The sequence below is a fragment of the Micrasema longulum genome, unplaced genomic scaffold (genome assembly GCF_059751315.1).
Source record: "Micrasema longulum isolate JH-2025_06_02 unplaced genomic scaffold, ASM5975131v1 h1tg001328l, whole genome shotgun sequence".
NCBI classification, from domain to species: Eukaryota; Metazoa; Arthropoda; class Insecta; order Trichoptera; family Brachycentridae; genus Micrasema; species Micrasema longulum.
In genome coordinates this window covers 16,168-123,597 of record NW_028278515.1, presented here as the reverse complement: position 1 = coordinate 123,597, position 107,430 = coordinate 16,168, and the positions used below count along the sequence as shown (strand labels likewise).

General features: G+C 32.8%; 5 protein-coding genes across 6 annotated transcripts; 3 read left to right on the top strand and 2 right to left on the bottom strand.

Moving 5' to 3' along the window:
- Positions 1-13,450: 13,450 nt before the first annotated feature.
- Positions 13,451-23,140, top strand: 140up (RPII140-upstream gene protein). The gene is made up of 6 exons (XM_088235099.1): positions 13,451-13,902; positions 14,552-14,717; positions 15,994-16,082; positions 19,219-19,352; positions 21,538-21,646; positions 22,925-23,140. The coding sequence occupies exons 1-6, from the start codon at positions 13,733-13,735 to the stop codon at positions 23,046-23,048; spliced, it is 792 nt and encodes a 263-aa protein (XP_088091225.1). The 5' UTR covers positions 13,451-13,732; the 3' UTR covers positions 23,049-23,140.
- A 2,050-nt stretch (positions 23,141-25,190) lies between these two features.
- On the bottom strand, positions 25,191-32,491 carry twf (twinfilin actin binding protein). Its single transcript, XM_088235098.1, has 9 exons — positions 32,300-32,491; positions 32,136-32,213; positions 30,951-31,062; positions 30,709-30,871; positions 27,860-27,993; positions 26,778-26,881; positions 26,029-26,172; positions 25,786-25,904; positions 25,191-25,528 (listed from the first exon to the last, which is right to left on the bottom strand). Exons 1-9 carry the CDS (start codon positions 32,322-32,324, stop codon positions 25,376-25,378), a joined length of 1,032 nt encoding a protein of 343 aa, XP_088091224.1. The 5' UTR covers positions 32,325-32,491; the 3' UTR covers positions 25,191-25,375.
- A 5,848-nt stretch (positions 32,492-38,339) lies between these two features.
- LOC148275865 (pre-mRNA-splicing factor ISY1 homolog) lies at positions 38,340-46,229 on the top strand. The gene is made up of 7 exons (XM_088235087.1): positions 38,340-38,510; positions 38,594-38,616; positions 39,053-39,219; positions 40,914-41,117; positions 43,340-43,489; positions 44,837-44,934; positions 45,921-46,229. The coding sequence occupies exons 1-7, from the start codon at positions 38,508-38,510 to the stop codon at positions 46,095-46,097; spliced, it is 822 nt and encodes a 273-aa protein (XP_088091213.1). The 5' UTR covers positions 38,340-38,507; the 3' UTR covers positions 46,098-46,229.
- Positions 46,230-54,561: 8,332 nt separating this feature from the next.
- On the bottom strand, positions 54,562-79,182 carry aux (cyclin-G-associated kinase). The gene is made up of 19 exons (XM_088235101.1): positions 78,932-79,182; positions 78,127-78,531; positions 77,224-77,321; positions 76,920-77,145; positions 76,521-76,676; positions 71,123-71,360; positions 69,606-69,723; positions 65,804-66,022; positions 64,987-65,150; positions 64,613-64,696; positions 63,979-64,084; positions 63,747-63,904; positions 62,641-62,840; positions 60,694-61,061; positions 59,521-59,692; positions 58,502-58,724; positions 56,649-56,847; positions 55,962-56,123; positions 54,562-55,765 (listed from the first exon to the last, which is right to left on the bottom strand). Exons 1-19 carry the CDS (start codon positions 79,062-79,064, stop codon positions 55,655-55,657), a joined length of 3,540 nt encoding a protein of 1,179 aa, XP_088091227.1. The 5' UTR covers positions 79,065-79,182; the 3' UTR covers positions 54,562-55,654.
- Positions 79,183-82,748: 3,566 nt separating this feature from the next.
- Positions 82,749-106,902, top strand: LOC148275863 (glycogen debranching enzyme). 2 transcript variants are annotated; one of them, XM_088235096.1, is made up of 18 exons: positions 82,749-82,888; positions 85,263-85,408; positions 86,125-86,219; positions 90,340-90,529; positions 91,627-91,975; positions 93,911-94,129; positions 95,078-95,190; positions 95,317-95,442; positions 97,221-97,364; positions 97,755-98,027; positions 98,537-98,657; positions 98,773-98,905; positions 100,032-100,200; positions 100,669-100,765; positions 101,852-102,010; positions 103,532-103,597; positions 103,758-103,894; positions 104,461-106,902. In XM_088235096.1, exons 2-18 carry the CDS (start codon positions 85,275-85,277, stop codon positions 106,706-106,708), a joined length of 4,773 nt encoding a protein of 1,590 aa, XP_088091222.1. In that variant the 5' UTR covers positions 82,749-82,888; positions 85,263-85,274; the 3' UTR covers positions 106,709-106,902. The 2 variants fall into 2 exon arrangements, with proteins under 2 accessions (XP_088091222.1, XP_088091221.1); XM_088235095.1 differs by lacking the exon at positions 82,749-82,888 and adding an exon at positions 84,560-84,771.
- Positions 106,903-107,430: the final 528 nt, after the last annotated feature.

Here is a 107,430-nt window from a genome sequence, read left to right as displayed (position 1 = left end):
CAGAAATTGAGGAAGACCGAGAAAGACATATGGCAGGACTTAATCTAACAAATACTCGTAATAATTGCTCGCGTGCATGAGAAAATATATTAATATAAAGGCATATGTATGCAAAAACAACGTGATAAGTATTGAGTTCCATTTTATTTAAGTACTTTTTTATTTTGAATCTTGAAATAGGGCACACATAAACATATTCATATGTGTGCTCTAAAAATAACAATGTACATATTTATATTTCATTTACAAGTTGTTCAACACATATTTCATCATTTCATAATATATCCATATGTTCTATCCTCTCTGCTTACCCTTGCGAGGAAACGACGAGATGGTTCGGTTCGTTGTTTATTACAATAAGGAAATCCAGCCATACGTAAAATTTATTACAAAATATGATTTCTTGCGTGCGGTAAAAATTAAAGCATCAAATTGTACCGCAAAGTTTCTTGAAAATGTACGAAAAAAATAATAATAAATATTTTGATAAAAACGCACCACTTTGAACGACGTCACTTGCTCATATAAAACCAACCAACTATACGAGAGCTGTAAAGGATATGCTTTTTCAGGATGCGTGACCTTCTTTGCAGTAGAGACTTTAATTTAGACCTCCGAATGCGCATTGCTCGATGTTACGTCTTCTCAATACTTTTTTACGGCGTCGAAACGTGGACACTCACCCAAAACACTTCAAAAAAGATCGAAGTCTTTGAAATGTGGTGCTACAGGAGGATATTAAAAATCTCCTGGGTGGATATAGTCCGAAACGATGATGTTCTCCGACGGATGGAAAAAGATAAAGAGGTACTGAAGACCATAAAGAAAAGAAAACTTGACTACTTTGGGCATGTGATAAGAGGCGAAAAACATAAAATTTTAAAAGTCATTCTACAGGGAAGGATTGAAGGAAGACGCAGTGCAGGGAGAAGGCGCATCTCTTGGCTTAAGAACTTGGGCGACTGGTTCCTTTGCAGCACTCAGTCCTTGTTTAGGGCAGCTGCAAACAAAGTAAGAATCGCTACGATGATTTCCAACCTCCATCGGGGAGAGGAACCATAAGAAGAAGAAGAAGGATATCCGGTTTGCTTTCTGTAAACGAACCAATCGGAAGATCATTTTTATCGATTGTTGCGCGGTATTGTCGATAATCCTGAGATTATGATGAGCATTGGTTTGTATGTTCCTGATAATTACCTGAAACAGCGTCAGCTTAGATTGTTTTATATCCCGATATACAGGACCAACCTGCTATTGAATGTATGTTTGTAATTGATATGTTATATTTAAATAAATGAATTGAATTGAATCAAATTGAATTGAACTGACAGAGAAGAACTTTTGACGTCACACACGGAGTTATTTCAGAAATACAAAACTTTAAAAATCATAGCGCTGATAATACGATATTATTATTATAATAGTCTATTAACAAATATAAAATAAAAATAATAAAAACACTGAACTTCCTCATCGTCAAATAAATATTTGACGAATTCTTAAATATGAATTACCTACGTATGAAAATGTGTTTGCATAACAATGTTCCTAATATTAGATTCCTTCTTGGAATAAATAAATTGCGAATGTATCATATCTCATACTCATATATAGGTACAGTATCCACCCATTACCCATTACCCACCCGTGTCGATGGGGGTTTTGGGAGGCTGGAGATCAGTGCGTGGGTGTGCCGTGTGCCTGCTGCCTACTGCCTACCTAAAGTGTAAGAGGCTGACAATGAGGTATGCGGAATGAGTAGGTAGCAAATAGATATCAAATATCAAAGCTACACGAGCGTTAATAAGTAATAACAGAATTTATTCATAAACAGGTAAACATGTCCCAGTGGAATTTCAATAAAAGGAAAATGTACTACATCAGGTTTAGCTGTTTATTAACTAATATTTTCAATATTAAAACGAAGAAATCACAAACCAGAAATTTGAAAAGTAGGGGAAAGCGAGGTCCAAAGTAACATATTTTTACATTTGCACGAATTGTGCCAAACCTATTGATTTAAGAGTAAAATTCGTAAAATGGAACACCCAGGAACTATGCATATTTATCTATTACTTTATGTATTATGCCTGCCTATAATTACTTGGAAACCATTGAGGATTTTCGGAAACAGTTGTAACACATAGTGAGGTCAAAAGTAACACTGCGAGTATCAATCAAATTAAGACGAAAGAAGGAAGATGTTCATTACAAATTTTAAAATTATCCTCATCATAATCATCATTCCCTTTTCGCACTTAATGGTGCATATGGCACGGCATTGATACACCAATCGCAGTGTATCTTGACAAAAAAATACATGAAGGTAAGATGATCAGTCTTACGCTTCAGGTACCAACCCAGAGACAATGAAACATTCTGGTGCGATAACACCTTTTTTAAAATAAATATTTCATTTTAACCATGTCGGGAATCTACCCACTTGCGAAGTAGACAAACGCGCTGACCATTACACCACGAGGCTGACATCAGGCCATTACGCTAAACAATTATCAGAAACACAAATAATTTAACATAATATAAGTAACATACATTTTTATCAGATTCACAATTGTGTCATACATACCTAGTTTGCCTCCAACATGGTGCATTCTTCTTGGGCCCATCAGCTTTTGCATTAAGTACATCGTACTCACTCTTCTTCAGGACAACTGGTTGAGTACGTTTCCATGCATACCAAACCAAAGCATTCTTCTTAATCGGAAGAATCATCCAAGACATTCTCTTTGTCATTTTTTCTAGCCTTCTTGGAGATTTTTTTATTGGCAATGAAACATGTTGGATGCTGTGATCAAATAATCCTCTAGTATGTTATATTCATCAGGAGAAAATACTTGTGTTGGACTTTTATAACCAACAAGGGGCAAACAAAAAGATATTGATGTAGGTTGAACTGTAGGGCGTTTTACTGGTATAATATTTTCCTCTCCTGTAGAAGATGGAGCTGTGGGCTGATGTACTGGCAGAAGATTTAACTGTTATGTAGACTAATGAACTGGTAGAGAATCAGACTATTCTAAAGGCTGAACTGCAGGCTTAGCAGCAAGCTGGACTTTATTTTTTTTGTAAATATCTAAACAACTAACTTGGCATAAATTGTACTGTTCAACAGATTCTTTGATGCTTAGCTTTTTATTTAGATGGTGTTGAGAGGCGCGTTCGTACGTTGAGTGTTCTGCAAGGGCTCTGGCTGTTTTTCGTGGTTTATTTCTCTGCATTCTGAACAATAACATTTAAAAATACATTATGAGATAAATTTTTTAAGTTATTTTTAATTCATTTTATATAGTTAAAGATTTAATTTAGTTAAAGATTCTATATTACATGGGTTTTATTTTATAAAATGTAATTAAATTTATTTCCGTTTACTTTGGTTCAATCTTTTTTTTAATTAGTGACTGGCAGGGGTCCAAGGTAACAGTTCCTTTGGACCCCGAGATTATTCATTTAATACTTTTGGCACTAACAACGATTTTAAAGTTTTGACTGAAATTCTACAAACACTATGAATAATGCCTTAAATTCATTTGCTGACATCAAAATTTAAGCCATCCAATTAAACATTACTTCAATATTTAACTGATTACATTCGTTTTTAACCACATTGCCTAAAAAATAAGCAAAAGCAAAATACTTACATAAATCGTTGAATTATGGATATTAGCTAAAAACAGGCGTGCACTTCGCGCCACAGCAGACTAACAAAAGGCGAGGTGTAGGGCATGCGCACAGTGTTCCAACTACTGATTCGATTTCTCGGGATTGTTTACAGGGGAGCGGAGAGGAGCGTTGTCACTTTGGACCCGTGTTACTTTAGACCCCGCTCTGCCCTACATGAATAATGCTTACAACATATATTTTAGTTGTGTTTAGACTTTTCAAAAATATTTTCTTCACTTACGTCACTCAAAAGTCGAAATTATTGGAAAACTTATGAGTCTATATATACTTTTTAAATTTATTGAAATCTACAGTCATACACACAATTATATTCTTCATACGTTTTCAAACTTATAATTAACACTGTAAATAATGTGTCATAAGTTATATTACGGGAGAATCTAAATTAAAAAACAAAAAAGTAATGTTTGTGCATAATAATATGCCTCTATAATTAAAAATAAAAAAATGTATTGCACTTACCTATCACAACTTGCCTACAACGACAATTCCTGTATGCTGTCGCTAATTTCGCTTTTGAATTTATTAATATTCAAGTTTAATATATCGCTCCCATCGGCTCCATTAATGTTATTATATAAGTTGCAAATTCTATGTATAGGTACATAAATTTTTTGCTGCATTTGTATTTTTTATATTTTTTTTTTATAAGGGAGTTGCTTTATTATTTACCTTGCTTATAATATACAAGGTTTATATTTCAAAAGTGGATTTTTCTGCAATTAAATTTCTTGAAATGTATCTAAACTATTAGGATCAGAAGGGATATATTAATGCGGGCTAATCAGGAACTTCTCAGCATTTGCTCACGTGGAAAGGAAACCACTTAAAACTCTTCAAGCGAAGCCGGCCTGTTGGCAGTGGCCAACAGGCCTTCTGTTCTACTAGAGGAGTGTTCGACATTTTGTTCCCTACTTTAGTTTATTTTACCAGTTGCCTGCACTATATTGACCATGTATGATACTACCTCTCGTATGAGTTCTTTATTACCTATCACCGATGGGATATCGCATAAATCTTCACCCAGGCTTCGGCATCGCGCCTCCAGCTGTTGTCTTTGAAAGCTGAAAAAGGGGCAATGCATCAACAGGTGAGGGACATCTTGAGGAGTTTGCATTAGTATTTACGTCAGCACAGTAAAACAATTTGTTGTATCGGGTATGTTTAAAGGGTACATGAAAATAATTAACTAGGGCAGTCAGCAATGCCATTTGAAAACTACTTATAATCATAGTTAAATGTAACAATAATTAGAATATCGTTTCAAGAATTTTTTTTAAATTACAAAACGGCACTCGTAGGTAATTTCTTGTAAAAATCGTTTAGAAAATACACCTAATGTAACAAATTAATCAAGGCCTTAAGCAAATCACTAAAATTATAAATACAATGAAAAATTCCAAAACCACAGGAATAGATATCAGAATGTGCCAAATTATTCATCTCAATGATATATCATTTTTCATACTGGGATAATACCGGAAATACTTAAACATAGTATCGTCAAACTGATTTGTAAAGGAGATCATTCTAGTATAAACAATTATAGACCTTTATTATTTTTACCAGCCACTGAGAAAATTTTGGAAAAATATATGTGTAATTATTTAGACGTTTACTTAGAAAAATTTAATACTATAGATCCATTTCCAAAAATTCCGAAAAATTAATATCATAGAGCATGCAAAGAGCAGTATAATTCTGGTATTTTTTAAATTTATTAAAATCATAATCACAACACTCGTTTTACTCATAATGATGGTTTAATGATCCACAAAATTAGTAATAAATACGGCAATAGAACATTGAATTATATTATACCTTACATTTTTTATTTAATTTAAAAAAGAAATAAAATAGGAACGGCTTCTTCTACAAGAGTTTTTATATTAACCTATACATCTATCTATATATATTATTTAAAAATGAATGTATGTAATATTGTCCTTTATAGACTCAATAACTACTGGACCAATTTACATGCATTTTTTTTTAAATAATCTAATTTACATGAATTAGGTTTGAAATGATAATCAAAGTAAAAATAGTAAAAATCTTTTAAAAGGAAATCGAGTGAACATCAGTCGGCCTCGTAGGGTAGTGGTTGGGGCATTCGCCTGCCATTCTTGAGGTCCTAGGTTCGATTCCTGGCAGGGTGGACGTGAAATATTGATTTAAAAGGTTTTTTGCAAGACAATGTTTCATTGTTCCTGCACTAGCACCTGAAGCGTCAGACTGATCACTTTACACCGGGTGCGGATAGGAAACATTTAAGAGAAGATAACATAGAAGTCTAGGCATCTACAAGGCTTATGACCTGTCATTGGCTGGTTAAAGTGGCCACTTTACACACTGTGTAACATTCACCATTCTGCCCACATTTGAACATCTATATCCCTTCAATTCTTTTATCTGTTGATGTATGTGAAGTTAAAGAGCTGAAACTTTTATTTATGCGGGTGAGATTCATCTAATTGAATTATTTCACCTACATACTAGGCAACGCCTGAAAATGTTATTTTTTCAATTTCTATACTTCTTCATGGACCAGGGGATTTATCAAAGTCATAAGCCCTATAGATGACTAGACTTCTATATTACCTTCTCGTTAATATAAACAGCTCTCCAGGGAGTTGAATCCAGTCCTTGTCTACAAAAATTTGGACAAATTCAAAATATTGTTGTTTAAATTTTATATTTAAAATTTCGGTCAGTTATTAATTTGTAATAAATTATTGTCTAACATTGTCATAATATATAGTTTTAGATTGCGGAATTAAGAAAGTATCACGAATAAAGTAATATATCTTATAATATTTTTATGGATAACGTATTAAGCGCCATTTTTATAATATAATACCAGAAGGATTTTTATTACTTTCTGACAAAATATAAATGATTTGGAGAATATACTTATAAATTCCCTTAAATTTATTTAATAAATATGTCTTATATTATTATTATTATTATTATGGATGACTTATATAGCGCCATTTTCATAACATAATGCCTAGAGGCACTTTTAAAAGTGATTAATGAATATTGATTTTGATTTGTACGAGATTCTAATTAACCAAGGCCCCGAAAAGCCGATCATCTGAGGCCCGTAGGGCCTATTTAATAAGACCAAAATAATACATTCATTAAGGCCTGTAGAGTCGATTTAATTAGGCCAGAAAGACAGATTCATAAGGGCTGTAGGGGCGATTAGATGAGGCCCAAAGGTCAGAATTTACTATCGTTTGCAGCAGTCGCCAACAGCTGACTGTTATTATTTCAAATTACAGATTCTTTACTAGGTATTCAATTTTCGCTTAGTAACCGAACTTTTTTCGTAGATATTTCATATATCTGTAATTTGTGTGATTTTAGTAGCATTATTTTGAGTGACAGATTCTTGTTATTACATTAAGATTATTCTGAACACTAAATAATATATTGTGGGACCAAAGTGGCGATAATTCTGAGTGCCCGAGATTGTAATCAACCGAGGCCGGAAGGGCCAATCAGCTGAGGACCGTAGGGCTAATAAAATGAGGCCCGGAGAGCCGATTACACAAGCACCACTGGGTGCGGAAAGGGATACGATGAATAAAAGCGTGGGTACTGTGTACTGTGTAAACACTATTGCTTCGAAGAATACGCTGTATAATTTTGAAAAGAGAAAATAACAATGAAGTATTGGAACATTGGGTATGGTATAACACGCGCTTCACGCAAAATGTAGCTAACTTATTACTATACATACATATATATACGAGTACATACTAGAATTTTTGCCGATATATACACAGGTGTTCTTTAAATCCTGTCACATCCGAAACTACAATCAACTACAATGATCAGAGTATGAGCAAGAAGACATATTAGCATATTTAAAAAAATATTTAGAACAAAGAAAAAATGAAAAAATAAAATATTAAAAAAACAAATGGTTACTTACTTCTGCAGGAAAAAAGTGAGGGGAGCGCGGCGCAGTATCAGATTCCCCCCTCCCCCTCCTCGTTTCTCCCCTGCAGAAGTAAGCAACTACTCTTATTAAATGACCCTTTACTTATCTACTCTATTGTGTCAATCAATGTTTCCGAGTGAACAATAAAATTTTAGAAAAATTAACAAATTGTTTTTTTTTTACCATACATTTGTGTTATGGATATATTTTTCGCGATCCGGCAATATTACTCGGTGACTTCAAGTATGCGCGCGGCGAAAGTGTGTCTAAGTGGGGGAATTATTGGACACAGTTCGATGTATTCAAATATGATTCTACGCTCCTTCTGGACTATTCTTAATTCTGTGACAACTACCGTACATTCACGGAGACTGGACCATACATCGTATTATCAACGGTCAGTTGTGTATTTGTGAAATTACTCTCTGTGTGACGTCAGAGGTTCATTTCCGCTTATTCTCATTCAGTTCTTCCCATTGGTCCAGAAACGGCAAGCAGACCGGAAATCTTCCATAGCTCTCGTATCATAGGTTGATTCATATAAACCAGTGACTTTATTCAAAGTAATGCGTTTTTCTCACAGTATTTTTTCATTAATTTTTTCGCACATTTTCAATAAACTTTGCCGAAAAATTTAATGCTCTAATTTTAGCCCCGCGCAAGAAAACATTTTTTGTATCCAATTTTCCGTAGAGCTGAAGTTCCTCATTGGTTGCAGCGGGATAGCCGGAGAGGTGAGAAGTAAAATAGGATACTTACTTACTTTTTATCCCAAACTAAAAAGAAATATGTAATACATAGAATTGAATAGTTTGTAATATAACTAGTTATAGTCAGAGATAATGTAGAACTATTACTAGTTATAGTTATACATTATATCTGTGTAATATATGCGGAATCGGCGGTAAGATAGGATGTCAGAAAGAATAAATTTGAAAAACTAACTTGATTTATCTGTTGTATTGTGTAATAAGTAGGTAGGTACTTATTTAGTACAAATGTTTAAATATAGAATTAGTCTTTTTTGTCAATTATCTTTTGTCACATTTTTAGAATTAAGAATAGTCTCTCAATTTTATGGTCACATTATTATTAATACAAGATTGGTTTGCAAAACGCGTCTAATTACTATAAAGTCAAGCTCCTCATTATAACAATTAAACATCTGTTAGTTTGATTTGCTTTGCGTTTTGGTTTTATAGTCTGATTTTGAATTAGCAGAAGCGATTTGCACTTTATTTTCCGAAGACTCGAAAAACAAATATAACAAATTAATGTTGAATTTCTCGGGGTAAGATGATGTGCAGATGAAAGCTGTTATAGTGCGGGACGAAAGGACAATGGCACCCAAAAAAGCAATAGAGGCCAGTGATATATTACCTCTATGATAGAGGCTCTAAACCTAACTATACAGGATATACGTAGCAGCACGGATATTATGGGAGGGATGATTGTGTTACTGACAGGTGATTTTCGACAAACTTCATCAGTGATAGAGTATCACACCTGCATATGAAATTAAATCCTGTCTCAAGTCGTCAAGCATATGGGCGAATGAGAAGAAATTAAGTTTGATGACAAATATGAGAGTGCACCTTTACAATGACGTAGATATACACTCCATTATGACGATACTCGGTTAAAAATAGGAGATGTACGGTTGGAAAGAGATGCCGGGGGCAGTGTGTCATCAACGGAGGATCTTTATAATTTGGTTCAAAGTGACACGGAATTAGTTTCTAGAGTTTATCCTTATCTACAGATAAACATAAATGGCAATCGGTGGTTATGTTTTGACGAAGAGCGACTGTCGTATCCAAAAATGACATTACCAACAATGTTAATGCATTTTTTTTTTAAAGATGTTCATCTCTCATCGCTCTCTCCTGTTCGGTCAAGCCAAAAGGTTCTATTAACTATCTAGTCTGTCTCTTTGCTGACAAATACTTTGTAATTTCTTCCTAATACTACACGAGCAAAACCGTGGGTGCAAGCTTTCTATAACATTTTTAAAATGAAAATAATAGCGCGAGTCATGAAATCAATGCGAAAGTATGTTTTTCCGATTGTTTGTGTTTCTTTCACGTCGCAGTGGAGCAACCGATCAATATTATTTTTTGCACTAGGATAGCCGGAGAGTAGTGTCATAAGTTACTTTCATCGTGAAAAAATAAAGTTTCTCTAAGAAAGTTATTAGTGGAAAATGAATTCTTAGTGGAAAAATTATAAAATATTCAAACAAAATAACGATGCTACGTCGCCATAGACTTACGGATAGCCAATTTTTTGCATAGGATAGTTGGGGGACCGACAATTGATACAGGCTACTTTTTATCCCGAAAAAAAATTATATATTAATTAGCTTTCTCAATGCCATATGCGCAAATCCGCGGGTAAAAGCTAAATAATATGTGCACAAACATAAACATAAACATAAACATAATGCAAATGCAAAGAATAAGATTAAATTATAGATAAGCAAATAGATTGATAAAATTTTAACATAAATTGAAACAAGCACCATCAGAAAAAAACCACCAAAAACCTTATATCGCCTATCAAAGAAAAGGGATTCTTATAGTAAAGTACATTGTATGTATTATAATATGTAGGGGTACCTTAAAGAAACCGAACTAGTATTGTGGCGGGCGAAGTTTTTGTAGATCGTGTAGAGCACTCGCTTTCAAAGTGGGCGATAGCGCCCCCTCGTGGGTGCTGAAGGCTTTCACGGGGGCGGTAGAAGGCCATGAGAAAATTTGGAGGCGTTGAGGCGGTCTAGAGGAGCGATGGCTGATTTTAAAAAATGCGAAAATATATGTTTTCCTGACATTTCAAACTAAAGTTAAATAAAAATTTCATTCTCATTCCTTCCATTTTTGTTTTATTTATCACAGCTTTCTTATTCCGCGTGCCGCTTGCTGCTTCACCTTTGTGTTATTGCGCTGTCTTTCAAAAGGTATTTGTCTGACTTTATTTTACAATCTTATGATAGAGTTCCTGGAAAACAGACATATGATTGCTCGACAACCCCATCACACCAAAGAATGGTATTGCGTACTTAACATACCTACCAGTACAAATTGTTCAGTAATGTCGGTGTAGAGGTGCCTTCTGCTTAATAGCCCGCGATAATGACTCGTTTCTTGGCTCAACACCCCCCACACCCTTCTTAATACCCATCCACAATTCCTCTTTCTTCTCTAACTCATATAGTGTCCATGCGGCTCGACTGTGGAATAATCTCCCATCCACTATCAAAGGTGTTACCTACTACACTGTCTCTGTAAATCACGTCTGAAGAAACATCTCCTTTCTTTTCTTTAATTTCTCCTCCTTTCCTATTTCCTCTTTATTCCTTTTTCCCATTGAGTAATAGTAGCGATTTAAGGTTTTTTTCACATACAAATACAATTATTCCTATTTTTGTATATCTTAAGCCTTTTTTTTTCTATTGAATATGTTTTGCAACATGAATTATAAAAATATTTTTTTTACTTTATTGGTTGGTCGGAAGAAATTGCCATTTGGCAATAAGCCCGCCAATGTATAGTGTACATTTTTTCCCATATTGCTATCCGTTAAGTATTAAGACTCTTCTAACATATATGCAGTAGGTTTGCATATTCTGTCGCATTCTAACGCGATGCCCCTCTGGCATCCCTTCAGCCAACAGCATTTGTTATCCCCCTTTAATTTTGACCTTTATAAGGCAGATTCCTAGCTCAATAAGTCCAGAGTAATCCGGGTTGTCTTCTAACCTTTCTGCTTACCTATCTTCTGGGTACTTTTTGGTAAATACACCTACCCAGGGCTCTCCTAGCGAACCAGCTTGCTTTCCTTATCTGGAACTCTTCGGTAACTAGGCTACGCCTTGGCTTTCATCCTGTACGGTCATATTACGCTGTCAGCCCTAGCTTACCTAGTCGCTTACCTTATGTGGTACAACCGGGTACTTTTGCCAGACATATAATTTTATTGATGCAGATCATAATAATTATTGATCCCTGGTACCTACTCGGTTAAGTACAATCCTAATTGTTAAGCCCTTCCGGAAACTTCTTCTTCTGAAAGACATTAGTTACCATAGGAAGAAAGAGTTTGGTTGTCCGAAGCACCACGTGTTTTGGCCACCCGGAACTATAAATCAACACCGTGTCTTGAAACAATAACTCCGCTGCCTCTCAATATGTAAAGCCAGTGCTTGTTAACCCGTGTAACCATTGAAATTGTATTTGTATATTGATATTGTATTTCTTTAATTTCTAAAAAATGTATGAACTGAATCAATAAATATATTTTAAATGTAACCAGACGTGTTATACTTCCCTAATTAATCAGCAGCTTCGTTCAACAACGACGACGTGCTTGTTTACATTTGAACATTTGGAGAACCTCCACGTTGATTTTAAAAACGATTCCAGGACATTTTAAACACGGGCGGTACCAGACTGGGTGTTAGATCCTTTTCCAAATATCAACACAACGTAGGGTCATCCTAGTTAGAAGAACAGAACAACTTATAGAACTGACTACAAACGAGGAAATAAAATTAAAATGCATGAATGACTACCAAGAATTTTGGCTGCAAAAGCCAATCCCGCAACTGTAACCTGCATGGATTATGGTAGATTGTTCAACGATTTCTGATAACATCACCATCTTTGTATTTCTCTGAATGCAGATTTGGTAAGTACTATAGCAACTAGCAACGTTGCTAATTGCTAAATAAAAAGGGAAATCAACTACATAATTACATATGTTACCGAACGAGCCAACTTACGGTTATTTTTAAGTAAATTCGAGGCTGATATTCATAAACTCGTTAAAGTGCATCAGATTCATCTTTCACATTAGATCAATTTTAAAACGCTTTGTTTTAATTTTAATAAAAATATTTCAAAAAATGATATTATTTCACTTATTCAAAAGGCTCCTTTAAAATGTTAGTTTGAACTCAGAAAAGGGTATATGGCATGTTTAAAAATAATGATTGCAGTAGCAACATAATGATAACTTTAAAAAGTTTAATAGCCCCGCCACATTATGCTCCTTGCGCTGCTCCGTCCTCTCGCCCGATGTTGCCCTCTCCGCTCACACATTGCTCTACTCGCGCAATTAATAGGCTCCGCACTTGTCATTTGTCTTTCTATACAATGGACGATGAAACTGTGAGAGCGTGCGTGCTATGCATTTTTTGGTATAGCTAATTAAATCAATGTCAGACAAAGAAATATACATCATTCAAAAATGACGCGCGTGTCTTGTGTGAACGCTCGATGCGTACCACGTGCGTACTGCGACCGCGCGATTATGTGGCCAACCACTCGCGCTCATATTGCCGGTCCTTTGACTCGCGCTCAAAAACCGACTAAATAGGGAGCGGTGGGCACGACGAGGAGCATGACGTGCGGCATGACGAGTAATGTTGCCACACTACGTCTCTGCCTCCTTTCCTCGCTACTTCCCATATGCCACTCGTCGAGTGTGTGGTAGGCCCATAAAGGGCTCTAAAAAAAAATTCGTTCTCAAAGTGGGCAAAATAAGTTTAACCAATGCCTATGGTCTATATTCTGTATTTGTATCCGATCGAATTCGGGCAAAAATGAAATAAACAGTATAATCAATAAGTTTAAAACAAAAGATCTCCGAAATTGGCTTGGTGAGTTTTATAAATATACATATTTTTTTTAGTTAGTAATTAAAAACAAAGTTGTTTTATTTATTTTATTATTATGAATAACCACAAAGTTGGTGCTTCAAATATAAAAATTATATATTTTTTTAATTGCCCCATTCGGATTTTTTTCAATTTCGCGGGCACGTTTGGCGCATGTGAAAATGAATCGACCATAACAAAAGACAAGCAATAAATATAAGTTTTTTGTTAGGTTAGTTTTTGACATTGACAGTTCGACAGTTTGGTCTTTGGTCGTGCTTTGGCCGAAATTTGACTGTTGACAGTCGTATTCGCGTTCGATATTTAGTAGATCTCGTTACACTCATCAGTTAAAAATAGTTCTTACCGTGTTTTAATTATCTTTTGTCTCAAAAAATACGATATCAACGCCGAGAGACAAAATGATAAGATCTGTTACCCAAATGGGTCCTATGGGACTCGCATTAAGTGTTCCCTTTTTAGAGAAAGGACCAGATTCACTTCCTTACACTAAACCTGATAAAGGCTTATATGAAAGTATGCTCGAAAATGAATCTGGATTTGAAAGACTTTACAGAATTCTAAAACCAGAGTAAGTTCATTCACTCAATGGATATATTACTATGAAATGACTTATTTTATATGTTTACATAAAACGCGTTGAATTCTCCGAAACTTCAGTAAATAATTATGTTCTTAAGCTAATGTTGTAATCCCGTGTCCCGGCAGAATAAATAATACAGTTCTGAGTGTGATATAGAACCAGAATCCCGGATTAATTTGTGACTTGATAGCTACTCTCGGGTAAAAATTCTGAAAAAGGAAATAGAGTGGAGATTAGTCCGCCTCTTGGTTGATTTACAGCTTATGCATATAATGTCCGAGGCCCCGGGTTCAATTCCTGGTAAGGTTTACATGAAATGTATATTTTCAAAGCCGAGTTTCACTTTAATATATCATAGTCCCTGGATTGGATTTAAAGCACAAGACTGATTATCTTGCCTTAATGTATTAAATGATCAAGATACACTGCAAGTTAAGTATCAATGCAGTACCCTATGGATCACTGGGTGCAGATATAAGCTCCAGCTAACGTTGCTTGTCTAACTGAATTTTGAATGTATATTTTTTCAGCTTCTATTACAAAATCGTCACCTTTAAAACTTTTTCGATTGCACTTTGGTGAGTTTGATAAACATTTAAAATAAATATGAACTGTATTTTTATTCTGACTTTTTCAGTGAATTTGGTAATCTAAGCCAAGAGTTGAATTCAGTCTTGCAAGCGGCTATTACTGCTGGCTTTTTTGGCGCTGCTTATGGTGGATTTATTAAATCTCGCTTTGCGTACCTGAATTTTATTGAAAGAAATGAAGCTACTATTTTCAAATCCCCATTGGAAGCAAAGGTAATATCAATATTAAAAAAGCTCATTGATAAATAATGTGGTATAGTAGCTAAGACATTTACTACTAGCACGGTAATCCCAGTGAGATTTCTGTGATGTAATTCTTACTGTGTTTAACCTTCTGTGGAGCAAAAAAATCTCGAATCTCAATGTTGATTTATTAAAAAAATTGATGAATTTAAAAAAGGATGTACAAACATAGGCAGAATAGTAAATATTACAGTGTGTATGAGTATAGTTCAGTATAGTGATCACTTTAATCAGCCAACTACAGGACAATCCGGTGTCAAGACTTCAATATTACCTGTTCAAATAGATAATTTATGTGGGTGGAAATATTTGTCAGAACTACTCATAGTTAATAATTTTAGTGATTTTTACAAACATAAAGGTATAGTTTTTAACAAATTACAACAGAGATGAAGAACATTTTAGAGAAGGAAATATGGAAGTCTAGGCATTTACTGGGCTTATGACCTGTTGTTGGCTGGTTCAAGTGGCCACGCAAGTTAAAGAGCTGAAACCTTTATTGAAGTGAAGAGATTCATTTGATCTAACTAGGCAGCGCCTGAAAACAATTTTCCAATTTTTAAACTTCTTCTTGGACCAGTTGGTTTTATTACAATATTTTGAGATTGTCCAAATATTTGTAGACAAAAGACTGAATTTCACCCCCTACGGAGTCATTTTACAGATATCATTACAAAAAATATATTAAAATATGGCATAATAGAAAAATAAATCAACACAATTACAACAGCAGTGGCTTAATTTTTTCTGGGTTTTCAAAAATTTGGCCGTATTGTGCATTTGTTTGCAGTCTAACCTCTTGGCGTCAAACATCTCAAGCGACTCGGCATAAAACATCTCTAACTACTCGGAGTTAAAGTTGTTTAAGGTTTATCTGTTTTTTTCTGCCTTGTCTGTAATATTGTTTTGCTCCCATTTAACATTTGTAAATACTGTTTGTTTCTGCCTAGTATTACCAAAAATGATAAAAGCCATAGTAAACTAAATTAAAAAAAAAAAACTATTTGGAGCTCCTAGTTTATAACATCTATCTATATTCCAGCTGAACAGACAAAACAATCTCACCTTTTCAAAGTTCCACATGGTATTTCCTCTTAACTTAAAGTTAATTTATTTGGTGGTAATAAATTTTCCGCAAATCACTGAGTATTCATATCATAAATCCAAGACTGACATCTTTAAAAATTTACTTATATTTATATATATTTAAATTTTGCGATTAAATATTATGTTCTTATGATTTTAGAGAAAACTACAAGATCAGGTCACCATAGGATTTGGAAAAGGAGCACTAAATTGGAGTCTTAAACTGGGTGGTTTCACCGGCACCTATTGGTAATGTTCTATCGAGAATTTTAATATTACTAATCTAGCTCAATTGAGAGATTGTCTTAAAACAGCACTGAGGCTCATCATCCATTATGGATATTTCACTAATACGAAAAAGGAAGTAGACTACTGCATACCTTACTTTGCTGAGAAATGGAATTATGGTGAATAAATCATACCATTCCAATAAAACATTTTATTTATTTTTTTGCATAAAATAAATATTCACGTTCTTATGATTTACCAAACTACTTCAATTTTTAGGGCCATTTTCAATGAGTTCTAAATAATAACTCATTATAAGAAAATGGAAATCAAGTTGTGGTAGAGAGGAGTTTGAACCTCGAACCTCTGATCCATGAGTCTGGGACACTAGCCACAAGACCACGACCCGATGATTTGTAAATTTTTTTCTCTCTTATTTTGTGTGAGTAATCATGTATTCATCATCTTCAGTTCCCTTTTCGCACCCAGTGCATATTTTTTTATTGACGACTAGCGGATCCGACAGACGTTGTCCTGCCCGAATGTTGGCTTGCCTGCTATATTAGCTGGTTAAACAAACGTTTTTTTCTAAATAAGGACACACATTATTTATTTTTGACTTTTTTGAGCTATTTATACATTCATTAAGAGTCCTCGTCGTGCTCAAATCAAAATTGTGCAAAATCACTGCTCTAGTGCTATAATCCAGGGAGGAAATTTGGGAATACGTGTTAATGAAGAAAAATCAGAGCGCGATTTACTCTGAGCCCTCTAAAATTATGACACTCAACCCATGCCTAACGCGAATTTAGGCATTCTTTAATCGCCAGCCGTGTTTTGGGGTGAGCTTGACATTTAAATCAAAACCAAAATAAATGAAAAATAAAATGCCTGATTGTGTTGTAAAAGTTTGCAAAAACTGTTCGGATAAAAGGAAAAAGGCTTCATTGATAAGTAAGTACCAAGGTACTTGTTTATGATTGAATTAAAAAACTGAAAATTATTAATTTTCCGGAACGTTGACTTGCATGCTATAAGCTGGTTCAGCAAACGTTTTTCGTAAATGAAGACAAACGTTATTTATTTTTGACTTTTTTGAGCTATTTATATATTCGTAATAAGGGTTAGTTTTTTGTTTTATCTCCTCATGTAATTAGCCAAGAGGCCCCGTCGTGCTCAAATCAAAATCATGCAAAAATCACTATACTAGTGCCATAATCCATGGAGAAAATAAGGGAATACGTGTTAATGAAGAAAAGTCAGACCTCTATTTACCCTGAGCATTCTAAAATTATGACACTCAACTTATGCTTATTGCAAATTCAGTCACTCTTTAACTGTTAGCCGGGCGTTGACGTGACCTTGACATTTAATTCGAAACAAAAAAAAAAGAAAGAGCTAAGATTATTTAAGCATTACTAAAAATCCATTAAAAATAAGTTGATATGTAGAAATTAAGAAATTGTAAGGAAATTAATCGATTCAGTATTCAGTAGTTTGTAAACATTAAAATACAAACTTTTTTAACACATTGTAGTCGGGCGCTTCGAACAATAGACTCTAGCCTATAGCGGGTGTTTTTCGCGATTAGCGCAAAAATATATCGCTTTCTTAAAATTGACACAATTTCTAAACCAAATAATATTTTCGATCGAAATTTTCAAAGAAATCATATTTGACATTTGATCATCAAAAATAAATAAATTTAGGTAAAAAGTGGTCAATAATTGGTTTTACTTTGCATAATCGGTCGGAACTATCTATGATTTCTTCATTGTTAGAAAAATGCCACGCTTTCCATATCTGCCGAAACCGGTCTCTGGACATCGTTTTAGCAAAATAAGGAGTTTCGGTTGTTGGTTCAATAGACCAGTACTCGTCCCTTATATCCTTTCGAACTTGTCCCATCAAAATAATCAGCCCCAAAAACTTTTTCATTTCTTTCAAAGTAATATTTTTCCACTTTCCCGATTTTTTATATAATTTGTAATTATGTGAGTTTTGGTGGTAATATCTATTAGATTCGTTTATAAAATATTCAAACAAATCATCACCGATAAATAGCTCTATCGCATCACTTACAGTTTGAGGACAATGGACATTTGAATTCAAACCGCGGCGGCCTAAAAACGATTCCAGAACTGGAGGATTATCAAACGATGACCACTCGTCCACATCCTCATCTGAGCTCGTCTCCGAATCAGAATCACTTTCAATAGTGCGACGGTGAAACGTTCTAGGTCTTGGTATTTGTTCATCATCACTCGGTTCTTTGTCTGACAACTCTTCAATGTCATCATTCCATGAACAATTAGATAAATTGTCGGCATACACTTCATCGTCACTATCATTGGCTTGTAAAGACATTTTTGTAGGGGTAACGTCCTATACAATGCTAATATATTCAAATAAGAAAATACCAAACAGTAAACAAAACAGTGCGAGCGGTATGAAAAATAGTCCAATACGTGAAATGACTCAAACTAAACTGGAGATTGAGATCGCATAAAACTCTAGATTTCTGGCGACGCCTTTACAAGTGGCACACTAGCCAATCCGGACAAGGCATCTCAAATAACGTCGACAGACTGTCGCCTAGCACCCCAGGTAGCAAATCACCCTTCAAGGCCTTTTATTTCACGCTGATAACAAACCCGTTTAATGCCGTTTCCCGCCAACAACCGACAGTCGACAAAAACGGCATTTGCCGTGTCCCGCGGTTGACCGACAGTCCGCGAAAAACGGCAAATGCCGTGTCCCGACGACAATGTGTTAATACACAAAAAAACAACATTCTTCGAATTTTTTTGGAATGTGCATTTCAGTCGAATGCAACCCTGGAAGTTTGATGAAAAACACATGTTCGCTCCTAACTCTTTTTCTGGTGAACATATTGAAGATATTATTATATACAAACCTAATTCACGTAAATTAGATTATTTTGGAAAAAATCACATGTAAATTGGTCCAGTAGTTATCGAGTCTATAAAGGACAAACTTTCATACATTAATTTTATATTTATATATATAGATGAACATAATTTAGTTTAACTTTTAAATATAAAATACTTACATGGTTTCTATACTGTAATTTATTTATTAAGGTCATGTATGCAAACACGCTTTTGCTAGAGAATGAAATCACTCTATTCTTTAGTGGGATATCTACAGCGATATCGGTATACCGGGGGAAATCATCGATATACGAGTACGTGGCAGCGGGAGCTATCACAGGGGGATTATACAGATGTCATATGGGACTCAGAGGTGCAATGGTGGGAAGTGGAGTGGGTAAGAAACTTTTTATGCCTTTATTATCTAACAGGATATTAATTGTATAGATAAATGGTGCGATAGCAATTCGGTCTCTAATCTACAGGACTCGTATCGAGTCTGTCCAGCACCGTTTTCTAAAAAATGTTGCACGGTTATTCGGATTGCAAAGAAGTCATTTATTATTCCTATGTTTAAATGGAGCAATCTCTTGATCTGTCTTCATTATAGAGAAACATAGAACGGAGATAGACCTTATATGCATTTTCAAAATACTTACTGTTTTAAGTAATGTCCTACCTCTGTTGCAAATAATCTCTCCAATGTTCCCAATTCGTGTGACATCATAGGTCTCACAAGAGTTAAATTTATATATTATTCTTATTCTTAAAGGTAGGGTTCAGTGTTATATAAGCTCCTGACCTCACTGCGGCCTGTTAAGATCTATTGTGACGGGTCCCCGTAAATAGTTCTCGCCCTCCAAGCCCAGGACTTTTAAGAGCCTGGCTACTGTGTGGAAGGCGTGAGTTCTCATTTTGCTAAATCTCCCCCGCCAAGCCCAGATCCGTAAAGTATCAGGATATTAGGTAGGGGGTGAGCTTTTAACATCCTCAGGTTTAACCAGTGGTCCCCCGAAGATGCTGTTTCGTTTAGATCGAAAGCAGTATATGGACTCTATCAATCTGAAGTTTTTCACACCTACTTGGGAGTGCCCCGGGGATCTAATTTAGGACCAATGTTATTCACAATCTTCATAAATGACATTAGCAATGAATTAAATTTTACAAATTTCTATTGTTTTCTGATGACTTAAAAATTTTCTGTGAAATACGAACTCCTTTGGACTGTTTGAAGCTTCTGTATGACATTCGAAATACTATACAATGGAGTAAACTAAACAAATAGTTCTTCAATGTCTCTAAATGTTTTGTCATGTCGTACACAAAAGCGTCCAAAATAATTTATTTCCGTTACATCATGGATGGAGTAAAGCTTGAACGAGCGTCGACGTCCAGGGATCTTGGGGTGCTGCTTGACACTAAGTTATCATTTAATCTCAACTCAACACAGGACTTTTAGTCCTATGGAGTTGGGACTTATATCTCAAATAATGTGCAATAAACTGCCTTTAAGTAAATAAATCTACATATATCATTATGCAGTAACCCCCTTAAAATGCTTGGATTTGTTCTTAGAAATGCCAAGATTTTGTCAAATATTCAGGTTCTAAAAACATTGTATCCTCGGTAAAAAGTCGCTTGGAATTTAGTTCCATCATTTGGTCGTCAAATGAAACCATATATTCTTTAATGATAGAGAGGATGCAGAAAATTTTTCTGCATTATCTGTATCTCAGGGAGTATGGATATTACATGTGACTTTTCCTGACTGACTTATTACTCATGTGAACAAGCTCGTTACGAGGAGCACATTTGGGCAACCCACAGTAAGGCATAGGGCCTAATTGGGATGTCTCAGCTCCCAGCCTTGCCAATTCATCAGCTGCCTCGTTACCGTCGATGTTCGAGTGTCCAGGTACCTAAATCAATGTCGCACTGTTAAACTCACCAACACAATTAAGCGTCCATAGGCATTCCAAGGTTAATTCATAATAATTGATCTCGACAGAGCTCAGGGCTTTTAGAACAGGCGGACTGTCCGAGATAATCAAAATTCTTTTGTTTTTGTATTGTCTGTGCAAATTTTCATATGTGCAGGCGTAGATAGTGAAGAAGAATCCATTTAGAAGACAGTGGGATAAAGCCCTAGCTTAATGGGAAACCTTTTAGCGGGCCTAGCTCCGTGTATCCCAGCACCCATCTTACTTGGAGCTATCGGTGTACCTCACAACGCCTCCTTTCCTGTAGGATAGGGGGCTATTGGCAGCCATTGTTCCCAATCAGGTATAAGGCACCTTAAAGTGCTTTTGGAAGTTGAATTCCAAAGTCATTACATCCGATGGCATAGCTTACATCGGATTATCAGTCATGCCATGTCTTTCTCGTTCTTCCTCGATATCTGCATTTATCAACATTCGCATCTTAATCTTTTTGGCGGTCCTTTTGTTGTCCATTTGCTTTACTCGAACAGAACTAATTTTTTTATTCTGTCAATAATGCTTATCTCAGACTTACGTAATGTACAGATCACAACATTTGACTAAGAATTATTTTCAATAATAGTCAATTTGTATTAATTCCAGGTTTAGTGTTGGGAACACTGGGCGGAGCTGGTACTCTATTGATCCTTCAGCTTACCGGCATGTCCATGGAAGAAATGCGATTCTGGCAATATAAATATAAACAGTCGAGGTAAATATGGGTCAGGGTAGACAAAAGTGCAATACTCGTGGTATGTTTGCTATCTCAGGTATAAACTTTCTTTGGGCCAGTGGCTTTAAAACGGCCAACACTAGCACCACGCTATTTGGGTGAAGTAATTGATACAAGTTTTGTCGCTGTATTTGGTCGCTATTATTACAAGCACCTGAAGATATGCTGGCGCCTTTGTTGTTTTGTATTTATTTAAATGACTTAATTCAAATTTAATTTTTACATATATTGTTTTCAATTTTTGGTTTATTTTTTATTACCATGACATTAAAAGGGTGCGGTGCCGTTTTTAGGTATTTAAAAATATAATAGGTATTTGAACATTGTTTTTCTTTCACTCTCTCTGATTTATTATGCCTTAATAAAATTGACTTTTCACTGTCCCATTTTCCGCACATTAAAACGGAACCGATTTAGTTGTTTTTTTAATAAAAAATAGAATAAATTTTTTTGTGCCTGTACCTTTTGCATTTTTCAAAAATAGTTACGTATATCGTATGTCCAAAGACGGCAGATAAAACTGAGCTCTTCTTAGGGCTTTTGGATGGTTCTAGTGCCCATAGTAAGCAATTTATCAAAATAAAATCAAAATGATATGGACAGGCAGGCCTATGGTAAATATATTGCCTGTATTGCTCTAGTCCCATAACATGGTTGTGTGAAGAAAAACTAGACTACCTTTCCTCAAAGTTAAAAAAAACATATTTCTGCTATTAAATCTCAGGTTGGAAGATATAAAAAGTGACACTTTTTAAATTTTACAATTTATTACATAAGGCAACAAACTTGAGAGCAAAACAAATCTTTTTTAAAGAAAGGAGTCTAAGGCAGGCATCATTTTTAATATTGATCTATTTTTTGCCATTTTAAGTAGACCAATTTTAAGTGGCTTGTCCGTTGCACACCACATCTAAAGACACAAGTCTCTGCCGCGGTGCCCGCTTCCAACAACCGGAACTTAAATGAACGGGGAAAGCTCTCCGGAGAAGCTCTCTGTAATCTGATAGCCTTGTGATATCTATGTGCAATAAAATGCTAATCCAGAAGTATCAAAGGATCGAAAAAAACGGAAAGTGAATTTTTCACTGACTGGCATTTAGTTGATCAATAATATAACATATTTTATAAATGTATCCAGTAATGTAACACATAAATACCTTTTTTTACAGTATTTAATAAACATGTCAACAAGAAATTGGGTCAACTGATTTGTAATCTCACTTATATTGTCATTTAACAGAAATTTCTCTTTCTTAGGTTGGATGTTGAGAAAAAAATGCTTAAAATGTCTGCAGTAGAAGCATCCACGCCTTTATTAGAGGAGCATGACAGGGCATTGCAGGAAAAAAACGGCACGGAAAAACCTAAGAAATTTCTTTAAAATTTTATCAGAATCAATGATGTATAAATTTTTTAGAAAATTAGGAAAAAGTCATTGTAAATTTAAGTAATATAAAACACCATAGAATTTTATTAATTTATTATTACTAATGAATACCCTCCCCTCATTTTTAATAGAATTTGTGTGTTGTGACAAAAATATTTTAAGTAGGAGCAGACATTCAAGCGAGCTTCAAAATTATGTTTTAGGACATTTTTACAACAAAATTATTTAAATTAATTTCAAATTCAGGATCCACCGTTTTTGCGCTCAATAAAAATATTATTTTTTTTATATAGAATATAAAAAAGGCAATCTCCAATGTAATGTGCAATTTATATTTTGAATAATAATTAACTTCGAGCATTTTTAATTTAGACTGTACAGTTTGATTTCGGTCAAAGTTAATTATATAGTAGATATTTTTTTGCAACATTTTATTCTTCTACTATGAGTTTGAATTCTCCAAGCATTTTTTTTTCTGATAAAAAATTCGAATCTTGTGATTGAAATTTGACTCTAAAGTAGCAAGGTTGATCTAAAAATGGCATTTTACACATTGATTCTAAATTTCACGTCTCCACAACTTACTGTTAAGATGTTCGACTCTATCGAGGAAAGGTAGAGGTCAAATATCACTTGGAAAAAAAAACATTGCGGATTTTCTGTAAATGGCATTTTACACATTCATTCTAAATTTCATATCACTATGACTGGTATGTTGTCAAAGGTATTTCAGGTGTAAATATTATACCTTTATAGCCCATTCAAAAAATTGCTTGAAAACAGAAAGGTTGATCTAGCAAAGCCATTTTTTTTTTTTACTAAATTCCACTTTGCTATGACCTCCGATTGAGATTTTATTTTTATTTTAAATTTGAGTCTGTATCTCGATATATATAGGCCGAATTAAATTTTGCTCTAAAGCAGAAGGGTTGATTTGAAAATAGTATTTTACATATTGATTCTTAATTTTACATCTCCATTGACTTTCCGTAAAAAATTTCAAGTCTACAATGAGTAGAATAGAGTAGAGGTGGAGTCGAATTTGACTTGAAAATATTACAGTTGAACTACGAATTTTAGCTAAAATGACCTGTCCAAATTTCACAACGACTTGCCGTTTCGGAGGAGATGCTGTGACGGACAAACAAACAGACAAACACATACATGTATTTTCAGTTTTATAATATATTATAAATCAACTTAAAAATAAAATCATATATTTTAAAAATATTAATCCTTCCGCAGGTATATAATATAAAATATGCTTAAAATTTACAAAATCCAAAATCTTTTGTTATAGACACAACATACATATTTCAGATGTTTGTTCCAAAAATAATATACCTACCTGATTAACTTTTATTCGACATTCAATTTCGCCAAGTTGATTACAATTGTATATAATAATTTTAATAAAAATAATATAATCTATAATCGAAGTTTAAAATGTAAAATACTTCTGACAAACATTTATTGTCATGACTTAATTTCTAAATAATAGCTTACTTACGTACGCTTATTTAGATAACACAACATAATTTACTTGAGCATTTAGTTAAAGTTATCTAGGATGATGTTATATTACATACAAGTTTATAAATATTATGCAATATTAGCAATTTATTTACTTTTCACAAGCTATATTATACTTCCAGTAAACACACATATAATGGTTGTATAATGACATTATTATTGATTTAATTAATCTCAATATTTTAGTGGATAATATATTGCTGGCAAATACGTAGTATGTATAGTAATTTGGAATATTATACAATACATGTCAAGACATTGCACACAAAACATCAAAATAAAAATTGTGCTAGTAGAAAACAACTGCTTTCATGGATATTTTTTTTTAAAAATCATAATAAATGTATTATTTATAACATGCTTTTATGCACTAAAATAAACTTTTAAAATTCACAGTAAAAATTTGATTTACTCACATATTTACCACTCATTGATATTTTTCAAATATTTTTATTATGAATTGAAAATAAATACTTTGTTTCTTTTGTAGCAGAAATACCTTCTAATTTATGAAATCCCTAAATGAATGGATATCATATTTGAGAAATTTTATATTTCACTGTCAAAGAAAAACCTTTTAAAAAATAAATTATAAAACAGGAATAGTTTTCATGACAAAATATAATATAAGCATTTTAAACTTAAATAAACAACCCTTCTCATCAATAAGAGCTAATGCCAGCAAAGTAAGTCTTCTAATAATGCAAGAGTATTCTCCGATACTCCGGTAGTATCAAGTGATATGTGGTAAGTGCACCAAAAGTTTGTATACAGGGCAGGATTGTGGTTTATTGGTCGCTCTGAGGTTTGGTAATGCGTTTAGCTCCCCTGTTAGGGGGACCTTTGGGTTTGGCGAAGGCAGGTCTATGGAGGTTTCTTTTTGGGTGAATTTCGTCTTGAAGGAATTCTTCCGTTAGTTCTTGAGCCTCATCAACTTCTACCTACAAACACAAACAAAATGGAAATGAGCAGCCGAACTGAGGATACAAAAATGTAAATCCACAATAAACCTATTTAGCGTACTGATAATTTAACTTGCATTGAAAATTGATATTATGTACATAGCAAATAAAATTATTTTTATAAATTTCAAAATGCTGTGCATAATCAGACATTAGAAAGAGAGTAGATGATACACACATCATTTAAAAAATGGTTATTTCACTCAAGTATAATGGAAACATTTTGTTTATCAAACCTTCTTAACAACATCTATCCCATATCTCTGAATGTTGTCTAAGAACGGCCCCTTACAGCTGGAGTATAACATCCTTTCTTTTATAGAACATTTGTATCCAGGCATAGAATATATGAATACTGAAACAGAACACTTTTCTAATGAGATTATTTTCGATATAATATATGTGCACTTTTAAAACATTCATCCTTGACTCTTAACAAATCATTTTCACAAACAGATAAAATTAATGTAAAAACTTACCAATATTTTCAAGGTGATCTCCTTCATGTGTATGTTTAAATAAAAACAAATGGTAACGGGCAGCATCCGCGGGAACTTGCGAGGCCAACGCCGACACGGGAATATTATCTGACTTAGAAAGATGAATTTTCTCTTCATCAATGTCTAGAATAAAACAATAATTGAAGTATCAACCACACCTTTGCTCGTTTTTAAATAAATGTATTATTTAATAAAATTTTAAAAATTGTCCTAGTTACACATAAAAAATATTTTTGAAAGAGCACAAAAAAAACAACGTTGTGGTTAGTGAATAACATGATTTTTCACGGCACATTATAGTCTGGATAAAAGACAGAGATAGGCTAAAAGAGTTTTTCGAATCTAAGAATTTTTGAAAACCATCTTTTTGATTATTCAAATCACAATATGTATTTCCATTCCTGTAAATGCCTAGACTTCCATATTCAATTATTTAAGGTATTCTCCATCCCTGTTGTAATTTGTTAATATTTCCATTTGACTAGATAGGTGCTTTTTTAAGGATAGCATTATGTGAAAAAAGTCAAGTTAAATTGAAGTTTATGATTTGTAAATAATATAAATATATAAAACTAGAGTTATCCAGTTGCGAAACAAATCAAACTCAATAATTGAAGGATATATTTTTTTTAAATAGTGCAAACAATGTAAAAGTTTTTATTTATAATAAATTATATTTATTTATTTGTATTATACAAATTTTTGTAATAATTAAAGATGGATCATACCAATTCTGAACTGGAGGTAACTGTATTTACCCCGAGCCATATTCTCCAGGGCTTTATGGGCATCGTCAGTCATGGGGAATGATACACCACTCATTGTTTGTTGCCTGTCAAACAATATAATTTTTTATTTTAAATCTCTTTATTATTTACAAAAAATACATTACACATAATATGTTGACAAGCATACTTGTAACTGTTCATTGAGCAAATTATATATGGGAGTATTATTGACCTTGCTTATGATGTATGAGGTTTTTATACACAGTAAACACCCCTATAACGTACATTCATGTTAGATTTTTTCCTATAATGATGGTCCCCCGTATAACACAGTAAGTCCGTGTGTCTTGACCTTGATGTCTAACGTGTCTACGTTCAGCGGAACTAATATTACACGAAACACTAAGAAATATGTAAAGCCCTATATTATAAAATTGACGAGGAAATGAAGACAAAAGCTATTTTCAACAATAAAGAAATTGTAATAAAAATAAACACGATAATTTAAAACATTAATGAATTATCGAAAAGTAACACTAAAATATTTTGGTTTTTGGATTAAGGTCTTAAAATTGAGTCTTGTGTATAACTTGTACATAACAGAAATTTGTTTAGTCTCCCGCCAGTATGACAATGACGGTCACAACGAAACCCAGTCACTGGTAAAAATTATAAATAAAAGTGTAATTAAACTAAACATGTATTTTTAATATTATAATTAAAATGCAGTTCTACCTAAGTAGAGCTGTTTCATAAACAAAAGAACTGGATACTTTTGTTTTCATTTAGTTGCCGGAAAAAGGCTTCTTTAGGTACCAGGTTATTGACGCCAAGTCTGTTTTAATCATTCCAGTTCCATTTTAGTAGCTAATTTGTGTTTGAAATGCTGGAAGTTATAGCAGTAATCACAGCATACAGCTTCTTTGAGAAAATTTAAGTTTTATTCTGCTTCAGTTAGATTTTTAAATCCATACATAGTAATAAAAAAATACTATCAAATCAGCTTCATATTATTGTGATTGATATTTAGTTACTCAAATTGATAATTTGTAATAATAATAATAATTCTGAAGTATAATGACCTTGATTCTGTGCTAAAATCGGTATTACTATCATGAATGGTAAGATCTCGTAATGCTTCCTCACGGCCAGTAAGTGGAGCGGGCTCACTAACTGTCTTAAGGTGGCGTTTATATCCACCCAAAGTCGCTTCTTCCTATGAAAGATTAATATTATATAAATAAGTATTTTCCTTTCTTATGATTTACCCAAATATTTCAATTTTGCCATTTTTCATTAGTCGAAAACAACTGTACTTGAAAAATGGGGATTATGATTTGGTAAAGCGGTTGGAGGTTTGAACTAAAGATGTAATTTTTTTGTTTTTTTACAATATACATAAGAGGTAAAACAGATTATACAAAAAACAAAAGATAATTACATAGCAATGAAATACATATTGACAGTAAAAACAGTAAACAAAAAAATCCCACAAAGGCATGGCCTGTTCGTGGGTATACAAGAAATGTTTATGAATTTTTGCTCTTATAATAAATAGACAGTTATAATATTTTTTATTATTAAGAAAGAGAAAAGAAAATATTCTGTAAAAGATTATAAGGTACTTTTTTATTTTATACTAATTAAAAAAGGAAACAGAAAATATAAAATTAAAAAAACATAAAAATACTCCTTTTTATTAAAGGACAACAAAATATATCATAGTAAAAAAGAGTTAATATCTTTTGTTTGAATCCAGGATAGTGCGTGTTGTTTAAAAAAGTAAAATTTTGAAAGTTTGAGATCAATGAAATATTATCAGTAAAAAAAAAAATAAAAAAATTTTGGCCTATAAAATATGCATGTCTCTGTGCTAGCTTCGTTTTACAGTGTGGAATACCACACTAGAAATACACACTATTAGAAATATCTAACACACGATTCCTTCTTTGACTTGATCTATTTGAATTACTTGTAAATACATTTTGGTTCTTAAATATATATTTTAAACATTGAAAACAATATGTTTGTCTTATATCTAAAAGTTTAGCTTCTTGAACAATTGGAAAGAGGGAAAAATGCTATTTTTGTGAAGCATTATTTTTAAGATAATTATTTTTTTTATTATTTAATGGATCATATGTTCTGAGAAACAGTAAAGAAAAAGAAGGACAAACAATTTGCAAAGAAAATTATATATTTTCTTATAAACAAAATACAATAAAGGCTAGTTGTAATATTAAAAATAAGTAATTTTGCTACGTTTTTCATTTTACTAAAAGAAGGCAGTCGCAAAATTAAATTTTTTGGAAAGTGGTATTTTTTTACAAAATGGGAAAAAAACATGTATAAAGAAAGAAGAATATAAACATTTAAACATCACGTTAAGGCATATTATTGTTTATGTAAATTTATCGTCGTCACACTCGCAATATCCATCATGCAATTTTTCTTTTTTAAAAGTATTTTTAATTATTATTATTAAATGGATTGCTTGTATTTTATTTTTTGATTTGTATAATTTTTTACTATACATTTTGTATATTGGCGTGTCATAATATTTATAAATGTATTGATTTTAGTATAGAGGAGTCCTGACTTAACATGGAATTTTCTAACAAGTCGGGACATGAAACTTAATAATTGTGCTATAATGAATTTGTGTATTGTATGTGTTAAATAAATAAAATTTCTCACTATACAACTTTGAAACAAAATTAAGTATTTTTTGTTTTATTGTAAACAAAAAATATGTTTAAATTATCTCTTTAATTTTTTTTTAAATGGCACTAACGGATATTGCAGGCGCAACAATGTTATAAACGATTATTATATAAGTATAATATAATATGTAGGTACCTCTATTAAAACACATATAATGCTTATTGATATTTTTTATGTGTGCTATTTTAAGAAATAAAATATATAAATTCAAAAGTAGTATGATACACAACTTTGCTGTTCAATTTTAAAATGACCACTAATAAAAGGGGTCAAACATCATAGAAATAATATGTTACGCGCTTATGGCGAATAAGCTTCTTTGCTACTAAGTTAACAAGTATTCCATACACAAAATAACTTAGACTGACTATGGGTGGATAGCAGGATACGGCGCGACATCTAATTAAAATTACACAGCTCTTAGTTTATAAATAAACACCAGAAAATTATTTTTATTCAATTAGTAAATGGCAATGGCTGGGATAATTTTTTCCGGTGTCGATTTATATTTTTGTAATTAGATACATAATAATATTATTGTGTCATATCAGCATATTACTATAATATAATGGGGAATGTTGTAAAAACGTAAAGTGGCCACTTAACCCAGCCAATGACAGGTCATAAGCCCTGTAAACGCTCGAATATCCATAATCCTGAATTTGAAAAAATTCTACCTCATCTCTGTAGGGATATTAATAAAAAATATTACTATGATAATGATTTTTACTGTTACGTATAGTAATATGATTTTTACTTGATATTTTAAATTCTGTAATGTCCTGCCGGTAAAACAACTCTGTGACTATAAATTGTCTGTAGATCGCTTTGTTGATCCGGAATATAAAAATAGAGTTTCCCACACCCACTACGCTAGATTAAAAACCAAGGGTTCGGTCATTCCCCGAATTACAAATCACTTAAGAGAGCGAACTTTAAATTGCATTATTCCAAAGTTGTTCAATGATCTCCCGCAAAGCATCATTAACATGGAAGATCTTAAATTGAAAAATGAACTGAAAAAATACCTGCTTAATACTTTATAGTGACTATTAGTAGTAAATAAATGTATTTTAAAAGTCTGTAAAATAAACCTATCTTAAAAAATTCTCTCCCACTGAAAAGTCTTTAGACATAGTGGGTAATTGATTATATGTTACTAAAAATACCAAATAAATGCCGCCCTGCAGCATTGAAACTGAAATACCTTAATACTGCAAAAATAATCATCTTTTAAATGTGAAGACCCAAACTCTTGCTTAAGCGTGGCTTTGGTTGAGGCATATAGCATCTTCTGGCGAATGGCTGAAGAGTCGGGAGACCAGCTTATAAAGACCCACTCATAGCCGAGAGAATTCTTAGAATCTAACCTATACAAACATAAAACATTAATTTAGTACAATAAACAATTAATGCGAAAGTTGTGACAAACAACAATCAAATACCTACTTGTACAATATAAAACAAGGTTGATCCTCTTCTATCAAAGATGGAATCATTTTGTCAAAGTCTTGTTCCCATGTGGAGTTACAAGCTACATTTTGTTTAAGAGCCAGTTCCTCTGAAAATTAAAAACAATAATAATTCTTACAATTCCGGCACAATTTGCTAGTCTTTTATGTAGATTTTATTTGTTTAGAAGTTACTCCAACTAAGATATTTTCAGTACCTGCAATTTCATACAATATGATACGAATAGTTTAAGGAGAGGCAGTAGGGTAGCGAGCACGCGCGATTTAGGTATTTTATATGATGGACAAAAACACACAAAATCGCAACAATACCTCAAGCGACGCAACACCCGTCCAGCTCCAATGTTTATATCAGACTAAGTTTGTGTTTGACAGAAAATAATTATTCACTCGGTTCACTCCATACACATATATATGATAATCGCGCACAGCAAAATCAATGAAAACTTATAATGTTTAAGAAAATGACAGAACAAATACACACTTGTTTATTTTTTTATTGGCTTTAAAATGTTCTTCATATTGTAGTAAGATCTTTGATTGTGCCTACAGCTAAGGCATTTTTTTAGCATTTTCCCCCATATTTAGTTATGATTATCTGTGTTTACATATTACTTAGTACAAATAATAGTTTGTTTATAGTAAACTTTACTTCTATTTTAATACTTTATCAACGCCCACAGTATGCCTGTTTGTCTATTTCGCACCCCTTAAGTGTAAACATTATAAGAACAAATCGTCATGATTGTAGAACAACGACACATGTGACTTTCTTCAACTTTACATAAGCAGTTTAAAATTTATTTTATGACACTTTTCATCATAACTTGATAAGTACAAAAGTATTTAATACTCGGGTTAGTTAAACATATTTTTTTTTTCGAACCTGCAATCTAAAGCTTTTATATATGCTACACATTTAGGCTGATATTATTTTGCAATTTGAATCCAAAGTATCAATATTTTTTTAAGAATTTACCGAAATCATATTGATTACATTGATTTAGTTTCATTCTCTGTACATAACGTATTTATCTATTAAACATGTAAATGTTTTACATTTATTACTTTGGCTTATTCACTAGGTAGATAAGTACTGTGCAATTCTTATCAAGATCAAATACATATAATATAATATAATTTCATTAAGTATTAAACATACCATTTTCAATTGTCACTTTAATCGCTCTTGTTTTCCCATTGTGACATTCTCCAAAAAATCTTTTTAATATTTCATTCCCTTAAATCAAACGAATACATACGAAATTATTATCAAATAGCAGAAAAGTAGTCAAAAAAATATTCTAAGCAAAACAATAATCCAACCTCGAATTCCAGTTTGATGAGACATTCTCAGGATGTCAGCATACAAAAATAACTCTTAAATAAATTAACTTCTGCCACTTTCTTCGTACACGGTTATTGTGCTAATTTAGATCGTTTTAAGAATAAATAAAATGCATGAAAGCACTTCAAAACTCCGGTAAAATTTTAACCATAGACTAAATATTTTGACGTATCATTTGTAACCATGGATTGTGAAAGTTAAAATTTATAATTTTTTCTTCTTCTTCTTCGTTAAATGAATAATATAATAAACTATAATATTATTGTGTATAAAGGTGTCTCCACACGTTTTCCAACGTTACGTTAATTGCAGCGGAAAGCTCCGCCACGAAAATAGGCAATGCCGCTGTAGAAACAGGTCTACAGGCCCCCGAGATCGCCAGCAGAGGTAATCTTTGACCACTCAAAGTGGTTCGATTTACAGTTTCAGATTTGACCTCATGCCAGCAGGCTCTGACTGCATATGTCAGTTGCGAAACATACGTGGCTCTAAAAATAGATAAAAAATATAATGAATCTTCTCTACCTCCTAGGGAGTGGTAAATTTGAGGATTTTTATTGTTTCATGCGAATAAAATTTGCTACATATAAAGAGCACACTAATGATTAAACGCAAATGTGTGCAAAACTGTTTGAAAAAAAGGATACGGTTTGGTTGATTCAACCTAATTAAGCGTTTTAGGTAACGGTTAAGGACGGAATAATGTTCCAAATGAAAATCATCGCGTTTGATTTCAAGTGTTCATATTTATTCGACGTTTAATTATCAGCGTGGCCAGGTATGAATAAATGTGCAAACGCAAGCAAAAAATAAAAATCCAAAGAATGCAAAACACTACCAAAGAACAATGATCTGCATTCCCCATCTCCGTGATCAACGTCTTCCAACTTGTCAGAAGGATCGGATCGGATCGGATCTGAACCGCGATTCTGTAACTATGTTCCTTATCTTAAGGCTACTATTAAGGATCAAATCCTTAGTTAAGGATGTTTGCGATTCTCGATCAAAAATTTGACAGATGAATTCCTTCCGCGAAGGCCAAAGTCCTTAAAACTTCCCATAACTTAAGGCGGCCATTTTACCCGACGCAAACGCTAAGGATTTTGTGAAATTTTGTTTTTAACAGAAAAACATTTTAAATACATAGTTAATTTCGCATATAAACGTAAGTAAACATTGTTTGTTACTTTATTATGTATTTTTTTCATTATAAATTACCATCTACTTAAAATAATTCCTATGCTTTTGTCAAACTTTGTAATTCAAATGTTTATAAATGTACCCTTGTAATAGGTACCTAATAAAATTGATTTAGTGTAAATGTTTACATACATCGAGTTTACTTAATGATCGCTGAAGTACTCACAAGCTTATTTTCCAACAAATATTTTTAATTAAAGTAATGAACTATAACCTATAATTGTATGCCAAACACATCGATGTTTGCATACAATTATAGATTTTGGATTATAGATAAAAAATATTCTAATAATGGCTGCAGGATATTTAGCCTGGGATATAGTGGAGGCAAAGGAAGCCAATTGTATGAGGCTTCATTATAGGCAGTTAAGAGATAGCCAAAACCCTTTAGAGCTGGAGGAACAACTGTTTCAAAATTTATTTAGAATATCAAGAGCCATGGCAATTTATCTGCGTGAGAAATTGTCAATAAGATTGCAAAGGCAAAGAATCAGTGGCTTGTCCGTGCAATCACAGGTATTTCCTTTCATCGACAAAAATACTAGTGGCAATAAATTGGGTAACAATTTTTATGCAAATATTGCATACTTTCATATAAAATTTTATTAAGTGGGTATGTGTCTTATTTTCAGATTTTTACAGCGATAAGATTTTATGCCATCGGGTCATACCATCGAGGGATTGGGCGCGAATATAACTTAGCTGTTAGCCAATATTCCGTCAGCCGCTGCGTGAATAGAGTTTCACTAGGTATGAACGATGAACTGCTGATGAAATGGTTGAAATTCCCAATGACGAGGCAGGAAAGATTTGCTGCAAAGCAAAAGTTTGCAAATGCTCCGCAGCCATTCCCAGGAACAATAGGTGCAATCGATTGCACTCATGTGGCTATCATTGCACCTGCTGAAAATGAAGAAGCTGCCTTAAATCATCATGGGCATCATTCCATGAATGTGCAAATGGTTAGAATACTACCTACTTGTAGCAGAAAACCATTTTTGGGTTTCAGTGCAATAACAAAATGCACCTCGTAAGAGGACCTACTTGCATTATTACTTTGAATATCTTGTTTCAGGTATGTGACCCCGAAAAATAAATTTTGAACGTCAATGCCAGGTATTCCCGGGCCAGACATGACAGCTTTATTTGGACAAATTCTGCTGCCAAAAGGGTAATGAAGTTGTGGCATATCAGAGGTGAAAGGAAAACTTGATTAATTAGTATGTACATGGGCTCAGTACTAACTATTTTTTCAAATTTTTATATTGTTTAAAAGTAAAACATCTATCTCTCTATCTAGAGAACTTCATTTCTTCAGACATTACTTCATTTCATAGAGAACTTTTTAAATAAATACTGTTAGTACAACAAAATATGTAAAACGATGACACATTTAAGTAACCATAAAATTCAAGTAAATGTAGTTATTTTCCCATAATGCTATGTTTTTTTTAGGAGACAGTGGATACTCATTAGAACCTTGGATACTCATTAGAACGCCAATAGTAAATGCAGGTGACAATCGGCAGCAGCAGAGTTATACAAATGCTCACTGTCGGGCAAGATCTTAAAATCAGCGTTTAGATGCTTTTCTAAGCAAAGGGTCTTAATGTATAGCCCACGCAGAGCAGGGTTAATAATACATTCATACGTGATATTGCACAACATGCGGATCAAACATCACCTCGACGAGATTAATGAATGTACTGTTGATGAATCTGCTGAGGAGCTAGACAATATAGATATTGAAAATGTACAGGCACGTATTACAGAGGGCAGACGTGTCCAGCAACAGCTCATAGCAGACCACTTTTATTAATCCGTTGCTGACCAATACCAGTTTACCAATTTGGCAGATCCTAGCCACTGTACCATATTACTGGCCTAGGGGCTACTCATCAACCACTTTCTTCTGTATTATAATTTATTATAAACGTACGAGAAATAAATACTCGAGAAATAAAAAATTGAAGAATTTATTTTTTATATATAATTTATGACACTTTCGCCTTGACTCCCTCTTTTGGATGACTGCCAGAACCATGAGAGCTTTAGCTTGCATCTGAATAAAATGATCGCCGAGCCATCTTTACCTCAAGCACGGCCAAACGAAAGGCGTTTGCCAGGGCTTAAGTATCTTTTTTCGTCCCTCAATGACGATTCGAAATGTGCGAGAAGAGCCAGATATTAATAGAACTGTCAACGTCGAGGAAAGCTTTATTATCGCTTAGGAGTCGACTGGTGAAGTACTTACGAATCTATTATTTGACAAAATTCATGTCATGTTCATGTCATCAAAGAGTTATGTGGTTTAAACATGAACGGTTGCCGAAGTCAAGGTTATGACAATGGTGGCAATATTGCGAAAATCCACAAAAGTATTCAAGACAGAGTATTCAGTCTCAATTTGGCTTTTGCTGACACGGCTAAATCATCGCAACCAACACGCCGAGGTATGTGATGCGCTACTAGAGCTGCAGGATTATCCAACTATCGCATCTGAAGCACAATCACTCGTTGTGCAAATGGAATATTTTTCATTTATTCAATAATGTGGTATGACCTGTTGTTCGAAATAAATTTGGCAAGCAAGATCCTACAAACCAAAATAACCAACATTCCTAGTGAAATAGCACAACAAAGAAAGTCTTTAGTATTCCTTCGAAATTTTGGAACAAACGGTTTGTATAATTCGGTGACCGAAGCCAAAGAAATTGCCACTCAGCTTGGAATTGATCCCGTCTTTACCGAAAAGTGACGCCAAACAAAAAAAACGCATATTTTCTGACGAGGGCATTGATGCAATTGCTGCATCTCCTGAAGATGTATTTAAAAGGGATACATCATATCCTCTTGTAGACACGTTGAATAGCTTCCTGAAGCACCGATATCAACAAATTGACAACCACTAGATAAAATATTGGAATTTCTTTACAACATCAAAGAACTTCCCGAAAAGATGCAGCTCAGTAAACTATGTGGTTAATTGCAAGCTCACCCGACCCACAAAATTTTGTTTGATATACATATATGGGGGTGAGCTATATAATGAGCTGGTTTGTGTGCAGTTGATATTGAACGACAGTGTTATAGCTTCTCTGATTAAGGTCCTTCAACGAATCAAAAATTGTTCCCAAATCTTTGGGTCGCACTTCGAATTCTACTTACTATTCCCGTCACCATCGCTAGCGTTGAGCGTAGTTTCAGCAAATTGAAACTTATTAAAACGTATTTACGTTCAACAATGTCAGAAGAAAAACTCGTTGCACATGCTTTACTTTCCATAGAGAGTGATGAAACTCGTAAGTTAGATTTCAGAGATATTTTTTTTTCTTTTGTACTTTTTTTTGTTATCCTGCTTATTAACGAGTAACTTAGTAATTTTTTTTTTTTTTTAATAAATCGTTCTACGTGTTTCTGTACTTTCTCTCTACTTTATATTCTATCTTTACTTTCTTTTAGAACATGTTTCCTGATGTGATATTTTTTGTTCATTTAACCTACACATAAAGTGCCGTGACATAAAATTATGAACTCCGGATAAAAAAAATCTCTATGATGTGTAGGTATGGGACGGTAATGGGGGGCGCTGAGCTTGTGTTTGCCCCGGGCACCTATTACTCTAGAGATAGGCCTGATACTATTACCCCCACCAACAGCCATAAGAGCTGACTGCAGGCCCTGAATGTGAAGCCCATCTGGCTGCTCGTGCTTTAAGTATGCGAAAACTACCAGCAACTCCAGACCACGCACAGACAAAGTTATGCTGGATCTATATTCGTCGGACAAGTGATGATGCACAGAGGTCTCAGGGAAGAGATTACAATCCCTGCTTCTGGATGTTTTCCTATTTCTATAATATTTATAGTATCACCCAAATTATTCGGGGTAGATACCCCGTTGTTAGATAACCAGCATAGGTATATATTGCTCTTGTATAAGAACACCACCAAAACTCATATATATTGCTTGAACCAATGGACACAAGCATGTGAATGCTTTTGACTTGCGTACGCTAGCTAAGCTTTTCGCCAAGCGACGTGTGGCAAGCGTATAGAGGAGGTATATAATCAATTGAAAAACATACGACTTTATTGTTTATTTGTAAATTGTATGTAGAAATTATTTTAAGAGTTCTAATTTTCTGTGCACTTTGTAACTACAAGACGTATGCATTTTTTTAAACACAAAATTTCATAAATTCAGCAGTAGGTAAATGGGGATTAAATGCAAACGCAGTATGTAGCTGCAAGACATATGATTGATTGATCTTGCTTTTGGATTTATCTGTTAATTTAATTAATCGATAATTACAATTTTAACTCTAAGAGGGGTTAGAACTCCAACTGCTCAAGTGTTTTATAGATGTAGGACATGTGGTAATATAGCTTTGATTTTCTAAATCAAACACATCTAGTGAGATTATCATTTTCAATGTATCTAATCAGGAGTTAGAACTTCAAAAGCCCATACACTCTATAGCTGCAATGTGTTTTAATATGGCTCTAAGCTTTTACTTTAATCAACTTTGATTGTTAGCAAGGAACTATAATCCCAACCGCCTGTGCACTCTGTAGCTGCAAGACGTGTTTTGATGTTTTTTATACAGCGTCTTTGGGGTGATTTTTTGGCTCATTGTGTAATATGTATATCATCCAAACAATAATAACAATCCACGTTTTACTAAACGCATCACTCGAAAAATACAGCAACAAAAGCGAACTACCAACTTTCATCGCCACTGCTATGTAAACTTCGTAAACGCTTTCCATTATTATAATTTATTTATTTTACCTATGGTTGTCATTGTCAAACTGTACAGATCTCTGGTTGTCAAAGATTGTCAGGTTGTCAGCCTGATTTTGATTGTCAACAATCTCGACATAAAACGGCGGTCGATGTAATTCTGGCGTCTACGTTTCATTCGTTTATTATTTTCATTTTAAAAAAAGTAGTTCACATAGAAAATAAAACCCCCGTGTGAAAATGGTGCGTATACGTTTTTTCTCGATAACCATGTTAATCGATTATCGTTGTATTACTAAATTAATAACCTAAAAAATATTTTTCAGGCTCGCAATGCAGAAAAAGCTATGTAAGTACCGGAAGATTTCTCATAATAAATCATTATCAGTTCCCTATCCGCACTCAGTGGCGCATAGGGCACTGCATTGTACTCCAATTGTAGCGTATCTGACCCATTGTTGTTTAATGGAAGGCTGGGTGATCAGTCTTACGCTTCAGTTGTCAGTCTAGGAACAATGAAATAGTGCAGTGTAAAACCACCTTTTAAATTAATATTTCACGTCTACCCTGCCAGGAATCAAACCCGAGGCCTCAAGCATGATAGGCGCCAACCACTTGTTAACGTTTCTGGCTTTATTACACACAGAATATTGATCATGATAAAATGAGACATTGGTTAAGTGATAACTGAGGTTATCCTCTGACACAAGGCACGGGTGGATGTAACTGACAGAGTTGTTTTTTTATGTAAATTTTGAAGATGATCAAAAATGATTATTTTGCAGGACTACCCTAGCGCGGTGGCGTGCAGCTCAAGTACAAGAAACTGGAGGAGTAGTCAAACAACGCAGGCCATTTTTAGCATCCGAATGTACTGAATTACCACAGGCAGAAAAATGGAGATTACAAATTATTAGAGAAATTGCCAAAAAAGTTTCACAAATACAAAATGGTAAGTTAATAATATATTTACTGTTCATAAAGTAGGTACAATAAGTAGTATTAATTACTAGACCGTGATCTTGTTTTCATTTCTGTTGCCTTCAGGAATGTAAAAACTTTTCAAATATATTTTTTAAAGACTTACCTACTGGATCTAACCTCGAGGGATTTTTATCTAGATAATAGAGGAACCATAAAGAAATTGCACATTTTTGCGCAAATTCCCGTTCTATTTGTTTTGCCGATGCGTTGTAAATTTAACTGCACGGTAATCCATGGGAATTTGAGTCAGTTTCCAATAATTCGTCAATGATAAAATGAAGAACTGATTCAACCAGGGATTTTAATGTCATCACCAAATTTTAAAGGCCATCCAGGCTTAGGTCAACACCACGTACACTCTAGGCGCAGAAATGTGGGCCATATTTAAATTCCTTTTGCAATTACGAGCACAACACTTATTCACCATTTTTATATATCAAAATCTTCCTTAGACACGTTAGAATTGTTTTTATACTAATTTACGGTTGTTTTAAGAGAAATTTACCATTTTTAAAAGCTGACTATAATATTAGAAATACAGCAATATCTAATGCGAATTGGGATGATATCCTTATGTCCTCTGACATTAATCATGTGATGGAAATGTTTTATTTGACACTAAACAATACAATTATTAAGTACATTTCTTGTTATCACAAAAGATATAAAAAAATCTCTAACTCCTCGGATTATACTACATTTGCTCTCTTGAGATCTAGAAAGAGTAAGTTGTCTAGGGAATGGTACAAAAATTACTTTAAATTTGTGGAAAACAATATAAGACACAACCTTTAATATTTTTAAAACTCATAATAATTTATCCACTGTCAGCTTTTCTATAGACACAATAAAGGAGTATATTATTAAATTCCAATCAATTAGATACTTACCAATATAAAATTGAAAAAGGCAAAAATAAATTATTGATATGGATATCTATGTGCTGTTAGCACTTCACCATAAACTTCTTTGATGGCATCTGTGGCCTTGCTGGCATTCAAGCCCTGGTCGAAAAAAGTAACATATAGTGACTGATGTGTCCTTTGCCAATTTCTGATTTGATCATTTTATCCTTAACAATAATTTTAATTTTATTGCTCTTAAATAATGCCAAATAATAGTTCAATGCAAAAAAATAACTCACGGACGATTTTACTTCGCTGTGTCTGGACACAAACTGCACTCGAACGGCAGGTCATAAAATACACCATTTCTTTATGATTCCCTTAATATAATATCGACGGTGGAAAAGAAAACGTTCCTAAGCAACATGTAGCCAACTTTACAGAAAAACCGATGAAAGCTCTTTTTTTTACTAACAAAAAATCTTATTCAAATATTTTTTATTTAAATTATGTAGGAATAATGCCACAATAATAGGTGAGATGAGATTATTTTATTAGTTAAAAAAAAAAAAACGAAAAGAGCGATTTTTTTGAGTATTGTATATGTTATTGTAAAATTGTTAAAAGCGAGAAAGTCCTGTTAAGAATTCAAAGTACAATGACCTTTCAAGAGTATCCTTGGTGTTTAGGATAGTTCAGATGAATGATTTTTAGTGTTTGATGTTTAGAATGGTTCAGAATTGAATAGACGATACTTTGTTCTCAAAAAATCGCCATCTCTGTTTATCTATCTTCTCAAATATAATTTTTTTAACAGCCGGATTGGGAGAGTTTCGCATCAGAGACCTGAATGATGAGATTAACAAACTGCTGAGGGAGAAGAGGCATTGGGAGGACCAGATTCTTAGCTTGGGAGGACCTGACTATGCCAAAGTAGGACCGCGCATGTTGGACCATGAAGGTCGCGAGGTTCCCGGTAACAGGGGCTACCGCTACTTCGGAGCAGCTAAGGATCTACCCGGTACAGTATAAAACAAAATCTAATCTTCTATATTATTTATTGAACCGGCATTAACATTGTGGAATAACGTGATTAAATTTATTAAATTGCTTGAAGATCTATGCTTTTATAAACTGTAAGCTGAACCCGGCAATGCTTTGCTATTGCTAGATTTGAGTACATACTCGTATATACATATATATATTAAATGAACACTGTTGAAAGTCTGATATCAATTATCGTATTTATTGAAAATTAGATATGTACATGATTATTTTTGTGTTCCGGATTACGTAAATTCTGAGGATATGTGGGGACAGGGAATTTTGATAAATAGGTATTTCAACATTGTTTTCCTATCACTGTTTTGAAGATGCCTCCCCGATGCTATGCTAAAAAGACAACTCCATTTCGGACCTTTTATGCCTGATTAAAATAGACAAAACTGACGTTTTGTTGTCGAATTTTCCGCACCTCAATACTGAACCGATTTGGTTTTTTTTTTTTTAAACAGTATCATCATAAAATTTTCTGTATCGGTACGTTTTGTGTTTTTCGAAAATAGTTATCATAATTGAATACCGTGCGCCTGATGACCGCAGATAAAACTAGACATTTTTATGGGTTTTTGGAAGGTTCTAGTTCCCATAATAAACAATTTATCAAAAAACAAAACAATTGAGACATGCCAATAATAACTAGTTATAGTGTGAAAAAATCAGTGCCATAATCCAAGGAGAAAATACGGGAATACGTTTGAATGAAGAAAAGTCAGTCCGCATTTTCTCTTAAAATAAAAAAAAATTGTCCAATATCTGTTCACATAAAAGGAAAAAAGATGGTGTAACTTTTCGTTGATAAATAGGAACCTAGGTACTTGTTCATGATTGAATTCCAAATCTAAAAAGAAATAATATTCAAATATTAAATTTAAGTGGGTACCTAAGTACTTGTTCATATTTGAATTCCAAAACATAAAACAATTCATTTTCAAACATTAAATTCTTTTTGCAAATCTCAAACTCTGCTCTTTTACAACAATGTTAAATTTTGTTAGTTTAGTTATATGTTATATTATTACAATTATTATTTTGTGTTATTCTTGTACATATATTTTTGTTGTCTATTTTTTGTATCCATATGGTTATTTCTTTCTGTTTGTGTTGTGCATACAGGAGTGTACTTTATACAGGAATGCAATTTTCAAAAATGTATCAAATGTCAGTTAGTATTATTTTATAATTACTAAAAAGCCACTATAAATAAATAAATGGGTAGAAATTTAATTATAAGGAATTTAAGGAAATATACTGATTGGGATCCATAAAAAACTAATATTGTTTATTAACATTCAAAAACAAACTTTTTTTATACACAATAAATTGAAAATTTTAATAGCTATAAATATGCTCTTAGCAAAGATCTACATTTCGCTGAAAACCGCACACGAATCGGTCCAGCAGTTATTCAGTCTATCGAGGACACACATACAAACATCGCCTTTTATATATAAATATATAGAATAGATGTATATAGCAACAAAAAAATAAATGCAAATTTTTAATTGTTTTCTTATTTTTTCAAAGTAAGTTTTATCTAATCTTCTAATGTACCTACGTGTAGTAAATTTCATGACAGTGTTCTCACTGGAATGTTCCATTCCATTCCGAGGACAAAAACTCATGCTGGTTTGACTTATAGGTAAGCCAGCTAAAGAATTTTATTTGGAATCTGTATCAGTCGAACCAAATTAATCTCCTGGTTTTGTCGTTTCGATAGACTAAAATTGACTAAACGTTTTGGGAGTTATCAAATGTTCAATTTAAGTCGGCAGACAGTGCGCAGATTTCAAATAACCTATTGACATTCTTTAGTTGATTTCCCTCCACCAAAAATGTTGTCGCAGGATATTCAGAATTCAAGGCTATGGATGATTAAAAAAAATCATACAGAGCACAGCTAAGTGCCACCTGTAAGTAGCGTATTTACATATCGCTTTAGATCATAGCTCTAATTAATAACGAATTACTTAATGTGTAGATCGCAATCAATAAATATTTATGAAGAAAAAACATATCAAAATTTAAAATAATGGTCAAGACATATGTGATAAACAATTTATAAATTAAATATATTTGCAATGTTATTATTAGAACACACATAACAATATGTATGATATGTGTGCCCTACTTTAAGATTTAAATAAAAAAAATAAAAAAAATCAAACTTATTGTATTGTTTAGGAGTGAGAGAGCTGTTTGATCAAGCCCCGCCCCCTCCCCCAAGGAAAACCAGATCCGAGTTGATGAGAGACATTGATGCAGATTATTATGGATACAGAGATGATGACGATGGATTACTTTTACCTCTGGAGCGTAAAGCAGAAAAAGAAGGTTGAGACATGATCGTAATAATTATTTTTGTAGATAACTTATACAGCTCAATTTTCGTAATATGATACCTCAAGGGCACTTTACAAAAATTCTAATAACTGGAAATAATTGTAATTATATAAACTATAAATTTCAAATTATCAACAAACATTATTTGTTTCCCAATGTTTTTCAATAACATCATAGCAAAATTTTTGCTTATTCAAAAATATCAATACTCAATAAAATCTATGAATACCTACTATTACAGAATAAGTTTCTAACAACTTATTTAGGATATTGTCATCATAATATTTCTACAAAGGGGTAGGCAGGGAGGATAGAAGACCATACCGCTTAAAAATGTTTTTTTTTTATATATTCATACATCTTTCCTATACATTCGAAAATAAAAATATTTTTTATGAAAATTATCATCATCAAAGCTTTATCCGCACCTGATGGAACATAAAGCGCTGTAAGGTAAAATAAATGCAACAATAAAGTAAGGCGATCAGTCTCACGCTTCAGGTTCTAGTTCAAGAACGATAAAATATTGCAGTGTAATACGACCCTTCAAGCAATTGTTTCATGTCGACCATATCAGAAATTCAACCCGGGGCTTCAATCCAATGGCAAATCGTCCATATAAGTTGTTATGCACAATTTACTGTTATATTTTATTATCAATGTTGATGTTTTATACTAATAACATTTAAAGAAAAAAAAAATATTTATATATATTTATTAAACATCATCGCCAGAGTTTGTATTTCACTTAAAAAAAAAAAAATTTTAAATGGATAAAGTGCTTCCAGCTCGTTCCTAGTAAAAGAAGAAAGTAGCCGATTACAGCAACTTATTTCAATATTCAATATTTCAATCACAGCATATCTCGATAATTTCTATTACACAAAGATAAGATGATCGGTCTTATGCTTCAGGTGCTAGTCCGTAGACTATGAAATATTCTAGTGTAAAAAAATATTTCAAATAAATATTTCATGTCAACCGTGTCAGGAATCGAACCCGAGACCTCTTGTATGGTAGGGAAACCTGCTGACCACTACACCACAAGGCCGAGATCATAATAATATCACTTCATTATCAATTCACCCATAAGGATTTATCAAATATTTGTTTCGGTCTGGTATTTTTAATTCTTAAGTATTGGCTCGAGTTCCAATATCCTCAAATAGGTATATGTAATCAATTTTTTCAAAAAGACTAAGCTTTCTACCGCATGCTGTAATTGACCTCTGATTTGTGAGTCCGCAACACTACCACCGGACCGCAACCCATCACATTAATTTAAAATCATCAAGATTTTTTGCTTGCAGTGTAAAATATTATGAATTAAATTTGCAGCACGAGCAAAGTCAATAGCAGAGTGGAAGCAGAAAAAAGAAAGTTCCCTGACAAACGACGACCCAATAGAAGAAGAACAAGAAGATATATATATTTCGGTATATGCATTTATATTTTTTAACTATATTTGTAATGATATATATATTACATTTTTAGTATTTTTTAATTGCATACATATTTTGCAAGTATTATCTATATTTTTAATCAATGGGGACTTAAATAAGTTCTTAAATAGTGTTATCAAAAGGATAAGATAACACCAGATGGTGTTATCTTATCCTTTTTACATCGAGCAATACTACAACTGACTCCATCAAGAAGCTCACCATTAGGCTTGAAATGATAGTATATGTTATTCCGCTGAGGAAAAAATGAATCCCTTAAGGAAATATGGGCGCAATACGAGGAGAGACACAACAAAGTAATTTTGCAGCATGACACTTGACCACACGTTGCAAGGCCAGTCAAAACATGCCTGGAAATGCTTAAATGGGAAGTCCTACCCCACCCGCCCTATTTACCAGACATTGCTCTTTTCGATTGCCACTTGTTCCGATTGATGACTCATGGCCTGGCTGAGCAGCACTTCCATTCTTGTGAAGATGCCAAAAAATGGCTCGACTTGTAGATAACCTCAAAAGATGACTCATTCATGCTGCCAGAAAGATGAGAAAAAGTAGTCGCTAGCGATGGGCAATTCTTTCAATGACATGTTCTTTACTAATTAAAAAAAATAAAGCAATAATTTTAACGAAAAAACAGCAAGAACTTATTCAAGTCTCCAAGAGATTACTTAATAATGAAGATTGATTAAAAAAAAACTTTTAAAATGTATGTTTTACAATAGTGAATAACTAGTCATTTCTGTGTGCGGTAAGGCGGAGGAATTTGAGTTTTTCTGTATTCTTTGTTGACGGAGTGCTCAAGAAAAAAGGATCTGAAGTTTGGATGATAACTTCTATCATTAATTATATAGGTTCTACTCATTTTATTATATTATGTACTACGCATCACTTCCTTTTCTTTATGAAGCGTGCAGTTTTTTATTGCAAATTTTTCACTCTTTTTAACTTGAAATTTTCAGGAAGAAACACCAGATGATAATCCAGATAGCTCAGATACACCAGATTCATCCCAACCAGTTTACACATTACATGTTCCTGTTCCTTCACAAAAAGATATCGAAGACGCATTACTGCGAAAGAAAAAACAAGAATTATTAGAAAAATATGGTTGCTTAGATGTCAAGATGGAATCGTGATAATTATTCTTTGGGAGTATGTATTTCATTCCTTGTGAGAGTATCAGAAAAAAAGATACTTATTTAGTTCTTATGATTTACTTATATCTGTCATGTTTATGTGATATAAAACAAATATATGCATTTCTATCATTATGCTTTTCATTAAATCATTTCATTTCAAATCTAATATGAATTTATACGTGCTTATGCTCTGGATTGAGTAAAAAAAATATTGTGATAAAAATAAACATTAAAGAATTTCCTAATTATTTGAGCCTCAAATCTCAAACCTAAATCCATTTTTCTCTCACCGACATCACCGGTCAGCTGCAGCACTAGTAATATGACATAGTCACGTCGGTTCTATACAATGACAGAATAATTCAGTAGTCAGATGGCTAAAAATGTTCAGGAGAGCTGAAATACGACTCAATTTAGAGACTTTAATCCTCAAACTAAAATATTCTAGTGTTGCATTTCAAAAAAAATATATTCTAAATGTTTTTTTTTCTGTGTAGTTACTGAAATATTAATGAAAACTTTAAAACAGAAAAAAATACAGATGGTTCCTTCTGCCATCTGACTACCGAATTACAGAAATACAGAGCATAGGAGTTATTGAAATGAAAGATTAGCGTATTCGGATACGGAATTTAATTGCAAAATTCAGTGCCTAAACAATTAAGGATCTTTCTGCCTGAATTATACAGATATATAATAAATATTAGCTTTCTACCTACAAGATACTACTATAGATTCTTCATTATACAAAGACGAATGTAATACAAATAATTGAACTCCAGACTTGAATTTAAATTCCCAAAAACATGGTATGACGATTATATGCAAATTGATGATTTTTGATCTCCGGGTTTGACTCCTCATTGATTTCCTGCTTATAATTTCGTCAATAATAAGGCGTTCCTTATTCCTTAATTTCAGATAATTATGGTTCCAGCATTTGGCATCGCCCAGAGCACTGAACAAAAAGACGTGAACAAAATTATGTAGATTAAGGTAGCTCCATGCCATCGCGCTTAGTTGTTCCAAGATGAATTCCATTTTAACTGTCCAGATTTTTCATACAAGTTTCCATATGTATGACACATTTATAAAAATTGTTTTACCACGAATGCTACATATAAATATAAAGTAAAGGGGTTCTGCAAATTTCAACTTAATTAGAATGATGTCAAGAGACAATGGGATTAAAAATAATTTCAATGGACTCCCTTACCTATGAATGTCTGGAGCGTCACATCTTGGAAGACCTTGCTCGTGCACTTGGTAAAGGAGAAACTAAAGAGCTTAGAGAAAAACGGGAAGTGTTCCTTTAGACAATGTGACATGTTACAACATAAACCTACAATATTATGTCATTGTGGTCTAGTGATCAGCCTGTTTGTTTGCCATTCAAGAGGTCTCGGGTTTGACTCCTGACATGATCAAAATGAAATATTTATGTATTTGAACACGCCTTTTTGTTGAAATTTATTACAACAGCGAGGGAAAACAATTTTGAAAGAAGACTAATCTTCTTACAATACAGGGCCCTATGCACCATTAGGTGCAGATAAGAGAACAATCAAGACAAATGTAAACAGTAGTAGTGTGGACGCCAGTTTCCGTGGTCTACAAATCAAAGCTCCTTTTGGCTACAATCCATAACCCTGTTTTGTTTTCTAACAAAAGATGTTTTATTCTTGCAATCCTTCAAAAATTTGATGGCTCACGTGGTGTAGGAGCTGAGGACATTTGTCTCTCTAATAGAAGGTTCCGGATTGCATTCCAGGTGAGATCACTCCATTTTTATTCCAGCCTCGGTGTTCTACGCCTGTAATTGAGCCTCATGGCCTTTTGTTGTGCAAAAAACAAAACAATGATGAAAAAAGTTCATGAAGGTAAAATAGTAGATATTTATGTTCTAGAGTCCAAAAAACAACGAGAAATCTATTTTTCTTCCAAATTTATTGAATCTCCCTCAAAATAGGCTCCTTCTGAAGCGATACATTTTTTTCAACTTTTTGTAGGCGTACTCCGAAATCGCCTCGAGTTCTTTGTGAATTTTATTTTATGTCGTCAATCAAGTCAGAACGAGTTTCATAAAGCGGTAATTTAAGTTTGGGGAACAGAAAAGTCACAGAGAGCCAATTCAGGAGAATAAGGGGGTTGTTCGATGACATTCGTTGATTTTTTGTTCAAAAATTCATTCGCAATGATGGCTTTGTGAGACGGTGCTAATGCACAATAATTTGTGGTGCAAAATCCTAGAGTTGTTCTTCCATAAATCTGGCCTTTTCCTGCGGATGTTCTGTCTCAAATGTCTTATAACGCTCAAATAATATTGTTTATTTGGCTTTGCTTTATTTTTTTGTCAGATAGGAAGAAATTCCGATTGAACAATACCACAAATATCGAAGAAAAGAGTGAGCAAGACCTTTGAAAAAAAGAAAGAGCTTTTGGAACAAGTCACACTGCGATGCATCTCACAAAACATCAACCAAAATCATTTGAACCGATTTGTGAGAGGTGTGCAAGCTCTCTCGAGCTATGGTGATGATTTTCAAGCACTAATTTCTTCACTTGGTAGATGTTTTCTTCAGTATTGGACGTTGAAGGACGTCCAGGACGAGGCGAGTCTTTTAAAAAAAAATAATTTAAAACTTTTTTTTTTTTTATAGGAGCGTTGAATCATATTTGAATACATCAGACTGTGTCCAATAATCCCCCCACTATGGCCTACTTTCGCCGCGCGCATTCGTGATGTCGCCGCGTAATTTGCTTGGTGGGAAAAAAAATCATAACACAAATGTAAGGTTAAAAAAAAGCAATCCATTAACTTCTCCAAATTCCTACTGTCTTCCTGGCACTATCCCCGACTCATTGCCTAGGTAGACTATTGGGATCGGCTCTTCTCGACCTCAAGCTCTATATTCTTCAGTTCCAGGTGCCACTTTCATCTAGGCAGTTTTTCTGGAGGATATTAGAGTATTGAGTTATCCAGGAGTTATTTGGTCTTCCTCTGAATAACTGACGAGGAAGACCCACAGATATTGCCTTTTTCAAAGATACAAATAATAATGTTACCGGTCAGTGTGGTACAAATGAATAAAATTCTAACCAAAGATCTTAGAAATAAAAATAGTGTAAAAGAAAATGTGAACAACATAAATATCATACATGAAAATGTCGGCAGAAATGATACCTTTTTACTATTTAGTTCGTCCTTCACAAACCCAATACATCACCCAGTTCGAAATAAGAAGTGGTTTTTTTTTATTTGTTAATAGACTTTTAAACTAAGACAATTAAAATAAAATAAAAATATGTATCAGCGCTATGATTTTTCAAGGTTATGTATTTCTGTAATTAATCCCCTTGTGATGTCTCAAGTTTTCTTCCGCTTCTTCTCGATTAGTTCTGCCGATTGGTCCGTTGACGATAAGTAAACCGGGAATCTTTCACAATTTTCTTATCATTGGTTAATTCATATGAACTAGTGACATCGTTTAAAGTAGCTAGTTTTTATTAAAATATTTTTTTGTACATTTTTTGTACCCAATTTCCTGTAGTGTTAAAGTTCCTTATTATTCTGTCTTGCGCGTTTGAGGCTGTTCACGAAGCTGGGACAGGACAATATTGTCTTGTTTAGTGTAATGTCCTCGTGTGAACCAAGATTTAGGTATTTTGTTGTAATACATAATGACGCTGGAGAGAAAAAAGTTACCAAGCGACATGTAGCAACTTTACAGAAGACCATTTATTTTTTTTTATAATCAATAAAGAATCTCGCATTTTAAATTTGTATTTAAATTATGTAGGAATCACGCCAAAATAATATGCATGTATAAGATTTTTTTATTAATTAAAAAACAAAAAAACTTTAATTGGCTCTTCTGTAAAGTTGCTACATGTCGCTTGGTAACTTTTTTCCTTTCCAGCATCGATAATAAGGCAAATATTTATGGTACAATTTGTATTTTTAAAAATCTTTTTTATAAGACTATATTGTCAAATTGTTTTCTAATTGAACTAGGTATTCACAAATAAAAAGTGCCCTTTTGTAAATCTGTATCTGGCGTTTAGAACAGTTTAGATAAAATATATATATATATATATATTGTATTGATTGACATCCGTACATATCCGACTGAGTGTTTTAGAAAAACTGTGCATTTATTTATCACTCGGGATATAAAATAAAACAATGAAATGTCGATACATTGAATTTAATAATATTACTGCCAGGCAATCATAATTTTAGTCTAAATATAAATCAGTAACTTTATATTATGTACAATCATAACTGAATACACGCCATTTTTGTAAATTGATCACCAAAACTGAGTATTCTTATGTAAGTAAATAAATATATTCTGCAATAATATGTTTTTACTAGTTATAAATAAAATTATTTGCACTTGTACTGTGGCGCGTAATAGAACTACATATCTACAAATTTGAAATGCATAAATTGTTCTTAACTTGTTACAATTTTCCTTTCAATTCTAGGGATATAAATTACATAATGATTTTTATTTCTTCCTGTAAATTTTTCACGTCCGTTAATACCACACATAAAACTTGGCTCATATAACATTTAAACGGAGAAAATACAGCAATAAACATTAAGAGCATCAAAAGGCCTTTAATTTCTTCACAATTAAGTAAATATCTTATATTTATCCGATATAATTTTATATTACATAACAGTTTCAATCAGCTATAAAGGCATGTTCATGTTTGGGATGCCATATACAAGCAATAATCCCCCAGAGATCATAAATCCACTATTCTATTGCGGGCCTTACTTATTAGATGATTTAATAAGTAGGGCCCATAATAGAATAAGTAACTAAACAAAAACAAACAAACAAACGTCAAGCGTAATTAACAAAATCCAAGTGGATCGAAATACAAAACATTGATTTATTCGTTCAATTATTTGGTTATTGCGATATTTTATACTCTGAAAAGTTTTATTTTATACTTTCAAAAGGACAAACTGGGAATACACAACATTATCTGAGCGTCATGAGACGTTTGAAAGAGAATATTCATTGTAAAACGTCAATTCTTAAAATTGATGTTAGTCACAAGAACGATAAAGTACATATCAAAATATGCAATTGATAAATGTTGAGATGATCAAATGAATTTTTGTAAATGTTTAAATTCAAAATAAATATAATCAATTTTACTACTGAAAAAATGTGACACGACACTATTCCATTGGTATACTACCTCGGATCCAGATTTGCTATTCCAGCTCTATACCGGGTATAAATAAGATGTTTAAAAGTAAGATTTCCACTATACCTTCCTTATTGTACCGCTGTCCCTTGGCACAAATTTACACCAGGTTTATAAGTAAGGCCCTACATAACATTAATAAACATTTTAGTAACTGGCTTCATTGTCATTACTCATAACTCTAAAGCACAAAATTATGTAGATGGTAAAAGTCACTTCATAATGATTATTATAAAGAGCAAGTTAACTATTGTAAGTAGGTAAATTTATGTTGCATTAAAATTTAACTTTAAAGTTTAAATTTTACTTATATATAGGAGTATGCATGTTTATCAATTATTTTCACAGGGAATTAAAATCTTATTTCGGGAAAAACTTCTAATTACAAATATTTACAATTAAATGACGATATGCTATAAAGGTTTTTTTTCTAATTCATACTACATAGAATTTCTTATACACCGCATCAAAGCCAAGTTTTATGCTCCCATTTTGCAGAGTACCTACCACAAATTAATATAAAGTGCATAAATACATAGTTTTTAAGATAACATTTATTTTTAACAGAAGTATGTGATAGGAAGAACTATACTCAAATCCAAGTTTTTAGTATTTTATCTATTGTCAAAAAAACATTGAACATTTTCATACATATATATTTTTTTTAAATATATCTGCCGAAGAATGTAATACAGTAGAGTCCCGCTAATCTGAACACGCATAATATGAACATCCGGTTAATCTGAACATGCCCTGGAACGAAATAATTAGTTTTTTCATGTGACAGAAATACGCATTTCTTAAGGATTTAAAAAAAAAATATATCTTTATATACTAGAGTTTATATTATTTACAGAAATATTAAAACTTTCAGACCATTTCCCAAAAGTCGTAAATAACTTGTGCTGGAAAAATGGAAATCGAGTTGTGGTAGAGTGGGATTTGAACCTGGGACCTTTGGTCCGTGAGTCCACAATACTACCATGGGGCCACAACCCGGTTCAAGAATTAATGCTTAAAGAGGTGAAAATAAGTGCATGTTGTCAAATCAATTCAAAAACAAATTTAAATATTTTTTAAATCCAGTACACTTTTTTTATTTAATACTTAGTTTTAACAGCACATTATGTACAGTACAATGTAACTAGGCTAGCAAAACAATGTAAAAACTTAGGTTAAAACGTTAGTTTAAAAATTGTATTCTGTACTACATACATACTACTTATTACAAGACATAAACTCGGTGATGAAAGTATGTACAGTCTGGTCCGAGAACGAGCATCTGTCTACAGTACGCTCAAATCAAGTTACAATAGGATGCTCCATGCAAAAGACAGTGAGTTGCATATGTACTGTAGTGTAATAACTGTTAGCTGTGAACTGTATTATTACATCGATAAAGAAGAGTAGTCTGTTCCGAAAACGTATATTTACATACTATACGCCACTATTATAACACAAGAGACTCGTTCTTTCTCTTCCAACCGCGTTATCACGGTTATTTAGGCTTATCGAAACAAGGTCTGGTCCCAATTAGTTCGATTATCGGGACTTTACTGTAACCTGATGATATGCATTTTAAAAACTTTTAGGTTTAGTGCATTTGAATGTTTAATGGTGTTAGTGCCCGTCAGTAAACTGAGTAAACATACTAATTTTAATATACTCACATTAGAACATTTTATTTCAAAATTTTCTGTCACGCACACATAAATAAAGGCCATTAAAGACCATAGGTAGTTAAAAAAACCTATGCTGGGATTCTCTTGAAGCTGTGAATGTCATTTTACCAAATACATACATATAATATGTATCCATACATTGTAAATTATAATTGTGAAATCATGGTAGGTTTCATTTATTGGAGATTCACACAGTTATGCAGTTAATTTAACTAGTGGTTTAAACAGTGGAGCTTAGTTGTACGAGTATCTTTATTTGTAATAATTAAAAGTATTTGAAGTTTAATAACAAAAACTTTATGTAACTTATAAGTATTGAAATAATCATCACAGTATAAATGACGTAACTTAATTAACATTTTTAGGTACAATAATTCATTGCATAATAATATTAACATAAAAACGTGAGCAAAGTAGTTTTTATTACATAAATGTATTTTAAATACATATACTAACTTACAAACATATTCCTTTCAAATCAATGATTTTTCAAACTCATAATTCTTTGTAAGAACATCCATTCCATACTTACTATCCTGGTTGAATAATTTAAATGAATCTAATTATCCGGTCTATCTAAATCGTTCAAAAATATATTATTTTTATTGGAAATTAATTGGATCAGCTCATGCATGTCATACATTATTACATAAATCCACGAGGAATAGCATTGTCTTTTGTTTGTTAATTTTTTTCAATAAAATTTCAACAGTCATGTGAAGGCCATACATTAATTGAAATATTATATTTAAATTCTAGTTTTTCATTATGTACATAAAAAATGTAGAGTTGGTATATTTTATCATGAATGAGATCCGGCGTGCATGAAATGTTTGCTTTTTCTTTACAACATTTATTTTGCTAATATGAACTGGTATATTTAAATGCCTATAAATGAAGTCCGCCCGCATTGTTAAATTGTGGCTATAACAAATGCCATAATATTAACAAAAGCTCGAAAAACTCTGAACCCAGATCTCAATTTATGAAACCATTATTCCAACTTGTTACTTACTATTCACAAGGTGTCAATTGAAGCATCTTTATTCCATTGTGAATGAATATGTATTGTGTTGTCGAGTCGAGCTTTACACCTTAACAATTCTATTATAATACTCACTCAAGCCCTGGTTATAGTTCATTGCGATATTGAGCTGAGGCAAATTAGCAATTAGTATAATGAAATACAACTGTCATAGTGTGTCTACGCCGAGCAGAGATTATGTCAATACATATATGTATGTAATAATAAAAACTAATACTCTGGCCGAGACTAGTGGAATGAAGTGCCGTACTATTTTTCTAGTACAATTTAGATTTTATCTAAAATAAACACAATCAAATCTTAACTAATATTTTGAATGGAAGAAGTTCTTATATAATATTATTTGGACAAATCTTTTCAAATAATATTTATACATAAAAACGGAAAATTGTTTAAAAGCATACAAATATTGGGTACATACATACACACACATAATACAATCTGATATTTAAAAATTACATTCATAAACGAGGTAAATGATTCAAAACAAAAGCACCAAATATGTATGCATAGTGGGGTTTGTATTGAGAAATCTATAAGGGGGACCTTGCAAAATGTGATTAAACCAAGCCGCTTGGCTCAGTTGTTCCTTGGGTTAGACTGAGTCGATTTAGCCCGGTAGGCAAGGACCCAGGGCGGAGGGGGGGAGGGTGTCAAAAACACATTTGCCGCACCTCAGTCTGAGATTTGAAACATGGTCAGTCTACTAGCTCAAGTTTGGTATCGTTTTCGTATAAACCAAGGATGAATTTATTTCTGAAACCATTTTTCAACCTGTCAGTAAAAAATGGAAAAATTTGGAAAAAAAGTAAAAAAAATAAATCATTTTACTTTTCAAATATGACGATATTTATAAAACAAAAAATAGTAATAGGTAGTCCTATTATTTTAATTCATAAAAATATAAACTTTTATACGCGTGGCGGAGTGACGCGCTGAGGGTGACAGCGGGCTGCGGCTGTAGGTCATATTGACACGAACCTTTCAAAATCTGTTGTTACAAAAAAGATAGACAGAAAATATTCCACCGACATCAGCACAGAATAAAGGCAGCATTTCAGGGCGCCCATGCTTGGTGTTAAGAAATTAAACCAATACAACATTTTCCTAGTCTCTCCGACTGCAGATGGAAGAGGAAAATTGCTGGACATCAAACGGGACCAATACTCTGGTTGCTGTTCAAGCGTGCTTGGAATTAATTCATTGCAGGTGCAAGGTAAACTGTGGACTGTAAAGCGCTAGTTTAATTTCATAAAGAAAATGTCAACGTAAAGAAGTTTCCTTCATTTTTTAGAGATTTGTTTCCTAATTATTTAAATAAAGTATATGAAAACATACTTTTACTCCTTTATCATTTCATTAAAGCATCGAAATAACCATCACATCCTGGTCCCATTACACGCTGCGCCGTCACAACTGCTACAGCCGCCGCGCGCCACCCACTAGCGGGGAGGGGGACTCAGTTTGAGCGGGGGAACAACCGCGCCGAGCGGCTCGCTTTAATAACATTTCGCCAATACAATTCCCGCTGGCGGGACGTACAATGCGTTAACATAAAGGGGGGCATTGGGCAGGAGGGATGTTGTGGTATCCTCTTATGACTGGAATAAGTTTTGCTGTTTTTCATCATTTTCAAATTCACTCCACGCGTTGTTTAATTCCATGAATATTAATTTGGCTAAATTCTCATTCTCTGTTCCCATTTGCTGTAATAAAATAAAATTCATAAAACAAAAATTTGAAGAGAATTCCACTGTGGCTTGGAACAATGACACATTATTCTCATTTGTATAAATATTTATCAAAACAGGTACTATTTTTTTATGTTTCTGGATTAAAATTTTTTGTTTAATTTCTTTTTGTAATTCTATTTTAACTTTTCATGAAAAATAACAAGATTACCTTGTCAGGATGAATGGCGAGGCAGGCCTTTCTATAAGCCTTCCTGACGTCTCCGGGCCCCACCAGTGCCCCCATATCGCAGCGAGTCCACCGACAGTTTTCCCACACCACAGTGTGCAGCGAACACAGAAGAGCTCGGATATTGGCCTTCTTTCCTTCTATCTGAGAATCAAAAGACAACCAGATGCAACCGACTCCACTCTCACAGGACATTATGTGCACACCACGAAGGTTGAAACGTTAAGATATATTTTTTTAAATCATTAAAAATTCAATATTTTTGCTCGTTCACTTCACAAAACTCAACAAATGGAAGAATTGAAGATGATTACATGGATATTCAAACAGAGGAAAATGGTCATTGTTACACAGTGTAAAATGATCATCTTCAGGCTTTGTGGACTTCAACATCCATATTTCATTCTCAAAAAAATCTTTATCTCTTTATATATTTATTATTTTAATACTTTTATGTATGTATATATATTATACAGTACTAATTCACATATTATTTTATTTATTAAAAGAAAACAAGAGCCATTACAACAAAAAAATAAATATGTATACATAGGTATGTAAATTTGAGAATAAAGATATCTTTTTCAGTAAATATAATATAAACTAAACTTATTGATGCTCATTACTGTGAACTACATAATAGGTTCATGTATGTATGTATTTATTTACCCATTCAAGGATGATAAGTTTTTCTGGGTCCATTTCTGCATGAACATTATCTGCCTTTCTCATCTGGTTGATGGTGCGTGGACCCTGATCTTTACGAGCTGCAAACTCGTATCCTTGGCTACCCAGCAGGTCTCCGAATACATCTCCTGGCATTTTACCCTTTTCTGAGGGAGCTTTGGACTGGTCAAAGTGAGACCGACTAAAAAATACAAGTCAACGGGTTACAAATCTGAAAAGTTGATAATTTATTCTGAACGAAATTTACACAAATAAATTCAGCGGTGTAAATAAAGTGCATAATTCTAAAATGCTATTATTTTGTGCTACATTATTATTGCTATTATTTAGGTTGATTTACTATATATTCCAGATCATCCAGGGTCAGGCCTCCATGTACGCAAGCGGCAGGATCTTCTGTCCCGGGTTGTCACAATGAGAACATTCTGTTCTGCCAACTCCTTCTCAATAGTAGACCAACAAATTAGTCTCCCATTTATTTTTTTTAATGCTCTTAAATCCCTCTGATTTATAAATTTATTTTACATAAATTTCCGTCTTTTTTTATTGACAATTAATACTGTTTTAATAGCCTTTATAAGTGTATATTAAAAAAACTTGGATTATTGGAGAATTTATTATATTCCTGACTTTTTTTTTCCGAGAATGGTGGCTTATTAGCACAGGTAATAATGAGTAGAAGAAAGTTTAAAAAAAAATCTTTTCTACATAAAAGTTATTCAGTTTAAAAATACTTTTTTTTAAATAGCAAATAAAAGTTTTTTCTTGAAGATAACAGATCGAAATTACTTGGTAGACTGTTTTAAAAAGGTATTTATTTAAATTTTATTCTCAAAATATCATTTTACTTTAAAAAATGTCATATTTAAAACAAACTCAAATTTAACTATTTTCCAGATGATCTTAAGTGAAATGTGTTAGTTAGAAGCAGTAACAGAGAGCCGCTAATTTTTCAGAAAAACACCAAAACAATATTGCAATGAGGTCTGTGCGGTAAAAGTTATTAGATAACATATATTATGAACAATTTATATGGGATGTTATTTTTCATAAGAAGTAACAATGAACCAAACTTCTATAACAAGTGCTTAAAACAATTTTATTGCCCTTCTACCATACACTCAAGCCAATAGAAGGTCCATACACCTTCATGCAGGATGGGGAACTTTACCACGGGAAAATAAGTTTACGGCTAACAAGAATACGTCCTTGCACACCTGGCCTGGAAATTCCCAATATCCTAAGAAAACTTATGCAGTATGTATAAACTTATCTCCAATTTCAAAAGACACAGTCTTAAAAAAAATATTAAGAAATTTGGGCTGAAAATAAAGAGGTAAAAACATTTCAGAGTGATGCGTTTTAAGTATGCCAAGAAGAATTGAGGCTGTTATTTCTGCTAAAGGTGGAAACTCTACACATTATATAAATATACAATACAAAAGTATAAAAACATAATCGTAATAACATGTTTATTTGGAAAAATATATACATGTGTTATTTTTTAAAGATAATTTCCGAGTAATTTCTGCTTGAATTAAAAAATGGTGTTAAATTCCGTGTGACTAATTTATTGAGAAGGTAGGTGTGTATGTAGTTCCCTGTTTATGGTTTAAATTATTTATCTAAAACTATTTTTACATGTTAATAACTCTTACTATACAAAAATATATTAAATGTGTTATTTAAATCTGTGATTATATGTAAATACATACACATGTATATTCAATGTCATTTCTGATTTGTGAAAATACTCCATTGTTTTTTTATAATGATTTTATTTTCCCTTTCACGTTGATTAGCTGGATATAAATCTTAATGCTGTACTTTCTCACCTGTAATCAGGTTGATGGGAGGGGCTCGGAGTAGCGGCAGCCCGGTGGACAGGGCTTGAGAGACGAGAGGTAGCCGCCGAGTTCTCCCCGCTGTGCCGACCGGGAGGAGGGAGCCCAGTGGGGCTAACAGTCGCACTCGTGGAGCCTGTTAGGGGCTTCTTGGTGCCCAAGTTGCCGAGATCCGCAAACGGGTCTCGCGGAGCTGATGTCTCATTTTGTTTACCTGTAAACATTTATATATTTATTACTAACGTACAATTATATAAATTAAGGATATAATATTAATAAATTACTATTATGCGTTCATGCGGATGAAGAATACATTTCTGTTTGTTTAAAAGAACCAGAACCCTGGATGAGTGTTTTCAACTCAATGGCTGCTCTCAGGTAAAAATCCTGAATAAGAAAATCAAGTGAAAAATGTCCGCCTCGTTGTATAGTGATTGGTCCTGGATTTGATTCCTGGCAGGGTGGTAAAATGAGTAAGTACATATACGTCATGTACTATAGTGCTCTATACGTTTATGCGTTTATGGTTCATTTCATTAATTGTAGTGCTTCCACACTTATAGATTACGCAGACAGGGTATAGTCTAAGCTTATAAACAAGTTGCACAGTTTAAACCCGCTCTGTGCCAGCGGGTGCCCTGCAAGACATCGAGCTATGTAAGCCAAATGGGCAGAGCTTTTAAAACATGCATAAAAGAACATGTACAATCTAAGTTTTCTGTATGAAAAATAAAATATGTTAACAATTTTTTCTTACCGATAAAAATATCTTTAATTTTTATACAAATATAATTACATTTTTGTACATAAATGTCGATTTTGCTTCATACCGCTGCAATATGTACCAATGAAGATAGCGTTTATAATCGTGGTCTAAGAATAATCATAATTCAAATTTTACCAACCATTTAATAGAATGTAAACCTTCTTTTGATGCAGAAAAACGTAAAAATAATTCATATTGCTCCGAAAGACAATACAATATAACACAAGACAAGTGAAAATTTTACCATTTATTGAAGAAAGGCTTTTATTGCTGCCCGACGTAACGTTGGGAGTCAGGAGAGAACCTTCATCCAGTTTCGGTGGAGCAGCAAGGCCGAACGGATCAAATGCTAAATCTGTACTTGACTTTGTGGCTGTACTTCCTCCAAACAGATCATCCAAGCCGCTTTGGTTTCCCTGATAACAAATTTATTTAATTCAATAAATAATTAAAAAAAGAAATAAAAAGTTATTTTATGTAACATTATACATACGAGATGTGTTCAGAAAATAAAAGAAATGTTTAAATTTTGTGGGTTTGGAGAGTCCGATTGTCAATTTGAAAAAATATTATGTTGGTATACATGCCCCTGAAGTATGCTCAAATTTTCAGCTGTATTCATTGTTTACTTTGTCTGCGGCAGCCGCTATTTGATTTGAAAATCGGACTCTCCAAACCCGCGAAATTTAAAAATTCCCATTATTTTCTGAACACACTTCGTAAATGAATAAAAACTTAAGTTTGCCATTTATATTTTTAGGGATAGTTACCGAACTAACAAAAGAAAGGTGATGAAAATAATCTAAAATTATGTATGAAATGGAAATTACGTTAAGCTATTCATCACTTATTTTTTAAAATAATATTTTGAATTTGTCCAAATGTTTATAGACAAAGACTGGATTCCACCCTGGAGATATAAGTTCAACATATTACCACAGAAATGGAGAACATTTAAGAGAAGGAAATATTTTAATCTACACAAATTTGGACTTATTTAGAATATTGTTGATTAAACAAACTGGTCCAAGAAGTATGAAAAAAATAGATAATATTTTCATGTGTTATTATTATGGATAACTTATATAGCGCCATTTTCGTAACAAAATACCTCAAGGGCGCTTTACATAGTGATTCTTTTAAATTTGTACTTGCCTAGTGTTGCCTAGTATATAGGTGAAATCAGATGAATCCCACCCGCATCAATAAAGGTTTCAGCTCTTTAGCTTTACAAAAATCAACAGATGAAAGACTTGAAGGAATATGGATGCAGAATGATAAACAAAGTATAAAGTGGCAACTTAAACCACCCAATGACAGGTCATAAGCCCTGTAAATGACTATACTTCCATATTTCCTTTTCTAAAATCTTCTCCATCTCTGTTGTAACTTTTTTTTTAAATTTAATAAAAGGTACCTTTGCAGCCGTTGTATCTCCCGAGCTGACGCCGCTCAAAAACTCTCCAAACGTATCATCCTCGGGGAAGAGTAAATTAGCATTACTAGAAGCTTCTTCGCTCTCCTTGGGCTGGGGTGTAGTCTTACTGGGCGGCGGGGGAAAGTTGGCGAAGATGTCGAACGTGTCCGTACTGCTTTCGGTAGGTTCGGCACCCACTGTAGGCTCCTTGGGGATGTGGAGGAGGTCCGGGGAATCTGTCGGGTCCTCATTACTGATCGTGGCTGTTTCCATCTTATCTACTAGTGTGGGTGGGGGAGGGCGGCGCGGTGGGTTGGGAGAGGGTGGTGCTGGCCTAGCAGGCCTAGGCCGACTTCTGACTACCGACACTGCAATGAAAATATTTACTCTAATTTGTTTTTTTTATTTATCAAAAACTTACAAAAATTAAAATATAAATTATCAAGTCCTACTGAACTGCATAAAATGCTGTTCGTCAGCAGGTGCCTTTAGTTAAGTTCTAATAAATAAACATAATCTTATCTCTTAAATTCTTTAACATATAAAAACTCTTATTACTATAGAAAAAAAAGAAAAATATATATTCCCATGTACATCGAAAATAAAAATATAAAAAAATTTGTCCAAATAAAAAAGAACATTAGCTTGAAATTATAATATAAAAATAAATTTAAAAAACCATGTTCTCCATAAAAATTTGAAAATACACAGTTAATAAAATAACCGCATCACATACACGGAATTTGTGTATATTTTTAACAATTTTTATTTATTCCTCAATTTTAATTTTGTCCACTTCAAAATAATCAGCATCACTTATGCCTGTGTTTTTCCAATACTCAAAACATTTCTAGAATGCACTTTTTTTTTTACATATGATTCGGTCTTTATATCCTCCTCTATGGTCGCAAAACGTCGTCCTTTCATAGTCCTCTTTTTCTTTGGGAACAGAAAAAAGTTGCCGGTAGCCAATTCTGGTGAATATGGTGGCTGGACATCAACGCTGTCTGATTTTTTGTAAAAAATCGCAAACAACCCAGGAGGCGTGAGTGGGCGTCCCTCATTTTCGCTCTGGAATAATCTTAAAAATTCACCAACTACACCAAAATGTGTCTCGCTAGTTTGTCTGTCAAAAACCAACTACACGTCCATAATGGCCAAAAATGGACAAATTAATTTCAAACATGTGTACCAGTCTAGGAAAAAAGGCTCTTACAATTACAGTAGACGCTCTCTTAACCGGCTTTGGCGGGACCGACCCAGGGCCGGATAATGAAAAAGCCGGTTAAAGAGAAGGTAGTGAAAAACACATTAAAAAAAAACACAATTTTTTCAAAACACTAAGAAAACAGAACTTTTACTCACACATTAAAAATTAATATTTCACAAACTGTAAAAAATATGTACAGGAAAAAGCCACACATCACTCCAATTTTTTTTTTAAAGTAGGCCTTCAATGGATTAAAAAATTCTGTTATTTTCTGCCGCTTCTTGTGTTGAATCGACTTTTTAAAAGCGTAGTCACGCCTTTTTTTTATGAACATTACATCTACTGCAGTAGAATACTTCTGCTGCTGAATGAACATCGCTGCCACCTGTAGAGCCTCTTTTCCTTCGTCGTGGCTAATCGTGTTGTCTTCTTCGTACTCCTCACAGTCGACTTCCTCTTCCTCTAGTTCTTCGTTGATAACAGTCTGAACTATCTCGTCATCATTCGACATTTCATTTTCAAGAGGGTCATTACCTTCAAGAACCCATTCCTGAACATCTTGAAGTTGAAAATCCCTTATTTCGGGAAGTTGAAGAGACCGGTTAAAGCGGCGCTGTACACATTTAAATTTGAAATGAATATGTTCCGTATATTTTTTAATCAAACCTTGTATTAAAAATTGTGAAATTTTTTATTATTATTTCTTTTATGTATAAGTTGACAGTGTGAATGCTTACCAAAGTTATCTACAGTCTCATCTCTCTCTAACGGAGTAGAAAACAGAACCTGACTGTTGCGGGTAGGGAAGCTATCATCCTGAGTCCAAGGTTCGGGCTCCAATGGAACTCGACCTGTACCTCCTACTACCACTCCCACGCTGGCACTCACCCCACTCGGGTAGTGATCATTACCTTCCGCACAGTCGTCTAATTCTGATCTGAAAATTAAGTAACGCTATATGAACATTCGGTTCATTTATAAGGCACATTTTTTTTAATCACCTCAAAAGTACTTTACAGTAGTTCATATTATAATATATAAGGTGTACAACATTGCTTCTGCCGTTTTTTTTCATGAAATTTGAGGTTTTATTGTAAAAAACCGGTAAACATTTATGATTCAAAGTATTGTCCATCGCTGACCGCTACTTTCTCCCATATATGCTGACATAATATAATATTTAGGGTGCTTCTTATTTTTCCACTTTTGAAAAATAACCGCATCACCGTTCCCTTCTATCATTTAAAAAAAAGGAAGCAGTATTTTTTTTTTTACAAGTTTTTTAGGTTGCTACCGTATGTCGAAATTCTTTAAAATGATTCAATCAATACATGCAACTTTCATATTGTGCTTATAATGCTTAAATGCCTTATATGGACTTAAAAGTATGCTGTATCATATTCCAAGGACCAACATTGAAAAATGAAGTAAAAAAACTTTACATTAGTATATTTTTGGAGTGGCAGAAGTTAAGGAAAACAAAACCAAATGTTCAGAAAGACTACAAAGAAAAGAAGATGAGTGGCAACATAAATTGGACGATCTTTTAGATATAGCTCAACCGAATACTATTGAGGAAGACAGACACTTTTTACTGCTTAGCTGCTTAAATTGGCAGTGTAGATAAGACAAATTTGTTCCGTCCACTTTGTTTAGTAATTATTAGACATAATTTGTGAACAATATGTTGAGTCTGTCCAAATGTTTGTAGACAAAGACTGGATGCTGATGACAGATCATAGGCTCTGTAAATAAATGTCTAGACTTCCATATTTCCTTCTCCATTCTATTGTAATATGTTAACATAATTTGCAGTTTAGTTTATTACAATAATATGACATACCTATTAAATCTCAAGACTAGCTGATCCTGAGGAACATAGCCAGTATGGAATTGTAGTTGGAACATTTTAATTCCAGTCGGGCGACCCAGTTGATGCCTGGCATGATAAAGGACTATTAACACATCTCCAGTCACGGTTGTATTTAGCTGAAGTAAGCACTGCAAACAATCGTCAAAATTACAATCTATTTACTGCTTTTTTATTGGGTAAATTGAGTACTAGAGTCACATACCTTTCCTTCGGTCACATTGAAGACATGTAATTTGTCATAATCTTGGAGGGTGGAGAACACGCAACGGTCATTATTGAATACATCAACATAAGGACGGCATCCATCCCTGTAAAAATATTCATGTTTATGGAACAATGAAACATCGATAGCAGATCAGTAGGTGAGTGGAATGTCCTAACTCGAAGAGTAGTCGCGGGGCCATCTGTTAATATTTTCATGAATGATTAAGACCCCACTAGAAAAAAATTCTTACTAAAAGCAGATTTTAGCAATACATATTGTTGTTGATAAATTGAACCACATACCTTCTTGTAAATTTAATAATCCAAAAACACATTAAAATAAAGTATTTAACAAAATTTTGTTGCTCATTCATGAATTGTGCCCATGTAGAAGGGCATAAATATACCATATAAATGGAAAAAAAACGTTTTATTCAAACGTAAAATGGTATACAGCAACAAGGTACCATTGAATTTTGTGAAATAAGTATTGTTTTATTTAAAATAAAAACAATAAAATTGACTAATAGTTATTGTTGAATTGCTCTAAAAAAAATAAAAATCACATACATATACCCTTCTATGTGGGCATAATTAAATTAATATGAAAAATTTAACACTTTATAATTTACCTGATTTTAGTGAAAAGTGGAACTGGTTGTATCGTGATGGACATCAGAGTGACAGGTTTATAGTGCGGCAGAAGAGGCTCAGGCCTGAAAGGTCAAGAATATTATTAAGAAGGAAATTCCAATACTTTGAATACAATTACGTAAATTTTAATAATAGTAAAAAGAAAATTGTCATCAAATAGAGGCTGTTTGAGTGGATAAGTCATATACTGCAGGGTGCCTCCCGAGGGCCTTAGCTGCAGTTACCTACTCGACAAGTCGTCGGGTTCTTACTATCCTAGATACCCACTAGGGACAGTTTGTATTTGAAAAACAGGATGCAAACCTTACTCGAAAGGAGCAGACATGGATTAAGGAAGTCAAGTCAAGAATACCTTATTATGTTAGTGTAGTAGTACAAGTATCGCAGTTGGCTGGGCGGCATATTGGGAGGGCAACGGCGAACAGCAAACATCTGCAGCGCGTCTTCTGGGACGGTCACCAAGCGACAGTACAGCATCACCGCGCATGACACCATTCCGCTCAGAGATTTACCATCCTATAAATAAACAATGTAATACATACATATATTTTTGACAGTGTATACTACAAAAATATTATAAAGAAAATAGCTAAAAAATATATATAAGTATATTTTATGATCTGAGTATCTGTCAAAGATAATTTCCTTGTCTCTGTTAAGATACAGTCTTAAAATCTAGTCTAATAAAGATATATGTGAACAAAAGTTATCATACTTATAATCTTCATTGTTTAAGTAAAAGGAAACAGAATATTGTAATGTTAAATGATTGTAACAGTAACTATAAATAATTTATATATTATACAGTAAAATTAACGTTTGAAGCCCAACCTTTGTGATTTTCCATGTTAAATAATTTAACTATGTATTTGTTCAAATATGATGTGTTTTTAGGTATATGCTTGTTATTTGGTAAGAATTAAAATATTTAGTGTTAATTTATTTCAAGCCTTGGCAAAGGAACAGTCATGTTCTGAAAACAGTTAATAAATTAAATTTATGTGGTGATTTTACACAAGAAAATATTTTGCTATATAATTAGTTTTGGAACACAACTGTGTCAAATCATAAAATATATGTTAAAATAATACCATAATTTTAAACACAATAAAAAAACTTTTTTATTATTTAATTTTGTTTGCCTGACAACACATAAACAAACAACTTACCAGACAGGTTATAACACACACATTCTTGTCATCCCTTTCAAGATGGTGATAGACATTGCCCAGTAGAGTGTAGAGGGGGCGGAGGGGGGGAGCTCGGCACGGGGGAGGGGCGAACACATCCACAATGCGAGTGGCGGGGGGGAACATGGTCGAGGCAGTGCGGCCAGAGGCGTTTAGTACCAGGCACCTGCTTCCGGGATGACGACTCTCCAAGAATGCCTATCCAACATTTACACCATTATCAGAGGATCACTATAACTTAATGGATTTAAGTCATCTATTTCTTGGTAGCATTTACTTACATTTTAATTATAATAAAATATAAAAATACTAAATTATGCATGTGTTTACGCTTAAACCCCATGTTTTATTAATGAAAATATTTATTTTTAATATTACACCTTAATTGGTTACAAAATATAACTAAAATTACACAGTATATTATAATATTATAGTGGAAAAACGCATATTATTTGAATTTTTAAAAAATATGATTTTATTTTTTTGTAATATTCAAAGTATGGATGTGACTTTTTCCACATCCGCGGATGCGAATGCGGGTTTCACGTATTGAGATCCGTGGATGGGAATGCTGATGTTTTGAGAAACATTAATGAAAAAGAAGAACAAACAATTTGCAAAGAAAACTATGTTTTTTTAAACAAAATATGAGAAAGGAAAGTTGTAAAATAATAAATTGTATTTTTACTACGTTTTTTTTTTTCACAAAGGCAGTTACAAAATTTAATTTTATACAAAGTGGTATTTTTTTTTTACAAAATGGGAAAAAACATGCAAAAAGAAAGAAAAATGACAAAATTTAAACATTATATTATGGCATAATATGTTTGTGTTCATTTATAAACTACGAGCTGAACCTGCAATGCTTTGCTATTGCTAGATTTGAGTATATACTCGTATATAGATTGAATGAACACAATCGAAAGCTTGATTTTAATTATTGTATTTAGTTCAAATTAGATATGCGCATATAAATTATTATTATTGTGTTTCGGATTACATAAATTGTGAGGATATGCGGTGACAGGGAATTTTGATACATAGGTATTTGAACATTTTTTTTCTGTCATTGGTCATTATCTTGCAGAAGCTTCCCAATACTGTGCGAAAAAGACAACTGTATTTTGGCCTTTCATGCTTAACTAAAATAGACAAAACCGACATATCGTTTTCCCATTTTCCGCACCTTAAAACTGAACAGATTTTGTTATTTTTTTTAAACAGAGTACCAGAATAAAATTTTCTGTATCGGTAGGTCTTGCGTTTTTAAAAAATAGTTATCATATTTGTATACAGTGCGCCCGAAAACAACAGATAAAACTGGTCATTTTTATGGGTTTTTGGATGGTTTTAGTTACCATTTATTTTATTTATTTATTATTTACATACAATATTACATTTTAGTTATTTTTAAAACATTTTTAAATTTTTTTATTTTTTTTACAGGACTCACCAAGCCAATTAATATGGCTTGTCGGTAAAGATCCTTTTCATTAAATAATATGATAGTCCTACATAATTGTATAATAATAATTACTACTAACTTAAATATAAGGAGCGAAAAAAAGTACATATAATTTAGGCTTTCAAAAAAATATTTAGAAAAATGTTAAAAAAAGCAAAAAATAAGTGAATGATAACTGATAACGCAATTATAAGATAAAAAATAAATAAATACAGAACCGGAGTACCAAAATTTAAAACAGAAGTGTGTACATATTTAATAGGCACAAAGGATTTTATTAAAAACATTATTTATTAACATATCCATATCTATATCTAAGTCTATATCTATATCTATATCACATCCTTATCCATATCCATACATATATATACCCGTCCCGTACATGCACACATACATATCCATACATACATATATACACATATATACACATACATACATATGAACATACACATACACATATAAACATCCATGAGAATATTATTATATTTACAAATATTCAATTTTATTATTATATAAACTCCTGATCTAATAGCCAGTCTATTATTTTTCCCTTGTCACTTTTGGTAGTGCCATTTCTCAGATCGTTTGGTAACAAATTGAACATACCATAATAATCTATTTATCAAAACAACAAAACGATAGGAACAGGCCAATGGTAAATATCTAAATTGTGTAAAAAATCACTGCTCTAGTGTCATAATCCAGGGAGTAAATGCAGGAATACGTTTGTATGAAGAAAAGTCGGACCTCGCGTAACCGAAAATCCAGTAAACAGAAATAAATGTGTCGAAATTATACGAAATTTATGGACAGAACTGATTGGGATTCACAAAAAACGCATGTTGTTTGTAAATATTCAAATACAATCTTTTTTGTTTACTAAAAAATTACATCATCCCAATTTTTTAGCATCGAATGCAACCCTGGTGATGGATAAATAAAACATTTACGCTCAAAACTTTTTTCTAGTTCATTAATTGAAGATATTAAGAACTATAAAAATGCTCAGCGCAAAGCTCATTATTTTGCAAAAAAAACGCATGCAAATCGATCCAGTAGTTTTTAAAGGACAAAAATACGAAGATTGCATTTTTTATATATATAGATTGTTATATTATATACAAAATGTCTATTAGAAAAAAAATATATTAATATTTTTTTATATATACCAGAAGGCGCGTAGAACCAGGTTTGCATACATCGCACTGTGTCCAAAAGTTTCCCAATTACCCCCCCCCCCCCCCTGCACGACATCCCGCCTGCGCGCATGCGTGAAGTGGCCGCGTAATGTTGCCAGACCGCAAACAATTATCGTAAAACAAATATAAGTTAATTTTGTGTTAGGTTAAGTTTTACCACCAAAAATATTTTATTGACTGGGCTATAAAAAAAAGGTACTTTTGCTAGGCTAAAAGTAAAAAAAAAAACATTTAGTAATTGAGGTAATTAATACCGTTTATACTAAGGCTTATTAATAGAAAGCCGGGTAAAAAATCTGACTACTCTGGCAATACTAACAAAATGCCCGTTTTGTTTTATTTCACAATCTGACAGATGGTAAAATAATCGAATTCTTAAATAATATTATTTGTGAATTCGCTACTTGCACATGAAATGTGATCCCACCCTATTCCCATTTAATCCCAGCAGTATTTTAACTCTTAAAAACTACACAACACGCCATAATTGAATTTAAATCGGCAGTTATGTACTGAGTAACATCAACAGAGTAACTAATGGCCAAAATTTAAAATTACTCAATTATGAGTAGTTTAGTCGGCTTCAGTTTGATGCGCGTACGTGGTTTCTGAACAATTATAATTCTATGTGTGCGCTATTTCAAGAAATAAATATAAAAAAATAGTAGAACACATAATTTTGCTGTTTAATTTTAAAAGGCCACCTGTAAAAAGGGTCAAACATCATAGAAATAATATATTATATTAGAAATAATATGGTTAACCTTAAGGATGCCAGGCTAACGCACCAACCACTACATTAAGAGGGGGACTTATTCCACTCGATTTTCTTGTTTAGGATTTTTACCTGAGAGTAGCCATTGAGCTGAAAATACTCATTCAGGATTCTGATTCTATTTCACACACAGAGCTGTATTCGTAATCCGGCAGGACACAGAAAGGAAGGATTACTTTATTAACAGTAATTATTTTATTAGATGTACTACAATATTCCTTTTGTTAGCCTCATTAGAGTAATTTGGTGACAGGGTTACCTATATTTTCGGTTGATCATTCAAACGGGATGACTCGAGACAAAATATAATAAAATGAAAAACTAATCTAACTGGTGACTAACCTGAACATCATCAATGTGGTTAGTTTTGTAAGCGCTCTCGATCCCTTCAGATGGAAAAGGCATCACAATTATTCTACTTGTAATGTAAACTATATCCAAATCACTGCGAGCGATAGTCCTGTGAACAAAATCATAAGTCATTCTACATACATACCACTAAATTTGAGATTGTTATTTTTTTAAACATATACAGTAAAACCCCCTTTTTAAGTTTTTCAAGGGAGCAAGAAAAAAAGTGTAAAACTGAGGAAAACGCTAAAGTGAGGAAATGAAAAATGTATGGAAAAATTAGGAATTACATAAAAATAAAATTGATTTGCTATACTAAAGTGTCTGCCTATACTTGCAGAAAAATAGTAAAAACTGTGATAAGTGGAAATCGACAATATTTTTATTCCTATTTTATTTGATTTAAAAACAGCATGTTAAAATTATTTTATGTGTAAATAAAAAAAAAGGAAAACAGAATTTTTAATTTGCATAAAATAATTTTTCCCCTACATGTTGGGAAATTTTATTTATACGGTATCACTTTTTTTCTATAGCGTCACTAAAAACAACAGTCATATCGATCGAGGCAAATTTTTTCAATTTTTTTCACAACTTTTCAAACCATCTTTTTTATAACTTTAAATATTTCTGTTATTATATCTATCGCAATTTAATGATATTAAAACTTTATTATTTCTAAACGTTTGTCAACTGCGTATGACGATTTGTACAAGTCAATATGACGTTTTTGTTCAAATGAAAACTAAGACTCACCCTAAAGGAAGATACTTAAACAAAAAGGTCAGTTACAGTGGCGCCCAGGCCGCGGCATAATTATTACGACATAATTTTGGCTTTTTGACGCATTAAATGAATTTCGAAAATTTTTAAGCGTAAAACCGGGGTGATGAAAAATGTAAAAAACGTTAATTGGGGGAATATTTGTACGAGAATGTATGAAGAAAAATGGGTCCTAAACATTTCGGTGTAAAAAGCGGGAAAACGTAAAATTGAGGTTTTACTGTATGTAATATTAACATATTACAACAGACACGAAGAGCATTTTACAGAAGGGAATATAGAAGTCCAGGCATCCACAGGGCTTATGACCTGTCATTGGCTGGTTTAAGTGGCCACTTTACACTGTAACAGCCACCATTCTGCCTATATTTGACCATCTTTATTCATTCGACTCTTCCATCTGTTGACGTTTGTGAAGTTAAAGAGCTGAAACCTTTATTGTTGCGGGTATATGTATTAATTGTTGGGAAGAAATTTTCGTTTGAAAATTCGCAGTTATGCTGGCTATAGCCGTCAAAGTCACGTATCTCATTTAGGAAATGACAGGTTTAATAGCCGTCAGTCTAAAAGATATTGATCTTTATTATTAATATAATAAATAAGCATAATATAATAAATAAGCAGTTCAATTATTACATTATAATGCTTATGTATTTTTCCAATAAAATAGTATATTTTTGTTATGAAATGGGTGAAAAGTAAAATCCGCAGGAGTGAAGACTTACTGCTGCACTGTCTGCATGACTTTAGATGATGTGTCTTTTAGATTCTTAAGGAAGGAACCAGCTCCACCACGCAGTGAGGAGAAGAGCCCCCCCTGGGTGGGTGCGGGGGCAGAGCTCGGCTGAGCGGGAACACTGGGCCGCGAGGGGGGAGCATCGGGGGCTTGTGGAGGGGGCACCGCTCTCACAGGCTCCGCAGGCCGGACAGGGGGCCCCCGAGAACTGTCGCGGACAGGAACACCTGTGAGGAATAACTGGTTTTCAATTCTAAATTCTAAAGAGATGAGTGTCTCAAAACTGACATATTTTTTTGAGATAGGAATAATGAAGTCTAGGCAACAGCGCTTATTACTAAATCACTTAAAGTATTTATAAAAAATCTGGCGGTAGAAATTAATAAGAATTTGAGTTGAATAATTATACGATAATAAACGTATTACGAAGTAAATATGGATGTTTAATCATGACTAAATGGTGAATATTAGTGTATTAAGTGATCACTAAAACCAGCTTAAGCCCTGTAAACACATACATTTTCTAATTCTTCTTTAAAATATCCTTTGTTTTTGAGAGGGGGGTTGAATCCAATATTTTTCTTAAACTTCAATTGACACATATAAAATAATAACTAAGGTTGTGTATGTATAGGTTCTAGTTACAAAATTTATTTAAATCAATTTAATATTTCGTATACAATTCAAGGTTGAAATATTTATAAGAGAAATATGTGGAAATGGTGTGATTTTTATCTGTACTAATACTATATTTAGAAAAATATTTTTGTTACCTTTATATACTATGTATATTCCTGCATTATCTCAATAAAAAATACTGGAGAAATAATAAAAATAAAAAAAAATTCTGAATACTCAACATAAATTTGTACTTTAATAGCGAGTTGCGATAATTGCATGTTTAAATTGTTTTAATAATTCAGTTATGTAAAAACTTAAGATATGCTGAGATATCTTATGATTTAAGGTTTACAATTTTTTTAATTTGTCCAAATGTAGCCCCGTAAATGCCTACCCCTCTAAAAATGTTTTCCCTCTATGTTGCAATAAAATTAATGTACATAATATGGTTTATTGTTCAAATGACAAGTTTTTTTTAAATATTATATTTTATACAAAGCATATAATAACATTTTAAAACATTTCAATACACATATTTGCGAAAAAAAATGCCACTTGTTAATAAACAAGCAAACATATTTATCTATTAGTAATAGACGATTACATTTTTTCTTCCACCATTCATTTGTATAAATAATCCCAATTATTCAGGATTCCTTACTTAAAATAGAGAATTCTTAAAAAAATTATTGATCCTTACCATATTTTTCTCAAATTTAAAAATAAATGCTAAAAATTATCATCAAATTTATAGCATTGTATAAGTACATGAAATTTTGAAGACGTCTATTGCATTAGGCAGTTATTTTCTAAATTATAGGCGGCTATTTATCCAAAATATTAAAGAAATTCTGATTTCTTTACTATGGAGATGTGTCAGCCATAGAGAGGGAAAATATTTTTGAGAAAGGAATATGGAAGTCTAGACATTTACAGGGCTTATATTTAGTAATGTTTAAAGATATGTATATGTATAGAAAATAATAATTATATATTTTTTAATGTTTAAAGCTATATGTATAAAAATCCAACTGATACAGCAAATACATAAAGAACATGAAAAGCCAAAATAATTTCAATAAATGCTGCTGATGTTAATGTTCATGGTATACCTATATATATTTTTTTAAATCAAAATGTTTGGCGAAATGAACAATGAATTATCGGTGCATTAAAAACGATAAAACTGCCAATACATAATTAGAAAAGAGTGCTAATTGAGAAAATGTTAATTCACATTTTAAAATATCAATTTATACTTATAATAAATGGTTATTTAAACAAGAAAAAAAAGGTTTTCAACTTCAATCAAAATGTATTTATTTGGATAAAATATTATTTACATTAAAATTAATTTACATTATCACTATTTACAATGTATATTGTCAACAGTTGCAATAAGTTATTTGGAAAACATATATGTAAATTCAATAATTTATTGTTTGATTGTGTTATGTTTATATATAATTAATAAATACTGAACTATTCTAAAAATAGCTGAAAAAGTTGAGAAAAAGGTCATAAATAATTCCTTAAAACATTTTGCTACTAAAATATTACTATAGTAAACAATTATTATTGATTATAAATATAAAGTGGTACAATAGCACCAAATAATGGTTTATTTATTTTTAAGTACAGTTCTTGAATTTATTAGAAGGAAATACCAAGGAATGTTTTAAATTCAAAGTTTTATTCAACTATATACATGGTTTTACAATAATTCAATGAATAGATTATATAAAAAGAAGTCAAACCTAAACATAAATGCGAGTGCGTGTTTTTTTTTAAATTATACTTATTAAATTTGGAATTTACATTGAAATATTTGAACGAAATGCACTTGTTAATTCCGTTAAGTATTATTATTTATGGCCAATTATTTTTGTATTCACTGACACTTTCCAGTTATAAGGCAAATGGTAAATTTGTGTAAAAAAATATTGATAAGTGCTCTCAGTTCTTTCACAAAAAAGGTGCTGAAAAAATTAACCTACAATTGTTTTTATTTTGCATTTAAAAATAGATTATAACCTTAATAAAAATATCAGATTGATAAATAAAATAGATCGCCGAATTCGGCATTTAAACATAAAGTTTAGATATCGGTGTACAAATTGTCAGATTATCTGATTTATTTGTGTATATAACATAACTGATTTATTTGTGTATATAAGATAACTGATATGCTTCACTGATATATTTGTGTAACATAACAGACATGATTTTCTATTCATAAAACCGTTCTATATCCCACTCTCTATTTTTAGTAGCTTTACTTGTTCTCTCAATCAGTATTCATCCATACATTTTGTCAACAGCAATTAAAAAGCTGATTGCTCTATAATTTCCGCATTCCACCTTACAGCCTTTTCCCTTGTATAGAGGCATAACAACAGCCGTTCTCCAATTTGAAGGAGTGTATTCTCCCTTCTAAACGTCGGTTAAAAAGCTTGTGGAGCCATTTAAAAATTATTTCATCGCCAGCCTTTATAAACTCTGTAGAAACATTATCAAAACTTTGCGCTTTTCCCTTCTTCATATATTTGGCGGCACGTCTTATATCTTCCATACTTATCTCTGTCGTACCATTGTCTGCATTTAAACTTACTTGTGTGTTTTTTTTTTATTTGCACCACAACAGGCCAGGAGGCCCAATTAGAGTGGTGAATTACAGCACAGAGAACCCAGGCTTGAGAAAAATCACATTTTTAATTTTTGTGTTCTCACAGGGAATTGACCCCGGAACCTTCCGTGCGTGAGTCAAGTGTTTTAACCACCACACCACGGAGGCCGCCGTTTTGGACTGAATTATTCCTTCCATCTTGTTTTTATCCCACTATCATTCGTCACCATGTTTCCTTTTTTTTCCTATTACTGCTGTCATTTATCCACTTTCTTTACTGTTATGGGATTTTTTTTACAGCTTTCCAGAATACTTTAATGTGTTCTTGGTCATTTTGATTCCCTCTCTTTCCTTCAGCAATTTCTTTCATTCACACAAACCTTGTTTAACTCTCTTATATTCACTATATACATTGTTTAATTCAGCATACTTTCTACGAACTGCTTTATTCGCTGTCAGCAGATTGAACCATGCTTCCTTCTTTTCCTGCACTAGTTTTTTTTATTCCATCGTCCCACCATTAATCACCTTTCTTCCTTCCTTGTTTTGTTATACCGCATACTTTCATTGCTATTAACACATGCCGTTTTTTAAACAATCTCACATATCGATACTCATATTTAAGGTGAAGAATATAAGGTACCAAAAAGGTGAAAAAATCAGCTTGTGTTCACGGATAAGAAAAAATGTAGGAATATTCTGGTAGATTATTTTAAATACATAGACAATAAGTAAACAAAAATAGGTAGGTACCTACTGTTCAAATTAAAATATCTAAAATGTCTTGGAACATTTCAGTATGAAATTTTAATAAATTGCAGTTACATATTATATAACAACACGTTTGTATCAGTCGTTTTATATTTATTATATTATATAATCAGTTTATTTAATCTCCAAGACACATAATTTTATCCCCATAATGATTACCAAACTTTACAGTTTTTTATTTTATTTCATGTTAAAATTTACAAAAAAAGGCGCAAATTCCTCACTTTAGAATGTTTAGATAGCCTAAAAAAATTTAATATGTATTTAAAAATATATTTAATTAGCTATTTTGTTTTATAGCAATTGATAAATAATAATAATTAACAATATATCTAAAATGATTTTCTTTCTTTTCACAACTGGAAACTGTAAGGCACTTATGCATATGATCATTTATACACAATGCCAACTACTTATTATAATTACATTCTGAGGTTCGGAATGGTGATTTGGAATGAAAAATTACTAAATAAAGAAAATGGTCTTCAATGATACACATTAAGAGTTTTGTATGCTTCACTTATTTTGCCAGCCAGCCAAGCTTAATTCACAAGTAGACATGTTGGCGTGCACAAGAGAGTTTACATAACAATACATATATACTTATATACCAAACATTAAGACTAGTGACAGTAACAAACCACCCTGGTATTAGGTGGAAGTAAAATGGTTCATACTTTACTATACATGTTATAAAAAGGCAAAACTTTATATATTAATAGTATTACTATATAGATTATTAAAGCTTAAGCATATTTTAATAACGAGTCGTAGTTGATATTTTAAGGTACAGAAATGGTCAAAACTCACTCACAGATGTTGCATGAATTATTTGTATGAAAAGAATACCGGACAGCCAAAAAAACTCATGAACCAACCTGCCAAATAATAAAGAAATCAAATGAAGAAATAAATACGAAAAATATGTTAAGTCTTATGGTTTAGCAATAAATAGGAATCTATTTCAAGGCGCAGTATAACAATGCTATTTATTTATACCGAACATCTTGAAAAAGGTTCATTGATCTTGTTTTAGTCCAGTATCAGTCTCAGAAAAGAGGTTGCCCTCGAAGAAAAAAGTGGTCGAATAAATATTATACTACCTTGTGATCTGAGTACATTGTAATCAATTGGTATGGCCAAATTTATTGTCGATATAATATATAATTTCATTGACATTAGAATAATAATTTGAGTGTAAAAAGTTAAAAAATACATTGACCATTGTAAGCTCGAACAAAAAATAATAAATAATAATTTAAACATAGAACGGAAAAACTTTGGTTTTATCTTTTACAGCAGTTAGGAATGTCGAGCAAGTAGTCATTTCACGATATGGTAGTGTAATATTTACTCGACTTTTTATTACCTGGCGAGCTAGTGGCCACTGATTGTTCAACTTTTTTACGCTCAAATTTGAGTGGTTGTTTAAGGTTGACATTAGTTGATTCCGCTACCGCCGCTAGTCGTTCTAGTACTCCACTCACATTCAGCCTCTGTTCTGGGTTCACTACAAGACAACCACCTGGAACAATACGTGATCGCTTATTCCCCATTCATGTTTAATGTGTAATTATACGCAAGGTAAATTTATGAATTAATCGAGAGACTTCAAAAGTCCAAGATATTGAGGACATTTTATACCCAGACTGCATAAGCCGGTACTCTGCAAGTGTCAGGATTTGATTTATTCTTATTACTTATATTTAAAATACTTCAATATTCAGAGATTCATGCAAAATATACAATTAGAGAAAATAAAACTTACGTATGATTTCATGAAAAACTTTATAGGTTTGATCATTTTGGTTAAGGTTATAATTTCCATTCAGAATGGCCAGTTTGGCTGAGTCCTCGAAGGGGTGTTGCATGTAACACAAGGTGTACAGAATACATCCCATTGCCCATATGTCCACAGACTGGTCTATTTGGTGGTTGCTCCACGTGTCCAGCATCTCCGGAGCACGGTACATTGGTGTTGTGAACATTGCCAGCTAAAATGCAGTACAAACTAAATAGATATCATCTTCTTCTTTACGGAATTAATAAGAGCAAAGATGCCGACGACTTACAGTTTCTTCCAGCATCGTACGTTGGTTGACATTCCACGATGTGTCGGGAGAGTAAACTTCAGTGGTTGCTGATCCAAAATCGCATAACTTTATCATACCTAAAGAAAAAAATAATAATTAAAATCCATTGAATTTTCAAAATACTAATTACATACATATAATAAAAGCTATGGGTTTTCATAAACTTGGTTAACCACTTTAATAAAAATATTAATTATGAAAATGTTACTGTCAGACATTTTGTGTTTCTTCAAAATACAAGATGATTCATAATTTTTCATTGTCTCAAAACTAAGGAGGGACTATAGACTAATTCCAAGAGGTAAAAACCTATACATCCAAATGTTTGAAGACAAGGACTGCATTTTATCCCCCGGGGAGAATCCAGATTAAGTATATTACTAATAGTGAATGTTACAGTGATCACATATTATGTATATTAATAATGGTGAATGTTACAGTGTGTAAGTGATCACTTAAACCAGCAAATGGTACCGTACTCACATCCGAAAAATATTTTCTATCTCTGTTGTATAATATATAAACATTTTTTCATCTAAATGTGTCGTAGCAAACTAGCAAAATGAAGTGGAATTTTAAAAAGTGGACAGCGATTCTAAAAAAGCTGTTGAAGCCTTCCAAAACCATGTTTTAGAGATACCACCTTTAGAGTGAAAACAATGTTTTCAGAATCGGATCGAAATGTATGGAACTTGGAATGCAAAAGTGTATGGAACTTAAAAATTAATGTTGTGAAAAGGGATAAAACACTACGCAACAAAAAACATTTTTTTCATTGTTTTTGTATAAACTTAAAAGGCAGGCCTTGTTTTGTTTAAGCATATTTGAACATATTTAATTAAAAACTATAAAAATTTGAATAACGGGAATAAAGAAACTAACCATCGTTAGTAATCAGGAAATTTTCTAGCTTTAAATCTCTATGCGCAATAGGGGGCACTTGCGCGTGCATGTGTTGCACCGCCCGACAAGCCTGGTACAGCAAACGCAGCACCGTGGCAGGGGGGAAGGGCGCCCCCCGCGCTTGCAATGCCTCCATTAGGGAGCCCCCGCTACACAAGTCGGTCAGCAGCAGGTACTCCGCCATACCGTGGGATGTCTTACTCTTCTCGATGAAGGACGCGGCTATATATTTGATAATATTCGGATGCCCCGAGAGTTTCTTCAACAAGCTAATCTCTTGGATAATATTCTTATTGGCGTCTTGATCAGCCGCCATAAGTCGTTTCAGAGCATACTCCGCGCCGGAAGAAGTGTCCTGGGCAACAAAGACAAATGCGAAGCCCCCTGAAACAAAAAAATGTTTGAAATCTCTCAAGACAGCAAGTATTTATTAAATTTCTATATCGGCATGTTTAAATTTTTATCGGCAGAGAACAGCCATTATACTAATCTCACTTAGCGGTTTATCATATGTATTTATATTTTTCCGTGTTACATCCGCTTTAGTTTGATAAAAGTTAGAAACCGTGAAATCTGACATATGGAATTGTATGTCGATATCGGTCAATTTAATCATTATCTCAATCGAGTAAAAGGTTTGGTAATACATGTAGAAAATAGAAATAAGAAATGTTGCGTTAAAGATGATATTATTTTCAATTTAACATATTTACAAATAATACGGTTCCATTGAGTTAAAATATAATATGACAAAGAAATTGTCTACTGTCAGAAGTATACATACCTTCCGCAATAACTTTTTTCACCCTTAATTTCAGGTTTCCAATTTCGACTACCTGACCGACAAAGTCATTATCGGACCCTCCATTGGTACCGCTGGAGCTAAAGTACCCAATAGCTGATTTAAAGACACTCATTTTCAAAAATCAACGTTTACCACAACCACAAGCTGATCAGCCCCTGCTGACGGCGTCCGCCATTTTATTTCTCTCAACAACGATAAACGATAGACGGATTGGATTGTACAATACAAAATAATTTTATACGTTTCCAGGCTTACCATCCTCACTAAAACAAAACGATTAAAAAATAGTTCTTACGCGAAAACCAAAAATATATATATTCATTACACTTTGCTTATATTACGTGCGCATAAAAGTTTTCTAATAGGTACGTAGGTATGTTTACTTAGTTTACCGACAGGTACAAAAACGAATGGGGAGGTGGTGTCAAAAGTAACAAAATTAATAAAATTATTTACCTGTCAAATCACTAGGTTTTTTTATTCAATTTCTTCTGCATATTTTCAGATCGTGTGCATGGATAAAAAACAAAAAAGGTTCTAATAACTCGGTTTATTAAAAAAAAAAACAATACATTCATTTGAATAGATGCGAATAAGGTTTTCACGGTCACTGTCATCAATATGTTTCTTTTTTGGGTAATACCGTGTGTGTTGGATTTTCATGTGTGTGCACTCTTTCAGTTTACCCTAAAGATGGCTCTTGCAATGGTAGCCGAAACGTCGGAACAAATCCAACACACACGGTATCACACAAAAAATAAACATATTAATTTATTGTTACATTTGACACCCAAGTGGTATTAATTGTAACAGTTGTGGCGTTAATTGTAATATAACTCGACGGGTGCGAGAGCCTTCGGAATAGTAGCCCAGGAACGACTTATGCTGTGAACTTGCCCCCGACTCGCTGGAAAATCCGTGTTGAGCCGGGGCACTTACAATGCATTAATGATTAAATAAATATCAATTGCAACTTTAATTATCTGCAACTTATTTCGATGACGGTTTTATTTAACAAAAACAGTGTCTTAGAATTCGATCACCCCCCCAACAAAGCAATTTCTGTCAAGAAGGCAATACTCGAAGGGAATTTCCAAAATATTTTATTAATTACAATAATTGTACATTCACTGAAATGTGTTCATAAAATCGTTCCCTACTTTACTGTTTTTTTTTTTTATAAATTGGTATTTTAATGAATTATTTTCCATTTCATTTCCTACTGTCTGTCGGGTGTGAAAGCAACCTTTGTAAAATTGATTTACAGGGTGTATGGTAAACCCTGTCACATATGAAACCACGATGATAGATATTAGCAAGATGACATATTTAAAAAAAACTGTACCTATGCTTTTCAAAACTAAAAAAAAATCATTTAAAAAGCAAATGGGTGAAAAAACAAAGGATTAAGAAATCATTTTTTTTTTTTAATTTAATTTTGAAACGCCTCCAATTTTTTTTTAAATATGCCAATATGTCATCTTGCTCATACCGATCATCGTGGTTTCGAATATGATAGGCACTGTAATATACACTGTAAAGTAAGATACACTGTATACATACAACATACACTGTAAAGTAAGATTTTCGGTTCAAATTTTTTGATGCATTCAATTTTACTATTTGCTCAGTGGCTCAATCAGTTTTTTTTATGACAAACCGGGTAAATGAGTAGATACTAAAGTACCCAGAACTTACGTTTGGCAGAATAATAATATTTTAGTATTTATCGAATACCCAAAGACACATTTCTAAAAAACCATTAACTCGTTTTTTATTTCAAAAGTTGAATCAAACATAAAACAGTAATTTTATTATTACAATTATTTATTGAGTCTTAAAAATGGTGAACGAAAGCATTAGAACATTCCCACAAATTTCCTTTACGACGGTTGCGAGACGGCCGATTTATAAATAAATAGATAAGTATTATATATAAAAATCATGATGGCAATAAAACAGAGTTTTGAGTATTTATTTGTTTTTCAATCCAAGTTTCATATTAACGATATTATATTTTTAATGCATACATCCACCAAAAGATAAATCGTCGGGGTCGTAAAACAACGACGGATGTGCGAAAAATTTTGACATTGACTTTCTTTCATATAAGTCTGTTTTCCAGGTTTGAAATATATATATATATATAACTAACCCAAAAAGTACCAAATGGTATACTTTTGTACTTATAAGTATAAAAAAAATGTAAACCACTTTCATGTTAAGTTAAAGAAAATCACATACGTCGTTGTTCTACAATCTCGACGAAATGTTGCATTCCTCCGGGCTATCCGGCTCCGTCCACTGTTCGTATATCATCACTTTAATAAAAAATATCCAACTATTTTAACCAATTGTAACCAGTGTAATACATATATTACTAGCTGGCAACCGTCAGCTATCGCCGACTGTTACATGCTAGAGAATTCGGCCCTTTGGGCCTCGATAGGTTAGGATCTCGGGCACTTAAAAATATCGTCCCTTTGGGCTTCACAATTTATTTCTTGCTGTTCAGAGCAATTTAAAGGTAATAAAGAAGAATCGACCGCTCAAAATAGTGCTTTCAAAACCACACAAATACATAATATAATTTTACAAAAATAAAAAACGCTAAAATTTCGATTAGTACCTAAGCGATTAAAATTTAATAGCGAGAATCTGTGATCAATAATAACAGTCAGCTATTGCCGACTGTTACATGCTTGTAAATTCAACCCTTCGGACCTCATTTAACCAGCCTTGTGTTATCCTAATGGCCTTGTTAAATCAGCTCTATGGGCCTCAGTTAATTGACTTTCAGGTCTTGGTTAATTAGGATCTCGGATGCGCTGTATTAGTTTTCCATGATACAAATTTAAATCAATATTCACGAATCTTGGTGCTGTATAAGTTATCTATAGTAATAAAAGGCATACTTATCACACTTTTATACGAATAGTCACACAACACAAAATTAGTTGATTTTGAGTAGTCACTTTTTTTTAGCATATTTTACAAAATTCTTTCTTGAAAACGAACACACTATTTAACAAATTAAATCAGGTAGTTGTACAAAACATTTGATGCTTACTAAAAAATATTTTTAAATTTTCGGTGTTTCTCTTTAATTTTTTTTATCCCTAGTTTAGAAGTTATTGATATGTTCGTTTGAACATACGTTAGGTCTCAAAGAAGTTTCTTTTTGTCAGTAGGTATGGGCAATAAATACCATTCTTAAATACGCACTGAAATCCATTTTATTAAATAAAAAAGTGTGTTTGGGTTTACTATGGAAGTTTATCGCATTAAAAAGTTACGCCTAAGTATAGTGGTGCACTTCGGGTGGGAATACCATCCTTATTCTACCACTATAATTCGGATGGGGATAACATCCTTATTCTACCACTATACTTAGGCTTTTTCTTGGCATGCGGTGAAATTACTTTGACGAAAAAAACACTTCAATCGCTTCTAGAGAAAATAATAATATTGCCTACGCGGTTTTAAAATATGGAGAAACATTTATGGTTTTTGTTTTTACTAGCATAATATTCAAAATGTGAAAATCCAAATAACAGTCGGTTTTTGAAATAATATATCCCAGAGATAATGTAGAACTATTACTAGTATTTATCCGATTATCGGAGTAATCGACTCTTCGATTATCATAACAGACATCACTAAATTATGTTGTTTTACGAAACGTCAAATCCATGTGAAGGTCACCTTGATGTTTCTTTTTTAAAATCATTTAAAATACTGGTGCGCGCGTTCGATATAAAATCATTTTATGGTTCAAATCGTATAAACGGATATTATTTAAGATTAATCGCTCTCCCTGCATATACACTATATAACTAAGTGTATAAAAATGTTCATTGTCTCAATAATATTCACTAATAATACATATTATTATAAATAATTATATTGATAACCGGCTACACTACGTACTGAAAGGTAAGTTATAATATATCATATTAAATTTAAATTGGGCAATATTTGTGTCATTCTCATGATATGAGATAATAACAACAATTAAACTTTAGCAGACACCTAGGATTATCTCGAGTTTTTTTATATACCACGACAGGCCAGATTACAGTAGTGAATTACAGCACAGAACTGGGAGGTTTCAGAAAAATCACATTTAATATTTGTGTTCTCCGTGCGTGAATCAAGGCCACCCTTATTAATTTATTTTTTTTATGTTTCCATTCCAATTTAAGAAACTCTTAAGGATAGAAAATATGAATGTTTGCCACAATGGATTTTAAACTGCCCTTTGTAAAAAAATATTTAGGTCTGTTGTATCCCAGTATCATCTTACATATTATACTGTTTTGTTTTCACCTTTTATCATAAAAGGACGTTTTATTGTATAGTAAGTAGTATCTATTTCATATCTAGTTTCAGAACAGAACAAGTGTTTTTAAATTGCAGGGATTTTAATGAATAATTAAATAAATAATTTTAATATTTATTACTACTACTATCACGCCACTTCCCCGTAGGGGTAGACAGAAGATAGATCGCCACACTGTCTATCCTGACATACATTCCTAGCTTCTTCCACCTTCATGCATATTGTCATGTGTCTGCTTTTGACATGACTAGATACATTATTAGAATATGGTATGAAGAAAAAAATATTAAAATTAAAATTATGTAAATTTATTTATTTATTTATTTATTCACACTCTTTATCAAAATACAATTCCATATTCACTTTGCCCAGCTAACAAGGGTACATACCCCGTTCCAAGCTAGGCAATTACATTTTTATATATTATAATATTTAACAAATTAATATAGAGCACAGACAAACAAAATATACACTTATTCGGATACACATTTTGATTCATATACATACAGACATACACACATATACACACATGTATATATAAATATACACATATATACACATGTACATACACACACACGTACATACACCCATGCGCATACACATACATACATTCATAAAAACATAGACAATTTATTTATGCGAAACTTCATGGTAATCATCTATACTTATACTTACATTTTAAAAATTATAATCAACATTTCAAATATGATTATTTATTTATCATATCAAATATACCTATGCACACAGTTGCTTCAGAGAAAGATTCAATTTTTAAAATGTATGCTGCTGAGCAAGCTGCAAGCTGAAAAATAGAACAAAATAACAGCTCTTTTATATTCTCACAGCATGAAAAAACTTTATCCTTTCTCATGACATATTATTAATCTATAAAATAAACTTTCCATAATAATAAATATTTGGATCATTTCAATAATTGTTAGGGAATTTTCAATTTTTCTCTGTGGATTATTATTAAATATTCCTTTCAGTACTAAGAAAACCTCCGGCACAAAAATATATACATATTTATTTTATACAATACAAAAGATATTATACAAAACTATAAGAAATGCTTTTAATAAAAAAATATTTTACAATACAACTTTGACTTGATTTAGAATACCTTTACCGAGTACTTAAATCAGATTCATTAACAAATCCGTAGATAGCTGGTAAAAGAAGTTGAATACTTCTGGAATAATGGATTCTTGTTTTGTAATCTCTCTTTAACCTGTAGAGCATTGTCTAAAGTATATTTTCACGCTGTGCGATTTCAATGTTGATAAAAGGATGAGCTACTTATTTTCTGAGCTTCACCTTTATCTCGGCATTTGGTTCAAGTGCTGGAAAGTGAATTATGTAATTTTAAATCATTTTCAATACAAATGATTGTAATATTACAAAGTTGTTTGTTTTAATATCACTCGCATTGTACGTCCTGTATGAAAAAATGAGGTCCAATCTCTCATTTTCCAAGGTTTCTATAAAATTTATTAACTTCTCATTTATTATTACTTTTTCCAAAGCATGTATGTTTTGCAATTTGTGATTTTAATGGTTTAACCATCGCTGACGACATCCGTCACTCGTTCCAGCTTTTAACGTGAATATTTCAAAGTATCTTTTAGACTTTTTCATGCTCAACTTCTGTATCAAAAAACATTTTGCTGTTGACAGCACTTGAAACAGTTCTTTTTTTATGACTTCATTTGAGAGAGGTGTATTTTTAAAATAATCTTTATTTGTAATTCATTGTATATTGATAGTGAATTAAAAGGTAATTAAAAATGATTTTCTAATCCCCATTAGATTTCAAGCTGTTCTTATGTCATCCCGTCATTTTAAATGGCCAAACAATTATTGCATCTGTTAAAAGATTAACCGTCATCTTTAAATGCAACTTGCTTACTTATGAATTGTAGTTTCTAAAAAAATATTTCTTAAATTAATTTTTAGTTGTGTTTTCAGTTACAGACGGACATGATGGATCAGCGTGGTAGGAAAAGCCCCACTGTGGGCTCTACACGCCCCCATACCACCCAAGGAGTACAAGAGACACAAGTTCGTGTCCTCACACTCAACCACGGGGAACATCTCGACTCTTCCATCTTCAGGTATAAATACCGGCCCATAAAACCTGCAACATTCAGAAACAAGTTATATTGATATATTGCAATATTCGTTGCCTATTAAAATAAAACAATGGGTCTAGTTTGATGTGTAAATTGATATACAAAGAAAAGTGTATTGATGTCCATCAACAGTTTGGTTTGCATCTAGGAGTATAATTCTACAAAATGGACACTTAATTATGCCTCACACCAGATTACCGTAGAAAGAGTTCAGAATATGTTTTTAAGAAATGTTAATTTTAAGTTAGGAATACCTAACGAACATCGTAACTACGCTTTTTTGTTAAATATTTTAAATTTAATTCAACCAAGTGACTGAAGAATTATTAACGATCTGTTAATTTTATTCAAAATCCTCAATGCAAAATTTGACAGTTCTGAATTGTTGTCACTTACTAATTTTAACGTACCAATGAGAGTGACTAGGCATGTAAAAACACCTAAAATAGTTTCACGAAAATAAATTAAATTGTTTAAAATGAAAAAACTCAATTGTGATGTGTGAAATATCATATTATGTACAAAAAATATAGTAAAAGGTATTTGTATTGTGAAATTCATAAAAAATAAAATTAAAATTTTTTATTTTTTACAGTCTGCAATATTTCATACCATCTTATAATGAATATGTTTTTATTATTAATATTGCGGTAGGTCATGTCCTTGCTTTAACCATAATAAATGTTTTTTTATTACAGATTAGATAAAGGATGTTTTTTGCATTTCCGTCCGGGTCCAAGTCTAATGGGTCACAAAGTGTTTGTTTACTGTAACTTTCCAGACCAAACAAGTGGTAAGAACATTAAAATCATGTTATTATACATACTTGCAGTGAAACTTAAACATACTCCATTATAATTGGAGCTCATTTTCTTTTCTTTTTGATTCTAAATAAATAATATTTTTCAAATTACATATAGTAATTAAGGAGACTAGCAGGCAACAGTCGGCTATCATGGACTGTTACGTGCTAGGATATTCGGCACTTCGGGCCTCGCTTTATCGGCCCTGCGGGCCTCAGTTGATCGGCCCTTCGGCCCTTAGTTGATTGATTAGTATCTCAGGCACTGTGAAATTTCACCCATTGGGGAAATGAAATTAACAGACAAACAAAAAAGTTATGCTGCATCTGATATTTTGTATCTCCACAGAATAAGGGAAAAGCTAGACTTAACGCTCTTCCACAACTTGATTCCCATTTTCTAATTGTGAGTTATTTATGGCCCCCAAAATTGAAATATTAAAAAAAATTAACAAAAATAATAATCAGTCAGAATAATGCTAACAAAACCACATAAAATTTATAGATATAATATATTCAATATTCGGGCGGTCTCCGTGGTGTAGTGGTTAAGACGCATGATTCACGCATGGTTCCCGGTTCGATTCCCGGTGAGAACACAAAAATTAAATGTGATTTTTCTCAAACCTGATTGAACTGTGCTGTAAATCAAAGTGTGAAAAAATCTATCGATCTCCAGAATTTCATAAAAATTCTACCGATTATTAAACATTTCCATTTTTTAGATATAATTTTTTTACTATTTATTGGTCCACTTATAAATTAATAAACCAAATACTTACTTTTTTCTGTTCGCTCAGAAAGCTACTTTTTCTGCCATCTGTTACATCCATTACAATGGTGAATTACAGCACAGAATACCCTGGTTTGAGAAAAATCACATTTCGAATTTTTGTATTCTCACCGGGAATCGAACCCGGAACCTTCCGTGTGTGCGTCAAGCGTCTTAACCACTACACCACGGAGGCCACATATTATGTTATTTATATTATTCCTTTATATATTATTATGAATACTACTTATCCTTCGGTCGTACATACCATTATATTCAAAGTTATTGAATTAAAATTATGTCATTTCTCTTTATAATTATTCCATAGTTTATGGCTGTAGTCTGGTAAAACACACGCAAAATTAGGAAATCATACGATTTTGCTATTTTAAAATGAATGTTTTTTTTAATCGCGCAATAATAAAAAACATAAATTAGATAAAAAAAAAATTTTTAAAGTTATTTCTATTTAAAAATATACTTAATAGTTTTATGTAACTAAAATAAAATTACTTTTGAACCGGCAGATTACGCCATTTCAAATTTAGACTTAACTTAGGTATCTGGGATCTCAATAAAGACTAAGTATTTAACTAAAATTTGTTGTAATAATTTGAAGATAATAAATTTAACATGAAAGTGCCCGCAGCAAAATCTTAATTTTTTTTTAAAAAGAAAAATTTATGTTCTTATGATTTAGATAAATATTAAAAAAAAAAATTGTTTTCAAAAGAAATTAAGATTTTGCTGCGGCCACTTTTTCCAAACGACGTACGTCGTCTGCTATCGCTGAACTATTCAACATTGGCCTTAAGAAAAAAATATAGGGTGGGTTCATTAATAATTATTTTTTTAATTATTTCATTTATCAATTAGCAGGTAAACACACAAAATAGTATACCATGAGGCGGACTAATATCAACTCGATTTATTTAGCAAAATATTTACCCTCAAGTAGAAACTAGATAAATAAAATTAAAAAAGAAAATAATAAATAAGTATCCACCTACCATTATTTTACCGGACTGACTGGATTGACGCGATACGTGTAAAACAGGCCCGTACATGCAGACTCAATCAATCATTTTAAGACTATTAGTATTATAGATAATTTAAACAATGTACCTTTTGATGATGTTTTGTTAAAACAAAGTTTTGTAATCTTAATAAGAAATTAAAAATACTTTTAAAAAGTAAAATCATTTGACAGATTTTTCAGACGCAACGATGACATGTCTATTGTCCAGTTCACCAACTCCAAATAAAAACGAGTTTAAAGATAGTGAAAAAGACGTATCATATTTGAATGTTCATCTAAAATCTAATACATACTGTCAATTGGCGCATGATTTTGAAATATTTTTTCAACAAATGTTTATTGATTGGATACATCGGTAATATTTCAGCTTTATTATTGGGACATTTGGTATGTTTTTGAAATCACCCAAGAAATGTTACCATTTAATTTAAATATCCATGAAAAAACATCCATAGAACTGGATGATCGATGTTTGTATACTTGGAGTACAAAAAAACTATGAGGATCTTTTATTCTGCTATATTAAAAGTCTATTGTCATGCGTGTTTATACTCTAAGCGGTTATTTTTGTTTTGTTTTAGAAATATAAAACCATTGAATATGTAAAAATGTGTTTTGTGCTACCCTAAAAAGATTTTTAACAATGTTTTCTGTGGCAAAAATTTGATAAATAAATTAATTTATATGCGATATCAATATAATTATTCTTTCAGTCAGAGGCTGTGCCAGCCCATCTGTTGAATCTGTCACACGTGGATAATGCAAAAGGTCCAGTTTTTTGTATGATCTCTTTCAGTACAAACTTTATGTGTTTAAAGGAGGCGAATTGCTATCTCATTAATTTAGTCCCCTTAAGTTAAAACTTGAAGAACAACTATTCAAATAAATGGTCAATATGAAAAAGTTGAGACTTTAATTGAATAGTTTGAAAGATGTGTCGACCCTTTTTACTTCTTACCCTATTATTATATGTGCAATCCAGCGAGAGATAAATAAGATTTCATTTAAGATAATTTGCTTTGTTTGAATTATTATTACAATATTTACCTTATAGAGATAATGTATTATTATTACCATGTTGAATTTATCTCTAAATTCTTTTTAAAGAAGATGTTTTTAAATTTTGAGGTAACATTTAATAACACCCCAAAACTAATTTTTAAGATATTTAATTTTTTTAAATATAATTCTTAAAATTATTTATTTTTTTTGCTTTCAAAATTTGAATGACTTGGAGATATTTAAAGAGAACTTAAAATTTGATAAAAAAAAATCGCAGCTTATCTTGATCACCTTCTTGTAACATGAAGACAAGATGATCAGTCTTACGCTTCAGGTACCAGTCCAGGGACTATGAAGTATTCCAGTGTAAAAACACTGTTTTTAATATTTCATGTCAGCCATGTCGGAAATCAAACCCAAGACCTATTGCATGGTAGGCAAACGCACTACGAGGCGGACAAACATTTTTCATCGCTAAAATAATTTAGTTGTATCCCAAATAATATAATATGTCTTTTATTCTTATGGATGACTTTACCTTATAAAGCGCTAAGATTCATGAATATTTATGTTAATTTGTATTATGGAAAACTAATATAGTTCATTCAAGATCCTAATTAATCAAGGCTCTAAGAGCCGATCAACTGAAGCTCATAGGGCCTATTTAATAAGGCCATTAGGACAGATTCATTAAGGTTCAAAAGCTGCTATTATTTTAAATTGCAGATTCTTTGTTATTCAATGTTAATAGCTTACTAATCAAACTTTATGCAAATTTTTTAAAAACATATTTATTGTGGCTTCCATATCGTCGGTTTTATGGCACAACTTGGTAACTGCAAGTTGAATATTATAAAATATTATTTTTTGTATTTTTAAAATATTAAACATATACTTTTATGAAGGCATCTCATTTTTCCAAAATTTGTAGTTCCCAACTTGTGCCAGAAACCCGACGATAGTTTTAATCCTTAATTTCAGAAGATTTATAAAACCTAGTTGTTCGATCTCTCATTTAAAAAAAAACCCAATATCTTTTAACATCCAACTTGACCTGGCTAGTGTGAACATTTAAAAATAAAATAAACCTCTATGTTTCCAAAATATGCACCTCTTTTGGGATATCTGTATTTCTTGATAAAATGTTATGATGGTAAATGTAGCCAGTACGTGTCTACAATTAAGGTTATAATATTTAAAGTAACAGAAAAAACATTATTGAAGTTTTATTTCTTTGTTGTTACAGCCAATCTTTATATTAATATAGCCAATTGTCTTAAACATAATTTTTATTTTAGGATCAGATTACTCGGAGTTTATAAGAAACCAATATTACTCTTTGGAATGGAATCGCCCCAACCCGGATAATGTGTGGGGTCCCCCTACTGCATTGGGTACAGGAATCTTAGTACAGGACACTGACATCTATTGTGAAGTGCTCGCCACCAAGCCTGGAAGCTACCACTTTTACTTTGTCTATGAAAACAAGTATGTAATAACAATACAATGCTTACAATACAACTTCTCTCTAACACGCCTAGTAGAAAATCTGTTAATCTGTAAAAATATTTAGTGGGCCTAAAATTACACTTTGTCAAGTAACCAAATAAAAAAAAAACTGTATTATGTATACAGGGTGTTCATTAAACCCTGTCACATCCGAAACCACGATGATCAGTTTGAGCAAGAAGACATATTGGCACATTAAATTATTTTTTTAGAATAAATCAAATTTATAAAAATAAAATATCCAATAAAAGCAAATGGTTGCTTACTTCTGCAGGGGAGAAATGAGGAAGAGGAAGGGGGGAGTCTGACATTGCGCCGCGCTCCCCTCACTTCTCCTCTGCAGAAGTAAGCAACCATCTTTGTTCTAAATAATTTTTTTTAATATGCTAATATGTCCTCTTGCCCATGCTGATCATTGTGGTTTCGGATGTGACAGGGTTTAAAGAACACCTGTATAAAAAATAAATTGACGAAATTGAACAGCAAAGCCCCGTGTCTCCTCTGCCACTCCGGTTTGTCTTGTGTGGCCCTCCTTAGGTCTTCAGGTCCTGCAGCTCATATCTTCACATAAACTTTCGAGGTACTCTCGGCATGGGCGCCCCCTGTAGTTTCAGCCCCCTTCAGACATCCCTTCTATTACCTCATGTGGGAGACCCTCGTGACGCACTTTGTGACCAATCCATCTAGCACGTCTTTCGGAGATGGTCTTAAGCAGGTACTTTCCTCCTTCAATTCTACTAAGAATCTGGTCAATCCTGGAGACCTGGAGAAAAAGTGTATATTTGAATATTTCATAGTCCCTGGGTTGACCTGAAGTGTATGTTTGATCATCTTACCTTCGTGTAGCAAAAAATTATCAAGATAAGCTGCGATTGGTGTACTAATGCAGTGCCCTATGCAACATTAGGTGCAGATGATGATGTATACATTCAAAATATATTTACCTGTTATTTTGAATAGTATAATACAATGTACTGTAAGTAGGTATACTCCTTCTAAGACACATACATTATTGTATTGTGAATGATTTATTTTATGGTTGTTGTTTTCTTACCGCTAGTCTTTATAATTTCCAGTGGATCAACAGTGGGTCCCCAAGGTTCTGGCTTCTTCCAAGTGCTGCCAACTCTTCGCCTCGGGCGCAACAACCAGGACTGGCTCCCGTTGGATTGCATCCAGTGCCAGACTGTGCTGGCCAAGTCCCTCGGGCCCCTGGACTCCTGGGAGGCTAAACTGCGGGTGGCCCCGGAGTCTGGTTACAACATGATTCACTTCACGCCCATTCAGGAACTGGGAGGCTCCAACTCCAGTTACAGCCTCGCGGACCAACTCCGTGTTAACCCTATTTTCAACACTAATGGCGGGCGAGAAGTCACCTTTGATGATATTGAAAATGTAATCACCAAAATGCGCACTGACTGGAAGGTAATAAATCAAAAAATGTATTCATATTAACGTAAATTTGAATAGTATTAATATATGTGAAATACTAGAATTTTGCATACTCATTTGTCCCACAGTTCGAAAAGGGTTTTCCTTATGAAAGTGATAACTTTTGAAATAAATTCAGTTTGAAATATTTAACTTCAGTTTTGCAATGATGGTAATTCGCATAACGCAGGTACACCAAACTAAATTCAGTTGCCCTTCAGGCTGGGAAACATTAAATTTGACTTTCGATAATAATGTTTTTAGTAACTATGTTTATGGGAATATAATTGTTATTTATTATAAATCACCACCACCGTTTATACCTTACTTTTAAAAAAATGCCTATAAAGTGCGCCCGGCGCCCAGCCCGTTCTCAGTAAATGATGAAACTCACCGATTACCTCTGCTTATTTCTCCATACAAAAAAGTACACTATATTTTACATCTTTAACCCAGTCGCGGTATATTAGTTCTAAAAAAAACTAAAAAAAATAAAAATAAAAAATAAATAAATCTTCATAAACTACTTGACTAAAATTGAGACCTTAAAAATTGTGCACAAAATAACACTGGGAAACATACAAGACGACGACATAATATTAGCCAAAAATGCTGACATACACAAATATAACACCAGACAACAACAACACTATCATATTGAAAAAGCAAAGACAAACACAGGACAGTCAAAAATACTACATAATGGACTTAAACACTACGACTTACCTTACTACTTGAAAACTTTTACTGGAGACAAATTAAAAATCAACCTAAAAAAGCACATGATGACTGAACTAACTAGACTAGATGAGACATAAAATGACTAGACAATAAAACAATTCTAATGTAACCCTAACGGGTTTTTAAAAATTGTAAATAAATAAATTTAAAAAAAACCAGCTTGCAGATTACAAATATTATTTGAAGATTCTCTATTTAGAAAGTAGTATTTCGAACATTATTTCCGAAGGACTATTTTTCGTCGAAAGGATACCGTTGATATATTACATATCACATAGGACATGTGGCGTTCAAAGTGGCCGTTTTTGGCATTATTCTTTTTTTTTAAAAATCTGCCAGTGCTCTGTGTCGACATTTCAATCAATGGAAATATCTGCTGAATGTCATTGTAATATTTTTTAATAAACTTTTGTACAAGTGTTATATTAAAATAGTGTAGAATTAAGCTACATATATCGCAAAGTTAATAATAATTGTTGTGTGAGTTAATTATTACAGATCCACAGAAAAAAAAGCCATTTATAATTATTTTACTTACGTATTATGTAATTATATGTAGGTACAAATTGATGAATATATTTTGTAGATTACCTATAAAACAAATTGCCGCTCGCCACTGCTGGTTAGGCCGACTACACATAATCCAGAGAAATCTATTACTAGAAAAATGTAGTTGATAAAGAAATTCTCATGTTAATAATACTAATTTGTATATGTATACAAGATATTATATAAACCATTATTATCATTTTAAAAGTCTAGCCATTTTTATCGTCTAAATAAATAGAAAATATAACATTTACCATTGAAGCAATACCTTTGTGGTTATTCAATAAAAATAATACATGTGGATAAATCAATATTTTTGTAAAGTTGTCCTTGTAAAGATATGAGGTGTGAAGGGAGGGGAATAAGATCTTTATATCTAAAACTAGACATGAGTGGACAAAAGAAAATATTTGATTATTTATTATTTTTTTGGTATTATTTATCGCTTTTTTAATTTCTAAGATTCCTAAGTTGTCTAATTTTAATATTTTCAACATGTAAAACTTTTAACTTATCTCTTAAATAATGTGTGATAAACAACAGCATTAAATAATTCTTGTTTTCACATGAAAAATATTGGATACAGTATGGATTGCTTCTTGGAAACAATACATTAATTTAAGCTTCCCTTTGTTTAAGGTGTTGTCTATTTGCGATATAGTGCTGAACCATACAGCCAATGAGTCTCCGTGGCTGGCGGATCATCCGGAGGCTACGTACAATGTGTACAACTGTCCGCACCTGCGGCCTGCCCTGCTGCTGGACGCCCTCCTTGCCAAGCTAACGGATGATATCGCCAGGGGAGACTACGAGTCCTGGGGCATCCCCAGCAAGGTCAATCAGCCCCAGCACTTAGACGTAAGAATTAAAAAATATTTATCAACCGTTTCTGCGTTTAATAATTTGAGTCAAGTATACTACTAAAATTAAAACAAAGTTAGTTAAATTATTTTGGCAATAAATCAGTTGTCAAATATCAAGAAGAGTTTTTGTTTATCAATAAGAATTTGCCCTTTGGAATGATATATTTTATCAGGATTCTTTTTTTTTTTTTTTTTTAAATAAATATTTGCGTTCTTATGATTTACCGAAATATTTAATTTTGAGGGCCATTTTCAACGAGTTGTAAATAACTCACTATTAGAAAATGGAATCAAGTTGGGGTAAAGTGGGATTCGAACCACGGAACTTTGGTCCGTGAGTCCGAGACACTAGCCGCAGGACCACAACCCGAGAAAGTAGCTTGGTTTTCCAACTATTGCAATGAAAGAAATACAATGATCTGTTAGTCTATGGTATTTGCAAACTATATTACGGATACAAACCATTATTTTCATTCACATAAAATTAAACTTTTACAATCTGTCACAAACTAAGGTATTATAGTGAATAACTTAGAAAATATTGAAATCGAAAGAAATTTAAATTCAGACAAAACTTTAAATGATAATATTATATTCCAAAATTCTTCGCCCCTGCTATCAATACTCCCCATAATTAGGAAAACCCCACCCCCTCCACCTCACACTGCCTTGCCCCTTCCACCCGACCCTATCAGTACCTAAGTACTAATCTGTATATTTTAGTTAAGTTTATATTTACACCTAAAGATGGGTAATTCGAATACCTGAAAGTAGTATTGTTATTATATTAAACATGTATGTGGTAAAAAATTACGAAGTATTTTGTTTTTAATAAATTAAAAATGTTTTTCCACAAAAAAAATGTTGAAACAATAAATAATACGTTCATTAAAATATTTAATTTCGATAAGAAAATTGTTGGTAAAAATGACTTATTTTTCAGGCTATAAAAAACTTATTGAATTCTCAACTATTACCACAAGAGAAACTTCATGAATTATATCTATGTAATGTACCTGACATAGTTTCTGAATTCTTCACCTTAGCTAGGAACAAGTAAGTAATATTATTTTCCGCAAACTTATCCAAAAAACAACATACATAGTACATACAAATACATTGTTTAAATAACATTATTCGTAAATTGTCACTAGTATTAATAGTATTTATTATGATCTATAGAGTTCCTCCAGTGTCTGCCAAAGTTGGTGAAAAAGAAGATATTAGAATAGTTCAGGATCCCCAGTACCGACGGATGTCTTCAATGGTAGATATGGAATTAGCACTCCGTATTTATAATATCTATAGGTATGCAATATCTATATTACTTATATGTTTTTATTATTTTTGGTGGTAACAACGTACAGTATAGAAACATATTTTTCTATTAAAATAATACTATTCAATGTGTAGAGCCGGACCTTCCATAGGTTCAGTCGGCACAAAGAACAATACACTTACTCACAAGGGAGGGGGAAATAATATGCTCGTATTCATTTACAAATGTGTACATTCCCGTCCCTTTTCAGTAAGTGGCGGGGCGCTAGATCCCGTTAGATCTGACACTGTTAATGTAGCTGGTTTTTGTGTGAGTTTACAACATATTTAGAGTATTGGACTTTTTTTAAAGAACTGTTGTTATATGACTTGGTTTATAAATTTTATGCCCCACATAAAGAAGATCTACAAAAAAATAAGGTTGTGAACATAATTACTGATCATTTAATTTCAAAACCAATGTTTTTAAATTTTTTATTCATTTTATTATACATATTTATTGTAAACGACAGGTATATTGTATAAACTCAGAACCTATAACAGGTTTCCACAAATTGTACAAAGTTAGTAAAGAAAATATATTACATATGTAGTTTATACATATAAAAATCTTTTTTTATGTATATTTTTTAATAATGAAAGAAGATATATATGGTTTTTCAGGGCCAGACCGCGAAACTTCAGAGGAACATTCCTCATGGTAAGCTTTAAAAAAATCCTAATAAAATTTTTCCAAAAAATCATTTAAAAAAAAAAAAATTGGGATCTCAAAATGTAGAAAATTCTTAAACTCTCGGACAAGCAGTCCCTCCACAAACCCTTTCTCCTCTCCTACCCAGCCGCTTCCCTTGTCCGCGTCTGGTGCGTATCGCTTCGTTGGTCAAATACGTTTTTTTTGTCGGGGAGGGGTAGGGGTTTTCAGAATGGATGCTAGTCCGAGAAATTGAAGATATTCTTCATTTTGAGATCATAAAAAAAATTGAATTAAAAATGACTTTTTGGAAAAAATTCATTAGAATTTTTTTTAAAGCTTACCATGAGGAATGTTCCTCTAAAGTTTCGCAGTCTGGCCCTGAAAACCGTGCATACATTTAAAAAAAAAGGAACTGTAAATGGGGCGGGATTAGAACAGGGATACACAAAGAGAGGGGAAGGGATATGTACATATTTATTATCGTAGTGAATATCAAGTTACAAAATGCATTTTAAGTGTCAATTTTAAATCTGACAGAGCGATATTTCTACATAACGTATTCAATAAACATAATTTTCCATAAACATAATATTCCATCAAAATAATTTTAAAATAGAAAATATTAGGTATTACAAAAAAATGCTGCCTCACAGTGTACTGGTTAGGCTATCGTAAATGAACTACCAGCAGTGTGATTCTGAATGCTCTCTTGGGTTGCTAGCGTGTAATTTACGTACTAATTACATGCTAGCATCGCTGTCTCTTCCCCCTAGAGAGTGTTCAGAATCGCACTGCAGGTTTATACTTCATGCATGATATCTTAAAAAAATTAGACCTATAAATATTTTTAATAAATTATATGGACATAAATATCCGGACATGGCGATATCCGTTAGGTGACATTTAAACTTTTTTAAGGAGATAACTCAAGCAATTCACCTTTTGACGATGGATATTTTTTTTATTCATGGCAGAATGGAAAAATACATAATTTTATTTTGAAAAAATATTTTCGTTTCTTTTATTGAAACAAAATTGTGTAATCTTAATGAGAAATTAAATATACCTACTTTAAAAAAAGGAAAAGCACTTAACATGTTATAATTATTTATAGATCAGACTGCTATGATGAAGATTCTCGTTTGAAAAAGTGCTCCGAGGAGTTGAAAATGAAATTGGAACAACTTAATCATGATATGTTTGAGGAAATTCAAGGACATTTAAATTATGCTGTGGATAATTGTATTGCTGGTATGAGGTATGCATTAACATCCTGTTAACAGCTTAATAAATATTAATATATTACACATTTCAATAAGTAACCGTATTGTTATAAATCTATCAAAGATAACTCCAAAAAACAGCTTTTATTTTGTATTAGCCCTTTCAGGCAGGGTGTTCAAATATACACTAAATTTAAGATTTATCTACCCGCGTTCATAGTGAGAGACAAACCCTAAATGATCCCTGTCAGTCATACAGAGCATTGTGTACATGTTTTTGTTACTATCAACAATATTATACCTGTATCTATCTTAGTGTTCAACATGAATGATCAGTATTAGTTTTTTAAACTCGGCGGCTATACTGAAGAATCCACGGTAGTTTGACAATACAAAAATTATATAACGCATTACTTTCATAAAAGGTATTTCCGCCTCCAGTCAGATGGACCGAAAATTGAAGAGGTCTCAATTAAAAATCCGTTGGTACCAAGATATTTCACGTATCACAACTCTATCTCCAGTATGAAGGACATAGAAAACAAAATGTATTCTTTGGATGCTCGCTTTATGATGGCCCACAACGGGTGGGTAATGAACGCCGATCCCCTGAAGGATTTCGCCAATGTTAAGGACGGGACAGCCAATGTATATTTGAGAAGAGAACTTATTGCTTGGGGTGACAGCGTAAAATTGAGGTAAAGTTTACAATTTTTTAAATTAAAATAAAGTACTGTTTAGTGCAAAATTTCATATGCAAAAATATTCTCATGAAAGTAGAGACATTTTATTAATTATTTATTTTTAAGAGACCTCTATAGACTCTTGCCTCATGCAAGGGTGTTCTGAGTTTGATTTCTGGTGAAATCACAATAATTTGATGTGATTTTTCTCTAGCCTGATTATTTCTGTAAACTGTAATTTTTCAGTTTTCAATAAACACTGTAATTGGGCTTTTTGGCCTGTTTGGTACTAAGAGAATACAAAATATGTCATACAATTTTTACAAAAATATTATTTTACAATTACCTGGCTTATTAGCTAAACTTGTCTATCTATTTTAAAATTCAATGGACATGTGGCATTAACCTTGTATTGGTTTGAATTTTTTAACTTCTTGCGTGACAGCTTTTCACCATCAGTATTTAACAAATTTATTAGTCCTGTATATCCAATTATAATAAATTAATCAATACACAATTTAAAGGTACGGAGATAAACCAGAGGATGTACCTTTCTTATGGAAACACATGAAGGAATACGTAGAAATGACAGCGCGTATATTTGACGGAGTTCGTCTCGATAACTGCCATTCCACTCCATTGCCTGTAAGTTTCATATATTTATTTATTGATTAATGATGCGTACAGCCTTTCCCAAAAATTAAAAAAAAGATAAATCAATATTAAGGATCATTCTGAAGTTAAATGTTTGTTTGGAAAGGTTGCCGAGTACTTGTTGGATTGTGCCAGGAAGATGAAGCCCGATCTGTATGTAGTTGCTGAGCTGTTTACCAATTCTGATCAGACTGACAATATTTTTGTCAACCGGCTTGGCATTACATCCTTGATAAGAGGTAAGGAATTATTTATGTTTATTTAGATTATGTAAGTAAATTGTGTGGCCAAAGAGTTTTATAAGGCTTACTTTTTTATTTAAAATACTAAATAACATAATAGGTAATCCTCAATGACTTTCAATTATAAATTTTAGAATACCAACCTGGCACACTTGTCCATAAAACATTTAACAGTAAAAAATCCGTGAGTTCCTGACGGGGGTACCAGGAATACCCCAGCTTAGTGTTTATAAAACTGTTTCATAATATTTTGAGTTGTCTGCGACATTCATACATTTTTTCATAAAATACTGTTGCGAGAGGATATTATATAACATCGCACCACTCGGTGGGACACATTGAACAGCACTGATCTAATATAGTGCCACCCGTTAGCGTAGAGGAACAGCGGGGAGTTGGTAAGGGAATGCGTGTAAAATATAATGTACAAAATCGGGATTATCGTGGTTATGGCGGGAAAAAAGCCACCAAATAGCAAAAAACACACGTACAAACTGACCAATATATAAAAAAATTACGAATTTCAACATGCACGGGGGGAAGCGAAGACAAACGTGAATTATTGAAAGAATTTGGCAGAATTTAAAAAAATATTTTTCACACATATTTAACATTATGGGGTAGGATTATACAAAAAAATTAAATCAATGTGAGGTAATAAACAAAAAAGTTTTTGAAAAAATATGCTACCCGGGGGACACTAGGTACCCTTTGGCTCGAAAGAGTTAGGAAAAAAAAGTTTTTTACACCTACCTGAGATTTTGAGGAGAACTGTGTTATGATTAAGTATTGATTTTTGTCAAGAATTTAGTATTTTGCTGCGCTGACTACTGTCCCCTTAATGTAAACAAGTGCTAAATGCTAGATACGTTTGCAGCATACACAAATATTCTCGTACTACATGATAACTTTTTAATTTAAAAATAAATAACTTTTTTATTTTATCCACTGCAACAGTTGTATAATTCTTGGAACAGGAATTATCTACAGGACTCTTCCAGATAAATAGGGCTGTGACTATTAACAACGTGTTATCGGAGTTCTCTTGCTCATTTCGAGTTTGACATCCAATCTCTATACGTCCATATCTCCTGTCACTCTTTTATACACACTTATGTTACAGAGGCCCTGTCGGCGTGGGATTCCCATGAGCTCGGGCGGTTGGTGTATCGTTACGGGGGTCGGCCGGCCGGAGCATTCCTGCAGCCCCCGCGTCGCTCCCTCACCCCCTCCATCGCCCACGCCCTCTTCCTAGACCTTACACATGACAATCCAGCTCCTGTATCTAAGAGGTACTTTTTTTAAAATAGAAAATAATTTTTGAGGGCAGAAGACGAATATCTTTAAATTAATTTACAGGGCTTATAACCTGTCTTTGGCAGCACTTAATTAGCACATTTTATTATATGTGTAATTCTATCCATGATTAAAAATCCATATTTCTTTTTTTTTCTAATCCCTACAGTCTATGTGACTAACTTATCTGTGGCTTATACAAATATTTTTTATTTAGTATCTACTTAAGTATATCTGTGAATTTTTTTGGATTTTCATCCTTATAAAAATGATGAACTGAGTATCTCGATATCAGTAGCTTCCATTTTGAATTGTAATTAATTAATTAATATAATGAATTCATTAATAGCATGGAAACTTTCACATATAAATTTCTACCATCATCAATCTGTTGATATTTTGTGAAGTAATAGAATTTGTTTTTCTTAGGGACTGGGTATTAATTTTAAATTTGAATTTTGTAGGTCGGTGTATGACTTGTTGCCATCTGCAGCTCTGGTTGCCATGGCATGTTGCGCTTCTGGAAGCAACCGAGGATATGATGAACTAGTCCCACATCATGTAATTATTATTTCATGTCCATTTTATTTATATTTATAAGAGTATATAATATATTTATTTATTTAGTTATAAGTTACTTTTTGAAAATGTCCCTAAATCCAAATATTTGTGTGAATATATGAATATATTTTTGAAAAAAATAAATGAGAAACTTCAATCCTATGAGAAATTGGATACAAAAAATTAGAGCATTAAATCGTAAAGCAAGTTTCTTGAAAATATATGAAAAAAAAAAAAAATAATAATAAAGACGAACTACCTCGAATGACGTCACTAGTTCATATGAATCTACCAAATATAAGCAAGCTGTGAAAGATATCCAGTTTACTTACTGTCAATCGGCAGAACTGACCGAGAATAAGCGGAAGAGAGCCTCAGACGTCATATGCGCAGTAATTTCAGAAATACAAAACTTTAAAAAATCACAGCGCTGATAATATGATATGTCAAGATTCAAAAAAACTTTTTTTTGGCTTAATTAACAAATAAAAAAACTTTAAACAAAACACTGAACTTCCTCATCATGTATTTCAAAAAAAAATTCTAGTTTATACTAGAATTGTTTTAATAAACACGTTTTGTTTTTATTAATGCCTAATTGTTTCCTTTGTATATCTAAGGTTTTAGACCAAATTTTGTTAAATGTTGTAAAAGCCAGGTAAGACAAACATTGACGGATGATAGCACTATTTTATTTATTTATTATTGCTGCAGATTCCTCATAGTTCTAGTCTTACAGTTGGCATTATCCGACTTCATCGCACGTAACATGGTCATGCCCACCTCCATCTGTACATGAATGTAAGGAGGATTTAGGCATAACACTGTAGTTGAGATGGAGCACATTGCTCCAGTGCAGGACATTCTTTGTAGACTGGATAATGCACCGCTGCATACCTTTTGTTATGTTTTTATATTATAAAAATATGTGTATGTGTATAGTAATAATAATTTAAGATATATTTTATTGCGAAAAAAAATTAATAAAAATAACAGGTGATATTCTCATGTCATGTTAAAATACATTTGTAATTTGTTGACACTATAAATTTTGACAAGATAATATAGAAGAATATCCTTTTATAGATACATGTTGTTGACGAAATCCGTCAATATGCAGAGTGGGGAGATGGAGCATCAGTGGAAGGACCATCTGTAAGAGTGAATCTTCAGACTGGTATTATTGCTGCTAAAAAAGCTCTCAATCAGCTCCATTATGAACTTGGTAGCCAAGGTTTTGACCAGGTAAATTGAAAACATAATAATCGGAATTGGTAAAACGGGGATGAAGTAGGGTGAATGCGATCTTGCAAGCGAATGTGTGCTATAACTACATATTAACAATGGGTGCATAAATGTCGAGATCCGTGCAGTATCCAAAGCTGAGATAAGCGTTATCGACAACATTGAGAAAGAGATGCTGTGTTGGTTTACGATGAGAATGTTGATGAATGACTAAGAGAGACAGCAAGACCGAATTCATCATATACTTCATGATGGACATGTCAAAGGTCGGAATAATAGAGGAAGCGAGGTCTGTATGCAAAGACAGAGTGTTATGGTGTTCTATCCTCCCGGCACACCCCTATGGAGAAATGGAGTAGTAATTTGTTTGTTTGTTAAAATACATTTTATATACTCATTTATATAATAATTTCTTTTTTAATTTATCAATTTTTTGTTTCCTGATTAAATGTTTTTTTTTTTTTTTTAATTTTTTAAGCATTTGTCACATAGATAATTTAAAAGAAAAATGTTTTATATGGGAAGCAGGAACATTTACATTGAGTTTTTGGTGCTCTTGTTATATAGCTCTTGTTATTGGCGGCCTCCGTGGTGTAGTGGTCAAGACGCTTGACTCACGCACGGAAGGTTCCGGGTTCGATTCCCAGTGAAAACACAAAAATTAAAATGTGATTTTTCTCAAGCCTGGGTACTCTGTGATGTAATTCACCACTGTAATTAGGCCTCCTGGCCTGTTGTGGTGCAAAAAAAAAAAAAAAAAAATGTAAAATGTATGTATGTATGTATATAATAACAAAAATTCATTATTTTATTTTTACATCATTGTAATATTTTCACTGTTGCAAAATGAATTGATTTTGTAAAAAAATTGCTGTATTAGATTTTATATACTTTTACTTTACGAAAATCAACGGTAAAAGTACCCCCTCTGCACACCTGGAACTGTTTTAAAGACCGAGAATATTTTTGTCGGTTTTACTAATACTTCATTCACTTCAAGTTTTTGTCAAATTTGAATTCCATAAACTGCGATTTGAATTAAATTAAATTCTACTGCTTTTATTGTCACTTTCACTGTAAGTTTGGCGTTTTGTGTGAAAGAAAGACTTATGTCATTCTTACCCACGACCATATTGTGTACTTGTATAATCCAAACGACAATCACAGGTGGAAGAGTGGTGAATGTTACACAGCGTGTAAAGTGATCACTTGAACCAGCTAATACATCCTGTAAATGCCTAGACATTCATATCCCTTTGCCAAAATGTTATTCTTTGTTTCGATATCTATCATTATTTTTAATGTAGAGTAAGTAAGCAAGGTTTGTATGCAATGACAGAGTGATATTCTATCCTCTCTGCCTACCCCTACGGGGAAATGGCATGGTGATTTTTGTATTGTAAATTAAATACATAAAATAAATTATTCATTACTTATCTACAGTATCATAACATTTATTTTTTTTGTCTTCAATAATTAGATGTTCTAATAATATAGATATTAATGTTATTTCATTTATAGGTGTATGTGGATCAAATGGACTCGGATATAGTCGCTGTTACTAGACATAACCCAAGATCCCATCAGGTTTGTGTGTCTTTTGGTAATTTTTCACAATGCCAAATACATTTATCACTCTAAAGTAATTCATAATAAAATGTTTTTATTGAAAAGTGCTACAATGTTGTAATTCAACTTAATATTTTATTTGTAATTGATACGAAAATAACCTGTTCCTTTTTTTCAGAGTGTTATACTCGTGGCCTTTACTGCATTCTCTCAACCTGATTCTAATTATGGTGGGAAATCTATCAAACCATTACGATTTGAAGGGAAACTAGATGAAATTATTTTTGAAGCAAGTTTAAAACATGTAGATGCAAGGTAAGATAATTGGCTTAAATATTGTTTTCTCATACAGCAATGTCTCAATACAGACAAATAAAATATTATGAAATGTGGAAATCTAGGCATTTACTGCCAATGGCTTGTTTAAGTGATCACTTTACACACTGTTCACCAATCTGCCAAAAAATTGTAATTTCCACTTCTCCTCAATTTTCTTAGATTCCAACATAGAGACAAAAAATCTTAGATTTCTTCTTAAAAGCCACTCTTGCTTGTTGGACTCTACCTATAGTCTCTGCCTTTGAGCGGCTATCTTGGGGTCCTTCACTTGCTTGATAGTGACGCCACCCAGAACAACATTCGCAGGGGTTTCCAGTAACCATGCATTTTGTTTTGCCTTTGTTTATTTTCATATTATGATTAGAGACAATTTTTATTCATCTTAAGGCCTCATTCGATTCCCAATGCAATAAAAAACATGTAATGCAATACTGAGAGAGTTTAATTCCAGTATCAGTTTATAAAGATTTAGGCAGACTTAAAATATTATTTTCTCATTCTAAGTTTATTCAAAAGCATTATAACCGAAAATTACATTACAGATCGGGTGGTGCAGCTTTACAAGGCTTTAAGAATTTCTCTCAACATCCCACATACATAAATGGTTTAGTTGAATTTGAAACTGTCATCAAACAAAATATTCAGCTAAACCAGTCAACATTACTCAAAAACTCTGAAAGGCACGAAGGGACCTATACTGTATTGGAATTTCAAGATTTTATTCCGGGATCCGTGGTAGCTATTCGCGTTTCTATGCCGGAGGCTATTGAATCAGCTTTTATTAAACTGCATCGTGCTGCCGATGCCTTCCACTCTCTTCCCTACGGTGACCTTCTGAATCAGCTCGGAATGACTGCTATAGTTCCCCGCCTGAATTTAGCTGATCTAAACTCTTGCCTCTATGTATGTGATCAGGAAGAAAAGGACAATGGAGGTTCGGGGGTTTACGATATTCCCGGCTCAGGACCACTCTTCTACTGTGGACTTCAGGGATTCATTTCGCTTTTGAGTGAAATAAGACCCAACAATGATTTGGGACACCCACTCTGCAATAATCTCCGTGAAGGTGATTGGATGATCGACTACATATGGCAAAGGCTAGCTAAGTATCCTCGTTTATCAGAACTTTCCAATTGGTACCGATCCACACTTCAGCCTTTGAAAGAAATTCCTCGTTTTCTAATCCCTTGTTATTTTGATGCTACAATAACTGGAATATATCAAATACTCATAAAAGCTTGTTTCTCACAAATGTCTGACTTTATAAGAAAAGGATCATCATTTGAAAAAGCATTAGCTTTAGGTAGTGTTCAATGTGCAGGTGCTGTGGCTTCCGTGTCTCTACCTCCTCTTTCCCCAAACTTACCACCACCACTGCTTCCTGCCCAGCATGCTACACTTTCAGCCGGTCTGCCTCACTTCACCACAGGCTACATGCGCTGCTGGGGACGTGACACCTTCATATCCTTACGGGGCATGTTCATACTCACAGGCCGCTATCAGGATGCTCGACACCATATCCTAGCGTTTGCTGCCTGCCTAAGGCACGGCCTTATACCCAATCTGCTTGATGGAGGGCGCAATTCACGATTCAACTGTCGGGACTCTGTCTGGTGGTGGCTTCAAAGTATAAAGGATTATTGTACAGAGGTTCCGCAAGGACTCTCTATTCTAAGAGACCCTGTTTCTAGAATTTTCCCCACAGATGAGTCTCAGCCATGTGGTCCAGGCCAGGTAGACCAAGTTTTGCAAGATGTCATCCAAGAAGCTCTAAATGTACATTTCCAGGGATTAATATTTAGGGAACGAAATGCAGGAAGGGCCATCGATGCACACATGTCTGACAAAGGATTTAATAATCAGATTGGTGTTCATCCTGAAACTGGCTTCGTGTTCGGAGGCAACGATGCAAACTGTGGAACTTGGATGGACAAAATGGGTTCCTCGGATGCAGCTGGCACCAGAGGTAAACCAGCCACTCCTCGAGATGGCAGTGCAGTTGAGTTAGTAGGATTATCCAAATCCGTTGTCAGTTGGTTGGCAGTCCTACACTCTGCAGGGAAGTATCCTTACCCTGGAGTATGCCGCAAGCACCGTGATGGTTCAGTTACTTCCTGGACCTTCGTTCAATGGGCAGATAAAATTCAACAAAATTTTGAACGATTCTTTTGGATTAATACAACTCCTGCTTCAAATGACATGAGACCTGATTTGATCCATCGCAGAGGAATATACAAGGATTCACATGGAGCTACACAAGCTTGGGCTGATCACCAACTTCGTTGTAATTTCACAATAGCTATGACTGTTGCTCCGGAACTATTTGATCCAAAACATGCTTGGGTGGCTTTAGACAATATAAAACAGCTGTTACTGGGGCCTCTTGGAATGAAGACCCTAGATCCTGAGGATTGGGCTTATTGTGGAGATTATGACAATTCCAATCAAAGTTCTGACCCAAAAGTGGCTCACGGATTTAATTATCATCAGGGTCCAGAATGGGTATGGCCTGTTGGCTTTTATTTACGAGCTCGCTTACATTTCGCTCAAGAGAATGGATGTCTCAGAAAGACTGTAGCTGAAACACAGTCTGTGTTGTCACGTCATCTGTCAGAACTCCAGAGCACACACTGGCGTGGTCTTCCTGAGCTTACCAACAGCTCAGGAAACTTCTGCTCTGACTCTTGCCGCACACAGGCTTGGAGCATGGCATGTGTTCTGGAAGTTCTCCATGAGATTCGCCAGTGGGAAAGCAAACAGACGGTTCTGCTTACTGCAGATGAAAACTGACGTAGAAATCGCATCGTAGTCCATATTGTACCATACGCATGTGACGTAGGGCAAAATCTTTATCATGTAAAATGTAACGACTGCGCTCTGCAGAACACAAAATTTAAGAATGTCAATGATCTCCGGCATTTTAATGATATAGAACATTTATATTCCGAACCATTATATGTTGATTCAAAGAAAAATAAAAGAAATAGATCAAAACGGAAGAAGAAAAATGATAAACAAAATTCTGACTGTACAGAAAAAGATAATTGTAAAGTATTTGGTAAAAAAAATAAGAGAAATGGTTTTAATTTCTTAAGGTTTAACAGTAAACGGAAATGGCAACATAAAGATGATATAACATCAACTCCATTCCTTGATGCCAGAGATTGTAATATTAATGAAGAATCCAAAGTGGTTTCTAAATTTCAAAATATGTGTCAAAAACATTACAAGGCAGCTAAAAATGCATCAAAACATATTTACAACAGACTCATTCATCATTTTGATTATACATACAGCTTTGCAACTGTTGTATACAGTGATCGCTATTTTTTATATAATTTAACCTTAGAAACCAAAGCCATGCCAACCAAATGCTTTGTTTCTCACGACGTAGATGGGAAACTTCTTTACAAGCGATACTTGCGCTCTTGTAAGAATTACACCAATATTTCAAACATTCAATATGACAAGTATTGTGTTAGTGATATTTACACCAAACATTATATGCCTAT

Bases quoted from the DNA above. Each gene is read 5' to 3' on its own strand.
- 140up (XM_088235099.1), top strand. From the start codon at position 13,733: ATGATAAGATCTGTTACCCAAATGGGTCCTATGGGACTCGCATTAAGT. The intron at 13,903-14,551 runs GTAAGTTCATTC...TGACTTTTTCAG, and splicing joins TACAGAATTCTAAAACCAGA to TGAATTTGGTAATCTAAGCC. The intron at 21,647-22,924 runs GTAAATATGGGT...TCTCTTTCTTAG, and splicing joins TATAAATATAAACAGTCGAG to GTTGGATGTTGAGAAAAAAA.
- twf (XM_088235098.1), bottom strand. From the start codon at position 32,324: ATGTCTCATCAAACTGGAATTCGAG. The intron at 31,063-32,135 runs GTATGTTTAATA...TTTAATTTTCAG, and splicing joins TAAAGTGACAATTGAAAATG to AGGAACTGGCTCTTAAACAA. The intron at 26,173-26,777 runs GTATGATCCATC...GTTTTATTCTAG, and splicing joins TTACCTCCAGTTCAGAATTG to ACATTGATGAAGAGAAAATT.
- LOC148275865 (XM_088235087.1), top strand. The intron at 38,617-39,052 runs GTAAGTACCGGA...ATTATTTTGCAG, and splicing joins CGCAATGCAGAAAAAGCTAT to GACTACCCTAGCGCGGTGGC. The intron at 43,490-44,836 runs GTTGAGACATGA...TTAAATTTGCAG, and splicing joins GCGTAAAGCAGAAAAAGAAG to CACGAGCAAAGTCAATAGCA.
- aux (XM_088235101.1), bottom strand. From the start codon at position 79,064: ATGAGTGTCTTTAAATCAGCTATTGGGTACTTTAGCTCCAGCGGTACC. The intron at 78,532-78,931 runs GTATGTATACTT...TTTTTGTTTCAG, and splicing joins GAAAAAAGTTATTGCGGAAG to GGGGCTTCGCATTTGTCTTT. The intron at 69,724-71,122 runs GTAAGTCTTCAC...TTTTGTTCACAG, and splicing joins GTCATGCAGACAGTGCAGCA to GACTATCGCTCGCAGTGATT.
- LOC148275863 (XM_088235095.1), top strand. From the start codon at position 84,745: ATGAGGTCCAATCTCTCATTTTCCAAG. The intron at 95,191-95,316 runs GTAAGTAATATT...TATGATCTATAG, and splicing joins TTCACCTTAGCTAGGAACAA to AGTTCCTCCAGTGTCTGCCA. The intron at 98,028-98,536 runs GTAAAGTTTACA...CACAATTTAAAG, and splicing joins GGTGACAGCGTAAAATTGAG to GTACGGAGATAAACCAGAGG.